The sequence below is a fragment of the Jaculus jaculus genome, chromosome 12 (genome assembly GCF_020740685.1).
Source record: "Jaculus jaculus isolate mJacJac1 chromosome 12, mJacJac1.mat.Y.cur, whole genome shotgun sequence".
NCBI classification, from domain to species: domain Eukaryota; kingdom Metazoa; phylum Chordata; class Mammalia; order Rodentia; family Dipodidae; genus Jaculus; species Jaculus jaculus.
In genome coordinates, this window is record NC_059113.1 from 20970112 (window position 1) to 21102013 (window position 131902).

At 43.9% G+C, this 131902-nt stretch overlaps 2 protein-coding genes across 2 annotated transcripts; both read left to right on the top strand.

Moving 5' to 3' along the window:
- Positions 1–37996: 37996 nt before the first annotated feature.
- Positions 37997–78877, top strand: Mtmr9 (myotubularin related protein 9). The gene is made up of 10 exons (XM_004671388.3): positions 37997–38523; positions 40406–40514; positions 46411–46536; positions 47459–47632; positions 51137–51354; positions 62628–62789; positions 65982–66123; positions 70780–71000; positions 73504–73655; positions 77318–78877. Exons 1-10 carry the CDS (start codon positions 38342–38344, stop codon positions 77479–77481), a joined length of 1650 nt encoding a protein of 549 aa, XP_004671445.2. The 5' UTR covers positions 37997–38341; the 3' UTR covers positions 77482–78877.
- Positions 78878–96541: 17664 nt separating this feature from the next.
- On the top strand, positions 96542–110938 carry LOC101606155 (L-threonine 3-dehydrogenase, mitochondrial-like). The gene is made up of 8 exons (XM_045130549.1): positions 96542–96704; positions 98974–99016; positions 100966–101036; positions 102454–102603; positions 102698–102870; positions 105173–105263; positions 109108–109377; positions 110799–110938. Exons 1-8 carry the CDS (start codon positions 96542–96544, stop codon positions 110936–110938), a joined length of 1101 nt encoding a protein of 366 aa, XP_044986484.1.
- Positions 110939–131902: the final 20964 nt, after the last annotated feature.

A 131902-nucleotide genomic window follows, 5' to 3' on the forward strand; every position in this document is an offset into this window, starting at 1 on the left:
CCTCTGGTATTTTGCTATAGTAGCAGGAGCATGCAGACATAGGTATTTTTTGAAGGGATTCCTTCTGACTGTACTGATGGGGCTCTGTGGCTCGCTTATCAACAGCACAGCCACCCTGGCTCTGTCTCCTGCTGCCTGTCCATCCAGGGATGGACGAATAGCAATCTCTCGTGCTCACTGACCAATGACGGAGGGAGAAGCAAGCCCCTTTCCCTCCTTCCTCAAGACACTTGTGTTGGTCGGGAATGTCAAGGACTGGAAAGGGTTTGAGATTTTACCCTACTGGTAAACTAAGGAATTAGCCTGCCCACTTTCATGTATGGTGTGAACTGAAGTTCCCAGAAAGAAGATAATCCTACACTGAGCCTTTAAGGTTTTGTTGATTGATTAGAACTTCAGTGAGTGTGGAGAGTTGAAATGTTGCAGGTCCAGAGAGAAATTTTCTTGGGCTATCTCAGCCCCTTAAATATTCCTTTATTGCCCACCTCTGTGTGGAAATTAATATCCTTCTGACCCTTTGTGAGACGTTTTGGGATGTATGAACAAGACCCCTACCATCTGCCCGCCCAAAAGCCTTTGAGGCCTATAGTAGGGATTCCCCTGCTTTGCTGGCCCCTGCCTACTTGATGTGCCCACGAGTGTGTTTGAGAGGTATTGATTTGTGACTTTCTTTGTTTTGTTACTACAAAAAGTTCATGGGACTATTATCATATTGGAGCATTGTGGTGGTTTGATTCAGATGTCCCCCATAAAGTTAGGTGTTCTGAATGCTAGTTTCCCAGCTGATGGAGATTTGGGAATTAATGCCTCCTGGAGGCAGTGTATTGAGCTTATGGGTGTTATAGCAAGTGTCCCCTTGCCAGTGTTTGGCACAGTCTCCTATTCCTGTTGTCCACCTTATGTTGGTCAGGGGGTGATGTCCACCCTCTGCTGATGCCATCATTTCCCCTGCCGTTGCAGAGCTTCCCCTCAAGCCTGTTAGCCAAAATAAACCTCTTTTGCCCACAAGCTGCTCTTGGTTGGGTGATTTCTACCAGCAACAAACATGGAATTTAGAGTACCTTATGTCTATATCCCAATCCATGGTCACTCATATTTGACTCCAGAATAAACTATCTCTTATTCCCTTTGGGGTGAGAACTGTGCTTTTGGCATTGACAATGGTGACATGAGCCACCTGGGTCAGAAACTCACAGCTATAGCAATAACCAGCTATTAGGTTTTAGGTGTCTCTCCCAAGCCCACATCCCACAAGGCAATGTGACAAGGGCCAAGGGCTATCTGAAAGGAGTGAGCGGCTTTTCCAAGGAAGCCCAACTGTTTGGGGGCCAAATTGTATAAAAATAAACAGCCAGCTTGTCTCTGCTCCAGATGGGACATTATCTCGCATCTCTCGGCCAGTGAGTCCCATGACTTTTGCTGCACTGGGGAGGAGCTCTGCTCTATTCCTAGCCTCTTGGCTATGGAGACATCCCGGAAGTGCATCCTGCTGCTCTCCTTGACCCATGACAGATGCTGGCACCCAGACAGTTTCAGTAAGCCGCACTATTTGTGATCTGCATGAGATAGTCCTTCAACAGAAATCATCTTGGGGCTCACACTTGAATATCAATGAGTCTTGTATCCTGAGGTTTTGTAATGTTGCTGCTTCTTTGTCATTAGCCAGGTATTACTCAGGAGATGCAGCCATTGCAATGGGTTTGTTGGGCTGGAGAGATGGCTTAATGGTTAAGGCATTTGCCTGCAAAGCCTAAGAACATAGGTTCAAATCCCCAGTACCCACATAAGCCATATGCACAGGATGATGAATGCATCTGGAATTTGTTTGCAGTAGCTAGAGGCCCTGGCACACCCATTTTTCTCTCCCCCCCCTCTGCTTTTTTATTTCTCAAATAAATAAAAATAACTTAAAAAAAAAAAAGGTTTGTTACTTGTAGTTCCAGAAGGAGGGAGCACATGGCGCCACACAGGGCCACACTGGGGCAGTATGTCCAAATCAGAATGGGGCGAGGATGAGGAAACATCGGGGTGAGAGCCTGTCTGGTGAGGAGGAAGCTAGGTAGGGTGGGCTCTGGGTTGAGTTTGTATGTGAAAAGCATGTTTGCCAGGAGAAAGTTGTTGACTTTCTTGACAGATTGGTTGGTCCTGGAGGGTGGATGTAGAGTAGCCCACTAGAGTCAGTGAGGCCCCAAATGTCACAGTACCAAAATAAAAGAATACACTTAATGTAATGTGAAAAGCAGATAATAACCCAGGGGCTGGAGGTGTCAATGGTAGAACACATGCTCAGCATACATAAGAGTGTACTTAAATGCATAAACCCAACCCTCACACACACTACCTCGCCATGATGTCTTAACTCTAGAAGAACGTGAAAAACAAAGCCTGACACCTCCTCCTATCTCATCACTCAGCTCTCTTCACCCCTTCCTTCCTCATCACCAAGCTCTTTTCCTCTTCAGTTAATCCAGGAGTAGCTCAGCAGTGTACTGGCTAAGACAAGATTTTCTTTTATTTCATTTTTTAAATTTTATTTTAGAGAGACAGAGGGCAACCGAGAGAATTGGCATGCCAGGGCCTCAGCCACTGCAGTCAGTCAATCTCCACATGCTTGTACCACCTAGCGGGCATGTGTGACCTTGCACTTGCCTCACTTTTGTGCTTCTAGCTTACGTGGGATCTAGAGAGTCGAACATGGCTTTGCAGGCAAGTGCCTTAATCGCTAAGCCAGCTGTCCAGACAAGTCAAGAATTTAAACTCATCTATGTGGGCACTTAGCAAGGGTTCACTGAGTAGGTTCCACGGGGGTGGCACTGTTCTGGGTGCTGGGATGCCAAACCATTATCAAACCAGCATCAGCCCCTGCCTCGTGGTGCTTAAGGTCCAGTTGCTGAGCCACATGGACCCCCAGCTCCACTCCTGTGAGCACAGATCCAACCCCGATCTGAGTTACACTCACTTGCCTTCTCAAACTGGGGGTGCATTGCTCTGGGAGTAGATGTGGGCATTGCTATCAGTTGAATATGATCTGCTCCCCAAAATTCATACATTGGACAACCAGTCTTCAACATAATGGTGCTGAGTCCTTCAATAGGTAATTAAGTCACAGGGCTCCACCATCCTAAAGGACTGATGTAGTACTCTAGAGAGTGTGTTAGTTATCAGGACAACAGGTCAGTACAAAGCAAACCTGGTGCCTTCTCTTTTTCTCTTTGCCTGACCTCTCCTCCTCATCTGCTTGCTTGTTTCTCTGCTTCTCTGCCATGCATGGAGCAGCATGGGAAGCCAACCAGATGTGGCTGCCCTGCTCTTGAGCCTCTGGAGTCACGATTCCCTAGGGAGAAATGAACCTTTACAAAGCACTATCAAAACATTATAAGGGCTGGGGGATATAGCTCCCTGAAAGAATTTCCATAGCGTACGCAGCAGTGTGATGGCCTCCTGGGTCCTCCCTGGCCATAAGTGGTCTCTGTGTCGCCTTGGGTGAACTAATCCACAAGTGGCTCAGGTCTTCCTGGGATTCGTGGTTGAACTCTTTAAAAAAAAAAAAAACTTTAAAAATTTTATTTGCAAGAGAGAGAGAGAGAGAATGGGTGAACCATAGCCTCTAGCCACTTACTCCACACTCCAGATCATGCACCACTTTGTGCATCCAGGTTAGGTGAGTACTAGGGAGTAGACCCCAGGTCTTCAGGCTTTGCAGGTAAGTGTCTTAATGCCATCTCTCCAGCCCCTCTGTTAGATTCTTCTGAGATTGCTTTAGAGTGCTTCTGTAGTTCACAAGGGCATTCTCATTTAGTGATTCTCTTCCACTATTAACCTACCATATTCTCTGGAGGTGGAACAGATATCTTTTTGTTTTCCTGATTCGTTATTTGCTTTTAGACATTGTCTCTCATGATGTAGCCCAGGCCAACCTGGGCCTTGTTACAATCCTCCTGCCTCAGCATCTTTAGTACTGGGATTATAAATATGACTCACACAGACTTTTAAAAATTATTTTTAAATTTCTATTGATAATTCCCATACATGCATTAATGTATTTTGATCATAACCCCTTCCTATTACCTCCTCCTGCCCCCATCTCCCTTCCACTGAATCCCTTCTTTTTTCCAACACTATAGATCCTCTTATGCTTTGATTTTTTTTTTCCTCTTCCACCATCCATGACAGAATGTTGATAGGATATTGTGAAGATCTTACTCAAGTTATGACAGTTGGTGTGAGGTCAAGAATACCATGTCCAAACATTCAGGAGCCATAGATTGTTGCTAGAAAATTTTCAGTGCCAGGGATGGGATGCCTTCCAGTGAGTTGTTGGCCAGGGAGGTCTCTGATGCCCCCAAAACATTATATGCCATTGCCGAGGCCCTTGTTTTCCCACCAGGAATAGATGGTAAGACCCTATTGCTGAAGACTCCACATACTTGGGCTGCAAGGCCACTGAGAAATCCTACTGGAACTGAGCTGATAACCTCTTCCATGTAGACCATCTGACAGAAAGCTGGAAGAAGCCTTTCTGCATGCAGTTCAATGGGAAAAAGAGAAATCACCAGTGAAGATACTCAACGGTGGACACTGCCAGCCTTATAACTGGCCAGCCAGGCCAAATGAGCCAACAGGTGCAATAGTGGCATGTCTATTATGGGGGAAACCAACTGCCCTCTAATTGGACTGGAGGCCCGCTCTATGGGAAGGGAATACATACCTGATACTGAAAACTTAAAATGGGGGTAGTCATGAGCCCTAGGGATGTAACATCTGCTGCTGTCTGGCTAAATGTATATACTATGCTTATCAAACTGCCCAGTAAGCACTTCTCTTAATGTTCATACACTTAGATTAATGCTACTCTCACTTTTGGTAGAGAATCTTCTCTATTCAGATGGCAGTGGCCTTGGGACAATTCAGAAGGTATCATGGTGCTGGAAAGAAGTGACTGGAGTACTGAGTAACATCTCTATCACACCTTCCAAGGCTCAGGGTCTAATGTAGAAGAGGTGGCAGAAAGAATGTAAGAGCCAAAGGAAGGGTAGGACTCCTTACAACATGCTCCCTCCAGACACAAAATGGCCTGTATATCCATGACCTCATAGTGCCTGACACTACCTACACAAGACCATCATAAGAGGAGGAAAAGATCATGACATCAAAATAAAAGAGAGACTGATCGAGAGGGGGAGGGGATATGATGGAGAATGGAGTTTCAAAGGGGAAAGTGGGGGGCGGGGGGCATTAACATGGGATATTTTTTATAATCATGGAAGTTGTTAATAACAATTTGAAAAAAAAAAAAAGAATGCCATGTCCGGAAGACAGTGCTCCGCAACACCCTTAGGTTCTTATATCCTTTCTGTCCCCTCATTTACAGTGTCCTCTGAGCTTGGAAGGAAATCTAGATGACAGAGACAGGTTTAATCATTGCCCTCTCTTAGATTGGGCCTAAGGCCAGAATGACTTAAACCCATTTAACCTAGATGGACCCAAAAAAAAAAAAAAATTAGGACCACTCACAATTATGTAAATGCATGCAAATGAATGCATATTGGAAAATATTCATGAAAGCCCTGGTTTTTGAAATCGTGCTGCAGTAAAATGTCTCAATTTGGGTTTCTGGCAACTACTGTGATCATCTTACATGACATAGAAGTACATGGGGAAGAGATACTAACGTTGCGAGATTATTTTAGATCCTTTTCCCATCTGCTCTGGTCCCATCATTTGTGAGAAGGGGCAGTCCTTAGAATGTGACTGAAGTGTGAAAGCACATCACGATCGCTCTGGTTTGAGCCATGTGGTCTGTCAGGTCAGATGTTGCTATCCTAATCCTGCATACTTCTAGGAATTCTAACTCTGTGACTCCGCTTTCCGAGGTCAGAAGAGGAGGAAGGGGCTGGCTCGGAGTTATGACAGTACTGTGTTTTTCAAAGCCTTCTAGACACCTGTGGTGACAACTGTGGCTTGGAAGCCTCTGGTGCTGCCTTTGAGTATGGTTTGTCTCCTCCAAATTTCATGCGAAATGTAACTCCCATTCAGAGCTAGGAAGAGGGAAGAACCAGATGGGACCCTTAGGAAGTAATGAGGGATAATCCGCTCCTGAGGGAATGGCTGTCTCAGAGTGGTTCTACTCTAAAGCCACTTGACTGGGTCTCTTGTATCTCAGCACACAATGCTCTGCTCACTTCAGGACTCTGCCAGAAAGTCATCAGCAGACATAAGTCTTCTACCTGTGAACAGAACCTTTAGACATTTTTTTCCTCTTTATAATTGCCACAGGCTGTGGTGTTGCTGATAACAGAACACAGATAGAAGATGGAAGATTTGATCTGACAGTCTATACAACATCACCTTGGAGCTTGTTGGAAACTCTTAGTCTGCATTTTTCAGGATCCACTGGGGATTCCAGTGTCCATGGAACTTTGAGAAGGGCCCATTCAGGGTATCTCCAGACATGGGAAAGTGCTTGTGAGAAATGATGATCTCATTCTTAGTTAGGACAGTTTTCATGGAGATAATGGGCTCCCAGAGGTATCGAAGACAGGAGGAAAACCACGACCCTGTGTGGTCAATGAAGTATTCTGGGTTTTTTGTTTGTTTGTTTGTTTTAATCTTTTTTTAATCAGAGAGAGAGGATTGGCGTGCCAGGGCCTCAGCCACTTCAATTGAACTTCAGATGTGTGCACCATCTTGCGCATGTGTGACCTTACATGCTTGCATCACCTTGTGCATCTGGCTTACGTGGGATCTGGAGAGAAAAACATGGCAGATACCTTAACCATGAAGCTCCGTCTCCAGCCCTGTTTGATTGTTGTTTGAGACAGGGTCTTACTCCAGCCCAGGCTAACCTAGAACTCACTCTGTTGTCTCAAGCTGGCCTTAAATTTGCAGCAAACCTCCTACTTCTGCCACCTTATTGCTGGGATTAAAGGCATGCAACACCAGGCCCAGCATGTAAAATGTATTCTAAAAGGCAAACCACTGCTATAACCATCTACAGGCACACCTTCTAAAGACTGCTTTGGTTGGGCATGGTGTCTCACCCTTATAATGTCAGTACTTGGGAAGCTGAAGCAGGAGAACTGCCATGAGATCAAGGATAGCTTGGGTGACATAGTAAGTTCCAGGCCAGCATGGGCTACAGAGTGAGAGACCCTGTTTCAATAAAACTATAAAGAAAAGGCCACTCTGATGCCATACTTATCTCTTTTTTTTATTTACCTTTTTATTTTATTAGTTTTGTATTCAGCAAATACAGGCAGTCTGGTACCATTATTGGGCTCATCTGTGACCTACCCTCTCCCCATTAGCCCCTCCTTATTGAGGTATATGCGTTGTGCATTGTGGATTTAGTCCACAGTTATTGGTATGATAAATGTCTCTGCATATCATGACCCAACATGTGGCTCTGACATTCTTTCTGCCCCCTCTTCCGCAAAATTTCCCTGAGCCACGTTGGGTTCATTTTTGGTCTGCTTCCGTGATGAGGTGTGCCATACTTACCTTAATTGAAAAATGAAAGTTAAAGTAGACTATAATAAAATAATATATATTAATGCATTAACATTTGGGCAGTATGTTAATCATGGATATTAGTATTTTTCTCACTGCTGTGACCAAATATATGACAAAAAGCAGCTTCAGGGAGGAATGGTTTATTTTGGCTCATAGTTCTAGGGGACACAGTCCATCATGGTAAGGAAGGTATGGCAGCAACTGCAAGAAGCCGTTGGTCACATTGTATCCATAATCAGGAGGGAGAGAACAGGAAGTAGCTCTGGGTAATAAAATCTCAAGGTCTGCTCCCAGAGACCCACTTCCTCTACCCAGGCTCCACCTCCCAAAGGTTCAACAACCTTTCCAAACAGCGCCACCAGCTGGGAACTTCATGTTTAAACACATGAGCCTATGGGGGACATTTCACATTCAAACCACATCACCAACGCTGTAACTCTGTTTTCCATATTCTGGTGAGTTGACAACTGGGAATTTGCTGGCTAAGGATCAGCTAATTCCTGGAGATAGTAAACCGAGCATACTTATTTTTGGTAGTTTGGATGGACGTCCCCCAGTAGATTCTGTAGTTTAATAAAGCTTGTAATTAGATCTCCAGCCACCTTGATGGAGGAGGTGTCACCATGGGTGGATCCTGGGATCCAGCCCTAAGGTGTGGGGGTGGATCTGAATTCCAGTCTAAAGATGTGCAAAGTGCTTGAGCTCTCCCTGGAGTTCCTGGAGTGTGCCCGCTTGTGGTGTGGCAGTGGACTTTCTCTCTGCAGACTTGTGAAAGGGGACCAGTTTCTTCAGCTGTCATGGAACTCCCCTTAGATCTGTAAGCTTCAATAAATCCCTTCTTCCCATAACTTGTGCCTGGTTTGGAAGTCCATCCCAGCAATGTGACGCTGACAGTGACACTTTTCAAATGCAAACCAACCACGCTCCACTCTGTTCCCTGACCTACTCGCTGGTACTATATAGTTGGGGCCAGCCTGCTAGCAGATCTAGAACACACCCTTTTTGGGGGGTGTTGGTTTTTGAGATAGGGTCTCACTCTAGCTCAGGCTGACCTGGAATTCACTCTGTAGTCTGAGGGTGGCCTCGAACTCACAGTGATCCTCCTATCTCTACTTCCTGAGAGCTGGGATTAAAGGCGTGTGCCACCATGCCCGGCCCTGCCTTTTCTTTCCATAGGAGCCACTGTACATTATCCAGGCTCTGAGCCCAGGTCCCCCTTCTTCCTTCAGCACTCCCCCACACGCCCTGTGGCACAGAGCTCACCTCCTGCTGTGGACTGTGGTATCAAAGCCCCCTTTTCAATGGCAGTCACCTATTCTGATGGCCTCATGATAACCTTCAATTTTCTAATAATAAACTATTTTTTTTAACAGGCAGAACCTCATTGTGGGACATAAGGAAATGGTATCTCGGACACACAATGAATAATCTTGGATGTGAGACAATTCAGGAGATGAGGAAACGTTTTCTAGAGACAGCAATTGAAGAGCCAGCGGAGCAGCTGGGTGGAGGGGGAAAGCGGGTGTTTATTAGCAGAGCTGGCTGAGCTACAGAAGAGAGAAGAAAGAGAAAAATATCTAAATTAGGGGAAGGCGAAGGCACAAGCGTAAAATATAGATTGTAGGAGAAAAATAGGGAGGTGGGATATTCTTGCAAACCAGCCAGGCCTTATTTATCAGTGCCATGTCACAACAGTTCCCTGTTGTGACATGGGATGTGGGGGTACTGGCGTGCCACAGAAGCAGCGTCTCCCAGCTCCAGATCCCATCACAGCTTGCAGCATGCATCTGCCTCTGTGTCTGGCAGGATATGGGAAAGCCCAAGAAAGCATTCTCTTGTGACCTGTCCTGGGCATCCCAGGACATCAGTGTCCATCCCACTAAACATCTCTGATGACCTCCAGCCCTCATGACAACTAGCACTTCCTCTGAAGGGTTTCAAGGTGCCCGTGTCGATCACACACTAACTTGGGATCTCTCCCGGAGTACTCCCAGAATAGTGCATGCTATCTAAATCACTGGGTCGCACTGATGAGGTAGGCTTGTTTCGTTTTGTGTTGTGTTGTGTTTCTTGGAGGCAGGGTCACACTGTAGCCCAGAATGCCCTGGAATTCTCTCTGTAGCCCTGGCTGGCCTCAGATGCATGCTATCTCAGGCTCTATCATGCTGGGATTACAGGTGTGACACGCCACGTCCAGCTTTGATGAAGCTTGTTCCGAGAGTTCACTGGACAGCTTCCAGTGCTCATCTCTGAAGACCATGGCATTGGCCAGCACATGTTAAGGCACAAAAGGAACATAAGTATACGAAGAAAATATGGGGCTGGAGAGATGGCTTAGCGGTTAAACACTTCCCTGTGAAGTCTAAGGATCCTGGTTCGAGGCTCAATTCCTCAAGACCCATGTAAGGCAGATGCACAAGGTGGTACATGCATCTGGAGTTCAGTTACAGAGGCTGGAGGCCCTGGCACGCCCATTCTCCCTCCCTCTCTCTCTATCTGCCTCTTTCTTTCTGTCTTTCTCAAATAAATAAAAATAAATTTTAAAAATTATTTTAAAACTTTATAAGAAGAAAATATGGCTATTAAGTGAGAGTAGCTTACCTTGTAATTTTTTTCTTTTTTTATTGACATCTTCCATAATTGTAAACAATATCCCATGGTAATTTCCTCCCTCCCCCCAACTTTCTCCTTTGAAACTCCACTCTCCATCAAATCCCCTTCCCCTGTCAATCAGTCTCTCTCTCTTTTATTTATTTATTTTTTATTTTTAAAAAATTATTTATTTATTTGAGAGTGACAGACACAGAGAGAAAGACAGATAGAGGGAGAGAGAGAGAATGGGTGTGCCAGGGCTTCCAGCCTCTGCAAACGAACTCCAGACACGTGCACCCCCTGTGCATCTGGCTAACGTGGGACCTGGGGAACCGAGCCTCGAACCGGGGTCCTTAGGCTTCACAGGCAAGAGCTTAACCGCTAAGCCATCTCTCCAGCCCCTCTCTTTTATTTTGATGTCATGATCTTTTCTTCCTATTATGATGATCTTTTATAGGTAGCGTCAGGCACTGTGAGGTCATGGATATCCAGGCCATTTTGTGTCTAGAGGAGCATGTTGTAAGGAGTCCTACCCTTCCTTTGGCTCATACATTCTTTCTACCATCTCTTCCACAATGGACCCTGAGCCATGGAAGATGTGAGTGAGATATTTCAGTGTGGAACACTCCTCTGTCACTTCTTCTCTCAAATAAATCCCATAGGCTTTGCCATGATGAGAGGGTGGAGGTTCCATGGAGTTGAAAGCTTGGGATGAGTGGGTCCTCCTTAGTACCCAGGCTCTGACATCGTGAGAAGGAGGAGGACCCATCGGGGTTAATAACCTGAACTCCGGAGCCAGACAAAACTTGAATGAAATCTTAGCCCTGCTGCTCACTGGTGGTCTGGCTGTGATCAGTACATGATCTAGGTCGGTTAGTTTGGAATGAGATGTGTAATCTGAAGTCATAAAGAAGATGCACACAAAGGACTTAGTTCAATGCTTGGTACTTGGAGAACAATGTAATAAGCTATTATTAATTTATATAGTATCCGTTTGTTGTATTTTCAAATTTTCCACCAGAGGGCACCAAATGCTAGCCTGTAAACTAAACTAAAAAGGCTTTTACCTGGTTATCCTTCCTTCCCGCCTTTCCTCCCTTCCTCCTTTCCTTCCTTCATCCCTCCTTCCTTCTCTCTCCTTCTCTGCCTTTCTGTAGTTGGTCAGAAACTCATTGTTTTTTTTCCCCCCAAAACACAATTTATACAACATGTGCTCACAATTTGCAGCACTGATATCTGAGGAAAAGGACTTAGCAGATTTCCATGTTTTGGTTCTACCACTCAAGAATCCTAGATTGAAAAACGAGAGAGGGAGAGGAAGACAGGGGGAGGAGGACTCTTGCCTCTGCCAGCCACTTTGCATGTGCTACTTTGTGCATCTAGCTTTACATGGGTACTGGAGAATCAAATTTGAGCTGACAGGCTTTTCAAACAAGTGCCTTTAACCAATGAACTACCTCCCCAGTCCTAATTTTTGCAGATGTGTAAGTATCTGAACTTTAATCAGTTAATCTCCTGCACTGCCTTGTGCTGTCTTCCCACAACCAATTCCCTTGCCTAAGTCCCATGTTCCTTATATTCTCCAGGGCTGTTTACCACAAATAGCCAGAGGCAGCCTTTAAAATATGGGCCAGGTTGGGTGTGGTGGTGCACACCTTTGATTCCTCAGGAGGCAGAGGAAGGAGGATCACCATGAGTTCCAGCCTGGGCTAGAGCCAGACTTTACCTTGAAAAACCAAAACCATAAACAAAAACGTGGGCCAGATCCAAAACAAGGATTCTGGCTCTCACCATTCCTATTAACATTGTAATACAAAGTCCTAGCCAGAGTAATATGGCAAGAAAAAAAAAAAGACATACAAATAAAAAAGGAATGATGCCGTCTAAATGTTTATATTTATGCCCATAGGTAGCACTACTGTTAGCTTCAATCAGAGAAGCTTGCTTTTTGCAGTGGGCAGATTAACACAGAGATACATATCTAGCTAAAGTGCTGAGGATAAGCGGCCATTGTGTGCTCAACCCTAAATGAGACATCTATATCATTCTCTTCAAGGCTCAGAGAGCATAAAAGAAATAAAAGAGGGAACAGAAAGAATGTGAAAACTGAAGGATGGGAGGAGATCTGTGGATTACTAACTTCTCAACACAAAACAGCCTGGCCATTACAGTCATGAACTCACAGTAGTTGTGGTTTCCTGTCCAAGAATGAGCCTGTCAGTATTTTATTATGGATGAAGGAGTGGCTTATGAGAACCCAGCCTTTCTAGAGGAGATATTGGTAGTTAATGGTTGCTGGGGAAAAGGGAGCCATGTTTGTCAGTGGTGTAGCCACTGGTACGTTGCCCATTCTCCAGTGCATAAACCTAACCATTCTCATAACAGCAGCCCTAATTAAACCCCGTGAATCCTCCACACAAAAAAGATATGAAGCCTGGACTTGGTGGCACATGCCTTTAATTCCAGCACTCAGGAGACAAAGGTAGGATGATCACTGTGAGTTCAAGGCCAGTCTGAGACTACAGAGTGAGTCCCAGGTAACCCTGGACTAGAATGAGACCCTGCCTCCAACTCCCCCCCACCAAAAAAAGATATGAAGAAAGTGACTATTTGGGAAGATGAAGGGATTTATCAGGAAAGGGAGAGGTATAAGGAGGGAATAGGGAGTTAGTGTGATCAAAATACATTGTATACATGGACAAAATTGTCAAAAACAAAATAAAATTTAAAGAAAGAAGTAAAACCATTTCTGTTCACAGCTGGTGTGATTTTATATTGTAGAAACTCCTAAAGATCCAACAAGAACAATGTGTTAGAACCAATATGTCAGCAAAGTTGCAGGACTCAAGGTAACACCCAAAATTCAGTTGCATTGTAGAATCTGAAAAGGAAATAGAAAAGACAATCTCATTTATGATCATTTAAAAAGGGAATGAAGTGGAAGGAAATTTAAAGAAACAGAAACTTATACACTAAAATCTGTGAAACATGAAAAGATATTAAAGATGTGGATAAATGGAAAGACCTCCTGTTTCCATGGGGTGGCAGACAATGTCAATATGTCAGTACTGCTCACCACAGTCCTGTTTCTGTGGGGAGGCAGACAGTGTTGTCAACAGGTCAGTACTAATCACAGGAATCTGAAGAGCAAATGCTATCATCATGAAAATCCCAGCAAAGAATTATTCAGAAATAGAAAAAGGCACCTCAAAACTCATAGAGAACCTCAAGGAACCCAAACAGACAAAGCATTCTTGAAAAATAGTGAAGTTGTAGGCTGCGATGGTTAATCTCTGTCTGTCAACTTGACAGGAGCACCACAAAAACAAATCTCAAGTGTCTGTGAGGGAGTTTCTAGATCAGGTTATTTAAGGAGGAAAGGCCCACCCCAACTGTAGGTGGCACCTTTCCATGGGCTGGAGTGCTAGACTGAATAAAAAGGAGAAAGAAAGCAGAGAGCCAGCATTCATTACTCTCTGCTGCCTGGCTGGATACAGTGACCAGGTGCTTCATGATCCTCGCCTTCCCTGTCAAGATGGATTATATATGCTTGAACTGTGAGCTCAAAACATCCCTTCCTCCCTTGTTACTTTTGTCTGGTACTGGTCATAACACCAAGAAAAGTAACCAATACAGATGCTTCATTGTTCCTGACATTAAAAGTTAGAATGCAGCCAAGTGTGGTGGCTCACAATTTTAGTTCCACCACTGGGGAGTCTGAGGTAGAAGAATCACTGTGTGTTCAAGGCCAACCTGAGCTACATAGTGAGTTCCAGGTTAGCCTGGGCTTGTGTGAAGACCATGTCTCAAACAAATATAAAGTCACAGTTATATAAGCAGTATGATACTGACATAAAGTCAGATGTAGCATTAATAGAATAGATAAGAATGTGCAGAAACAAGAATTTGTATATATGGCCAAATGACTTAGACAAATGCTCCAAGACCCCCTCATTGGGGAAAGAACGATATTCGACCAATGAATAACAGTTTATGAAGGGACCAAACTGACGCCATGACAGGCTTCAATAAAGTGCTACCCTAACTAGGCCTAACTTTCAGTTTGCCAGAGAGGCAGGTAAGACTTCTGTTAATCAACAGTGACCCTGACATGTGGCTGGAGAAGATAGCCACCCAGGGGCTGAGTCAGTTCCTGGAGACATGTCCACACACGTCCAGACCTGTCCCTTTTGTGCCTTTTGCCCCAACCAATCAAAGATGTACAACTGTAACTGCTGCTTACCTAGCCAATCATTTTAAAAGATTACCTAGCCCCACCTGAAATTCCCCTAATTGTGCTTAAAATGGGTCTGCATGCTCCTCTCGGGGTCCCATTTTGTATGAATTGTTGACCCCCACATGCTGGCTGATTCTGTAGAGTAAACACTTTTTGCTTTTACATACTATTTGAGTCCAGGGTCTTTCTTCAGTGATTTTTGGACCCTTACAGTTTACACATTGGACTGCATAAAAATGTAAAACTTTTTTGCACATCAGAGCAGAGAATCAGTTGAGCAAAAAGGCAATCTACAGGAAGAAAATATGTGTCAATTGTAGGTTTTAGAAGGAGTTAATATTCAAAATATACAAAGAACTATAGGTCCAAGAATTCATGAAGCCACATCAGGTGACACATATCTATCACCTCAACACTCCGGAGGCTGTGGTGCAGGAGGATTACAATTCTGAGGCCAGTCTGGGCTACATAGTAAGTCCCCATTTCGATACAAAAATAAAAGAACAGGAACAAGAAGAAGCAAGGGCTGTGACTATAAGTCACTTGCTAGTGTTTGCCCAGCATGCATGAAACCCTGCCTTTGATCCTCAGTATCTCACACACTTGGGACAAGTAGCATATACCTGTAGTCCTTGGCACTTGGAAAGCAGAGGAAGGAGAATGAGGAGTTCAAGGTTATTCTTACCTATATGGGTCCACCTAGGCTGCATGGCAAGTTCATGGCTAGTCTGAGATACCAGAGCAAGACTGTCTCAGAAAACCAAGACCCACGGATACAGCTCAGTGGCAGAGCATTTGGCTACCATGTGCATGGCCCTAGCTTAGATTCCCAGTACACACAAAAAAAGTTAAGATCACGAAACAGTTATATAATACTGTAGATATTCTGGCCAAATCAGCTTTTATTTATTTTATTTTTTCTTTTGTTCAAAGTAGGGTCTCGCTCTAGCCCAGACTGACCCAGAATTCACTCTGTCGTTCCAGGATGGCCTAGAACTCATAGCAATCCTTCTTACCTCTGCCTCCCGAGTACTGGGATTAAAGGCATGCACCACCATGCCCAGCCTCTAAATCACCTTTTGAAAGTTTTCTTTTAAGGATTTGAATAGCGCCTGCCCATAATCCCAGCATTTGGTAGGCTGCTGTGAGTTTGAGGCCAGCCTGAGCTACTGATTTCCAGGTCAGCTGGGACTAGAGTGAGACCTCTGCCTCAAAACACCAACACTAACAACAAAAGTCTACTTGGGACCTGGAAGATGGCTCAGAGTTTAAAAGCACTTGCTTACAAAGCCTGCTGGCCTGAGTTCAATTTCCCAGCCACCCATGTAAAGCTGGACAGGGCATTTAATTGCAGCAGCAAGAGACCCTGGCATGCCCCGGCCCCTGTCCCACACGTACAAATAAATAAAAATTTGAAAATAGGGCTGGAGAGATGGCTTAGTGGTTAAGCGCTTGCCTATGAAGCCTAAGGACCCCGGTTCAAGGCTCGATTCCCCAGGACCCACATTAGCCAGATGCACAAGGGGGCGCACGCATCTGGAGTTCGTTTGCAGTGGCTGGAGGCCCTGGAGCGCCCATTCTCTCTCTCTCTCTCTCTATCTGCCTTTCTCTCTCTGTCTGTCACTCTAAAATAAATAAATTAAAAAAATTAAAAATAAAAAAGTCTTCACATTTTAGAATCTCCTTTCTCAAGAAGGAAATTACTGGAGGTTGCAGTGTCTAGAAGTCTGAGCTCCTCAGAGATCCCCCTCTAGGGGGTGAGGGTGTAGAGCTTAACATGCAGGAAGCCCTGGGCTCACCCCCAAAGCCGCAGAACAAAATAGAACACTCATGCCGACATTCCACTGTGCAATCTGCAGTGGGCTCATTCAGACAAATTTTATATTTTGTTCCTCTTGGCCCGGGAAATTTTTCCTAAAGGCTCTCTCTCTCCCCACACTTGGAGCACTGTGCATTTTGGTATCAATCTTTTACATCTTTTTTGTACTTGGGCTGTCTTTGAGATTCTTTGTCTTATTCACTGATGTTCTCTGTGACTTCTAGAAGCTATCAAAATAGGAATAGTATTGAATTTGAAAGACTCTCCAACTGTTTGCTAATTCCCTAGGGAGCCAGGATCGCCTGTCTGTTCTCTTTGCATTTCTGCACCATTTCCTCAGCTGTACTAGGGATATAATTAGTCCACACATCTGGTAGTATGTGAGTTGGCTTGTGGTTAGAGGTTTCACAAATTAACACAAACTTTTTTTTTTTTTGGAAGGGTTCTTAATTAGTTTAAAAATAGCTCTCAACTCTCATGACCAGCGGTTTATACGATATGTATATATTGTTTATATGATAGTACAGTGTGCTCTTTTACTAAGGGTGGGCTTCAAATGGGGAAGAAGGAATGACAAAAGACATCTGCCAAAGGGCTACTTGAGAAAGGCCGTTGTGGGGCTTAGCTCCTCTTCTGTCTGGATTAAAAGCAGCGGGCGTAGGGGAAGTGGGGATTCCATTTCTGCAGCAAGGCTGGTTATAGGTGGAACAGAAATACCCTAGTAAGACAAGGCAACTATGGGATATTGGACATTTTCACATCCTTAGGTTCAAGGGCCTCTTAAAAAAAAATGTATCATTTGAAAGAGAAATCACCAGTGAAGATACTCATCAGTGGACATTGCAAGCCTTATAATTGGCCAGCCAGGCCAAATGAGCCAATGGGTGCAATAGTGGCACGTCTGTTATGGGGGAAACCAACTGCCCTCTAATTGGACTGGAGGCCTGCTCCATGGGAAGGGAATACATCCCTGATACTGAAAAATTAAAACAGGGGTAGTCATGAGCCCTAGGGGTGTAACATCTGCTGTTGTCTGGCCAAATGTATATACCATGCTTATCAAACTGCCCAGTAAGCACTTCTGTTAATGTTCACACCCTTATATTAGTGCTACTCTCACTTTTGGTTGAGAATCTTCTCTTTTCAGATGGCAGTGACCTTAGGACAATTCAGAAGGTATCATGGTGATGGAAAGAAATGACCGCAGTGCTCAGCACTTTAATATCTCTCTCACACCTTCCAAGGCTAATGGTCTAATGAGGAAGAGGTGGTGGAAAGAATGTAAGAGCCAAAGGAAGGGCAGGATTCCATACAACATGCTCCCTCCAGACACAAAATGGCCTGGATGTCCATGGCCTCACAGTGCCTGATACTACCTGCATAAGACCATCATAAGAGGAGGAAAAGATCAAGCCCTCAAAAGTAAAAGCGAGACTGATTGAGATGGGGAGGGGGTATGATGGAGAGTGGAGTTTCAAAGGGGTAAGTGGGGGGGGGAGGGAGGGAGGGCATTACCATGGGGTATTTTTTATAATCATGGAAGTTGTTAATAAAAAATTTTAAAAATTTTAAAAAATGTATCATTTGATCTGATCTGATGTGCCTCTGAAGGCCATGGCAAGTTTAGGTTAACTGTTCACTAGTCCCATGTGTCTAGTTACTTTTAAGACTCTTTGCCCAGCTGGGGTTGTGGCTCAGTGGTTAAAGGCACTTGCTTGCAAAAACTGATGGTCCAGGTTAATCCCCAGTACCTATGTATCAGACACACAGGATGGTTCATGTGTCTGGAGTTCGTTTGCAGCAGCAAGAGGCCCTGGTGCATTCACTCTCCCTCATAAAATAAACAAAAATTAACGAAAACTAAAATTAGCAGCTTACTTGGTGAAAATTTGTTTCCTTAGAGCCAGAATAGGGGCTCAGATGGTAAGCGTGCAGACATCTGAAATCCTAACATGCCTACAAGAAATGGGAGGCAGAGTCAGGAGAAACTCAAAGCTCATGGGCTAGGTAGATTGACCTTCCTAGCTACAAAGACAAAAAGAGAGACCCTGTGTCAAACACAAGGTGGTTGGGGGAGGGAATTACCATGGTTTATTGACTATAATTACGGAAGTTGTCAATAAAAAAAAGGTGGAAGGAGAAAACCAACAGCCCCAGGTTGCCCTCTGACCTCCACAACATATGCACTGTCATCACACACACACACACACACACACACACACACACACACCTCTTAAAAAACTACAATTTGCTGGGAGTGGTGGTACACGCCTTTAATCCCTGCACTCAGGAGACCGAGGTAGCATCACCATGAGTTCAAGGCTACCCTGAGACTACATAGTGAATTCCAGGTCAGTCTGGACTAGAGTGAAACCCTACCTCGAAACAAAACAAAACAAACAAACCTACAATTCAATGTTTTAAGATATATTCAAGGCTGGAGAGATGGCTTAGTGGTTAAGGAACTTACCTGCGAAGATTAAAGACCCAGGTTTGAGTCCCCAGTACCCATGTAAGCCAGATGCACATGGTGGCACATGTATCTGGAGCTTACTTGTAGTGTGGCTAGAGGCCCTGGGATGCCCGTTCTCTTTCTCTTTCTCTCAAATAAATTATGTGTGTGTGTGTATGTGTGTGTGTGTGTTAATGTGTGTGTGTATTCAAAGAGCTATGAAACTATCATTGCAATCAGTTTCAAAATATTTTCATCACCTTGACTGTTTTCCAAAGCACCTGCATCATCCTGCATCCTGTCGTCAGTGTGGGAGTGTTCTCATTTCCATCTTCCCTGAGGCTTGCCAGTTAGTTTGCTGATAACAATCCTAGTAGTCAAGGGTTTCTCGACATTTCCTGATGATTAGTCACGACAAACATGTCATCTCATGCTCATTGATCATTTCCCTACCTGTTCAGAACTTCGTCCATTTTATATTGGGCTATCTCTAGTCAGAGAGCTCATCTGATGTATCAGTTTATATATTTTTCTCCCATTCTTCAGATTGTCTGTTCACTTCTGTGATACTATCCCTGAATGCAAAAGTTTTCCATTTTGCTGAGGTTCAATTCATTTTTGCCTTTTCTGCCCATGCTTTGGGTGTCATATCTGAGCATTCACGATCAAATCCAAGGTCAAGATTTATGTCTACTTTTCTTTTGTGTTGGTGCGGGGATGAATGGGTGTGTGGGAGCGTATCTGGGTGTGCATGCACTTGCGTGTACTGGGAAGCCAGAAGTCAATATGGGGTGTCTTCTTCAATCACGTTCCACTGTATTGTCTTTAAATATATTTTATTTGTTTGAGAGGGAGAAAGAGAGAGAGAGAATGGGCATGCCAGGGCCTCCAGCCCCTGCAAACAAACTCCAGATGCGTGTGTCCCCTTGTGCATTCGGCTTATGTGGGCCCTGGGGAATCAAACCAGGCTCCTTTGGCTTTGCAGGCAAAAGCCTTAAGAGCTAAGCCATTCCAGCCCCTCCACTGTATTTTTATTTATGTATTTATTTATTTTTTTGGTTTCTGAGGTAGCTCAGGCTGACATGGAATTTACTCTCTAGTCTCAGGGTGGCCTTGAACTCATGGTGATTCTCCTACCTCTGCCTCCCGAGTGCTGAGATAAAAGGCATGCGCCACCACGCCCCATTTCCACTGTATTTTTTGAGAGAAGGTCTCACTGAACGCAGAGCTCACAGATTCCTCAAGCTCTAGGGGTCTTTCTGGATTTCAGGGGCACACCACCATTCACTCAAGTCATCCTGTGTGCTCTGCAAAGACTTTACCCATTGACACATCTCTCCAACCCTCTAGTTTTTTTGTAACCATCTATGCTCTTAAATTTAAATCTCTTACTACTTTTTGTAAGCATACAAAATAGGCTTCACAGTGACATTTTCATGCATATATGTTGTTGTGCTTTGATCTTATTCTGCCCCCCTTCCTATCCTTCATTTCTCCTTCCCCCTTTTGTTGGTCCCCCCTTTTGCTTTATATCACATGTAATCCATTACACTTTCTTTCACTTCCCCTCCCTTCAGACTTCTTCCTTCCTTTCATAGTCCTCTTTCTACTTTCATGTCATATATGTATATATAAGACATATAGCATTTAAATCTAGGTTCTGCAGGTGAGAAAAAAACATACTATATTTATCTTCCTTAGTATGGTTTATTCTAGTTCACATAACAATCTCCAGTTCTCTCCATTTTCCTGCAATGGTCTTTGATTCTTTTTTTTTTTTCTTTTTCGAGGTAGGGTCTCACTCTAGCTCAGGCTGAACTGGCAATCACTCTGTAGTCTCAGGATGGCCTTGGACTCATGGCATTCCTCCTACCTCTGCCTCCCAAATGCTGGGATTAAAGGCGTGCACTACCATGCCAGGTGTCTTTGATTCTTTTTAAGTTTTGTAAATGGTATGAACTTGGAATTTATCATTCTCTTTAATTTTGCTATCCAGTTACTCTAGCATCATTCATTGAAAAGGCAATGGTCTGGGTACCTTGGTTTCCTTGCTAAAATCAATTGCACGTCTATGTGAGAAGCTGGTTCTGGATTCTTAGTTCTTTACTGATCTATTTGTTTGTCTTTATGCCTGTGATGCCCTATCTCGATTACTGTTGCCTTACAGTAGGTTTTCAAGTTGGGAACTGTGAATCCTCCACTTGGTTCTTCTTTTACAACATGATTTTGGCTATTCTGGGTCTCTTGTAATTCTATGTGAATTTTATAATCTGTCTGCCAATTTCTACAGAAAATTGACCTGAAATACTAACGAACATTGTATTCAATCTAAATCACTTTGAGGACTATTGTCATCTAGATGCTATTATGGCTTACTATAGACAAATATGAGATGTCTTCCCATTTACTTGTCTCTTTAGTTTCTTTCAAGATTATTTTTATATGTTCAGAATAAAATCTTGTACTTCATTTGTTAAATATATTCCTAAACTTTAATATTTATTTATTTGAGAAAGATTATTTATTAGAGAGAGAAGGAAAGAGCAAGAGTGAGAGAAAATGATGCACCAGGACCTCTTGCAGCTGCAAACAAACTCCAGATGCGTATAGCACTTTGTGTATCTGGCTTTCTGTGGGTTCTGAGAAATCGAATCTGATCAGGCTTTGCAAACAGGAGTCTTTAAAGGCTGAGCCATTTTTCCAGCGCCTATTCCTGAGTGTTTTATTCATTCTGATGCTCTCATAAATGGAACTGCTTTCTTTGTTTTTCAAATTGGCCATTGCAGGTACATAGAAATAAATTGATTTTTGTGTATTGATCTTGTATTCTGCATTCCTTTTGAACTTGTTTACTAGAGCTTAGATTTTTTTTCCCTGTGGGTTCCTTAGTTGTTTTATATATAATAGAGTGTTTTGCATGACTGAAGATAACTTTTATCTCTTCATTTCTAATATAAATCATTTAATTTATTGCTTAATAGCCCTACTAGAACCTACAGAACAATGCTGACTAGGAGTGATGAAAGCAAACAATCGATTTGTGTGCTATTCCTGTTCTTGGTTGAAAGTATCCAGACTTTCGACATTAAACATCAAACGCAATATTTATTTGTGGATTTTTCATCCATATTCTCTATTGGGTTAAGGATGTTTCCTTCTATATTTTACTGACTGTTTCACCAACAAAGGATAATGAATTTTGTCAAATACTTTTTCTGTATGTATTGAAATAATCATTTTGTTGTTTTATTCTATCATACGTGTGATGGTTTGGATGTAAAAATGTCCTGATAGCCTCAAGTGTTTGTGATTAAGTTTTTTACTTAGTCCCCAGCTGAGGAGCCTTGGTGACATGGACACTGGCTGGAGGAGCTGTGAAGTTTAGTAGTCAAGCCCACTGGATGTTCACAGCTAACTTTCACTGGCTGTCCTTGCCCTGTGCTCAGGTTTGACTATGGGATGTGCCTACTCTGCCATGCTTTCTCCACCATGATGAAATCTCCACTCACAACTGTAAGACTCAAATAATGCCTTTGTTCTCATAAGCTGCTCTGGTCAGGAGTTTTGCCCCAGCAACAAGAAGGTAACTGCTACCATATGATATTCCACAACACTAACTTTGACTTGCATTCTAAGAATAAATCCCATTTGACACAAAGCATAATTACTTTCACATGTGACAGGATTTGGTTCAGAAGTGTTTTGTTGAAATGTTCATGTCTGTAGTCACAATAGATAATGATCTATGGTTTTTCTTTCCTACGATATCTATGCTCATCTTGGCATTAACATAATCCTGGCATTATAGGATGAGTGAGGAAACAGTCCCTTCTCTACATTGTTTGAAATACTTCATGAAGAATTGATATTGATCCTTTTTACAAGGTTTGGTAGAATTGAGCAGAATTTATCTGAACCTAGGCTTTGTTATTATTGATTTAATCTTCTTCCTTATTGTAAGTCTGCTAAGATTGTCTATGTGGGTGTGGTGGTGCATGCTTTTAATCCTACACTCAGGAGGCAGAGGTAGGAGGATTGCTATGAGTCTGAGACCATCCTGAGACTACATAGCGCATTCCAAGTCTACCTGGGCTAGAGTGAAACCCTACCTTGAAAAACCAAAAAACAATTGTTTATTTTGTCTTGAGTCATTGTTAGTAATTTACATCTTCCTAGGAACTTGTATTTTTCACCTATTTACCTCATTTATTACTAATTAATGTTCAGAGTTGTCCTTCATAGCCCTTTGGAGTTCTGTGAGGTCAATAGCAACATTCTTTAATTCTGATTTTAATATTTAGGATTTTCTTTTATTTCTTAGTGGGATTTTGTCATTTTTGTTCTTTTTTTTTAACAGAACAACTTTCAATTGTGGGGAAAACCATAGCACAGAAAAGCTGAAAGAATACTACAATGGACTAACCAATTGTCAATAATTTATTTTTGTTCTCTGTTATAATATACATATGAGTGGATTTTTTATATATATATATTTAATACATACATACACATGTACATATATATACATGATAAACATTTGTGTACACATTTAAAAAATTTATGAGAGAGTGAGAGAGAGAGAATTGGTGCACCAAGGCCTCCAGCCACTGCAATTGAACTCCATACACATGTACTACTTTGTGTATCTGGCTTATGTGGGACCTGGAGAGTTGAACATTGGTCCTTAGGCTTCACAGGCAAGCTCCTTAACCACTGTGCTATCTATCCAGCCCTGTATACACATTTTTAAACAACAGTTGGATATAATCTGTAGATATAGTGATTGCTCATCTTTAAATATGTCAGCAGGTGTCTCTGGAGAAAAAGGACATTTTCCTTCATGATCACATTATCATTATCTCATCTACAAAAATCAACATTAACTCAATAATACCGTCTGGTATGCAATCTGTTATCATACTTCTCCCTAATTTTTTTTTAAAGAATGTTCTCTTTATTGTTTTATTTTTAGTTTGGGGGATTTTTTTGAGATTAGGGTCTCATGTAGTCCAGCCTGGCCTCAAGCTTCTGATCCTCATTCTTCCAATTCCTCCACTTCCTAAAAGCTGGGATTGCAGATGTGCACCATCACACCCAGCTTTTATTTATTTATTTATTTGTAGTACTTCAAGTTTCATCAGTGAATTTTCCCCTTTTACATTTTGTTTTGTTTTGTTTTTCGATGTAGGGTCTCACTCTGGCCCAGGCTGACCTGGAATTCACTATGTAGTCTCAGGATGGCCTCGAACTCACAGTGATCCTCCTACCTCTGCCTCCCAAGTGCTGGGATTAAAGGCGTGTGCCACCACACCCGGCCCCTTTTACAATTTTTTTTTGTTGTTGTTGTTGTTGTTTTTGTTTTTCCAGGTAAGGTCTCACTCTAGCCCAGGCTGACCTGGAGTTCACTATGTAGTCTCAGGGTGGCCTCAAGCTCATGGTGATCCTCCTACCTCTACCTCCCGAGTGCTGGGATTAAAGGCATGTGCCACCATGCCCGGCTCCTACAAAACTTTTTATTGACAATTTCCATAAATATAAACGTTAGACCATGATCATGATCCCCTCCCAATGCCCCCCTTACCTTTTTACAACTCCCCCTTCTACTGAATCCCTTCTTCTTTCCAAGTAGTCTTCCATTTTGATGCCATCATTTTTTTTCTTTCCTACTATGGAGGTCTTGTATAGGGTAGCATCAGCCACTTTGAGGTCATGAATATCAAGGCCAAATTTGCCCTTTTAAAAAATGTGGTGTCTTCCTATGTTGCCCTAGCTGAGCTTAAATTTCTAGTCTTCAGCAATCTTCCTGTCTCCCGTTCCCAAGGGCTGGGGTGATATAAGTGCATGCCACTACAAAAGCTTCACCTGTCATTTTATTTTATTTTTTTTTATGATACTGAATTCTCAGGAAAGTCTAAGGCAATGTCAGAGACCACCACACTTCATGGATATGTCTGATGATATCCTCATGCCTAGAGTGGGGTTCAGCACGTGGACAGGCATTACATCAGCAGCGTAGAACATTTTGTGGTCCCACTGTGATCACCTAGTGAAGGCAATGATCATCAGATATTCCCCTTATGAAGTTCGCTTTTCTTTTTGGAATAACTTTGTCATCTGTGGTGTGGATTTATAGATCTGAGCTCTTAAGGAAGTCATGCCAGAAAAAAAGAGGGTTCCAGGGGGAGGAGAGGACCTTGGAGGAATGCCAAAGGGGAGAAAGCAAGTAAGGGCAAGTTAATTGCAATGGCTTTCATAGTCTATTAAGCAAACTAAAAGGCTGAAAATAACATCATATGTCACAGTTAGAAGGATATATTAAGTTTGAGTTAAACAGTGTGGGAGAAGAAGATGTGTGAGTGTGACCAGAGCTGAGGCACACTGAAGTCATTGACCCTGTTTCAAGTTCAATGGCAGCGTGAAACATGGAAACATAATCATGGAATTAGTATTGTTGACCTTCCCACCTGGTTAACTTTCCTACTTTTTTTTTTTCTTTTGGTTTTTCGAGGTAGGGTCTCGCTCTAGCCCATGCTAACCTGGAATTCACTCAGTAATCTCAGGGTAGCCTTGAACTCATGGCAATCCTCCTACCTCTGCTTCCCAAGTGCTGGGATTAAAGTAAAGACATGTGCCACCACGCCTGGCACTGTCCTACTTCTTAATTAGACCTTTACTTTAGACATGCCTCTATTTTAATTTTATCTAGGTATATGCAATTGCACATTCTTCATTCATTTCACCATGGCCATGAGCAGAAAAGCACTTTGCTGAAATCATGTTTGGACTTTCTGGACATTCTCCTTACTCTTTTACCCTGACACCAGTGTCCAGGGAAGTGACATTGAACCATCTACGTTAATTTACACTCATAGAAGGGTCTCTGCAGTGTTCTTCCTATGGGAACATGGGGCTAATGTCATCTTGAAATTGGATTGGCTTTTGTGACTGTATGGATCAGTGGAGGGCAGTAGAGGGGACAGTGTGCAGCATTTGAGTGAGGTCATGAAGAGTCAGGCAATGTCCACATTGCTCTGGGCAATGTTTGATCTTGACACCTTCATCTGCCTTGAATTCAGCCTAACCATGCTGAGGGTGTTGTCATACCAACAGGGCCATGGGAATACCAACCAATTCCGAGAGAGAGAGGGAACAGGAAGAAGTATGAGGGAGAGTGATGGGAGAAAGAGAGAAGGAAAAAATGGAGGAAGAAAAGAGGCAATATGACTGAAAAGCCTCCAGCTGTCAGCTCCATCCTCCAGCTCCATTTGCTAACTAATAGCTGTGATTGTTTCAACCAGACTGGCCTCAAACTCATTTTATGCCTGCCTCAGCCTCCCAACGCTGGGATTAGAGATGTGCACCATCATGCCTGGCTTTGGGCTGAATTTTTACTTAGCAGAGCCAATAGTCCTTCCTCTTTTCACTCTTCCACTTTCATCCTACGTACTCGGTCCCAGAAATAACGAGGCTGCTAGTGGCTAAGACACAAGAATCAGACATAGGAACGTGGCTGTAATCATGTTGCATTTAAACACAGGCCAATCTATCCTCTTACTGTCCTCAGAAATTTTTTTTAAAAAAGAACTTTATTAGAGAACAAAATTAAAAACAACTTTACTGGGCTGGAATAATGGCTTTCCTACAAAGCCAAACAACCCAGATTTGATTCCTCACTATACATGGAAGCCAGATGCACAAGGTGGTGCATGCATCTGGAATTCGTTTGCAGTGGCTAGAGGCCCTGGTACACCCATTCTCAATTTCTCTCTCTCTCTCTCTCTCTCTCTCTCTGCCTCTTTCTCTCTCTCTTTATCAAATAATAAAAATATTTTAAAAACTTTATTTATTTGCATTGCTCTGTGTGTGGGGGTGGCTTGCTAGAATTTCTTACTACTGCGAACAAACACCAAGATGTTTGCATCACTTTCTGCATCTGGCTTTATGTGGGTACAGGGGAATCAAACCTGAACTGGCAAGCTTTGCAAGCAGTGCCTTTAACCACTGAGTCATCTCCCCAGCTCTAAACTTTCCTTGTTGCTGAGTGCAATGGTCCCTGAACCCTCTTTTGCTTAGTTAAGAAAGGCTGTCTTCTCCCAATACTCACATTCAGGATCCCAACAGACAAAAGCTGTTCAGACTCAGTCTCATTGATATCAGTTGAACATCAAGGCCTGGGATTGCACTCAGTCATGGTGCACCAGGTTCCACTACACTGCTAAGATTTGCTCTTGAAAGGATATCACCATCCTCTGAGCTTCACTGAGCTGGTGATAGTCACTCACCCATCAGCTTCCTCAGACCACTGAGAACCATAGGTGAGCATGCATTTGAAAACATATGTCAGCTATAATCCAGCTACTAAATCAGAACTTATCAGGGTTCTCAGTAAGTTACTGTGGTGGTTTGATTCAGGTGTTCCCCATAAACTTAGGTGTTCTGATTGCTAGGTTCCCAGCTGATGGAGATTTGGGAATTAACGCCTCCTGGAGGCAGTGTATTGTTGGGGGAGGGCTGATGGGTGTTATAGCCAGTTTCCCCATGCCAGTGTTTGGCACACTTTTCTGTTGCTATGGTCCACCTTAGGTTGGCCAGGGGTTGATGTCCACCCTCTGCTCATGTTGTCATTTTCCCTGCCATTGTGGAGCTTTTCCCTCAAGCCTGCAAGCCAAAATAAACCCCTTTTTCCCAAATGCTGCTCTTGGTTGGGTAATTTCTACCAGCAATGTGAACCTGACTATAACAGTAAAGTGGTACTGAGGAGTGGGGTTGCTGCTAGACACCTGACTATGTGGCTTTGGCCTTTTGGAGCTGATTCAAGAGGAATGTGGAAGGATTTGAGACCTTGGCCTAAGAGACACCTTGCAATGCTGTAAGTACAGCTTTATGGAATATTCTGGTCAGAGTTGAAAGACCTGAGTTCAGTAAGAACTATGTACTGTGAGGTTTGGCTTATGAGGATGAGAAAGAGCTTTGCCTGGACTGGGCTAGCAGTTTGTGTGGGAAGCCTGCTGTTATGCCTGGGTCCTGAGAAGTTGTGCAGTGTTGCTTTGCGTAGAAATGAACTGGTGTGAGCAGAGGGATATGGCACAGAAAAAATGAAATCTTTGAGTTTAAACTGCTACCTGTTCACATGCAAATTGTTTGAGAGATAGTCACTATTGAGATTGAGCCAGCTGACCTGCACTGAGGCAACACGAAGAATGTAGACTCTTTTGAAATGGTCTGAGTGCTCAAGGAGTGACCTGTTCTTCAAAGTCTGCCCTGGATTAACAAATTGGCACCTTACCTGGTATTTTGGAGTATAAGAAATGCTGGAAAGAAGGTAATTGAGTTTGCAACATGGTCTTGTGTTTTGAAAATGGCCATGGGCAGTGTGAAGCAGGTTTGCTGGTTGTCTGCATGGAGACTCCGTGGGGCCATGAGGATGAACCGTGGATTGCAGTGAAGACCCAGTAGAGATGCCGGGACCATGAGATGGCTGCTACGGAGCTGCTGGCACTGATGAAATTTTCTAGGACTGTGAGTAGCCTAGCTGGAGGAGTAGAATTGGAATGCCAGAGACTTATTGCTGTTAGAGTTATCGGTCGGGGAGATTTGTCACTAACTAGAGTTGTTGGACTTGGAGCTACAGAGTTTGGTATTTTCCCTGTTTAAATCATGTATTGCTTGAATATTTCTTTGCTATGCCCAATGCCATCTTTTGCAGTGTGAATTTTTATTCTGTGCCATTATGGGAGTTTTGGTGTTATGGCTCAGTTAAAAGATCTTGGGCTATGTGATGTTTGAACATCATTGGGATTTATAAAAACTATGGGGATTTTTAAAGCTGGATTGGATGCACTGTATTTTACATCATATATGGATATCAGTTTATAGCAGCCAGGGGTGGAATGTGGGGGTTTGATTCAGGTGTCCCTCATGAACTTGGGTGTTCTGAATGCTAGGTTCCTAGCTGATGGAGATTTAGGAATTAATGCCTCCTGGAGGGCGTGTATTGTTGGGGGTGGGCTTATGGGTGTTATAGAAAGTTTCCCCATGCCAATGTTTGGTACACTCTCCTGTTGCTATTATCCACTTTATGTTAGATAGGGGGTGATGTCCACCCTCTGCTCATGTCGTTGTTTTCCCCTGCCATCATGGAGCTTCTCCCTTGAGCCTGTAAGCCAAAATAAACCTCTTTTTCCCACATGCTGCTCTTGGTTGGGTGATTTCTACCAGCAATAGGAACGTGACTGCGACAGTTACTAATCTGTTCTTGTTTCCTTATCTGCAAGTGGGGAATGATATAGCACCACTTTCCCTCCCCTCATCATAGCCCTGCAGTATTATATATCTATGTACATATAAATACCTGCATCCATCTCTAAAGATTGGGGTGGAGAGGGCAGGATGGGCCAACTTAAGTAAGAACAGGTCTCAATAAATGTATATTGAGTGGCTTGCTAGATACAGGCACTAAGCTAGGTGCTGCATATGTTGTAGTCAATCTTGGAGTAGAGATATGACTTAGTGGGTAAAACACTTGCTACGCAAGCCTGATGACCTGAGTTTGGGTCCCCAGAACCCAGATAAATCTGGGCATGGTAGTATGTGCCCATAGCAAGATGGGAGACGGAGATAGCAGAATTCCCTGAAGCTTGTGGGTCAGATAGCCTGGCATATGCAATGGTAACTAAGAGAACTTGCCTCAAACAAGGTAGAGGATGAGAACTGAAGCCTGAGGCTGTCCTCTGACCTTCCCATGTGTGTTGTGGCATCCATGTGTCTGCACTCACACACATCCACACATACACACAAAAATTAAAACAAAAACTTCTTGCCCTCAGATGTTAACTGTCTAGTGGACAGCTATAAACTCATGAAGAGTCTCTTTCCATGAAGCATATTAAGACGTGAAATCAGAGAGAGTAATCACAGTTGTATCATGGAAGATCGCTGGGTCTGCACTTGATTGGCTGAATCTGGATTTGGATCACTTCCTGGAGAAGATGTTAAGCATTCCATGGTCCAGTCTCCTCACTGGAAAAAAAAACCAATAACAGCCAGTTATACAATAACTAGGACTTTCCTAATGAAGTGCCATGGAATGGATGATTCAAACAACAGAAATTCATTCTCTCCCAATTTTAGTGGCCAGAAATCAGATATCAGGTATCTGCAGGGTTGTGTTCTTCTGAGAGCCTGCTCTCTCTCTCTTTCTATCTCTCTCTCTCTCTCCCTCCCTCTGGTTTGTATATGGCCACCATGTTTATATCTTCATAAGAAATCTCAGATCAGGCATCTGCAGGGTTGGTTTCTTCTGAGAGCTCTCTCTGGTTTGTAAATGGTCACTTTCTTTCTGTCTTCACATGGCTTCCCTCTATGCATTTCTGTTCCTTGATCTTTTCTTCTAAGTACAAAGTTCTAGCTGGTGCCAAAATTTTAAGAAGAAACAAAAAGTTATTTAAGGATGACTGACATTAAATTTGCAGGTGAATGGGGACTGAGGATGTCTTGACAGGGAGGGAGAAGCAATGATATCTGAAATGTTGATTGATGCTGATGGGACTGTTATAAAGAGCCTTAGGCTAAGCAAGAAAAAGGAAAGGGTGGTAATAAATTATATCACAACTATAAAAACCCCAGGTCCAGATGAATTTACTGCTTAATCCTACCAAGATGCTAAAGAAGAACTAACACAAATTATCAAATTGTTCCATGAAATAGAAAGAAAAAAAACACTACCAGATTAATTTTACCATACCAGTTTTACCCAGATACTAAAATGAGATAGAAAGAGACAGATTGAGAGGGAGAAATAGACTGAAAAGGAGGGAGAGAAAGAGAGAGAGAATTATAGGATGGTATTGTAAGTGGGCATGGACACAAAAATTCTCCATAAAATGCAAGCAAACTAAATTCAATAGCACATCAAGCAGATAATTTGCCATGACCAACTTGGTTTTATTCCAGGGATGCAAGGATGGTTCAATATCTGCAAATAAATGATTGTAACCACATAATTAGCCTCAAAGACAGAAATCACATGATCATCATATCAATAGATGCAGAAAAGGTTTTTGACACAGTCCAACACCCCTTCATGATAAAAGCTCTGAAGAACCTGCTAATAGAAGAAACACAATGCAATATAATAAACCTATAGCCAATATTATTCTAAAATTCAAAGAATTTTCATTAGTATCAGGAATGAGACAAAGGCTTCCATTTTCTCTACTTTTTTGTAAATATTTTTATTTTTATTTATTTATTTGAGAAAGAGAGAGAGGAAGAGGCAGATACAGAGAGTATGGGAGCTCCTGGATCTCTAGACATTGCAAACAAACTCCAGATGCATGTGCCACCTTGTGCATCTGGCTTACATGGGCACTGGGGAGCTGAACCTGGGTCTTTTGGCTTTTCAGGCAAGTGCCTTAACTACTAAGTCATCTCTCCAAACCATTTTCTCTACTTTTATTCAATATAGTACTTTAAGTCTTACCTATAGCAATAAGATAAGAGAAAGAAACAAAAGGACATAAATAGCAAGTTAAATTATTCATATTTGCAGATGATATGATCCTATATGTAAGAGACCTTACAGACAAAATCAGAAGTCATATACCAATAATGAACATGATATGAAATGGAATTTCAAAGGGGAAAGTGTGGGGGGAAGGAGGGAATTACCATGGGATATTTTTTATAATCATGGAAAATGCTAATAAAAATTTTAAAAAAAGAAATCAGGTAAACAATCCCAGTCATAATCACTTAAAAAATATATAATCAAGGAAGTGAAAGACTTCTACAGTGAAAAGTTTGAAACACTGAAGAAAGAAATTGACCCCAGTAGGAAGAACTCATGGGTCAACAAAATGAATTAAATGAATTAAAATGAATTAAAATGACTATATTACCAAAATCAAATCACAGATTCAATGCAATTCCCATCGTAAGCCCAGTGCCATTCTTCACTGAAACAGGAAAAAAATCCTAAAATTCATCTTGAAGCACAAAAAGACACAAATATCCAATAAAATACTGAGCAAAAAGAGTGATAATGGTGGCATTGCAATATCCAATTTAAGATAGACTACAGAGTCATAATAACAAAACCAGCATGGTACAGGCACAAAAACAGATGCATAGATCAGTGAAATAAACTGAAGACTTGGAAATAAACACACAGAGTGACAGCCATATGTAATAGTTGGAATGGATTGCCCCTAATATTTTCTGGATTTTATTCAAGTTTGCATTGGATAAGCAGCCACCTGGCTGGAGGAGGTGTCACTGTGGGTAGATCCTTGGGTTCAGCTCTAAGGTGTGGTGGTGGATTTGGGATTCCAATCTAAAGATTTGCAAAGTGCCTGAGTTCAGCCTGGAGTTCCTGAAGTGTGCTTGCTTGCTTTTTGGTGGTGGCTTTTCTCTGTCTGCTTGGACCTGTGAAAGTGGGCCAGCTTCTTCTGCCATTATGGAACTTCCCTTGGATCTGTAGGCTTCAATAAATATCCCCTTCATCCATAACTTTGCCTGATTTGGAAGTTCATCCCAGTGACCTGAGGTTGTCTATTACACACACACACACACACACACACACACACACACACACACACACTTTTTTTTGTTTTTTGTTTTTCAAGGTAGGGTCTTGGTCTAGCCCAGACTGACCTGGAATTCACTATGTAGTTTCAGGGTGGCCTCAAACTCACAGTGATCCTCCTACCTCTGCCATCATGCCCATCAGAGAGACAGGACCTCCAGCTGCTGCAAACAAACTCCAGATGCATGCACCACCTTGTGCATCTATATAGCCATATGATTTTTTTTACCAAGATGGCATCAACATACATCCAAGAAAAGACAGTGTCTTCAGTAAGTGATGCTGGCAAAGCTGGAGGCCCAGACATAGGAGAATTAAACTAGATTCATATCTCTTACCCTGCACAACAATCACCTCAACATGGATAAAAGACCTCAACATAGACAAGAGCCTCTGAAATTGTTTGATGAAACATAGGGGAAATACATCAAGATACAAGCACAGGAAAGGACTTTCTGAAAAGAACTTCAATGGCTCAGGAAATAAAACCAAGAACTGAAAAATGGGATTACATGAGATTAAAAACTTCTGTAAGAAAACAACAAATTAAGTTTAAAAAATGAGCCTACAGAAGAGGAAAACTATTTGCTCACTACATATTTGACAGAGGTCTAATATCTAAATTATACAAAGAATTCCAGACTATTGAAATCAAGCAACCCAATCAATAAATGGGCTAATGAAATAAGCAGTTCTCAAAAGATGAAGTATGTATTTTTAATAAACATGTATAAAAACGTTTAGGGAGGGAGGGAGGGCATTACCATGGGATATTTTTTATAATCATGGAAAATGTTAATAAAAATTGTGAAAAGAAAAAAAAAAACGTTTAGTATTATTAGTCCCATCAGAGAAATGCAAATTCAAACATTGAGATCCCATCTAACTCCAGTCAGAATGGCTATCACTCAGAAAACAACAAATGCTGGTGAGAATGGGGCATGAAGGAAGAGAACCCTTATACACTGCTGGTGGGAATGTAAATGAACACAGTCACTGTGAAAAGCAGTATGGAGGTTTCCCCAAAACTAAAAATAGAACTACCTTGGACCCAGATATATCACTTCTGGGTATAAACTTGAAGGATTCCAAACTAACACACCACAGACATATTGTACATCTGTGGTTATTGCAATACTTGCTGTGAGAGCCATACCACAGATTTAGACCTGGAACCTATCAACAGATGATAAATAAAAATGCTATGGCTGGGTATGTGGCACATACCTTTAATTCCAGCACTCAGGAGGCAGAGATAGGAGGACTTCTGTGAGGTCAAGGCCACCCTGAGATTACATAGTGAATTCCAGGTCAGCCTAGGCTAGTGCAAGACTATCTCAAAAAAAAAAAAAAAAAAAAAAAAAGAAAGAAAAGAAAAGAAAAGAAAAGAAAAGAAAAGAAAAAAGTGCTATGTATGTATCCATATGATTTTTGACAAAGATGCCCAAGACATGCATCAGAGAAAAAAAATTGTGGTGGTTTGATTCAGGTGCCCCCATAAACTTATGTGTTCTGAATGCTAGGTTCTCAGCTGATGGAGATTTGGGAATTAACACCTCCAGGAGGCAGTGTATTGTTGGGGGCTGGCTTATGAATGTTATAGCCAGTTTCCCCTTGCAATGTTTGGCACACTCTCCTGTTGCTATTGTCCACCTTATGTTGGCCAGGGGGTGATGTCCACTCTCTGCTCATGCCATCGTTTTCCCCTGCCATCATGGAGCTTCCCCTCGAGTCTGTAAGCCAAAATAAATCCTTTATCTCAAAAGCTGCTCTTGGTTGGGTGATTTCTGCCAGCAATAAGGACCTGACTGCAACAGATAGATACACAATAGAGTTTTACCCAGCTGTCCATCAGAATGAAACTATCTCATTTGCAAGAAAATGCATGTGAATGGGGCTCATATTAAGTGAAACAAGTAACTCAGAAATAAAAATACCATGGTTTCACATTTGTGGTTCCAAAAATAACATTTTGATGACTAATACCATTTCAAGAATGGTGATAATATTAACATCTGTAAGGCTTTAAGTAAATTCTTTATATATATTATAAATGTCATCATCTTATTTGACTTACCAGAATTCCCTGAGACTCTTTTCCCTACAGTTTTGTTGGAGTAAACTTTTTTTTTTTTGAGGCAGGATCTTACTCTATTCCAGTTTGACTAGGAACACACTATGTAGCACTAGGCTGGCCCCAAACTCACGGCAATACTCTAACCTCAGTGTCCTTGGGTTAGCTTCTTTTGGTGTTCTTTCAAGGTAGGGTCTCATTCTAGTCCAGGCTGACCTGGAATTCACTATGTAGTCTTGAAGTCACGAAGATCTTACTACCTCTGCTTCCTGAGTGCCAGGACTAAAGGTGTGTATAACCATGCCTGGCTTGAATGAACTTTTAATACTTTTTATTTTTATTTATTTATTTGAGAATGACAGAGAGAAAGAGGCAGAGAAAGAGAGAGAATGGGTGCACCAGGGCCTCCAGCCACTGCAAACCAACTCCAGATGCGTGCGCCCCCTTGTGCATCTGGCTAACGTGGGTCCTGGGGAATCAAGCCTCCAACCCGGGTCCTTAGGCTTCACAGGCAAGTGCTTAACCGCTAAGCCATCTCTCCAGCCCTGGATTAACTTTTAAATCGCACAGAAAAATTGGGTTTTCGCTGGGCATGGTGGCACACACCTTTAATCCTAGCTCTTGGAAGGACTTGGCTGTGAGTTAGAGGCCAGTCTGTAGCTACAGAGTTCCAGGTCAGCCTGGGCTAGAGTGAGATCCTACCTCAAAAATAAAATAAATAAAAATAAAAATTGGGTTTTATTATGGGATTTTTTTCAAACAAAACTTATTTTGTTTCCTTTTCCCTCTTCGTCCCCTTGTGCCCTGCCCCACCATAGCTTCTACACTGCTTTTATGTCACATATGTCCTTTTGCTGTCTTCTTCCTTTCTTAAAACCTCTTGTTCACCTCTTGTGGCCTCCTAAGTAGTTTCATAACCCACAATTATTCTACAGAGCCATAGTGACAAAGATAGCATGGTCCTGACACAAACCAGACATATAAACTAATGGAGAAAAGGTCCCAGAAATAAACTCACCCCGTTATGGCCACCTGACTTTTGACACAGCTTCAGAAATATAGACTAAAATAAAAAAAGATATTTTGTTCCACAGATAGTGTTGGCAAAACTGGATATCCACCTGCAGAAGAATGAAATTAGATCCACATCCCTCACCCTCTCCAGTAAATCAATTCAAAACAGATTCAAGACTTTAATGTAAAACCAGAAATACTGAAACTGCTACAGGAAAACAGAGGGAATGCACTTCGAATTATATGTATACACAAGAGTTTTCTAAATAGGACCCCAATAGCATGGGGAATAGTTCAAAGAATAAACAAATAGGAATATTTTAGTATAATAAAAGTATATCCCATTACTTTCGAATTTCACCGCCACCTACTATTTATGTAGGGAATTTGTAATCTCTGTTGAATTTTGGATCTTCTCTGTGCTCAACTTCTTTCTATCCTTTGAGCTTCAATTCACAGGATGTAATTTTCTAATAGTCTGGTATTTTACTAGACAAGCTCATCAGTTATTGAAAATTTTCTCTTGTGGTCAAAACAGTTTATGGCTTTACAGAATAGAAAATTATTTTAACTTAATGATGTCATCTTTTCATAGTCTTATTTTCAAGAAAACAAAAAGGGAAAGTTCATGGAATTACTGGAGAATTTTTCCTCCTGTAGTAGATATTAAATTGGACTTCTATCTTGCCTGTTCATGTAAAGTATACACATTACTCAATCTTACAGATCCTTCTTTCAAATGATACTTTGGCTGTAGAACACTCCATGATTCTTCATTTTGGAAGTATATTCTCTCTTTCACTATTTGTATTTATTATAGAAACCCATATATAAAGGAAGGAAAAAATTCCAGCAAAATAATTTCATAAATAATTTCCTTCATCTTTGGTCCCACTTGATGATGTCTTTTTAAAAATTTTACAGACAGGGGCTGGGGACATGGCTTAGCGGTTAAGGCATTTTCCTGTGAAGCCTAAGGACCCTTGTTCAATTCCCCAGGACCTATATAAGCCAGGTGCACAAGGGGGAGCATGCATCTGGAATTCGTTTGCAGTGGCTGGAGGCCCTGGCATGCCCATTCTCTCTTTCTATCTGCCTCTCTTTCTTTCTCTCTCTCAAATAATTAACAAATAAAAGATATTTAATATTTTGCCTCTTTCTGTATGTCACTCTCAAATAAATAAATAAAAATGAAACACACACACACACACACACACACACACACACACAACTTTGGGCTGGAGCGATGGCTTAGTGGTTAAGCACTTGCCTGTGAAGCCTATGGGCCCTGGTTCAAGGCTCGATTCCCCAGGACCCACGTTAGCCAGATGCACAACAGGGCACATGCGTCTAGAGTTCGTTTGCAGTGGCTGGAGGCCCTGGTGTGCTCATACTTTCTCTCTCTCTATCTATCTGCCTCTTCTTCTTTTTCTCTCTCTCTGTCACTCTCAAATAAATAAATAAAAATGAACCACATTTGTTTTTTACAGACAGAAAAGCTAGCCTGGAGTATCAGGGATAACAATCTCATACAGTGTTCTGCTTTAAGGAGGGAACATTCTAGGAAGAACAAAGACAAAAGCAGCGACAAGTGTTGGTGTGTTTAGGTACAACATAGTAAGGATTTCAAATGTCAATGAAGGAAAAGCAGACCAGAACTCCAACATATTTCTTATTTTGGGATTAAAAAAAATCGGTTTAAAGAGGGAGGAAGGAAAACAAGAAAGGAGAAATTACATGACAAAATCATTGCAATTTCTGCTCAGCTGGATTGCAGTTAGTGGGGGGAGGGGGCTGTGCAGTGGTCACCAATACTTCAAGGTCTTGGAATTCAGACCTCAGGCTGATGCCAGTGTTGTAGTTACCTTCTTGTTGCTGGACAAATCACCTGACCAAATGCAACTGATGGGATGAAATTCATTATTTTGGCTTACAGTCTGGAAGGGAAGCTTCATGATGGCAGGGAGAAAGAATCGCATGAGCAGAGGCTGGACATCACCTTTGCCACATCTGGTCGAAAACAGCAGCAGGAGAGTGAGCAACTGGCTATAACACTCCTAAGCCTGGCCCCAACAACACACCTCCTCCAGAATCAAGCATTCACACACAGGGGTTTGTAGAAGACACGCACTTCAAACCACCAGAGCCAGGCTTTGCTACAAATAAACTGGGTAGTTTCAGGAAGTCACTTGAGCATCCTCATAGTGTGAAGATTAATCAGGTCCTGTCTGCAGTGTATCTGCTAACACCCACATCCCTTTTATGGCTATTTGGACGTTTTCCCTTTCTTGTTCAAGGTCACAACGCAGTGGCGCAGAGTCTGCCCGGGTGCCTAGCACACCTGGAGGCTTCTCCGTGGTCACCATCATTGCTTTGATCCTGCATCGTTTCATGGAAAAGAATTGCTACAATTTATGGCAAACGGTCAGAAGAGCCCTCGAGGAGATGTTACTCGGGTGGAGGGAAGAGAGAGACTGACTAGTATTTCCCCTGGCTTTTCACGATGAGTATTGAGACGGAACGAACCCACAGGGAGCGCGTGAAGGCGAAGACGCTTTCTCCCTTGTTAGGAACATAAATCACTGGGTCTAGCTGTTTCCAAGGAGTCAGGCCACCGGATTTAGAAACGGATCGACTTCCGGTTCCGACCGCGATTGTCTTCCCAGTTGTGCGGGCCTGGGCTTCCGCCCGGAGTTACCGTAGGGTGCGACACGAAGCAGCTACTTCCGCCAGGAGTCCGTAGCGGCTGGGGCTTGGGTCCTGGCCCCCAAGGCGACCTCTGTCTTCTTCGCTCAGCCCGGGGCGGCAGCCGGGGCTGTCGCTAGGCGTTCTCTGTGGCCGAGTCCGGGGCCGATGGAGCGGAAGAGACGCCTCGTCTAGGCCCCCCGTGGCCGGTTGGCTGCCCGCAGGCCCTCGCCGCGCCCACTCAGCCTGGGGCGGGACAGGCCTCCAGGGCCTGGACTCCGCCCCGCCGGCCAGCCCCGGGCCGTCTCGGGCTTGCGGCGGTCCTACCGTCTAGCACCTCGGGCACTTGGCAGTGTGGCCGCCACGGGAGCATGGAGTTTGCGGAGCTGATTAAGACCCCGCGGGTGGACAATGTGGTGTTACACCGGCCTTTTTATCCGGCCGTGGAGGGGACCCTGTGTCTGACTGGTCACCACCTGATCCTGTCCTCCAGGCAGGACAACACGGAGGAGCTGTGGCTTCTCCATTCAAACATCGACGCCATCGACAAACGGTGAGTGCCCCTCGCATTCCAGTTCCGCCGGGGAGCAGGGGGTCCTGCGGCGGGCGCACGAGCAGACGCTTCCCGGCGCTCTTCTGCCAGCCTGTCGCCCAACCAGCTAGCCCAGGGAGCCTTCTGGCCGACTCTCAGGATCGGAGTTTTAGCAGAGAGCCATCTGCACTGATTACCTGACTGCTGTTAAGTCTGGGTTAAGTTCTTAGTTATCACTTCAGTAGTCAGTTTTGGTGCCCGAGAACGTGTGTTTTCAGTCTTTTAAAACTCCTTCTTGGTCCATCATTCCTTGACCGTTCCTTGCCCTTCTATGAATCATTGTCAATCTCAGTTACAAAGTTGTGACTGAATACGATGACAAGTCTTAAGGACAGATTGCCCTTTATACACTAGGCCAGTCTTGAACTCCTGATCTTGCTGCCTCAGTCTCCCAAGTGAATGCTGGTATTACAGGTGTGAGCCACTCTGTCTTTACCAGTTTGAGGACAACCCAATGGAGCGAGAGCGAGAGGGAGGGAGGGAGGGAGGGAGGGAGTGAGTGAGTGAGCGAGCGAGCGCGAGAGAGAGAAAATGGGCGCTCCAGGGCCTCCAGCCTCTTTGTAAACAAACTCCAGATGCGTGTGCCCTCTTGTGCATCTGGCTAACGTGGGTCCTGGGGAATCAAACCTAGGTCCTTTGGCTTTGCAGGCAAACGCCTCAACCGCTAAGCCATCCCTCCAGCCCTCCCTCCACTGTTGTTTTTGTATTGTTTTGAGTGTTTATGTGTCATTAAAACATTTTATTTCTGTGAACTGGGGAGATGGCTCAGCAGTTAAAAGTGCTTGTTTGCAAAGCCTGTGAACCTGGCTTAGTTCCCCTGTCGCCCATGTTAAAGTCTGTTGCAAAAAGTGGCACAAGCCCCCCCAAAATGGTGCAGGGCTGGAGAGATGGTTCACCAGTAAGGTGCTTGGCTGTAAAGCCTAACTACCCAGGTATGATTCCTCAGTACCCAAGTAAAACTAAATGCACATAAGGGGTGCATGCATCTGGAGAGTGGATAGAGGCCCTGGCAGGTGTCCATATTCTCTGTCCCTGCCAGACATGGTAGTATGCCAGCATTCAGGGGGTAGGAGGATCACTGTAAGTTAGAGGCCAGCCTGAGAACTACCAGGTCAGCTTGGGCTACATTGAGACCCTACCTCGAAACCAGCGCCCCCCCCCAAAAAAAAGTGGTGCACATCCGAACGCATTAGGAGGCTGAGGCTAGAGGATGACAAGTTTGAGACCCGTACACAGGGAAGACCTTCTTCTAGTCATATTTCTTTCTTTTATAATTAAAAATATTTGAGAGAGGGAGAGAGTGTATGTGTGAACGAGAGAGAGAATGGTTGCACCAGGACCTCTTGCCACTGCAAACTCACACACACATATGCCACTTTGTGTATCTGGTATCTGGTTTTACATGGAGTTAAACCTTGGCTGTCGGGCTTTGTCAGCAAGCAACCTTAACCGCTGAGCCATCTCTCCAGCCCTCTTATCCTATTTCTTAAATTGTTTTTCTTATTTATTTTTATTTCATTTCATTTCTTTCTCTTTTTTTTTTTTTCTTCTGTTTTTGGTTTTTCAAGGTAGGGACTCACTCTAGCCCAAGCTGGCCAGAAATTCACTATGTAGTCTCAGGGTAGCCTTGAAACCACAGCGATCCTCCTACCTCTGCCTCCCAAATGTTAGTTCATTTCTTGGTCATTGTGTGTGATAGTGTGTGATAGCACTCACTGTTCTCTATTGCTTCTATAGGAAAGGCTAGGCCCTGAGCCCTTCTTTCCCAGCACTTTGTGCTTTGGCCCAAACAACTGTCCTCTCCTTTGTTCTTGCCATTTACATTGTTTGTAATTCCTTGCAGATTTGTGGGCTCTCTGGGTACCATCATAATAAAATGCAAAGATTTTCGAGTTATTCAGTTGGATATTCCTGGAATGGAGGAATGTTTAAATATAGCCAGTTCCATTGAGGTAAGTATTTTGCAAGCAAAAATTTGATGGGAGGGGGAGGCTATATTAAGACTTAACGGGGCTGTTCTGTTTCTTCATGAGGTATTTGACCATGTTCTCAGACTTAGCAGTGAAGTAGTAAATGCCTCACCCTGGTCATTGTGATATGAGTGTAATGGATTTTCTTTCTTTCTTGTTTTGGTACTGCAGTTTTGGTGTTACTTTATATGGTAACCCAATTCCATTAGTTACTTAGAAGTTCATAGAATTTTATTTCAATTACTTGATAGAGTTTCCATGAGTTCATATTGGTCAAGTAATAGATACTGTTTCCCTTGAGTATGTATGAGTACTCGTTTTGAAAGAAAAACAAAAGCTGGAGAATTCAGTAAAGAATTTCTTGGAGAAACATCAAAGTTTTCTTGACACTTCATGTTTTCTGTACAGATCTAGCTGCTTCCCCTTGTATGAGGGGCAGTTGTTGAGCTTTTTCAGTGCTCTAATGGATTTGTTCAAACAACATTCTATGTGAAATTTTAAACCAGTTAAGCACCTACAATTAGAATTGATTTTGGACATGTCAAGTGGTCGGTCTGGGTGACGGTAGAAGCCCCCGTTGACTGGGTGTTTGCCCTCTGCCCTCTGAGGGCCTCCTTGGATGCTGAACACCTCTAGGAAGAGCACGCTCTATTTTCTCGTGAATGTAGTCTCTCTTTTCTAGTAAATGCAACTCTAGACAGTTGAGCAGTAATTTTCTTTCTGTCCTCTGTCTTTTTTTGTTGTTATTTGTTTTCCAAGGTAGGATCTCACTCTAGCTCAGGCTGACATGGAATTCACTATGTAGTCTCAGGGTGGCCTCGAACTCTTTGCGATCCTCCTACCTCTGCCTCCCGAGTGCTGGGATTAAAGGCGTGCGCCACCATGCCCAGCTTCCTCTGATGTTTTTTTTAATGTATAATTTTTTTTTTACTGACTATTTCTATACTTATAGACAATAAACCGTGATAATTCCCTCCCCTTCCCCACTTTCCCCTTCACAACTCCACTCGCCATCATATCCCCTCCATTGGACTCTCTTTTATTTTGATGTCATCATCTTTTCCTCCTATTATGAGGGCCTTGTGAAGGTAGCATTAGGCACTGTGAGGTCTGTCCGGACAGTTGCATTATAAGGAGTCCTACCCTTCATTTGGCTCTTAGATTCTTTCCACCATCTCTTCTGCAGTGGACCCTGAGCCTTGGAGGGTGTGATAGAAATGTTTCAATGCTGGACACTCCTCCATCACTTCTTCTCAGCACTATGTGGCCTTTTAGGTCATCCAAGTGGTCTCTGCCATCTGAAAAGAGAAGCTTCTCTAACCAAAAGTGAGAATAGCATTAAGTGTGGTGCTTACAGGACAGTTTGGTGAGCATAGTATTTGCATTTAGCTAGACAAGAGCTGACTTTATACCCCTAAGGCTCATGACCTCCCCTGCCATAGGCTTTTAATTAGGTATTCAGTACCAGCCTTGTATTCCCTCCCATAGAGCGGGCCTCCAGTCCAAGTCGAGAGCAGTTGGTTTCCCCGTAGACAGACATGCCACTATTGCCCCTGTTCAGTTATTTGGCTTGTCTGGCCAAACTTGATGCTTCCAGTGTCCACTGTTTTCATCACTGATGACTTCTGTCTCCCATAGGGCCACATGCAGTGCAGCTTTTTCCAGCTTTCAGTCGGCTGGTCTACAGGGAAAAGGTTTTCAGCTCAGCCCCAGCTTGATTTCTCAGTGATCTTGACACCCAGAGATATGGAGTCTTCAGCAATAGGATCTTACCATCTGTTTCTGTTGGGAAACCAAGGGCCTAGGCATTAGCCTGTAATGTTTTGGAGGCAACAGGAACCTCCCTGGCCAATAGCTCACTGGAAGGTATCCCATCCCTGGCACTCAAAATTTTCTAGTATGTGCCATTATCTTAAAAAGTAGGCTTTTATATGTCTTATTCAGAATACCTTGAATTTTGATTGACCCTCCCACCCTTCTTTTACTCAGTCTCTTCCTCGGCCTCGCTTAGGCCATTCCACCCCTTGTAATCTGTTCTTCTACTTACATATATACAATACCATCCCCTTAAGTCCTTCCTTCTCCTCCCTCCCTTATAGCCTTTTTCTAGCTTACTGGCCTCTTGAACAGTAATTTTAACAGTATGATTTTTGTACTAGTTTGATTCATGAATTTTCTTAATAGCTTGTAGACTTGAGCAAAGTACCTGACCTCTCTGACAATTATTTTTCTACTTTTTGTAAAATGGGGATAATGCTTACTACCTTTTAGGGCTATGGTAAGAATTATGTTCATCGGTGTGTGTATGATGTTTAATTTAGCACTTGAAAAATTGTCACTACCATTTGAGGGCCTTCTATTATTTAGTATAGTTTCATGTGGTAGATATAGCCATATCACATAAAACATTTTTCTTTTAACTGTGTCAGTTAACATTGTGTTTATAGTATTTTTTAGATGTGTATAGAGTTGTTTTTTCTTCTGTATGGGTAAGTGACTCACTTGCTTTTTCTGTCCAACAGTGAAATAGGTTTAGGTATTAAAAGTAGGGAAATTCTTAAAAAAAATAAAGTCTATGACTAGAATTTTGTTTGGTTTTAAAACAGATTTGAATAAGTAGAGGAACAGCTGATGGGGTACTAAGTAAATGGCACATAGCCTTTTTTGCCTTTGCTTACTTTCCCTTAAGGAAATGAGAAAATGAACTGAACAGTCTGTCTCACGTAGCTGTCATTTGGAATATGATGCTGATTTGGCCCAGTTCCCCAGTGGGAATGAGAAAGCAGATTGAAGCACCGTCTCTCTTTCTGGGCAGAGGGGTGCCCAGGCTCACTTCTGATGGTGCACACGTGTGTGTTTTCAGTTGAGAGACTGGATTCTCACTCAGATGTCTGCGGTTTTGTTCTTAGCGCTCTGACGAGCAGTGTGTGAGGTGGCTGGCAGGCGAGGCTCCGTGGAGAAAGGGCAAAGCGCTCCGCTCGTTGGTGGTTATGTTCTATCAGGTTTGTTAGCATCTGACACTAAGCAGTTGTCTTAAGAGCTTTATATGACTGAAGGCTTATATAGAAGCTCTCAGCACTGAAAAGAAGCCATAAAATATGAGTTACCTTTATAATTAAACCTCAGAAAATCAGTACTGTGCTGAATGTGTTTACAGCATAGTTGAATATACATGGTGAACCTAACTTCTTGCTTTTTCCTGGTATCCAGTTGTCCCCTCCCCCAACACCCCCATGCATCTTAGTTTAGGAGTAATAATTAAATCCTTCATATAGCAGAGTCGAGCTGTTCTCTATAATCAAGATTCTCTATATTCTTAAGTTCTGCTGCCTTGAGTAGAATCTCACTTGAAGAATAAAACTGTCAAATGCTTAGTTTAAAAGTTGTAGCAAGAACTGTGATGAGGGCTGGAGAGATGGTTCAGTGGTAAAGGCGCCTGCCTGCAAAGCCTAAGGACCCATGTTTGACTCTCCAGATCCCACGTAAGCCAGCCACACAAGGTGACACATGGGCAAGGTTGCACATGTGCACAAGGTGGCACACGCACCTGGAGTTCAGCACAGTGGGTGGAGACCCTGGCATGCCAGTTTTCTCTCCTCTTGCTCTCGCTCTCAGGGGAAAATAAAAAGTCTAGTCTGTTGGGCTTACCTCAAAAAATAAATAAATAAATAAAAAGAAGTCTAATACAATTCTTTCTTGTATGTAGTTTCAGCTGCTTTTTAGAATTGAGATGTTTTCAGCTCTCTCAACATAATTTTGTTTAAATTTAAAGACCTGCCCCTTGTGACATAAAATATAACAAGTGGAAATAAGAGTGCTGATTGCCTATGTAGTGGCTCTGGCTTGTATTTAAAATAGCAGTTCCGCTGACCTGTGGCAGCTGTGACTTGGAGCAAACCTGTGCTCGACTTATTGCTTCTGTTCCTGCAGCCAAAGACAAAGTGTGTTTAAAAACATATACTGGGCTGGAGAGATGGCTTAGCAGTTAAGGCACTTGCCTGTGGTGCCTGAGGACTCAAGTTTCACTCTCCAGATCCCATGTAAGCCAGGTGCACAAGGTGACGCAAGTGCACAAGGTGACACATGTGCACAAGGTGGCTCTTGCATCTGGAGTTCAATTGCAGCGCCTACAGGCCCTGGGGCACCAATTCTGTCTCTGATAAAAAATAATTAAAAAAAGATCTTTTAAAAAGCACATATATGGAGTTGGGTGTGGTGGCACATGTCTTTAATCCCAGTACTTGGGAGGCAGAGGTAGGAGAATTGCTATGAGTTCAAGGCTACCCTGAGACTATACAGTGAATTCCAAGTTAGCCTGAGCTAGAGTGAGCCCCTACCTCAAGAAAACAAAAAACAACAACAACAACAAAAAAGCACATATATGAATATGGATTACATAGCCTTGCTTCTGTCTTTTTTCTCTTTTCTGAGCTTTGTGGGAGAAAGCTTCATGATTGATGAACAAATAGAAAAATATATATGAGTGTTAAACTGTTGAACTGGGCTGAGTAATGTGGCCCATACAATCCCAGCATTTGGGAGTAGCAGCAGGAGGATCAAGAGTTTGAGGCCAGCTGTCACTACATTGTGAGTCCAAGGCCAGGCTGGGCCACATAAATGAGATCTTGTTTTTTTTTAAACACACACACACACACACACACACACACACACAACCAGGGGCTGGAGAGATGGCTTAGCAGCTAAGGTGCTTGCCTGCAAAGCCAAAGGACTTTGGTTCAATTTCCCAGTACCCACGTAAGCCAGATGCACAAGGGGGCGCATGGGTCTGGAGTTTGTTTGCAGTGGCTGGAAGCCCTGGTGTGCCCATTCTCTCTCTCACACTCTGCCTGTTTCCCTCTCTCAAGTAAATAAATAAAAATAAAATATTTTTTTAAAAAAACAACCCACAACCAAACAAACAATACAAGCCAGTGACCTACTTTTCAATCTAGTGTTGAGTTAATCCTAGGCCATCCTTTTGTAAGGAGGTGGCTTTGTCTGAGCATTGTGGTGTCCTTAGGCAGACCACCCAGGAGGGCTGCATGAGGGTCTCCACAGTACTCTGGTTTGGATTATACCAGTTGATGAGGTCTTTCTTTGCAGCTACAGACATGCTTTTCCTCATTTCCCCGTCAGAAGGATGCGTCTGGCAGGTGAGGGAGGATGGCCAGTCTGTCTGGGCTTCCCATCTTCTCAGATTTTTCCTGATTTGTCACCCAGACTTCAAGTGTCCAGATAAAATAGTTACTGCCCAACTTGAGAAGAGTTCAGTTGTAGCAGAAAGGTGGAGTAATGGCTGACCAGTTGGCAAGGAAGGAGGAAATGAGCATGGGTGCAGCTTGTGCAGACGTGTGTGCACGTGTGGTTTTATTCTGCACTGCACCCTGGTCGGAGACAGTGGGGCTGACTGTTATTTCCTCCACTTTACAGTTTATGAAGTTGAGGAGTAGGCATAGGGAGGTTCTGTGCAGCTAGGGTTTGGAACCCGAGTCTTCCCTGGCTCCTGGCCACAGAGTAGTAGCATCCTTTTTTAAAGTTCCTAACAGGTACTGATTTTAAATAATTTACATATTTTATATAGCTCATTACTGGGTTTTCAGATACAACTGTGATAACTAACCCAAAACTCCTTGTTCCCTGATCCCCAGAAATTCATATACCTTTTGTTAAACTGCATCAGGAAGAGTGTTTCATTTCTCTTTGAGAATAGCTATGCGCCTTTTTATTCATTGTTTCCTTCAGGCAGTACTCGCTGGAACAGGCTGTGTGTCAGATGCCTAAAGACAACGTTGAAGAACTGGATTGAGAGCCATTGTTAATATTATAACTGTCCGTTAGAATGTGCTTCAAGTTGTGGCATCTTCCTGTTTCTTTCTAGGCATTGTCCACCCTGGACTCGGTCACCCTGATGTACCCTTTCTTCTACCGACCCATGTTTGAGGTGATAGAGGATGGCTGGCATTCCTTCCTTCCAGAGCAGGAGTTTGCGCTCTACTCTCCAGCTGTGAGTTAACTTTTAACTCTCATGGGTAATAGTGACAAATAACCCATGCCTTGTTTTGCTTGTGAAAATAATCACTTCTCTTTGAAGAGCAATGAGGTAAAGTATCTGCGCCGAAGTTTCGATGTCCGTATTGGCTGTTAGTCCTGCGGCCCCCATCAGGCTGAGAGTGCTGTAACTGGCTCTTTGTTGCAGCTGAAATGCTTTCTCTTCTAGTGGATTAACGTAGTGCAAATTTAGTTTTTTAAATTGTGAAATAGTATTTAGAAAGCATTAAGATTTGTATAATAGCGTGGGTATATTATGAGTTAAGTAGGTGTTTTCAAGGTGTCTTCTGTATGACCCTTCTTAGAAGGGAGTCCTTAATGTGTGAAGAATGTTGATACCATTGTCATTGCGTTTCCCTCCTTTCTGAACAGCAGGGAGGGACAGTGGATTGATGTAGGTAGCAGCTCTGTTCCAGATGAACATTATCTGGAATGTTTCATCTACTGCTTCTGCGTCACTTTATGAGAATCATTATTGACTGCATGATATCCAGAAAGCAGGCTGATAATGGTCATGGATATACTTGATGTGTTTGCCTTGGGGAACAGGAAACTGAGGGGAAAGAGCTGTCTTTTAATCTTTGACGGATATCACGTGAAATGGGGAACTTGGGCTGTGTTGTTTGAATCATGGTGAAAACTGTTACAGGAAGTTACAAGACAACAGGCATTTCTCGGCATTGAGGAAGACCTTTCTAGGAACATTGGTAACTCAGTGCTGTGGAAGCCGGCCTGAAGGATGGCGGAGGACTTAAGTGTAGGGAGGAAGCCTGTTCTGCTGACGGGCTGTTTCATCAGTGGACATTGACATTAAATTTACTGAGATTATTTTGTGACACTGAAGTGCTCGCTCACCTTCAGTGTGCTGTGTTTTTCAGACCAGTGAATGGAGGCTGAGTTATGTCAATAAGGACTTTGCTGTCTGCCCTTCTTACCCCCCGGCTGTCATAGTGCCCAAGTGCATTGACGATGAAGCGCTCCTGAAGGTAGCTGCCTTTCGACATGGAGGCCGTTTCCCAGTGCTGAGCTATTACCATAAGAAAAACGGAATGGTAAGTGTGGCCGACTGCTGGAGCCACTGGGTTCCTTTCTTGGGTATGTTTCCTTTTCCTGGAGACTTGATGCCTGAAGTGACTGGCCAGGTCATCCCCACAGTCTTCCCTCAGGTAACTTTGGGGATGTGGAGTGGGATGTTTTTCTAACAAGGACACTCCAGGTTCTTCCAGTGATGCTGCCCAGCTGTAGAAAAGCAAGTGTGGACTTGTGTTCTCAACACTGCAAAAGAAACTCATGTCTACTTAAAACTTATAATGGTGTTCTTAAGGTAGAAAATTGACACTTCTCTGCCCAGAGTAATGGTACATATATATTTTAAAATTATTTTCATCAAGTGTCCATATGAAAAGTGAGTCAAGAAGGTGTTTTTAGTTTCAAAAGAGAGAAGAGCGGCACCTGCAGTTAGAAAACAGAGAAAATTTCAGAAACAGAGAACTTGGTAGTTCAGCAGGCAAAAGTTTGTTAGGGTTAGTTCCCAAACACTTACTTTTCTTTTTTTTTTCTTTTTGTTTTTTGAGGTAGGGTCTCACTCTAGCTCAAGCTGACTTGGAATTCACTATGGAATTTCAGGGAGGCCTTGAACTCACAGCGATCCTCCTACTTTTGCCTCCCGAGTGCTGGGATTAAAGGCGTGCACCACCATGCCCGGCTTCCAAACACTTTCTAAATCACTTTCTCCCTCCTGTTTTTAATAAACTATTATAAAATTTAAAAAATAGGGGACTGGGGAAATGGCTTAGCAGTTATATCATTTGCCTGTGAAGCCTAAGGACCTGGGTTCGCCAGGTAAGATAGATGCACAAGGGGGCACATATGTCTGGAATTCATATGCAGTGGCCAGAGGACCTAGCATGCCCATTCTCTCTATCTGTCTCTTTCTCTCTCATAAATAAATACATAAATAAATTATTAAGAAAAAAAATCTATTTAAATTATTTATTTGAGAGAGGTAGAGAGAAAAAGTGAGTAAACAGGTACACCTAGGCCTTTTGCCACTGCAAATGAACTCCAGATACATGAGCAACTTTGTGCATCTGGTTTTATGTGGGTACTGGAGAATTGAACCCACGTCATCAGGCTTTGCAAGCAAACACCTTTAACCATTGATCCTTCTATTTAGCCCCAAAGGGGTTTTTAATTTTTTTTTCATTTTGTCACCAGGCCACCTATTGTGTGCTCAGTAGTATTGCTCTTCAGAAGGTTTATTATAAAGCATTTGAACAAGTGATAGTAAATACAGTGTTGTGCTGCTTGGTGGTCAGCATAAAATAATGGCTGTGATGTTAAGGAAATAGTTTATTCTGACCTAAATAATTAGTGACTGTGGCTTGGGGAACAGATTCAAGTTACCCTGAATGGTAAGTTTCACTGTGGAAGAAGTGACATGAGCTTTTAAAGTCCTGGAACAAAGACAGTCCTCAGGTTGGTAGTCCTCAGCAAGGTAGGGAAACCTCTTCTGTGGGTTTCAGATGGTTTCTCACAGCTTCTGTAGCTTTAGGGCTCATGGAGGTCAGAGTTCTGCAGAGCTTAACAATACATTCCATAAGTTTTGCCTAGCAGTCACCAGGGTGTTAGACCAAGAGCAGAGGTGGGCAGTCCTGTGAGTCAGGCTTTTATTTGGTATGATAAAAACACGAGGAATGGAGCCAGGCATGGTGGCACACACTTTTAATCCCAGCACTCTGGAGGCAGAGCTAGGAGGATCGCCATGAATTTAAGGCCACCCGGAGACTACATAGCAAATTCAAGTTCAGTCTGGGCTACAGAGGGACCCTACCTAGGGGGGGAAAATGAAACAACAAGAACACGAGGAACAACTTACAAGGAGAAAAGACCTGTTTTGGCTTGTGGTTTCAGAGGTTTCAGTTCTCGATTGGCTAGCTGCACTGCTTGGGCCTTGACTGAGACAGGAGGAAGGGGCCAGGGCCAAGGCCAAGGCATAACTCACAGGGACAAGTCCCCAGTGACCTGCTGGTTCCAGCTAGGTCCCCTCCTCATTTCCACTACTGCAGGCTATCAAGTCTTTGCTTTTTGTTTTGTTTTGTTTTCAAAGTAGAGTTTTACTCTAGCCCAGGCTGACCTGGGCTCATTATATTCTCAGAGTGGCCTCAAACTCATGTCCGTCCTCCTACCTCTACCTCACAAGTGCTGGGATTAAAGTGTGCACCACCACGCCTGGCCATCAAATCTTTAATACAAGATCCTGTGGGAAAATTTCACATGTGAACCATCCAGTAGTAAGTGGCTATTTAAAAGGACTGAAAATAGGCAAAGAGGAGTTGGCTCCCCCCTGTAGCATCCAAAGTCTCCACAGTCGTGGTGCTCTAGTCAGCGCCAACAGTGTGCAGGGCGTGCAGCAGGGAAGGGCTCCTTTCTAAACGCCAGTGCACGCAGGGAGTGCCGTCAGCAAGCTCCCCATGCTCACTCTCCCTGACCATGAGTGGTCATGTCAAGCTGTTCAAGGTAGTTAGCAGTGGAAGATGATGATTTCTTGAAATGCTAAGCCATTTACTAGGAAAGAGATTAGTCTAGCAGGTACTGATTTCTTGAGAAACCTTCAAGAGCGCACAAATATGTACATGGTAGTCATTTGGAGACACGTGGTTCAGTCATGGAATTCTGAGAATGACAGAGGGTCACCAAAGAATGAATGACAGGCAGCTTTCAAAGACGGAAAATGATTCCCCTAACATGGATGCTGTATAGGCTTTTTATTTCTGTTTTTCTTTATACCTCTTGCTAAGACCTGTCAACCCTGTGTATATGAACTTGAAGTTGTAGAAAAGTCTTACATGGACTGTTTACCCTAATATTAGTTGATCAAATAAACTGACAGTGGACAAGTAAAGGGAAAAAGAACATGTGGATTTTTCTTTTTATGTGCCTAATCATGGGAGTAGTAGCTGAACTTCACTTAGAATGTAAGAGAGAGTACCATGGGCTTCTGGGAAAGGGACAATAGTTGGCTTGTTATGGGGATGGAGCTCCCAGGTAACAGCCACCTGTGGTTGTCTGTAGGTGGTAGACCCCTAGTCTCTCTGTAGGCTGAAAGTGGTAGGAGCCATCAAGCAGAAAAGCCTCTGCCCGCTACTCATATAGATAGACGTCTCTGTTTATAAACGAGCTTTTCAGAGCCAGTCCTGGGTCTGCTGAGGTCTTCGATTCATTGGGATGGGGTTTATTCTCGCAGAGCCAGGAGTTTAGCATTATTGGCTTCATCTCAGACAGGCCCACAGGGCGTCCGACTCAAGGACCAGATGGATTTCAGGGCTTGACCTTGATGAAGTGATACTATTCACACGCCAAAGTATTTGAGGTGGGAGGAAGAAAATTTGTGTTAAAGAGCAGGGCTTCTCATTTGTTTTATAGTTACTAAGTATTGTTAATAGGGCAGTGTTTGTTCTTTTCAAGCCCATTGCCAGGTGCCCATGCTTGTGTCTGAGACCTTCTTTCAGAAACTTCCGGCAGCTGCTATTGACTTGTTGGTCTTGTGCTTGTAGGTGATTATGCGTAGTGGACAGCCGCTGACTGGCACAAATGGGCGAAGGTGCAAGGAAGACGAGAAGTTGATAAATGCAGCCCTCAGGGCAGGAAAGCGGGGCTACCTCATTGACACCCGATCTCTAAACGTGGCTCAGCAAGCTAGAGCCAAAGGAGGCGGCTTTGAACAGGAAGCTCATTATCCCCAGTGGAGGCGGATTCATAAGTCCATTGAGAGGTAAGGACTCCAGACTGGGAAAACTCTTTTTAAGTTAACCCTAACCCTCACCAGGTGTGGTGGCACATGCCTTTAATTCCAGCACTTGGAAGGCAGAGGTAGGAGGATCATTGTGAGTTTGAGGCCACCCTGAGACCACATAATGAATTCCAGGTCAGCCTGAACTAAAACCTCACTGGTCACGTGAAACTTAGATATTAATTTAGAGACAACTCTTACTGTAGGCTTACTTATTAGGCTTAATTGAAAAAATAAATTACACACTTGCCAATGTAAAACATGGCTCTCACCTCAAAGGGAATAAAAGGTAGCTTACTCTTGAGCCAAATTGGACTGACCATGGCTGGGAACACAGAAATAATGTGTTCCAACATGGGAGTAGTTTAATGAAGCTTTTTTCTAAAATTTTTTTATTTTTTGTTCATTTTTTATTTATTTATTTGAGAGCGACAGACAGAGAGAGAAAGACAGATAGAGGGAGAGAGAGAGAATGGGCGCGCCAGGGCTTCCAGCCACTGCAAACGAACTCCAGACACGTGTGCCCCCTTGTGCTTCTGGCTAACGTGGGACCTGGGGAACCGAGCCTTGAACCGGGGTCCTTAGGCTTCACAGGCAAGCGCTTAACCGCTAAGCCATCTCTCCAGCCCTTAATGAAGCTTTTTAAAATTTAATTAATTAATTAATTTTACTTTTATTTATTTATTTATTTATTTATTTTTTTGTTTTTTGAGGTAAGGTTTCACTCTCACCCTAGCTGACCTGTAATTCATTATGTAGTCTTAGGGTAGCCTCGAAGTCATGGCAGTCCTACCTCTGCCTCCCCAAGTGCTGGGACTAAAGGTATGTGCCATCATGCCCGGCTTGAAGCTTCTATTTTTTGGTCACAGAATAAAAGAATAAGAGTCAAGGCATTTCCAAATACATTGATGGGAACATCAGGTAGGCAGATTATAGCAGACTTGGGAAATCCCTCCTACAGGTCTCAGATACCATCTGGTGACTTACTTAGCTTTTAGGTTGATATCAGTTAGTGTCTGCAGATACACTCCAAAGATGTCACCTGTTAGTTAGAAGGTTGTTAGGTCAATCATAGAGATGAGGTGGGCAGTGAGTGGCTGTTAGGAAGACTAAAGGCAGCCAAGATTATTTGGTGTTCTAATCAGTTAGTCATTCCAACTCTATAATCATGTAGTTATTCTGAGCCAGCCTTGTGCAACCTTCATGAGTGTGGCTTTGTTTCTGGGAATTTAAGTTCAAATACTGTAGTATTTGTAGTGTGAAATGTGCTTTTTTAATCTAGCTAGACCTTATGAAATCCAATTAGTAAGTCTTTCACTTCGCCTTCTTCTGTGGCAAGAACATGTAAGGTCTTTTCTCTCAGTAAGTTTTAATTATGTGGTGTATTGTTACTAACTACATTCAACCACTGTGACATAAGAATTCCACAATTTATTATTCTGATCTGAGTGACATTTTAACCTATGTTTCCATATCCACACCACCACTCTACTCTTGGCCTCTATGAGTTTGTATTTTTTTAGATTCTTCATATAAGTGAGATTAGATAATATTTGCATTCCTTGCTGGCTGATTTCATTCAGTACATAATTTCCTTTTAAGTTTATCCATGTTGCAAAGGACAGATTTCCTTTATTAATGCTGAAATTATGCTGTTGTGCAAATAGATATGTGGGTATATACATATAGATATGCATATGGATATATATATACAGAGGATTTCTGTTTATTTTCAGTTAGTTCATTGTTAGCATATAAAAATGTTTCTGGCTTAGGTTTGTTGATTTTTGTGTTTTGAGTCTTCTGTAGTCAGCTCCATGTTGCTGGGACACATTTCCATACAGACACAGTTTATGTAAGGAAGAGATTTATTTCATCTTACAAATCCAGGAATTAAAGGCATGTGCCACCATGCCTGGCTCCATTACTTTTAAATTCAACCTTAATCAAACTCTTAGGGCTTGGGCAGTAGAATGTAGTCAGCCTTTTTTCCAGTAGCCCAGTTCCAACACAGTTCTCTACTCTTTTTCCTTTCCCTTTTAAAGTTCATAAGCCAACATAATTCTGCATTTAGCATTTTCAGACTCTCACTAGAATACCTATAAAACTTGGCTTACTGCACTGTGAAGCTTTTGCAGTCCCAAGCACCAAGTCCATACACATCTCCTCCAGCACAGAAGTTTCAAAAGACCAAAATCCACACGATCAGATTCATCACAGCAAGACCCCACTCTTCTCTTACCAAATTCTGTTATCATCAGTTCCATGTTGCTGGGACAAACTTCTAAACAAATGCAATTCATGGGCATGATGCAGGTTTTGGGGTTTCAGGAGGGGTCTCCCAGAACTTATGAACTCCAAGTTTTAGATTCTGTTCTACCTTTAATAAATAATTAAGACATACCCAAGAAGGATAAATTATGAATTAAATTTGTTGAAGGGGAAAAAAATCACAAATTGTGGGGTCTGTTTAAGGAAGATTGGGATGTAGGAAGGAAAGCTAGAAAAAGTCATGAACACATGGGAAGTAGGAATTTAGGAGCTTGTGCAGGGAGGCTAAGGAGAAACCAGCATGGTATCTGCCATGGGTTTTTAGAGAAGTTAAGAAGATAAATGATGAGGTTCAAGGAAAGAATGAGAGGACAGATATCAAAGCAGAGACCAAGATATTCAGAGGAGAAATGAGTAATGAAGAGAGTTATACTCATGGTCACCCTGCGTTTAAAGAAATTACATGGGTAGCAAGCCTAAAGTTGGTGAGTGCACCCCACATGGTAGATCTGGAGTGTAAGAAAAATACATACATGGTAGATCAGAGACCACAGGAAAATCATGCATGTAATCAAAGTGAGAAATTACCCCAATCCATGAAGCAGGGACAAACAGAAAAGTTCCCCCAGACCAAGAAACAGTTTTTTGTTCTCCCTCCCCCCAACCAGCCAGGCTGGGTGAGGGGAAAGCCAGACTCATGTGTCCCTGTGACCAAATGAAGAGAGGCAGAACTGAGCGTCAGAACCAGGAAAACAGCAGCGCTGAGCAGAGCAGAATGGAGTCAGTGACAAGAAGACAGTAGCCTTTAGAGGCAATGAGAAGACCCAGTTGGTTGGTCGATTTAGAGATCAAATCTCTGGGCCATTCTATCCTGGGCCATCTGTCTAGGTAGCATTCTAGACTGGGCAGCAGGGGTTGCTGTAGATCAATCTTGATCAGACACTAGTTCCGTTCTCTGTCAGGGGAGATGGCATGTGAGGGTGTATCTCCTGGTTCTCTTTGACCCTCAGTCTCTAATAAAACTGCCTTAAAAAACTAGCTTTCATCTAGGCCTGGTGGTGCATGCCTTTAATCCCAGCACTCAGGAGGCAAAGGTAGGAGTATCACTGTGAGTTCAAGGCCATTTTGAGAGAATACACAGTGAATTCCAGGTCAGCCTGAGCTAGAGTGAGACCTTACCTTTAAAAACCAAAATTAAAAACTAGCTTTCTCTTGTCCTCTTTCATTCCCCCCTTCTAAGATAAAACTAACTGTAGAAATTAGGACTGATTTTGAGGCTCCTGGGTGGCTGGGAGGAGATATTGGGATCTCTCTCCATCGTTGGAATTACTGGGGCTTCTGGGAGGTGATGAGGCTTGAGTTGTGGGAGCTGGAGGGGAAGCCCTAGGTCCCTCAGTCCATTTAGACCACTTGTGGGGTGGTCTCTGGCCTTAGAGGTCTTTGCCTTCGGGCGCAGTTGGCCTTCCAGTGGTTTCCTTGGCATAGGGACAGGGCCCAGGCAGAGGTCTCCTCCAGAGACAGTTTCTTTTGAAATGTCCTGGCTGTCCATATGAGTAGCAGGCACCAGGAGTCCTTCTTCCATGTTGGCTTTCTTGTAAAGCAGTTATTAGAGCCAGAGTCCTTCTCTGTCTCCAATCAGCCTCTAGGTGCCTATTATAAAAGACTGGTGATTGTCTCAGTTAGACTATATAGAGTGCTTTCAGGCTTCACTGCCATTGATTGTAGTTTAACTAAGGTCTGGGACTGACTGAGTTAAAAATTGGCTTTTATTTACTATTTCTCTTGGAGAATCAGGAGAAAGGCGGGTAATTAGTACTTCTCTCAAAAGGCCATTTTCTCCATCTTCTAGGTTGTAGGTCAGCCAGACAGTGTGACAGAAGAATATCAGTTGTTCTTTTAGGTTTCATGGGTCAGAGAAGTCCCTGTTTTTCAGAGCACACATTTTGATGGTGTGCATGTGGTTGATGGTTACCCATACTGAAAAGAAAAGGGAGGATTATGAAAAAAATACTTTTAAACAATCAGTCTTGTTTTTAGTTATTCAGGGATGGCTGAAAGCAGCTGTAGATCCCAGGAACAGTAGAGCTGAGGTCATTTCTCTTAGATGGGAGCCATCATTTGAGCATGAGGCTGTATTCTGGAGCAGGGAATATGACTCAAGAATTAAGTTATTTGGCCGGGCGTTGTGGCACATGCCTTTTATCCCAGCACTCAGGAGGCCCAGGTAGGAGGGTCGCCGTGAGTTTGAGGCCACCCTGAGACTCCATAGTGAATTCCAGGTCAGCCTGAGCTAGAGTGAGACTCTGCCTCAAAAAAAAAAAAAAAAATTAAGTTATTTATAAACAATGAACTTGAGGTATCAGAGCTGAGACAATGAGTAGTTTGATTATACATAGATTAAGAATAGAGCGGAGGGCTGGAGAAATGGCCTAGTGGTTAAGGTACTTGCCTACAAAGCCAAAGGACCTTGGTTCAATTCCCCTGGACCCACATAAACTATGCACAAGGTGGTGCATGTGTCTGGAGTTTGTTTGCAGTGGCTGGAGGCCCTGGTGTTCCCATATTCTCTCGCTCTCAAATAAAAAATAAATAAATAAAACGAATAGAGCAGAATCTTTTTGAACGAGAACAATTTGGTTTTGAAATAACCCTTTACAAATGTATTTGAAAAGAGGAAAACATAGACAAGTGAAGTTTCTTTCTAATCTTGGAAGAGAAATATAACAATCTGATGTACATTAGAGGCATCTGAATTAACATAAAGCAATTTTATGTCTTACCTATGATAGTTGAAAATAGATGACACATAGGCAGGCTATACTAATGTGTCTACATAACAGGAAGACAAACGTCACAATCACTGAAGTTAGATTTAAACCGAGTGCTGACCATTTGGTAGGATTAAAATGAATGAGACAGGAACTATAAACCTTGAGATTCAGTTTCCCCAATAGTTATACAGAAAAAGAAACATATTAATGTGTTAGAGCACTTTAAAGGCAGTTTTATAAATACTAACATGAACAAAGTTAGCATCAGTGAGGTAAAGATTTAACCTGGATATTTTTCAGGCATGGTAAAACAAATTTATGACCTGATAAAAGAGCTGGTTTAAGTCTGTGAGGTCTTTAGTTAGAGGGTTAGGAGTTATTAAGATACAAACAGTAACTGGAATGATTCATGTCCAACTGGCAGTTGGTTGCAAATTCAAGTTGGTCACAGGGGTAAAAAAAATAAAAAAATTCTGTATGTAAGGTACCTTTGTTTGTTTTCTCTTCTACAGAGGTCAGGTTGTAGAATTGTACTATGGTGGCCAATTTTCTCCATTTTCTAGGAGGTACTGCAGCCAGAATTCATGACAGGAAAAAAAAAAAAAAGCTAAAGCCTTTTTCTGAGGCTTATTGGTTCTAATTGAGTCCAATGTCAAGGCTGTCATCTAGTGGTAACTTTGGAGGTGTCTTAGAGGCAGATTGTGGCAATGTAAATGAAGTGGGTGGTGGTGGGGTGGGGGATTGTGAGCGTTTTCTCCCATCTCCTTGCCTGGAGGAGACTGGGCTTGTGGTTGCCTGCTACTAACTTGTCAGGGTTGTAAGATAGGTTTAAACCTTTGGTGGAATTTTTTGTTTTTAATTGTTTTATTTTTGAGAAAGAGGCAAAGAGAGAGAATGGGCATACCAGGGCCTTTCAGCCACTGTGAAGGAACTCCAGATGCATGTGGTCCCTTGTGCACATGTGTGACATTGTGTTCTTGGGTCACTTTTGCATCTGGCTACATGGGACCTAGAGATTCAGACAAGTGTTCTTAGGCTTTGCAGGCAAATGCCTTAACTGCTAAGCCATCTCTCCAGCCGCTGGTGGAACTTTTAAGTCTTCAGTATTCCAGATGTTTTATAGACTAAATTACCTGATCTCTTTTTGGGAAAGGGACATTATAATACTACCTTTTATCTAGTTTACCATTCTTATCCTTTTGACCAGTAAAAGTGCCATCTGATAGAAGTAACCATCTTTTTTATAAAACTAGTAAGAGAAAATACATTTAATTGATTTGTCTTACTACCAATTGGCAGAGAAGCAAATAATGTAGAATCAAAAAGATAACTATCCTTAGCAGGAAAACCTTAGAATTTCCTTAATATTTGTCACCAAAAATCTCTATACTTTAAATGGAATCTAGGGCCGGGTATGTTGGCGTACACCTTTAATCCCAGCATTTGGGAGGCAGAGGTAGGATGATCACCATGAGTTTGAGTCCCCCCCTGAGATAGTGAATTCTAGATCAGCATGGGCCAGAGTGAGACCCTACCTCAAAAAAAAAAAAAAAAAAAAACAAAAAACAAAAAACAAAAAACAAAAAAACCAAACAAACAAAAAAGGAAATCTAGGAAAAATGACAACCAAACTTGATTTATAATAATTTCCTAGCTTATACATGAAAGTTGTATTACTTTTTGGTTTGAGAACAAATCTTGTTGAGATTAAAGGATGTGTTGGGATTAAAGGAAGTGAGTTCCACCATGCTTGAGTGATGAAATTAAAGGTTTGCACTGCCATGCCTGGGTGCTGAGATTAAAGGCAAACACTGCCATGCTAGAGTGTGGAATTAAAGGCGTGTGCTGCCATGCTGGGTGCTGAGATTAATGGTGAGAGAAAGAAAGGCAGAAAGAGAGGGAAAGAATGGGTGCACCAGGGCTTCCAGCTTCTACAGACGAACTCCAGCTGCATGTGACACTTTGTGCATGTGGCTTATGTGGGCCCTGGAGAATTGAACCTGGGTCCTTTGGCTTTGCATGCAAATACCTTAATTGCTAAGCCATCTCTCCAGCCCCAAATCTTATATTTTTTAAAACCTCAAAACAGATTAAAACATTATTATTTCTAAATACTAAGACATGATCTAAGGTTTGTATTTAAGGATGGCAAGTTAACACGAAACAGTTCTCATAAACCATTTTAAAAGCATAAAAACAGGTTAAAATCAACACTATATAAATGAGCATTTAAGTCTTAGATACCGAGAGAAATGAAAGACAGAAGCCTAGACTTACTCTTACGGTAGAAAGGCCCCAGTTTTAGATTTAGAAGGAAGCAAAGCTGTAGCTCCCTGAAAGTGTAACATGATCTCTAGAACCTAGCAGGCAAGTTAGCATATGAATTGGTGTCTTTGCAGCCACTAGCAGACAGGCCACTTAAGTTTGGGGCTGGCTACATTTGAAACACCCTTCTTGTTCTTTCTCTCTGCAGTTTGGCTGAGTAAAGAGAGCAAAAAAATGATTTTGTAATTTTTCCTAATCGTGGTCACCAAATATGCAGGATTCTGGGGCTGAGGAGGGATCTCTTAGAATTTATGAACCACAAGTTTTGGATTCTATCCACCTTTAATAAACAATAAAGATGGACTCAAGAAGGATAAATTATGAGTTAAGTTTATTGTGGGGGAAATCTAGGTAGGAAAGCTAGAAATAGTCATGAACACATGGAAAGTAGGAATCTAGGAGCTTGTGCAGGGAGACTTAGGAGAAACGGGCACGGCATCTGCCATGGGGTGAGGTTCAAGGAAAAAATGAGAAATCAAAGCAGTGACCAAGAGATTCAGAGGAGAAATGAGTAATGAAGAGAGTTACACTCATGGAAATTACATGGGTAGCAAGCGTAAGGTTGGTGAGAGCACCCATGTGGTAGATCTGGAGTGTAAGAAAAATACACACATGGTTGAGTCAGAAAGCAGAGGAAAATTATGCGTGTAATCAAAGTGAGAAATTACCCCAGCCCATGAAGCAGAGACAAGCAGAAAAGTTCCCCAGACCGAGAAACAGTTTGTTCTCCCTCCCCCCGCCAGCTGGGCTGAGTGAGGGGGTGATCCACACTAGTGAGCAGAGGAGACCCAGAAAAACAATGAGCTGGGTAGAATGGGGTGGACTCAGTGGCAGGAAGAAGACAGGCCTTTATAGGCAAGGGGTAGACCCGATTGGTTAGTAACTGTGGACAGCGAATCCCTGGGCCAGCCCATCCAGGGCCAGCTGTCTAGGTAGTATGCTAGACTGGGCAGCAGGGAGCGCTGTAGATCCACTAGCTGTCTCAGGAAGAAGGGATTTGTTTCTGTGTACAAATCCAGGGAAAGTTCCATCAATGATAGAAGAAGCTGGCTCCCTTTTATAAGCCCAGGCAGAGAGGAAGAAAAACCAACAGCCAGCACCACGATCAAGCATACCGCCAGAGCTCGAATTGCTTTTTCCACACTTTGGGCTGGAGTCAGATCTGCCTGCAGTGGCAGCCCTCAGACAGGCTGATGGAGACTTCAGCAAGAAGCTTAAATATCTGAGGCTATGGGGGACATGCATTGACATTCAAACTGCCATAGCATCTAATCTGAAGTTTTAAAATTTCTAAAAGGCAATGTAACCTCTTGCTTTCTGACTTTTTATTTCTTGCTTTTTATTTATTTATTTATTTATTGCCTTTTTAAAATTTTATTTTATTTACCTTACTTTATTTTATTTTATTTATATTTTTATTTATTTATTTTATTTATTTATTGCTTTTTATTTCTTTGTGATGCCTGGTTGCCCTGGCTGAAGCTGCACGTAGAGATCTTTTTCTCCTCATCTTTTTTTCCTCATCATTGTTAACTCTTGTCTTTTTGACAGTAGCCATCCCAACTGTGGGAGGTGTCTTCCTCTTATCTTCCTAGAAATTAGTGATGCTGAGAACAAAAGTTAAACATTGTGTCTTGCCTGAACTTGTATGCACAGTAGTGACAGAGGCATTCTTGCTTCGTTCCAGATTTTTAAGGAAAAACGCTCAACTTTTTATTGTCGAATGTGATGTTAGCTGTGGTTGTCATGCATGGTCTTTATTGTGTTGAAGGACGTTCTTCCCACACCTAATCTGTTGAGTTAATCTCATCATGACAGCAAGTTGAATTTTGACAAGTACTTTTTCTGTGTCTGTTGAGAGAAGCCTGTTTTGCTTTCTTTGTGTAAATGTGGTTTATCGTATGTGTGAGCTATGTCCTGGGTGTAAGGGGTGATCGTGGCTGACTTTCCTCTTAATGTGCTTTGGCTTGTTGGTGATGATTTTTAATCTGTTTTCATTATGAATGACCTGTAATATTTTTTTCTTTTTGTGTTCTTGTCTGGCTTTGATATCAGAATAATGCTAGTAGAGGAATTTAGAAGTATTCCTTCTGTTTTTTGAAAGACTGTGAAGGATTGATATTAGTTCCTTGAATGTTTGGTAACATTCTCTTGTGAAGCCATCAGGAACCAGATTTTTCTTTGTTGGGAGATTTTTATTTTTGTTTGATTACTGATTCAGTTTCTTGATTCATCAATCTGTTTGTGCTTTCTGTTTCTTTGTAACTCAGCTTTGGTAGGTTCTTTGTTTCTAGAAATGTTTTTCAGGTTGTCTAATTTGTTGATTTATGGTCACTTCTGATCTTTTCTAATCCTGTGGAGTTGGCTGAAATGTCTCATTTGTTTGCATCTCTTTTATTTAGTCAAACTAAAGATTTGAAGGTTTATGAATTTTATCTTTTCTTTTTTTTTAAATTTTATTTATTTGAGAGTCAGATTGAGTAGAGAGAAAGAGAGAGAATGGCATGCCAGGCCCTCCAGCCACTGCAAACGAACTTGACACATGCGTCACCCTGTACATCTGGCTTGGGTCCTGGGGAATCGAACCAGGATCCTTTGGCTTTGCAGGCAAACGTCTTAACTACTAAGCTGTCCCTCCAGCCCAGTTTTATCTTTTCTACAAACCAGCTCTTATCATTGTATTTGTGTGTGTGTGTGTGTGCACGCGCATGTATGCAGGTGTGTGTATGTGCATTCACAGCACTTAAACCCAGGGTCTCATGCATATTCAGCAACTACACTATTGCTGAGTAAAGCATCCTATCCCTCAATGTTTTCTTTTAATATTTTTATTTACTTGCAAGCAAAGAAAGAGAGAGTGAGAGGGAGTGGGGAATGGGTGGGGTAATGGGTATGCCAAGACGTTTTGCCATTGAAAATTAACTCCTGATGCATGCACCACTTTGTATATCCGGCTTTTTACATGGGTGCTGGGGAATCAAACCCAGGCCATCAGACTTTGCAAGAAAGTGTCTTTACTGCTGAGCCATTTCTCCAGACCCCCCCCCTTTTGTATTTTATAACATATGCAAAAGAAAAAAGACAGAAAGAAACAAAGAAAGAAAAAAGTTAGATGCCACAGACCAGTTGTAGTTAAAAGCAGTCTTTTCAGCTCAGACCTTATCACTTCTCTCTCAGTTGCTCAACAGGCAAAACTGTTTGTAACCTATAATTACATCGTTCTAACTTAAAAGATTTTTTATAGATTTACTCTTGCCTGTACCTACCTGGGTTCTCATCTTGTTTCTTTCACCTGTGCAGCCTGTGCTTCTCTAGGAGTGCTTTACAAGTTCTTGGGGGGAGGGGAGGAGAGTGGGACTTGGAGCTCAAAACAAAACAAAAGACGAGGATATGCTGGGTTTGGTGGCACTTGTCTTTAATCCCAGCACTGGAGGCAGAGGTAGGAAGATCACCATGAGTTCAAGGCCACCCTGAGACTACCAAGTGAATTCTAGGTCAGCCTGGACCATAGTGAGACCCTATCTTGGAAAAAAAAAAGGATGAGGATATGAGCTGAGGCCCTAGGGTACATACAGCTAGCTAGTCAGTGGGAGTGGGAGCAGTTTGTGACTGGTGACAAAATGCAGTGTCCTGGCCCTTTTCCCCTATTGAGGAAACCCAGCTGTGTGACCTGAGGAACAGGTGGTTTTGCAGATGTGCGAAGCATCTTTGTAACAGTGTTGAAGTGTTCCCTTTTCAATCCTTAAGCATGAAGTTACTGTGCAGTATAGGAGTTTGAACTGCTTTTGCCTTTGGATATACTGGAGGCTGGGTTTTTGGTTTATTTTCTTCCTTTATCATTCTATTTCACCCCTCCCTTTGTAACCCTTTCTTTCTTATTTTTAAAAGATATCACATTCTTCAGGAGAGCTTAATCAAACTCGTGGAAGCTTGTAATGACCAAACACATAGCATGGACCGATGGCTTGGCAAATTGGAGTCCTCCAACTGGCTGACTCATATCAAAGAGATTCTGACAACTGCCTGCCTGGCGGCTCAGTGCATTGACAGGTAAAGTGTGCTTCAGCCTTCCTGACAGAAGACACGTTCATATATAGACTTTGTTGTTATTCAGATATGGGTTTATGGAGAGTTAGAACCCTTCATTTAGCCATGAGGGGTTTGTATAGAGCCTGACACTTCACAGGTATTTGTGTTGGTTGAGAAAATGTGAATAATTTATATATACATGTCTCCTATGACACATTTTTAAAGCAGCAAAGGTCCATTTTTTTTCTATAAGATCATTAAATTATCAGTTACTTTCTTGTTGCTGAGACAAAACAACTGATTAGAAGCAACTTATGGAAGGAAAATGATTTCATTTGGCTCACAGCTCTAGAGGGTAGAACCTGTCTTGGCGGAGGAGGTATTGCAGGAGCAGGCACCGGAGCCAGGTCACATGGCCATGTCAGCAGGGAGAAAACACGGAGAACCGTCAGCTGGACCTGCTTCCTACCTCAGGGTCTACCCCAGGAGCACACTGACTGTAGCAAGGCTCTACCTACTGTAGGTTCCACAGCCTTTCTGAACAGTTCTACCTACTGGGGATTAAGTATTCAAACAAGCCTAAAAGGGGTCATTTTACATTCAAACCACCACAATTATGAATTTACCAATTTTCATCTTAAAAACTGTGAAAAAGAATGAAAGTGGGGCTGGAGAGATGGCTTGGTGGTTAAAGGTGCTTGCTTAAAAAGGCTAATGGCCTGAGTTCTCTTCCCCAGTGCCCATGTAAAGCCAGGTGCACAAAGTAGAGCATGCATCTGGAGTTCATTCACAATGGTAGAAGCCCTGGCCTGCCCATTCTCACTTTCATTCTCTCTCTCTCCCTTTCTCTCTCTCTCTAATAATATTGTTTTATTAAAAAAGGGCTGGGTATGGCGGCACAGGCCTTTAATCCCAGCACTAGCAAGGCAGAGGGAGGAGGATTGTCATGAGTTCAAGGCCATCCTGAGACTACAGAATGAATTCCAGGTTAGCCTGGGCTAGAGCCAGACCCTACATCAAAAAGCAAGCAAGCAAACAAAAAGAACAAACAACAACAAAAAAGAATGAAAAGAAAATTTCTTTTCAGAAGGCCAAATTTGCCTCTGTGCTTTTGCAGTATGGATGAAAAGGGAGATACAGTTTTGTGAAACACTAAAATGATCCTTTGTAATATGTGAGAAACCTTATTATAAACTACTTGGTATGTGCAGTTGTACCTGGTGGGAAGCCTAGGGTTAGCAGTGTATAGTATGGACAGTGATGGGAGCTTATTCACAGAGTTCAAGGTTACTAATCCTTGACACTTGAGGCAGAAGACTTGAACAGAGGGAGAGAATTGGTATTGATTGTTACATAGGCTTAGAGTAGCCTCTTTAAGAAGGGGATTCCCACTGATACCATAAGTAGTATTGTCACCACATACCTGGGTGGCACTTTTCTTTGAAACTGTAACTCGTATTATCACTTCCAAATTAAGAAAGTGCATATGTATTTTTTTATGGCTGGAGAAAAATTGATAATTGAATGATTTGCTTAAGATTTAATATTTACTAAGTGATAGCTTGGGAACAGATAGAGATGCTTGGTTGGGATTGCCAGGCTGCCACTCTTCTTTGTTTTATGGTTGGGTTAGGTTCATTTGGCCAGTAAAATAGTGGAATTGGACTAAACTGGCACAATAAAAGGATGTCAGTTAGTATGAAGGCTTTTTTTGTTGTTAACCTCAGTGTGCCAGACTTCTCCCTATATTGTAGTGCAGACACTATTTTCTGTTTCCTCTTTTTCCTTTCTCTTTCTTTGAGACAGGGTCTCGTGTATCTCAGGCTTGCCTTGAAATTGCTGTGTAGCTGAGGATGACATTAAATTTCTGAGGCTCCTGCCTCTACCTCACAAAGGCTGGGATTGCAGGTGGTGCTGGGCTTGAACCCAGGGCCCATGTATGCTGGAGCTTCTGTTCCCCTGTGAAGCAGGAGATGAGTGTTTGTCACCTCTTAGTCTGCCTTTCCAGCGACAGCCACGCGGTGGTGTGGATCGGGGCAGAACACTCTTCTCACAGCCTCAGCTCTCAGAGGGATGGAGGTCTCACTGTGCTTGGGTCCCTCTTTTGAAATCTACTCAATTATAATTTATATCTCCATAAAAATTTGACCTTAAAATTAACTGCTCAAGTTCACAAATAAATTTCAAATTAATTTTGAAATAAATACACACTGTGAAGAAACACATTCAATGTGTGTGAACACCGCAGTTCTTATACTGAGCATGTATGCGTGCCTCAGAGGTCTCACATTCAGCGTATATGAACACATCAGTGTCTGCTCACACTCAGAGTGTCTGAGCACTGCCTCAGGGTATCTACTTATACTCTTCCACAGCTACTGGATTTTGTCCAAAGGGTGGAGTTTTAACTTTCCATTGGTGACACTTATTAGTCTTGTACTAAGAACCTCAAAATAATTCACAGAGGACAGAAAGCAAAGAACATCATCCATAGTAGAACAAAAACTGTTCTAACCCAAATGTCTAATTACAGGCTTAAGTCAAAAAGTGGCAGTGGTTGCCAAACATGAAATTTCTCATTTCCAAGGGCTCTTTACTGGTTTTCAATAAGAAGAATGTGGTTAATTGGACTTTGGTGCTTCCTTCCCATTCTCTTGGGTAATGGGTCCCAGATAGCATGTCTTCATGACAAAGATGTCATTGCTAGACTTTTTGAAATGACAGTTGCATGCTTTTGTTTTTCCCCCATTTTCATGTATTTCAGTGTGGCTTAGGACTTATTTCTTGGATCCTTTACAGTTGGGGATGTGTCCATACAGTCAGCTGATGGGGGAAAGTAGAATTCAAGGTCATAAAAGTAATTTTAATGTATGTTTATAGGTTTGATGAGAAAAGGCTTTGCTCAGCTACTAAAGCAGAAAAGTCTAGTATCTTCTGGGATCAAGACTGCTTTGTTCTAGAAAGAGTTAGGAAATTCATGTAAAAGTGCCTTGAAGTACACCATGATGTAATAGGATTCTTACTGTGTGAAATTTTCAGCCTCATTATGCTTCTATTTTCCCAAGAAAACCTCCTGTCTCTCCAATGCCTTATTTAGACTCTGAACCCTTGGAATCGAGCAGAGGCTGAAGTACTGTAGTCACACAGTGTCATATGGTCAGAATTCCTTAGCCATGCTGGAGCACCCCACTTATGCTCTGGCTTTCCCCTCAGGGAAGGAGCATCAGTGCTGATTCATGGGACGGAAGGAACTGACTCCACACTGCAAGTAACTTCCTTGGCCCAGATCATCTTGGAACCAAGAAGCAGGACCATCTGTGGCTTTGAGGCCCTAATAGAAAGAGAGTGGCTCCAGGTGAGAAGGCTGTTCGGTGAGAATAGGAACCGCTTGTTGCTGTGCTACTATCTTGGTTTGTGGTAGCTGACATCATGTGTGAAGTATTGATCAACTAGAAAATTTAAATTATGTGTTTAATGTTCTGTGGGCCAACCAATCTTTCTTCCCCTGTATCAGCCCTCTGACCTCTGCTATCTTTCAGTTCTTAGAACTCTGTCTTTGTTGCTCACTTCATTCACTTAAAAGCTTTTGCTAACTGTACCCATCCCTGACCTGAAACTCACAAATGCTTGAAAATTTGAAACTTCCTGAGAGGGAGCTGGAGAGATGGCTTAGCAGTTAAAAGCTTGCCTGTGAAGCCTAAGAACCCCATTCGAGGCTCGATTCCCCAGGACCCTTGTAAGCTTAGGTGCTCAAGGGGGAGCATACGTCTGGAGTTTGTTTGCAGTGGCTAGAGGCCCTGGTGCACCCATTCTCTCTGTGTGTGTCTCTCTTTGCCTCTTTCTCTGTCTGTCTGTCACTCTCAAATAAATAAATAAATGAAAATAAGCAAAAAAAAAATTTTTTTTTAAACCTCCTGACAGCTGACCTCACATGACCTATTGCAGACCCAGTAAAAATTCTGTATCAAATTACCTTCAGGGTGTGTGGATAGATGTGTGAGAGAAAGAAATAGACTTTGTATTTAGGCTTGGGCCCCATCCCCAAGAAAACTCAGAACAATGTGATTCCCAGCATCTTAGACAAGGGGTACTCAATTTATATTTTGTAATACACAAGGGAAATAGAAGAACATAAAACCGAGGCTGGTCGTCCAGAGACTGTCTTGCTAGAGATAATGACAAGGTTGGAAGGAGTGGTTGGGGACTAATTACAAGGCAACGGACTTCAGCACGTCTGTCTTCTGCCTGTCTTGCTCCATCCTGCCCTCTTCCTTAACCAGCCCAAATCCCTCCCATCCTTCAAGCTCCAGCTAAATGCCAGTGCTTTGGTGATGCTTAGAGACCTCATTCTTCTTCATACATGACGATCTTTGGCCCTCCCAAATGACTTTGCAGAGGTCAGAGAACCATACCTGTGGTGGCTTGATTCAGGTGTCCCCCATAAACTTAGGTGTTCAGAATCCTAGGTTCCCAGCTGATGGAGATTTGGGGATTAACGCTTCCTGGAGGCAGTGTATTGTTGCGGGTAGGCTTATGGGTATTATAGCCAGTTTCCCCTTGCCAGTGTTTGACACACTCTTCTGTTCCTGTTGTCCATCTGTTGTCGGCCATAAGGTGATGTCCCCCTCTCTTTGTGCCATTGTTTTCCCTTGCTATGAAGGTGCTTCCCCTCAATCTGTAAGTCAAAATAAGCCCTTACTTTCCCACCCCCACAAGTTGCTCTTAGTTGGGTGATTTCTGCTAGCAATGCAAACCTGATTGCAACAGTAAAGTTGGTACAGAGGAATAGTGTCATTTGCTGCTAGACACCTGACTGTGTGACTTTGGCCTTTTGGAGCTGATTTTCAAGAGGAATGTGGCCTTGGCCTAAGAGATGCCTTGCAGTGCTGTAAGTACAGCTTGATGGACTATTCTGGTCAGAGTTGAAAGACCAAATGCAGTAGGAACTATGGACTGTGAGGTTTGGTTGATGAGGGTAAGAGAGTGCTTTGCTTGGACTGGGCTAGAAATAGTTTGTGTGAGAGGCTTGCTGTTATGCCTATGTCCTAAGAACTTGTGCAGGGTTGCATTGTTTAGAAATGGACTGGTGTGAACAGAAGGATATGGCACAGAAATGAAATCTTTGGGCTGAAACTTCTGCCTATTCAGCTGCAATTATATAAGATTACAACCTTTGACATTGGGCCACTTGAACTGCATTGGGGCAACAGGAAGAATGTAGACTCTTTTGAAAGGGGCCTAAGTGCTCAAGGAGCATCCTGTTCATCAAAGTCTGTTTTATTTCCCCCCTGCATTAACAAATTGGCACCCTACCTAGTATTGTGGAATATAAGAAATGCAGGAAAGAGAGGGCCATTAAGTTTGCAATGTGGTCTTGTGTTTTGGAAATGGCCATGAGCAGTGTGAAACAGGTTTACTGGATGCCTGCATGGAGACCTGATGGAGCCCTGAGGATGAACTGTGGATTGTAATGGAGGCCCAGGGGAGATGCCGGGACCATGAGATGGCTGCTAAGAAAGCCGCCGGGCCCAGTGAAGTTTTCCAGGACTGTGAGTAGCCTAGCTGGAGGGGCGGAATTGGAACTCCAGAGACTGGTTGCCGGTTAGAATTTTTGGACTTGGAGATTTGTCACTGAGTAGAATTGTTGGACTTGGAGCTACCGAGTTTAATATTTGCCCTGTTTAAATCTTGTGTTGCTTGATTATTTCTTTGCTGTGCCCAATGCCATTTTTTTTTTTTTTTGCAGTGTGTTTATTCTGTGTCATGTTTTTTTTTGGGGGGGGATTTTTTGGTATAATGGCTCATTTAAAAGACCTTGGATTATGGGGATGTTTGAACACCATTAGGATTGATAAAAAACTATGGGAACTTTTAAAGTTGGACTGAATGCATTGCATTTTACATCGTGGATGGTTACCGTTTATTGGGGCCAGGGGCAGAATGTGGTGGTTTGATTCCGGCATCCCCCATAAACTTAGGTGTTCTGAATGCTAGGTTCCCAGCTGATGGAGATTTGGGAATTAATGCTTCCTGGAGGCAGTGTATTGTTGGGGGCTGGTTTATGGGTGTTATAGCCAGTTTCGCCTTGCCAGTGTTTGGCACATTCTCCTGTTCCTGTTGTCCATCTGATGTTGGCCAGGGGTTATGTGCCCCTTCTGCTCATGCCATCATTTTCCCCTGCCATCATAGAGCTTCCCCTCAAGTCTATAAGTCAGATGGCTCATAATACAAAGACCTGAGAATATAGGCTGAAATCCTCCAAGTCACAGACTAATTGGTCAATCTGTTTTTGTTTTGTAAGTTAGTTGATAATTGTGATTGAAAACAGATGTTTAGAGGCTGGAGAGAGGGCTTAATCGTTAAAGTACCTGCCTGCAAAAACCAAGGATCCAAGTTTGATTCCCAAGGACCCACATAAACCAGATGCACAAGGTGGTGCATGTGTCTAGAGTTCATTTGTAGTGGCTGAAGGCCCTGGTGTGCTCATTCTCCTCCTTTCCAATAAATAAATTTTAAAAACAGAAAACAGGGCTGAAGAGATGGCTTAACAGTTAAGGTGATTGCCTGAGAAGCCTAAGGACCCAGGTTTAATTCTCTAATACCCACGTAAACCAGATACACAAGTTGGCTCATGCATCTGGAGTTTGCATAATGTGGCTAGAGGCCCTGGTGTGTCCACTGTCTTTCTACATCTGCCTCTTCCCCTCCCTCCCTCTCTATCAAATACATAAATAAATAATTTTTTTAATATAAGAAAACAGATGTTCAGATGTATGTTAAGAGAAGATATATATCAGATGAGAGGGACTTTCTGACTTTTCTAGTTACACTGTAAAGGTGCTGTGCATTACTGTGATGGAGACCCTGTCTACCCGGCCACACCATCCTAAAGTTAGCTTCCGCAGCTGGTGAAAATCTGTTTCATTACATTGCATCATGCTCCTTGTGATGCACAGGAAAAACATGTGTGCTTTACTTGTTTAGATAGTTCTATGCCCAGATGCCATTCATTAGCCTTAGAAAGTTTCCATGGTGTTTTAGGTAAAGTAGTTTAAGGTCCTAAAGACAATGTTGGCTTGTGAAATACTAGTATGGAATGATTCAAGGTGAGGTCAGAACTTGGGCTCTGGGAAGAGGGCCAATGGTTCTTACATTTACTTTGGGCAGTAGACGGCAGATTCCAAATTCTTCTGGGCAGAGGACTATGATGAAGGGCAGCTTTATTTCTAATGTTCCCTCCAAGAATATAAGTCTTTCCATATGTAAGTGAGGACTTAACATCAGAGCTGACCCACTGTGTTGGTCTCCATGTAAGTGGTGAGGCTAATGTAGCTTGCAACACAGTTGACAGGATTTCAGACAGACAAGTCATCCTTGTCTTTGTTTTTGTGCCTGTGAACTTGGGTTATTTGACTTCACTTAAAATGTTACAGACCGAGGGCTGGGGAGATGTCTCAGTGGTTAGAGGTGCTTGCTTGCAAAGCTTGCTGTCTTTGGTTTGATTTCCTAATATCCACATAAAGCCAAATGCCCAAATGGCACGTGAATATAGAGTTTATTTGCAATAGCAAGAGGCCTTGTCATCCCCAAATCTCTCTTTTCTCTCTCCCCTTTTCTTTTCATTCTTTCATTCTTGCACACACGCGCTCTCTCTTTCTCTCTCTTTCTCTCTCTCTCTCTCTCACAGATAAGTAAATTTTTAAAAAAGTCTTAAAAAATGTACAAATCCAAAAAGGTTGGTTTATAAATCCACCATGACCTGAGTCCAGCCTTTCATTTACTGTTTCAAGGACAGTTACAGTTCCTGGTTACATCTTGAATACACAGCCTTAATAAGGATTTGGGAATTATATATTTTTCCTTAAGAGCAAAAACTTGTCATTTTAAATGAAAAAAATCATTTGGACAGAGGTGGCCCTGGTCACTGTAATTATGTGAAATGGTGTTAATAGGATGTGCTGTGCTGTGATCTCATCAAGGTACCATGGTCACTCTTCCATCTTTCCCCCAGGCAGGGCACCCGTTCCAGCAGCGCTGTGCACAGTCAGCCTATTGCAGCAGCAAGCAGAAGTGGGAGGCGCCCGTGTTCCTTCTCTTCCTGGACTGCGTGTGGCAGATCCTTCGCCAGTTCCCATGTTCCTTTGAGTTTAACGAGCATTTCCTCATCATGCTCTTTGAACATGCCTACGCCTCACAGTTTGGCACATTTCTGGGCAACAATGAAAGTGAGAGGTGGGTAACTGCTCTCTTGGGGCTTCACAAGTATTGTGTTATTTGTGGAGGTAGAGGCTGCACTGGAGGCTGAATTAAGTTATATGAAAGTATAGGCTGTGATGAGCCCAGCATGTGCTTGGTGGGAGAAAACTATCTGTCAGATTAAAATTACCTCATACACTGGTGAAAAGCTTTGAGTGCATTGGATAGATGTCTTAACTGTTGTCTTCTTTATGTAGTCACATGTCCCACATTTGAAAGATGTCCTATCATTCCATCCAAGTCTGCCCTCCATTCCCTTTTATAGAGCAAGAGAGTGAGAGCCAGTCAAGTCAGGTGGCTCTCCAGAGACATGCAGCCAGTCGTCAGAGGTATGGCCTATAGAGGCAGGTCTTCCTGCCCCTGCTGGCGGGCCAGCCACCTGTTATACCTGGAAATGTTCATCAGGCCCTGAGTGACAGTATTACTTCATAAGCCAGCTACTGCAAGGTTTCAGGTTTATCTGGAAGGTTCATAGCAGAACTATCTTGAAAGGTGCTTAACTGGTCATTTGGGTGCAATCATCAGATATCCCAAAGCAGGAGGCAGGATTTGCTTTGATACTAAATGCCAGCTATCATCACTTAATTAAATAGTAGATTTAAACAACTGGCTTTTTTTTCCCCTCCAGTTGTTTAAATTACTATTTAATAAATGGAAATTGAATTGTTACATCTTTACTAGTTTAAAAGTTAAGCAGGCCGGACATGGTGGCACCCGCCTTTGATCCTAGGACTCTGGAGACAGAGATAGTAGGATCGCCATGAGTTCGAGGCCCCCCTGAGACTACATGGTGAATTCCAAGTCATCCTGGGCTAGAATGAGACCCTACCTCGAAAAAACCAAAATAAATAAATAAAAGTTAAGCAGACAAGTGGTATGAGCAGTGCAGGTGTTACTCAGAGCTTAACTGGCAACTTTTTGAACATAAGCGTTTCTTACAGGTATTTATTTTTCTTCAGAGGTAGGAAATGTGGGAACTGTTTTATTGAGTGCTACAGAAAGATCTCAGTCATAGTGTTTTGTCAATGTGCTTTGGCTATTGCTGCACACTATACTATGATCATCTTGAGGGGAAGACCATTGGTGGACACTGGTGGAATTTCCATCGCTTTGTCTTTATTCTCATGTGTCTTTGCTCCAAGGGTTTTCTTGATAGCAGCATGGGTTGGGGCAAGTGTGACTAGCTCCTAGCCACTCTCAAGCTGAAGTGCCTTCTACTGGCACTGTGACAGACAGGACACTCACCACTGTACTAATGAGGATGGGCTGTTCAATTAACAGGAAAGTGCGCCTTGTAAAGTCTTCAGGTCAGAGGGTTTTGAGGGACATACTTCAATATCACTTTGTGTTGGACTTTCTAATATTGATTTTACTTTTGTTCTACTTAAATCTATTACTGTGTTAGACCAGGCCTGCTAACAAAGAGGAGCATTTGGAACAGCTTCATTATAAAAATACTGTAAATATCTCAGTTTCCCACTTTATGAACTACTTTGCAAAACCAGTTAATCCAAATCAAACAGAAATTATTAAGCACAGATGAATAGGGGACTAGGAAGATGGGTTGATGGATAAAGCGCTTGCTGTGCAAACATAAATTCCTGAGTTTAGATCCTCAGAACTCCTATTTAGTCAGACTGTAGTGTGAATGTCTGTAATCCCAGTTGTATGTACAGCCAGATGGGAGGTGGGGATAGGGGCATCTCGCAGAAGCTTGTAATCCAGCTAGCCTGGCAGACACAGTGGTGAGTTAGAGACTGCCTCAAACAGCATGGAAGGAGAGGCGGGTACCCAGAGTTGCCTCTGACCTCCATAAACACCCCATGATGCATTGACACCTGCACATCTACATATGAACACACACACAAATACTGACAGAAAAAAAAAAAACCAACAGTGTCAAAATAGCTCTTTTAACCTAAGGGTTCTACTTATCTCTGTTCTAAAGTCTAGAACTTGCTAGTTATTAACAGTTTAGTAAGAAATAAATGACCCAAGGGCAAGCCATAACTGTACTGATTATTTAAATATTACACATAAATTAACAAAAGAGGTTTTAGGATTTTAAAAATTTTATTTATTTAACAATCTTATTGAGTACAACTGACTTAGAAAACTTGCCTATTTAAAGTATACAGTATGATTGTTCTTAGTGACAAGGTTTTTGTTGTTGTTTTTTCAAGGTAGCATCTCGCCCTAGCCCAGGCTGACCTGGAATTCGCTATGTAGTCTCAGGCTGGCCTCAAACTCACAGTGATCCTGCTCCCTTAGCCTCCTGACTGCTTGGATTAAAGGCATGTATCACCATGGCTGTCTAAATTTTTTTTTCTGACCCTGTGTTTATTGATAATCATGTTAATTTTTTACTAACAGTCTTTTACACAGTCAGTCACATAGAAGAACGTGGTCCAGTTTAAGGACCATGTAACAGTGGTTGTTGTAAATAAAGGCTTTCATGGTGATTTTCTTTCTTCATCAGGTGTAAGTTGAAGCTTCCACAGAAAACAATGTCTTTGTGGTCCTGGGTCAATCGGCCCAGTGAGCTGAGCAAGTTCACCAATCCCCTCTTTGAAGCCAACAACCTCGTCATCTGGCCCTCCGTCGCTCCCCAGAGTCTCCAGCTGTGGGAAGGTAACAAGTCCCTCCCTGGTGCAGAGCTTTCATTCATGCTTGGGTGTGCTGTGGGAGCCATGCCGTGAGTGCTTTAGAAGATGGCGAGCTGGCCATAGTCCTCAGGCCCGCACGTGGGGTTACTGTTGGTCTCCACCCTATCTGCCAGTCACGATGTAATAGCTTCTGGTCTTTATGTTGTTTATTCTGCTTTCCCTAGATAAGAAAGTGCAGTACTTTTGGCTTAAGAGAGTTGATAGGTAGATGAGACATGAATAAACTCAGAGCTCCTCAGGGAGGGCTTCTATCTCTTTACTTTTTCAGCTGTCATTGCGGTAGGTTGTGTTAAATGGCACTGGATGGTTTATGCAGCCAGTCGTTCAGGTAAGGGTCTATAAGCAGCGCAAACAGCATCAGTGGGCATTGCAGAGACCTCACTATCCATGTGGAACAGTCGTCCATTTGCCTTTCCAAGTTGTTCTAAAGTAGGTTTCTTGCACTTAATAATTTTTCAGACTACTGAAGCTCATCTCTTTAAATAGCCAGGCTTGTTTTAAAAACATTTTCAAAGTCTACCTAAAGTATGTTAGATGTTCATCAAGCAACGACTGAAAAGGACTACTTAATTTCTTTGTAATCATTTTGAAGATAGTAAAGACATTTTTATTCCTGCTTGCATTAAACAGCAGAAAACATAGTTAGAAAAGTGGTACTTGGTATGCTGTGAATGTCAGTGCGCCACACTCTCTCTTGTGCCCTCACGGGCTGCTCCTGTGCGGACAGTGGTTTCTCCTTACATAAAGGGCTGTCGTGTGGTTTTACCTCTTCCTGGACATTACTCGCTCCTAACGGCACATGTGCTGTTGACTGTGTCCTCCAGCTTAGGCTGTGTGTCGCCCTGCTAGGACGTGCCTCGAGTGTGGAAGCCCTTCTAGCCGTCTCTCAGTTCTCTGACAAGGGTTCATTCTGCATATCAATTTTTGTGAAGGACTTTTGGCTGTTCCATGCAAGATTTTTCTTTGTTTCCTTTCTGGATTGTTAAATATAGTCATGGGCCACAAAATAAGTGATCTTTTAAATAAAAGAATACAGCTTTATTTCCTTTTTAATGATATCTGGGACAGTTTAACTAAAAGCTGCTGTCATGTTTAATCATTGAAGTGGGAAGCTAGCTATTTAGGGAAAATGTCAAACTTAGAAAGTGGAGGTCTTGAAGTATGATTTAACTAAATTTTTACCAAACCCCAGTGGGCATTTAGAGAGACAATAATGAAAGGGATACCATTGCCTCAGGCCTGCGAGGTATTAGGTAAAGTCGTATGATATATATAAGATTTCTGTTTGGTCTAAAAGATCTTCCTGATACATATGTTCACATCAGAGCTAAGCATGAAGAGTGATTTCTGTACTGGAGAATAACAGAAGCAGAGAATCATCGTGTCATAGAAGCAGTGTAGGTAATGGTCTTGAAACAGTTGGTCCTGCATCTCTATGGGCTCCATGTGCTTAGATTCACCCATCCTGGTTCCAAAATACTCAAAAAAAATACACTTCTGAATGTGTACAGACTTCCTTTATTGTCATTATTCCCAAAACATGTAAGAACTATTTACATAGTATGCACATTGTATAGGAACAACAAGTAATCTAGAAATAATTAAAATTTACATGAAGAGATGCATAGATTATAACAAATATTATATCATTTGTTATAAACAATGTGAGCATCCAAGAATTTGGTATTAGGGGATTCTGGATCCAGTTACCTGGGAAGAGCAGTTGTCCTCTCAGTACTGTTGGGGGAAAGAGGCAGTTGCCTGCAGAGTTGAAACACAAGTATATCAGAACAGCATCAGGGGTGGGGGTCATGCATCTGTCCTGCAGTTACGGCTTAAATAACAGCTAGTGTGGGTTCCGCTCTTATCCCATTCTTTTTCCAGTGACACTGGTTTTACTCATGCACTCATGTGAGAGATTGCACAGGTCTCAATAAAATTCTGTAATTGTGAAAACAAACAATTTGTACTGTGAAAGTATAAATTTATCAGGACTGCTCAGATGTGCATACCTCTGGCCCTCTATTTAAACTTAAACTTTATGTCAGAACCCTCATGTCATGGAGAGGACCACTGGCTCGTTTCATGTCTCTTCCCAATGTGGCCACATTGAATCTCCTTTTTCTGCTTTCCACTATTAAGGAAAAACGTGGGAGGGGGTGTGGAGAGATTGCTCAGTGGTTAAGGCACTTGCCTGCAAAGACTAACGACCTGGGTTCAGTTCCCTGGTGCCCACATAAAGCTGGATATGCAGGGTGGTACATGCATCTGGAGTTTATTTGCAGTGGCTGGAGGCCCTGGCACATCCATTTCCCCCCACCCTCCTTGCAAATAATAAAAATACTTCTCTAAAAAAGAAAAAAGTGTGGGGTGGAGAGATGGCTTAGTGGTTAAGCGCTTGCCTGTGAAGCCTAAGGACCCCAGTTTGAGGCTCAATTCCCTAGGACCCACATTTGCCAGATACCCAAGGGGGCGCACGCGTCTGGAATTTGTTTGCAGTGGTTGGCACACCCATTCTCTCTCTCTGCCTCTATCTCTCTCTGTCACTCTCAAATAAATAAATAAAAATAGACAAAAAAGTTTTTAAAAATAAAGAAAAATGTAGAAACTATACCAGCTTACTTTCATGAGTGTATCACAGAACTGCATCCTTAAGTACTTGATAATTGATGAACATGAATGTGGATGCTGATTCCAACTGGAGTCTTTCAGCACCTGAAGATTCTTGTATATTCTAGTGTCTTAAAAAAAAACAGTCAGGGGCTGGAGAGATGGCTTAGCGGTTAAGTGCTTGCCTGTGAAGCCTAAGGACCCCGGTTCGAGGCTCAGTTCCCCAGGTCCCACGTTAGCCAGATGCACAAGGGGGTGCACGCGTCTAGAGTTCGTTTGCAGAGGCTGGAAGCCCTGGCGCGCCCATTCTCTCTCTCTCCCTCTGTCTGTCTTTCTCTCTGTGTCTGTCGCTCTCAAATAAATAAATAAAAAAAAATAAAAATAAAATAAAAATTTAAAAAAAAAAAAAAACAGTCAGGCATGGTGGCACATGCCTTTCATCCAAGCACTTGGGAGGCAGAGATTGGAGAATTGCCATTGGTTCAAGGCCACCCTGAAACTACTGAGTGAATTCCAGGCCAGCTTGGAGCTAGAGCAAGACCCTATCTTGGCAAAAAAAAAAAAAAAAAAAAAAAAATGTTAGTCAGGTATAGCAGTGCATGCCTGTAATCCTAGCTTCGTGTGTGCTGAGGCAGGAGGATCATGAGTTTGAGGCTCGCTTGGCTAACAGTAAGACTCTGTCTCAAAATGAAAAATTAAAAAGGGTTTCACCTCAATGGCAGAGCACTTGCCTGCATGTATGAACTTCTAGGTTCAGTCCGTGGCACTGCAAAACAAAAATAGCAAGGTAAATTGTGGAAGAAATGTGCAATATGACACATGGGATCACTTGCTGTCCAGCAACAGTGTGAGTTGTGAGAGAGTGTATGGTATGACACACGGGATCACTTGCTGTCCAGCAACAGTGTGAGTTGTAAGGGCATGTGTGGTTTAACATGGAGGCACTTCTATCTATCACACAGTGTTGACCGTTGAACATTTCTTTCTTCTTCTGTGTTCCCCCCATGGTTTCCCCAGGCATTTTCCTTCGCTGGAGCAGGTCCTCCCGCTATCTAGAGGAAGCGTATGAGGAGATGGTGAACATCATTGAGCACAACAAGGAACTGCAAGCCAAGGTCAATCTCCTGCGGAGACAGCTGGCTGAATTGGAAACAGAGGATGGGATCCGGGAGAGTTCATAAAAGATTTCCTCACTGGCCTTAAAGACCTTCCCAGGGCTGAGTCCACCTTCCACTCTGTTTTCCCTTTAGTTCATTTGTACACAGTAATCCTGGACTTAAGGCTTGAGACATGGGATCTCTATAATGTCATAGCTTTCTCAATACAGTAGGAATGAAAGTCACTATAAACATTTATATGTCATGTGGCCTATTAAGCCCTGTGCTTTGTGAACAGGAAGGAGGTGCTAGTCATTTCATTGAACATGACCTCGTGCCCTATTTGATGCTGTCCTCCATGTCCACTCACCAGACATTGCTGCAGACGAGTCAGCCTCTTTGGAGAGTAGTTGGTGGTCTAAAGAAAAAGGCTTATAGGCCCTGGAGTATAGAAATTTTTTCTAAACTGAAATGGCTGATAAAGCAAGAATTCTGTGCTTAACATGCCATTTCCATTTCTTGGTCATGTAAAATACCTTCTCTTTAAACCAGCTTTGATGAACAAGGCTGAATTCATGCTCATTGTTCATTCTGGTTAGTTAAGAAAGGAAAATCAGAATAGTTATTCAAGGTAAATTCTCTCTCCAGGGTTATGTATGGCCCTCTGACATTTTCTCTAAGAAAAGTCAAATCTACAGGTAGACACTAAAGATGTGCAGTGTAGAATTGAAGTAGGGATTTATTACCAATAGGGATCTGTCACTGTTGTATTGTTCTTTTCAGGTTTTGTCCACTCATAGGCAATGTATATCTAACAGTGGTTGCAGAACTGAACTTGCACTTGAATAGGATTAACTTGTTACAATTAAGCTACCCTAGGTTTCGTTAAACCTGAGAGGCGCTGCTGCGTCTGACACCTGCACTGGCTTACCCCCTGTCTGTGTTTTATTCTACTTTCAAGAGTTTACTGATACCACGGTTACTTTTATGTTGGCTTATGCCATTTTTAAATTTATCTAGACTGCTGATTTGCCCTTTAAGTGTTGGGCAAATAGCACTTAACTGGAGCAGGAAGTTTGTGGCTCTGATGTAGCTGTGCGTCCCAAGTTTCACACACAGTCTTGCATGGCCCAGTGTTGCCGACACAGCCGTGTCCTGCTCCAAATGCCCGCAGCTTGAAGGCATGCGGCTAAGCACTTTGCGTGTCATTTCTGTCTTGCAGCACTGCTTATTTTAGCAGACCTTCGAGATTTTCTTTAACAGGGAAATTGAAGAGTGATTTTTAATGCCATTTCTACTTCATCTGTATATAACCATTTCCCTAAATTCTTCCCCACTTATGTATCAAGGTAAAAATATAAGTTTAAAAATTAACTAGAGCAGCCGGGTATGGTAGCACATGCCTTTAATCCCAGCACTCGGGAGGCAAAGGGAGGAGGATTGCCATGAGTTCGAGGCCACCCTGAGACTCCATAGTGAATTCCAGGTCAGCCTGAGCTAGAGTGAGACCCTACCTCGAAAAAAAAAAAAAAAAAAAAAAATTGACTAGAGCTGGCCATGGTGGTGCATGTCTATAACCCCAGCACTTAGGACGCAGAGACAGATTGTCAGGTGGAGGCCAGCCTGGGCTAGTGTGAAACCCCTGTCTGGGGAGGGGGGTTTGAAGTCCAGATGCATTAGATAGTGGCACAGGCTTTGCATCTTGTTAGAGAGCTTCCTCGTGCCCTGTGACTTTCCCTGACCCAGAGCACAGGGCTGGGCAACAGTCAGTCCAGATTGCTCTGATAAGTTTGCCTGCCTTCTTCTCTAAGCTTAGTTTTGTACCTGACTTCCTTGGTTGTAGTCACCACAAGACCAGGGAAAGGCCTGGCTCTGTCTCGCCATGGACCTGCGCTTGTGTGAATTGTCCCGCTTTGTTTTGAGAAAGAAGTAGCTTTGCTTTCTCGCTGTTGCTCAGAATTACCAGCAGTTGCTCTATACGATTGTATTGTCTCCTGTTTGTGCTCACGACTGCATGTGAAGAAGCCTCTTCTCAGCCAACAGGCTCACAGGGAACCCCTTCTGCAGACTTCTCCCTCCGGGTTCTTTAGCAGCGATTCCCGCAGATGGAACTTTGAAGGGATGGTCTGCCCAGCTCGGTCATGGAGAAGTCAGATGCCCACAGTGTTGTGACTCTTCCTGCTGATATCTGATGGAGGAGCCAAAGACGCGGTAGCACAGTATTTCTAAGCTTGTTACTTTTTTTCTTTCCCTGTTGAGATAGTCATCATCACTGTTTGCACAAGTTTGCATTTGTAGGGTGAATTTAGAGCTATGGGTTATCCAAACCTCATATCTGTTTAAAATATTTAATACCATTGGTATCAGCCCACTTTCAAAAGTCATTTCGTAGTGCAGATAATAGAGTTTTCCCAAACTTAAACACTTCATCAAAAAACAAGTATATCATCAATATGATTTGAACAGGGGTTTTAATAATAGCAGTCATCTACCTTTCCCTTGAGTGAGAATAAGTGAATACTTTCATGAGAAAGTGCTTGCTAAAAACTCAGTTTGGGACTTTGCTTTTAATGACTGTGGCTTCCAAACTGTCAGTGAAGAGGACAGCGGCAGACGTGAGCCAGCAAGGCCACGCAGGAGCCAGTCACCCTCAGAAGAGCTCATCCATTCATGCCCAGCACCCATCTCTGCTTGTAGTCAAGACCGGTTTACATGTGAGGGTTTTCATAAACTAGGCCTCATGAGGACTTGTAAAAATATAAAGGCTTGTTACTTTCCTTTACCAGCTACACAGGAATTCTTAGATTTAAATTAATAATTTTTTTGCAAATCAGAAGAACAGAGTTACTTGATTATATAAGAAACTTGAATCTTTTTTGGTGGGCAAAACATATGAATAAGTATTTACTCAAAATATTTTATCAAATGAGAAGTAAAGCAGAAAAATTTAAATCCAATAAGTTTAAAACAACCTACTCATTTGTTTTTAAGAAAGATTAAGCCATCCAAAAGTAAAATTTTAAGGTGGTTTTTGAGCAAATGTGAGAAGATAGTGGTAGGCATTAACCATACCATAAAATTTTTTTTTGAACTTTGAGGCTTGGCTTAGAGTTGGGGGATCTTATTGCTCTTCATTAGAAAAGATGGGGTTTATGGAAGGCTAGTCTTTATTTGGTTTATGTTAAATAGACTCAATGTCACAAAGAAGATTGGTTCCGTTTTGGGGGATCATGAAGATGTTCACTGCATTTTAAGAGCTGCACTGGCTTCAGAGAGGCTGTTACTTTGCCCTAGTCATCGGCTTTACTTAGGATCAGACTTCGACCTGGAGTGAGGCCTTCAAAAGCCCACGTCCAGATTTTCTGAGTGAGCACTGCAGGAGGGCAGGGCAAGCATTCTGCATTCAAAAGTGTTTCTGGGACAGCTGGACCCTGTTCTGGAAGACCTGGACCCTCAGTCTGGCAGGTACAGGCTTGTGCTGCACCTCAGGATGGCTTAGCTACTTCTTGTCGTTCATGTGAAGAAATGTGGCCATTGTTACCACAGAGTGTCTCTTAGGTTTTTCTCCTTTTTAACTAAAAACATTAAGACCAATTTCTTCATGTATATTTATTTATAGATGATAGGAAACACCATTTTTTTCTACTTTAAGTGTTCTAGTTTTTATTTCCTTGAATAAAATCAGTTCAACCCTTAGCTCAGTCGTATAGTCTTCTGTCCATGGTATCATCTTCTTTTAAATCAGTAGACCCGGGGGGAAAAACTGAACTTTTTAGTAGTAGATTTTTAAACTTTTGAACTTAAAAAACCTGATCCCTCCCTATTGTGACCAGCCCCACAGTAATGTGTGTTCAATTTAGTGAGTGGTCATGGAGCTCCCCGTAGACACGCATAGTCCTTGTGAGAGCCAGATGGCGTTTAGAGCCATTCTGCTCAACTCTCTGCAAATCTAAGGATTTTAGTGTTTGGTTTGTAGTGAGACTGAGTTTTGCAGCACTGTCTCTGTTGGGACAAGACATTGGCTTCATTTTTAAAATGCACATGTTTTTGAAGAGGTGACATATTCCACCCAAATGCACCTTGAATCCCATTGTTTAGAATTATTATAGATCAATTATCATCTGCACTAAAGTACTGTACTGCCACACCTTAGTTTAATCCTCAAAAAAGCGTGTGTATTTCTTTGGTGGCCTGGTATTTGGACTGTACTCTCAGCATATTTGAATGTGACTCTTGGATTTAAGTGCACTATTATTCATGTCTTACACAATAAAGCTGCACTATATGGCAAATGTGTCTGTAATCTGTAATGTGTGCTTTGCTAAAACCTCAGAGTCCTGTGAGGTACAGGTTTTTATATTGTAAACCTGCCTATGTATGTACATATACATATGTACAGTCTTAGGGAAAAAAATCTGAACTTTTGTAAGTCTGTGTAACATCGTAATATTATTTGTAATGTCCGTTTATTAATAAGTTCACATACATTGTGTAACTGGACTCAGTCACCTTGAGTTGGTTAGTTTGTTAAGCTTGGTTTACTGCATCAAGGAACAGTTTTGTCATGTGTGGTAGCATCAGTATGTCTTGTTTTTGTGTGCTGTTCTTCCTTACCTCAGAGGACTGTTGCACAGATGCTAGTCTTAAGTTACTAGACAGTGGTAATAAAATGAATGTATTTACATATTGATAAATCTATAAGCTGATTTTAACCTTTTGAAATATTTGTGAGGCTTTTGACAAGTATTTTAGTTAAAACCACTATATGGGACTACTGAGATGGCTCAACTCTTGAAGGTACTTGCTTGCCAGCCTGAGTTTGATTCTCCTCTCAATGTGCCTGTGGTGATGGGGAGATGGAGCCGAGAGAATCTGGAAGCTTGTGGGCCAGCTAGTCTGATGCACATGTACTGACAAAACAAGGGAGGCCCTATCTCCAAAACAGAAGGTGGACGGAGAGGACAAGCACCCTGAAGTTTTGCTGTGACCACCACATGTACTCTGTGGTGCATGCACCCAAATAAATCCATGTGCACACTTACACACCTTACACACACACACACAGACACACACCCCTCAATTTAAAAAAAAAGAAAAAGTCGGGCGTTGTAGCACACGCCTTTAATCCTGGCACTCAGGAGGCAGAGGTAGGAGGATCACTGTGAGTTTGAGGCCAGCCTAAGACTACATAGTGAATTCCAAGTTAGCCTGGACAAGAGCAAGACCCTACCACAAAAAAAAAAAAGAAAGAAAGAAAAAGAAAAGGAAAGGAAAAAGAGAAAACCCTCTTTATGTTTTAACCACATATTTTGAAAAACTGGAGATCTGAAAAAGTTGCAAAATAGTAGTGATCTTTCATATACTATTCTAGATTGAATGAGGACGTTTCCCACATTTTCTTTAACACTTTTTTTTTTTTAAATAATAAACCCTCCTCCTATGTCTGCCTCCTGAGTGCTGAGATTAAAAGCATGTGCCACCATACTCAGCATAATTTTTTTAATTTAATTTTGTTTGTTTGTTTGTTTGTTAGGTTTTTCAAGATAGAGTCTTGCTATAGCCCAGGCTGATCTGGAATTCACTGTGTATTCTCAGGCTGTCCTCGAACTCACAGTGATCCTCCTACTTCTGCCTCCCAAATGCTGGGATTAAAGGTGGGTATGACCTGCTCAGCTTTAACCCTTCATTATTGTTGTTTTGCTAAAGTAGATATGAGTGAGCTTGTGGCTCTTCCTTCTCTATACTTCACAGGTGTTTCCCAAGAATTAAGACTATGTATTATGCTGGGTATGGTGGCGCATGCCTTTAATCCCAGCACTTCTTAGAGTAAAATGCCAGTTACCAAGTATAGGAAGTATGATCTGGAAAGTCAAGAGTAACTGATTTTGGCAGTTTCATCAACAAATGGCAAAACTAGCAAGCAATTACAAAGTGAAAAATAATGACATAATTGCAGAGAAACTTACTGTATGTCACCTTATCCCAGCAAAAGTTACATCACTGGTGAAAACACATCAGCACCACGTGCTTCCTCTGGACATCATCCACTGTGAGCTCACCAGCAATCTGCAGGAGGGGCACAATCTCATTCATTAAGATCATCAGAAAACCTAAGCGCAAGATATGTGGTCTGTATTAAAATGAAAAAAAAATCTATGATGAAAGAGTTGCTAATAACTTCTCTATAAGTTTGAAATTATTTCAGATTTTCAAACAGAAGTCCAAAGCAAACAGCAAGCAGCAGTTGACATCATCCAGGGCTATTAAAGTAAAAAGAGTCAAAATATTTCAGCTGATGAAATTTCCCCATTCAATGAAACATGAAGCAGAAGAAAACTCTTAGCATGTATTCCAAAATGAATGTCATCAGACACAAAGAGAGAGAGAGAGAAATTATAAAACTCAGGAGTAACCCTACAAAAAGGAGGTGGAATGGGGAGATAGGAAACAAGACTTGGATGAACTTGGCAAAGAACTTGAGAGAGACAAAATCATCTGCAGGAGAAGGATGGCATTACAAGGTGCCTAATGGAGAATAGGTTTGACCAAACATTTAGTAAATGGAAAATCTAAGAGAGCAAAGAGGAGATGAAGTGACTAGAGAGAAAGTGATTGGCATAGTAGGAAACAGGAGACCCAGCACAGGAATCATTGGACTGCCTGAGGAAAGACAAATGATGCAATGATAGACCTATAATTCAAGAGAGGTTTTCAGAAATAAAGGTGACTAAAATTTAATATAGATTGGTCAACTCTAACACATAGCCAAGTAAAAACATTAAATGTGAGGAGGCAGTAAAACAGGTATCAGGAACCTATGGCCTAAAAAGTCACCTAAAACCAGCTTATTACTATTCTCCTCATAGAAAGCAAGACAAGAAGGAGGACTCTATAATCATTATCATTATTAGAGAAAGGAGAGTGCATGTCAGGGCCTCTTGCTTCTGCAAACAAACTCCAGATTCATGTGGTGTGTGGTGCATCTGTCTTCTTGGGTACTGGAGAATTAAACCCGAGATGGCCGGCTTTACAAGCAACTACCTTTAACTGCTGAGCTGTCTTTCCAGTCCCAAGAACACTATTGAGAAATCATAAAGAGCTAAGCCAAGATTTTCAGCTTCAGTCAGTCTGTACTTGTAAAAATTGAACTTTTGGGCTGAGAAGTTGGCTCAGCAGTTAAACATGCTGCTTGTAAAGACTGCCTCCCTGTCCAAGGTTTGATTCCTTGGCACTTGCATAGAGCCAGAGGCAAAAGTGACATTTGTTTGCTTAAGTGGCAAGTGCTCTTAACTTCTCAGCCTCTTTCCCAGCACCCCAAAAAGCTATTTTTAGGCTGGGCCTGGTGATGTATGCCTTTAATCCCAGCACTTGGGAGGCAGAGGTAGGAGGATTGCTGTGAGCTCGAGGCCACCCTGAGACTACATAGGAAATTCCAGAACAGCCTGAGTTAGAGTAAGACCCTACCTGAAAAACTAACCCCCTAAATAAAGGTATTTTTAAAATGCATGTAGAATGACTAGCAAAATGGTGGAGTAAGCAAATTATTTGTGGGCTGGAGAGATGGTTTAGCAGTTAAGGTGCTTGCCTGCAAAGCCAAAGGACCCAGGTTCATTTTCCTAAGACCCATGTTAGCCAGATACACAAGGTGGCACATGTATCTCGAGTTCATTTACAGTGGCTGGAGGTCCATAGCATGCCCATTCTCTCTCTCACTCTCTCAAATACATAAATAAACAAATAAAATACTTTAAAAAAATCATTTGTGTGTGTGTATGTAAGGGGTGCACCAGGGTCTTGCCACTATAAATGGAATACCAGACACTTGCATCACTTTTTGCAACAGGCTTTATGTGGGTGATGGGAGAATTGAACCCAGGCCAGCAGGCTTTGCAAGCAAACACCTTTAACTGCTGAGCCATCTCTCCAGCCCCTCCAGGGCCAACTTTTATGTTCTCACATAAAGCAAGCCCAAATTGTCAAAACCAGGTCTGTCAGACCCTGGAAAATAATCAAAGGTTTACAATAACCAAGCAAATGCTGAATCAAAGGGGAATAAAACCTGCATGAAAAGTCTAGGAAAGCTTTGGGCATTTGTCCTCTAGCACATCATCTTGACACAGTACTAGACATGCTCCCAACGTGATTGCTTGGGTGCCTGGTTCTGAAGGCAACTTGACTTGAAACTCACAAACCATGGCCAGAGTCTCTTCTGACCCTAAGGACTGCTAGAAAAACTGGTATATGGTGTTCATCTTTGAAGTCCCTCGCTCAGAACAGAGGCTGAAAGGTGCATTTGACTCATCACTCAAGAATTCTTTTTTTTTTGGCTGTTCGAGGTAGGGTCTCACTCTGGACCAGGCTGACCTGGAACTCACTACGTAGTCTCAGGGTGGCCTCGAACTCATGACAATCCTCCTACCTCTGCCTCCCGAGTGCTGGGATTAAAGGCGTGCACCACCATGCCCGGCTCATCACTCAAGAATTCTATGAGAAGTTGGAGACATGGCTCAGCAGTTAAAAGCACTTGCTTATAAAGCCTGAAGCCCATGTTCAATATCTCAGTACCCACATAAAACAGGATGCACAGAGTGGGGAGGGAAAAATAGGAGCAAGTAGTTTTTGAATAGGCAGTCAGCTAGGGAAGGCCCAAAGAGGAAACAAACAGATGCCACCATGCCTGCCCTGGCAGAACTGCAATTCAGTGCCTGGTCCCGTCTCCTCCCTCAGCAACAGCTCCCTGTACTTCTTCCCCAATTTAACATACTCAGATGTGCTGGTCCCTCATGCGCCAGCCCCTTGGGTCCAAAACTAACCCAATCTACTCTCTCCCATACTCCCCTGAGACTGATGGTAAAGGCCACCCTAATAAGTTATAAGAGAGGCTTGCCAGGTGGGCAAGGGCTCTTGGCTGCTCATTTCTCCTGACATCTGAGCTCCCAGATCCCTGCTCCTGTAAGCCTTTCCCTCATCCCAGCCTGGCACTGGGAAATTTCTTCTTTCTTGTTTTGCTACTATCGTGTAAGCTATGAGACCTTTATCAACTGATCTTTTAACTTTTCTTCTAATGTGAAGGTGGAAAGACTTAGATCCCTGCTCCACTTTCAAGTTGTGTGTGTGTGTGTGTGTGTGTGTGTGTGTGTGTGTTTGTGTGTATTTCGGCTCTGGCCCTTTTTCAATTTCCCTGGAAATCCCCTTTACTGTTCCAGCCTTCCCTGTATACAAAATTTCCCAAATAAACCATATAATTTTTTGTTTTTCTTTGGAATCCATTTCCTCAATCCTTAGAATGGACAAGGATTTAAAAGTTGGAATTCACAGGCCAGGGATAAAAACTGCCTGCCTCCTGAAATCATGAAACAGTGGTGCATGCATCTGGAGTTTACTTGTAGTGGCAGGAGGCCTGGAGCACCCATTCCCTCTCATGTCTCTCTCTCTCTTTACTAGCCAATAAATGAAAAAATACTTTTTAGGGCTGGAGAGATGGCTCAGTAGTTAAGGTCCTTGCCTACAAAGCCAAAGAACCTAGGTTTGATTCCCCAGGATCCATGTAGGCCAGATGCACAAAGGGGCCCACATATCTGGAGTTTGTTTGCAGCCACCAAAGGCCCTGCATGTCCATTCTCTTTCTCTCAAATACAAATAAAAAATATTAAATTTTTAAAAAATTAAAAAGAAACACTTTTTAAAAGGAATTCTGGATCCTGGTGAGATAGCTTAGTGGTTAAGGCATTTGCCTGCAAAGCCAAAGTACCTTGGTTCAATTCTCCAGGACCCACGTAAGCCAGATGCACAAGGAGGCGCATGCGACTGGAGTTCGCTTGCAGTGGCTGGAGGCCCTGGTGTGCCCATTCTCTCTCTCCCTCTCTCTCTTTCTCTCTCTCTTATTCAAATAAATAAATAAAAAGGAATTCTGGAGCTGGAGAGGTGGCTTAGCAGTTAAGATATTTGTCTGCAAAGCCAAAGGACTCAGGTTCAATTCCCCGGGACCTATGTAAGCCAGATAGATGTGCATATGGAGTTTGTCTGAGTTTGTCTGCAGTGGCTAGAGGCTCTGGCACACCCATATTCTATCTCTCTCTCTAATAAATAAAATAAATTTGACTTGTTTAGAAGGAAAGAAATAGCTGGGCATGGTGACACACGCCTTTAATCCCAGCACTTGGGAGGCAGAGGTAGGAGGATTGCCATGAGTTCGAGGCCACCCTGAGAGTACATAGTGAATTCCAGGTCAGCCTGAGCTAGAGTGAGACCCTATCTCGAAAAACCAAAAAAAAGAAAAGAAAAGAAAAGAAAAGAAAGTTCCTGAGAAGACCCCAAACTTAATTCTTAAGCTTAGTGCAAACCTAGCTAAGTGTTGGAGAACTCCGGTATTGAGCTGGAAAGCTAGGAAGAAGTTCTTTTTAAATATTTTTTATTTGTTTTTATTTACTTGAGCGAAAGGGGTGGGGGAGAATGAGCACACCAGGCCCTCTAGCCACTGCAAACAAATTCCAGATGCATGCACCACCATGTGCATCTGGCTTTACATGGGTTCTGGGGAATACAACCTGGGTCCTTAGTTTTCACAAGCAAATACCTTAACTGCTAAGCCATTTCTCCAGCCCCTCTTTTGTGTATGTTTCAAAGTTATGTTCAGGCTCCTGACCTTGAGGAAAATCTCAACACATTATTTATACTGTCAGTGCAAAACATAGCTCTCACCTCAAAGAGAATAAGATAGTTTATTCTGAAGCCAGGGAACACAGATTCATGTTGCCCCAATTAACAATTTCATTAAGTTTGTTTTTTTTTTTTTTTTTTTTTTTTTTTTTTAGTTACAGGATAAAAGAAACTTATAGGCCAAGGCTCTTTTCAAATACATTGGTGGAAATATCAGGTAGGCAGATGACAGAAAGGCAGGGACATCCCTGCTCTTGGTCTCAGATGCTAGCTGATGACATTCTTTTTTTTTTTTTTTTTTTTTTTTTATTTGAGAGTGACAGACACAGAGAGAAAGACAGATAGAGGGAGAGAGAGAGAATGGGCACACCAGGGCTTCCAGCCTCTGCAAACGAACTCCAGACGTGTGCGCCCCCTTGTGCATCTGGCTAACGTGGGACCTGGGGAACCGAGCCTCGAACCGGGGTCCTTAGGCTTCACAGGCAAGCGCTTAACCGCTAAGCCATCTCTCCAGCCCTGATGACATTCTTATCTTTCAGACTGGTGGAAGCTAGGGGGTCTGTTCCTACATTTCAGTAGGGTGCATTTAGTCATAGGATGTTAGGTCAGACAGAGAAGTGGATGTTAATTGGCCTTCAAAGGATCTAAAATAGCCCAAGATAATCTGGCTGTGAGCTTGAAACGTTCCTATCTCTCCACATTGAAATTCTGTCAGTTGCTTAGTCTTGCAGGATATTCGAAGTAGGGGACAGCTGCTTTCCAGGAACATATTCACAACACATAGACTAAGGGAACAAAATCCAGTGACTATACATAGTAAGGAATAGTCTTTCCAAAAATAGTTTGGCAAAAGTAACACATAGACTACCACAGCCTTCAGTAGTAGTAAGAATGGTTATTATTTGGAAGTAACGAAGCAACATATATGGCCATCTGTTACAACAAACCCTGGGGAAGAATGAGTTTCATAAAGTTTTTATAGTAACAAAACAAATAAAATCATAAAGCAAGATAACTTTAATATATATATTGATAGTAGCAATCACAGCACTCGGGAGGCAGAAGTAGGTGGATCACTGTGAATTCAAGGTCACCCAGAGACTACTTAGTGAATTTCAGGTCAGCTTGGGCTAGAGAGCAAGACCCTATCTCAAAAAAACAAAACAAAACAAAAATTGATGGAAAGGTCAGGTAGGTGAGTTACATCAAAGGAAGGAAATGTCTATATGTCTGTCATGGGCCTTGGATGTTATCTGATGACATTTTTAGACTTTGGGCTGGTGGGAGCTTAGAGGTCTGTTTGTATGTCCAAAAGGATTTGCCTAATAGTTACAAGGATGTTAGCTCACATACAGAGGTGGGCAACCAATGACTATTTAGGGGAAAAGATAAATTTGGCTTCCAATCTGTAAACATTCCGATTCTCCACAAGCAGTTAATCAGCCAGAGTCGGCCTTGTAGACTGTTTCACAGCAAGATCTGCTTTTGGTGGTGGGTGTGATTTCCGCTCACACTGGTAAGTCCATCTTCCAGGTTTAGGTTTAAAGTGTGGGCAAGAGGTACGGCTGGCTCAGCAGTTCAGTCAAGGTGTGGTCTGGCCTGCCACTGTTTGTCTAGCTGTAGTCTCATTATTCAAGTCAGAACTGTGAAATACTTTCCTGGGAGACAGGTTCCTCCCCTGGATAACAGCAGGGCTTCCACCTTTCCCTTTCCTCAGCAGGAGATTCCTGGGGAAATTCCAGTTTCTTGGGGAACATTGTTTGCAAAATCTGGTAGCCAAAGGGAAGGGCGCAAGGATCTCTCTTTTATTATTATTAGTATTAATTATTCACAACATATTTTGTATGGATGCATCATGCGTTGGTACCCTCTTTTCCCTCGTCCCTGCCCCCATTTCGCTGGGGACCCTTCTCAGTAGGTTGCAGGTATTCCCTGTGGGGTTGTGGGTTATCCGTTGTTGGAGTAGCAGTCAGCTATTTGGGGGGGGGGGGGACAGTGCCTCTGGGCATGATGTCTCAACCTGTGGCTCTCACAGTCTTTCCACTCCTTCTTCCGCTAAGTTCCCTGAGTGGTGGTGGGGGAGTTTTAAGTCTCCTGCAGTGATCTCTTCTTCGGTAAGTGCTGGGTGTCCTCAGTGTCTGTCTCCTTCACCCTAGCACTGGTTATCAGCTTCAGCACGGAAGGAAGCAGCACTCTTGCTTTTCTCCCCAACTCTTCTGCAGTTTAAAAGAACATTTTGTTTTGTTTTGTTTTTCAAGGTAGAGTCTCATTGTAGTCCAGGCTGACCTGGATTTCACTATGTAGTCTCAGGGTGAACTCATGGCAATCCTCCTACCTCTGCCTCGAGTGCTGGGATTAAAGACGTGCGCCACCACAGCCGGCTTAAGAAAATGTTTTTAAATTTGGTGGGGGGGGGGGAGAAAGGGAGGGAGAGAGAGATTGGGTATGCCAGGCCCTTCAGCTGCTGCAAACTCCAAATGCATGCACCACCTTGTACGCCTGCCTTGCATGGGACCTGGGGAATAGCACCTGGGTCCTTGGGCTTTGCAGGCAAGTGCCTTAACCACTAAGCCATCTCTCCAGCCCTCTTCGTTATTTTTAAATATGTTTTGAAATTTTTATTTATTTGCAAGCAGAGAGAGAAGAGAGATAGAAAATGAGCCAGGGCCTCTAGCCACTGCAAATGAACTCCAGGCGCATGCACCCCTTTGGACCTTAACTGCTGAGCCATCTCTCCAGCCCAGGATCTCTCTTTCCAGTGCTTTCCATTTTGCCATGATGGATACAAAATGAGAATGTCCGAGGAGCTGTCACAAAGTACACCGAGGCTCCCTCCACTCCAGGTTGGAGCCCTTTGGTCTGGCATGCTCCCTGAGCCCCCTAGGCAAAGCCTCCCCAGGTGACTCTACTCTGCAGCCTTCTCAATCCATCTCCTGCTCTGCTCCCCAGGACGGTTCGGGCCGCGCCCTCCGACTACCTGACTCAGCAGGCTTGGGTGGGACTTTAGATTTCCAACCTGTTCCCAAGGGATGCTGACTCCGCTGGTCGGGGGCCTCGGGATTGCGCAGGGAGGTGAGACGAAGCACTTGGCTTTGTGCCTCTAGACCCTGATCTTCACACTCCAAAAATGACAAACAAACAAACAAAAAAAGATGGGACTGAAAAATGGGCCCCATGAGCAGACAGAAACGCTGAGACGGATTTCTTCCTTTGGAGGGAAAGGTTTATTATTAGAGGAGTTAGTCGCCATGGAAGAGCATGGCGGGGGTCACCGAGCCAGAGGCCGGCTTCAGCTTCCAAAAGAGCAAGGGAGCCTCTCGCTTTTAGAACTTGTCGGGGAAGGAGGGAAACTTTGGACTGTCCCCATGCTGGGGGACACTTAGGTGCTGGGTCGGATGAAAGGTCATAACCTAAATGGACTAGGGTTTCCCTGGGAACAGGGAACCTAGGGCAGCAGGGGTGGGGGGAGGCTGGAAGGCAGGTAGATAAGAAAGAAAAGTAACAATTCAGCTCAACTGGAGAAATGCTCTTAAAGTGACCGCATCGATTCCCGACATGGTCCAGGGCTGTTTCCTCAGCAGACCTTTTGCAGGTCGGAGGGGTTATATAGGGAGAGTGAGAAGGAGCTCCGGCAGTGGCCTGGTGGGGACGCGTTTGGGACCTGGACGAGGATGGACTCTCCCAGGTGCGCAGCGAGTTTCCGCACCAGCGTCCGCCGGGTGGGGGTGGGGTGCCCCGGACGCCACGCCCCGGAGCCCCCGGCTGAGCCCGGGGATTGGAGCTCCTCGGGGCGGGTCTTGGCGGCGGGACCATAAAGGCCAAGTCCCGGGCTGCACGCGGCGACCACGGACCTCGCCGTGACTCCGCCGGGGCTGGCGTCGTAGCATCCGTGCGCTGCGCTGCAGGTTAGTGTGGGCCTGACGGCCGCCGGGAAGAGCTGCTCCCTCTCTCCGGGCGCTGGGCAAAGAGCTCCTGGGCCCTGGGCAGGTTGTCTGGGGTTGGGTCTAGATGTCGCTCCCGCGCGCCTGCTGTCTCCACCTCTCCTGGAGCCGAGAGGTGGCTTTTGGCGCTGGAGGTGGCCAGGTGTAACATCTGCTCCCTTGCACTTTTTGGAATGGTTCACCCTCCAAGGAATAGGTGTTCCCACAAAACTGGTTTATCTTGTTAGCTGGGAAGCCCTCTCCGGGAGAGGGTGGCTCGGGGAGGGTCTCCACACCCTTTCCACCCGGGAAGCAGGCTGGGACTGGCTGTCCCTGGCTCCGGGCAGGCGTGGGCAGGAAAAGAGGGAATTGCGCTCTGCAAAGTCAGACTTTTAGAGACCCTTTGTAGCTCACACTACAAAGGGATTTGCCCCGACGCTTTCTGGCTTGCAGTCACCACTACTTCAGTGGCAAACTTTCCTCGCACGCGCTCTCTGCGAAGCTTTGGCGGTAGTTAGCCTTGAGTCCCAGGTGGTCCCTAGTCTCCTGGGAAATGAAGACTAACAGATCTTGCCGCCGGGGAGGGAAGGTGACCCCGAGGAGGCCTCTTTGTCCTTTCTTAAATTTCCTGATCTTTTCTCTCAAGTCGGAGGGTGGTTGGAGAAGAGGATTTGGGACCCCCCACCTCCGTCGGTAGCCATTGTCCTCCCGAACCTGGGGACAAATCATCACTTGATTGATTCTGCCAAATGGGAAAAGACTCCAGCTTCAGGAGAGGCTGTTGGGTGAAATAAGAATTCAGGAAAGCTAGTGATTCCCAGGGCTCAGGAGTTAGGAGATACATAGCTCGACTCCTTACAGCACTGTAACTGCCTAAGGTTGTCCCGTGCAGACGCTTAACTTGGGATGCTGCCAAAAGGCCGCTGAAGCTGGTAGGAACCCAGGAAGAGCTCCATCCACAGGAATAAAGATGGGAAGGGCTGGCAATGTAGGTTGGCTGGGGAGGGTGTACTGGGGCCAGGATGCTGCCACCTAGGCAAAGCTGACATTCCCTAGACTGGTTTCAGGATGCGGAGCAGGGAATCTCACTTTGTAGATTGGCAATGAAAGCTCCTGGGCAGAAACCCTCCTGCAACCCTGAGCCAGCAAGGAAATATAAGGTGGGGGGTGGGGGATGGGACGGGACAGTATGTTCAGACAGGTTTGTAAAGTGAAGGGAGAGAACCAGTGCAGGACAGAGAATGCAGTGTGGCAAGGATCTGCCAAGGCCTGAGCTCTGCTGGGTTTTCTAGCTTCTCAGGAAAATAGGTGCGATTGAAGTTCCTGGAGTTGTTAAGGTAGGAGGGTGGGGTCATCTGGTGGACCTGAGATTCAGCCCCTGTCCTTAATAGTTCAACTAAAGAAATCGTGAGAAGAAACAAATGGAGATTTTTTTTTTTTCAATGTGGCCACAGTGGGAAGAGGAACCGGGAGGTCCAGTGACCATCCCCTGTCCATCTTCAGGGTCCTGACAAGTGGTTCTGGTATAAATGGCCAGAGACTTGCAGCAGGAAGTAGTCAGATTCAAGGGATGGCCCTGCCTGTGATTTTCTCAGCTCAAGTCTTTTTTTTTTTTTTTTTTTTTTTCAAGGCAGGGTCTCACTCTAGCTCTGGCTGACCTGGGATTCACTCTGTCGTCTCAGAGTGGCCTTGAACTCACGGCGATCCTCCTACCTCTGCCTCCCAAGTGCTGGCATTAAAGGCGTGCGCTACCACGCCCGGCTCCGCTCTAGTCTTTTGCAGGGTGGTCTGATGGCTGTCAGATGGTCAGTTCTGTGTGAAATCTTTCCGGGAAGACAAGTTTCTCCTCTGGCTGACACCAAGCATCCAGCAAGAGACTCCTTGGGGATAATTCCAATTCCCTGGGATACATTGTCTGAATAGACAAAGGGAAGTGTAGTTTGGAATCAGATGCCCCCGCCCCATAAACTCATGTGTTCCAAATGTTTGGTCCTCAGCTAGTGGCATTTTGGGAAGTAGAACCTTACTGGACGAGGTGTGTTGCTGGGGGTGTGCTGAGAGGGTGTTATAGCCAGCTTCCCCTTGCCAGAGCTCAGCTGGCTCTCCTGTGGCTGCTTTCCACCTGCTGTGGCAGAGGTGACGTCCAGCCTCTGCTCATGCCATGCTTTCCCTGGCCATCATGAATGAATTCTGAATGGTCTAATAGGCCAGTAGCATACTTCTGAGAACAGCCATGCAGAGTCCTCTGAAACAAAGTGACTTGAATGCCTTAACTGTAGAAAGGGCAAACTCTTTACAAGCCCCAAATTCTTATAGCCTTTCAGAGTGGAAATGAATAAGCTGTCAAAATATCGAATAGGATAGGCTGGTGTGTCGCCCTGGCTGTGGAAAACACAGGCAAGCCTTGCTTGGAGGAAAAGGCGCTGAAGGAAATTCTAGCTTTCCTCTTTCCAGCGGAACTTTAAGTGTTCACAACAAGGCCAAGTTATTGCCTGGACAGGTGTGGCTTTGCCTTGCAAATGGAGGAATTTGCAGTTGTGGCCTGTGTTTTTGCAGTAGCTGCCTTGGAGCAGCCACTGGAGAGTGTCCTTGTAGTGAAGGGTCACAGGCGAGCATCACTGACATAACACGGGCCGACTGTTCAAAGCGTTGGCTCACAATGTGTGGCAGCGCTGTCGTAAACTTACAATGGTGGTGCAGAGGCCCCCGGGTTTGCTGGTGCTGTGTGTTCACCAGGGCCACACTGGCGCACTCCACTGACAATCACTGTGCCTCTGGCTGCCATATACTGCTTGTGAAGAGACAGAAGTGAAGGGTCAGGCACGTAGCTCTGAGTACAGCACCTGTCCTGCTGGCTCAGTTTCCAGAACGCCAAACCAAAGCCAAAATAATAGGCAGCTTGACTTAACTACTCCTTTAAATGTGTGTGCGTGTGGTGTGTGCGGTGCATGTGCACGGAGAAACTAAGGGGCAACTTCCAGATGGCATCCTTAGATATGGTACGCACTTCCTATGAGACAAGGTTTCTCGCTGGCCTGGAGCTCACCAATTAGCTTGGCAAACAAGCTCTAGGGATCTGCCTGTCTGTTTCCCCAGTGCTGGGATTACAAGCATGTGCCACAATGCCCAACGCTTTAAGTGGGTGCTGGAGATCTAACTTAGAGGTCCTCCTGCTTGTAAGGTAAGCACTTTATTGACTGAGCTATCGCCCCTATGTCTGACCCACAGAAGACTATTTTTACTGAAGAGGAAGGCCAACACACGTAGCATTCATACTTGAATATTTGGCAGATAAATTCTTAAGGCTGAACAAAGCGAGCCTGTCACCGCACAGAAACAACCAAATGGTATTCCTTGCCAAGTCGCTCTTGTCAGTCACTGTAAGCTAGGAGGCTTCCTCATACTTGAAAATTGCACGAAGATAATGGCCATTGTGATGTTCTGATGCTATGTAACGAAGTATACTGACATCCCCTGCAGCTGCAAAATTACACAGGGTTTCGTGCTTCAAGTGTTAGACTGACAGGCTCTCATGAGCAAAGCACACAGCGATGGGATTTCAGGTGCTGCATGGCAACTGACCTTTCAGAAAGGTTAAATATTAGTTCATCTTCTCTGCTCTTGGAGGAGTGTCAGGTGAGTATCCCCTGTTGTCAGAAAAGGCTATGAAAACACCGTTCACCTTCCCTCTGCTTTGTGACTGATTTGGGGGTTTTGATTGAATCATATGAAGAAAAGCCATTCTTAGATTCTAAGTTGGCAGCTCATTCTAAAAGAATGTGCTAGGGATGTTAGGTCAGACATAGAGGTAGGCAATGAGTGGCTATTAAGGGAGGCAAAAGCTAGCCCAGGCTAATTTGGTCAATGGATCCACAACATTCCAACTCCATCATAATGAGGCTCTATAAACAGTCAATCAGCCTTGTGGAATCTTTAACATAGTGTGGCTCCCACCCCCCAAGTTTAGTGTCCACAGGACCCATATGTTCAAGCTATCTTGACCTCCTAAGGCCAGAAAAAATTTCATGGTTATTTAGTCGTGAGGCTGAGGAGGAGGAGGAACCAGCAGGATTACATTGAATGTATATTTGTGATCATGCTTCTAAATGCTCCCTTTTCCTTTTAGCCATCTGCTTTTCTAGTCTGGTTCATCCCAAGAATAGCATCTGCTGTTAGCACAAGATCAACAATGCAGTGACTTAGTGCGGAGTTGTCCCCCAACAAGGCGCATACACCTGTTGATAGCTGCCCTGCTTTGTCGTGTTTTTATTGGTGTCTGTGCTCTCTACGGTGACCCCACATCTGACCCCACATCGTATCCCTGGTGGCATCAGCCTTTCTCACAGCAGTCACCTGACTGGTTCCTGTGGTCCAACTCAGCAGACTCTCTCTCTCTGGTGCATTCCTGAATCCCAAAAGAAGGACTTCACTCCTTAGCTGACAATTGTAGCGGTGATTTCAGTTAAGGAGCCTGTTTCCAGGGCCTGGAGGGAATGAAAGGTCAGTAGCTCACTCTGACCCTGCTTTCTTGCAGGAACTCTGGAGAGTAAATGCTAATTGGCAGGATGCTGAGACAGGTGGTGAGTGGGGCCCTGCAGGGTGGCACAGCCTGTAGCTCCTGGAAGGCTGGCCCATTCCTGGGCATCTCTCCCCAGCGAATTCCAGCAGCTGCCAACATCCACTCTGCATCATTTCCTAAAACAGAACTTCCCCGGGTCTTAATTACAGGTTGGTTTCTCTTCCATTTTCTGTCATTTGGGTTTGTGGCTTTGAGTCTCACTTTCTGTGACATACTTCGGCATGATTACATTGTTTGCACAATGTATGATGTTGTGTGCCATCCCAACATCCCCAGACTTCTGATCCCTGCCAATATATCCAGGGCTGAATTTAGTGGCCATGTTAAAAAAAAAAAAGTCTCAGTGTGAGGCGTTTCAGCACAAACAACTTTCCACTGGGACAACACCCTCCTCAGATCAGACACTGCCTCTTCCGTCATTGGCTTTCTGTAGAATATTGCACATTCCCAACCCTTATTTATCACTGTTGCCAGCATTTGGTTTCCATGACAAAAATATTAATTGTCTGATGGGACCTTAAGGGATTTGGTAAGGTCAGAGCAAAGGGGAATCAACAGGACGGAAGGACACCGGTTCCATGTAGAACATGGACTCTGCACCCAGGTGCACCTTCCTGGGCCAGATTTGACAGCAAAATCCAATTTACAGCATTCTTTTTGTTGTTGTTGTTGTTGTTTTTGAGGTAGGGTTTTACTCTAGTCCAGGCTAACCTGGAATTCGCTATGTAGTCTCAGTGTGACCTCAAACTCAGGGCGATCCTCCTACCTCTGCCTCCCCGAGTGCTGGGATTAAAGACATCGTGCGCCACCATGCCAGCTAGGCTCACAGCATTTTTGTGTGCTGGCCCGAGAGAAGGGGAGTTAGCCCTGCGGGAGCTCCTTGTTGCCATTGAGCCCATCACCAGCTCATCGCTGCCCCACCCCCCCGCCGGTCCTCCTTATTTAGAATATGCCCCCTCTTCTCTGTAGACTTCACATCCTTGCTGGAGAAGTGCTTCCAACCAGACCAAACCTAACCTTTCATTTTATTGACACGTTTTATTTCCTCCTCCTCTGCCAGGTTTTCACTCCTTCACCATCCTTCAGTGTTTCTTCTTTCATCCCCAGCCATCTCCACTAGGGGGAGATTCCAGGACAACCTGGTTTAAATCCCCTGTTAACATAGCTGACTGAGTGGTCCCACTCTTCCTGCCCCCTGATACTGACTTGTTGTCCTCCTCCAGATGTGCTTCCAGGTCCCTCGCTCTGTGCTTCCGACTCATGATGTCTTCATGTTAAGGGAAGCTAATGATATTTCTAATTTTTTTTTTTTTTTTGCACTGACTCTGAGCTCTGCCCTTTTGCCAGATGACTTCCCACTCTGCCTCTACAGCTTTGCCCTTCACATTCACAGCCCAGCTCCCGCGGAGATGGGATTCTAGGCCATCCAAAATGGTAATACCAAACCATTAGCATTTGGATTTGAATGTTTTCAGCACCTGAAGCATATGGACTTCAAAGGCCATCAAAATGAAGGTGTGGGGGTTCTGGGGACATGGCTCAGTGGTTAAAGGTGCATGCTTATGCAAAACCTGCCTTCTGGGTTTGATTCCCAGTACCCATGTAAAGCCAAACGAACAAAATGGTGCACATATATGAAGTTGCAAGTGGCCCTGACAGGCTCACTCATACCCTTTTTCTGTCTGTCTGTCTACCAAGTAAATAAGTGAATTTAAAAATATATTTAAAAAGTAAGGGCCAGAGAGGTGGCTTAGTGGTTAAGGCACATGCCTGTGAAGCCTAAGGACCCAGGTTCGATTCTCCAGGTCCCAAGTAAGCCAGATGCACATGGTGGCACGTGTTTGGAGTTCATTTGCAATGGCTAGAGGCCCTGGTGTGCCCATTCTCCCTCTCCTTCTCTCTATCTTTCTCTAATAAATAAATAAATGAAAATTATATATATATTATATATAATTATATATATATATATATAAACAGTCAATCAGCCTTGTGGAATCTTTAACATATATATATATATATATATATATATATATATATATATATATATACACACACACACACACATACACACACACACTTAAAAAATAAAAGCCAGAACTGAGTGCTGAACCCATACCGTGCTCTTGTGTGATCTGTGTCCTTGCTTTCCTCTTCTTGTCCCACTCTGGAGGGCTCCTGCCTCCCAAGCTGTCACCTGTACTGATTGACATTCCTGCTGGGCAGCAGCCATTCTGTGTTCTGTGCACCGTGTCGTGTTTGCTTCTGAGAACAGTCAGCAGCAGTCCCATCAGCTCCACCTTGGACTTGACTTATCTAATCCACTAAGACTGAAAGAATCCATTCCTCTGTCCATACTCTGGGGAACATTGAACTGGTAAGATTTGCACTGAGTCTCATATCATTTTCTTCTTTGTCTAGGAGGCCTTGGCCAGCTGGGAGTGGGGCTTGCCGGCCTTTTGAGGTAAGAACGTTAAAACATGAAATGTGAAAGCCAAATTCTTAAGGGTGTTCAATTTGTCTTCGCCACTATTAGCCATATTTTCAGTTTTTCTTACTATTTCATTACTTTTTTAAAAAAAATTTATTTGAGAGAGAGAGAGAAAGAAGTTGAGAGAGGGAGAGAAAATGGGTACACCAGGGCCTCTAACCACTGCAAACAAACTCCAGATGCATGTGCCACCTTGTATATCTGGCTTATGTGGGTCCTGGGGCTTCATAGGCAAGCACCTTAACCTCTAAGCCATCTTTCCAGCACTTAAAAAAAGTATTTTTAATCATTTATTTGAGAGAGAGATACAGAAATAGGTAGGTAGGTAGAGAGAGAATAGGTGCACCAGGACCTCCAGCCACTGCAAATGAACTCCAGATGTGTGCGCCCCCTTGTGCATCTGGCTTACATGGATCCTGGAGAGTTGAACCTGGGCCCTTTGACTTTGCAGGCAAGTGCCATAATTGCTAAGCCATCTCTCCAGCCTTAAAAAAAAAAAAAAAAAAAAAAAAAAATCCCTCTTTTTTTGTTTTTGTTTTTTGAGGTAAGGTCTTATGCTAGTCCAGGATGACCTGGAACTCCCTATATAATCTCAGGGTGGCCTCATACTCTCAGTGATCCTCCTACCTCTGCCTCCCAAGTGCTGAGATTCAAGGCATGGGCCACCATGCCTGGCTGCAGCACCTTTTAAAACAGTTTATTGGCTGTTTCAGTAAGTGTAGACAATAAACCATGATAATCCTTCCCCCATTCCTATTCTCACCCTCTCAAATCCACCCTCCATTGAATTCTCTCCCGCTTTGAATTAGCCTTTCTTTTGTTTTGATATCAGCATCTTTTCCTCCTGTGATGAGGGTTTTGTGTAGGTAGTGTCAGGCGCTGTGAGGTTGTCAGTAACAAGGCCATTTTGTTTCTGGAAGATTGCATTGTAAGCAGTTCTCCCCTTCCTTTGGCTTACATTCTTTCTGCCACCTCTTCCAAAATGGACCCTGAGCCTTGGAAGGCATCAAATAGATGTCTCATTTAGTGCTGTACACTCCATTAATATGTCACTTCTTTAAAAAAAATTGTTTTGGGGTTTATTTTTATTTATTTATTTGAGAGGTACAGACAGAGAGAAAGACAGATAGAGGCAGAGAGAGAGAATGGGCGCGCCAGGGCTTCCAGCCTCTGCAAACGAACTCCAGACGCGTGCGCCCCCTTGTGCATCTGGCTAATGTGGGTCGTGGGGAACCGAGCCTCCAACCGGGATCCTTAGGCTTCACAGGCAAGCGCTTAACCGCTAAGCCATCTCTCCAGCCCAATATGTCACTTCTAAATAGCTACGTAAAATACATTTGGTTTGGGGCTGGGGAGATGGGTGCTTGCTCACAAGTTTGTCAGTGCAGGTTCCATTCCCCAGCACCCATGTAGAGCCAGATGCAAGCTGGCACATAAGCTCATCTGTAGCTGTAAAGCCCTGGTGCACCTATATGTGCACATGCAAACAAATAAAAGGAACATGCTGCCTTTGGTTTGCTGCTTGTCACGGACACTTGAGGCAGTGACTCCACTCTGACTCTTTGCTCTGACATGGGCACTATGAGGCTCACCACCCCAAGTGAAAAATCTTGCCTCTCAGTTGCTTAGAGGCAGGGGCCAGAGGACAGAAGCAGTGTTTTTAGAAGCTGCAAAGGGTCAGCTGGGGATTTCGGAAGAGTCAGGTAATAGGTTGAGGAGGGTCAAGAAGCCCTAGGGCTCCTGGGATGGCACTGGTGGCAGACACAGGAAGTAGATGATGCAGTTATGGGAAGGTAAAGAGGTCTGAGTCTGAGGGGCACCAGAACTGGGGAGGGGGGTTGGGAGGAGGGCCTGGAGGCTGACTGGCAATCACAGTAGCTGTTCTGCACTGGGCTTATTATGCATATTGTCTTTCCCTTCAGGAAACGATTTGGGAAGGACAATGTGATTTTGTCAGACATAAGGAAACCTCCTGATCACATCTTCCACAGTGGTAAAAGATCCTTAAAGCTCTCTTTTTCAAAGTATAGTTTCGAAGACAGCTCATAGAGTTGGTGTGTGAATCAGAAAGGGAATGGAGATTTGATTTTTAAAAAATAGTTTTTATTTATATTATTTATTATTTGAGAGAGAGAGAGAGAGAGATACAGAAATAGGCAGGTAGACAGATGAGAATGAGCATGCCAAGGCCTCCAGCCACTGCAAACAAACTCCAGATGCATGCACCCCCTTGTGCATCTGGCTTACATGGGTCTTGGGGAGTCGAACCTGGGTCCTTTGGCTTTGCAGGCAAGCGCCTTAACCACTAAGCCATCTCTCTAGCCCCTTAAAGTACGTTTTTAATGCTGTTGTGGATCAAATGACACAGCAGGAGAGCTCTCTTCAACCGCTTGAAGATGGTTTTGAAAGCATATTATCAGATATTATTTGAAACAATACCAGTTACTTCAAATAGTTATCAGAAATGCATCAGTTGCTTTCTCATTGCTGTGAACAGATATGTGACCTGAGGCAACTTGGTGGAAGGAGAAGGGTTTATTTGAGCTGGCAGTTTCAAGGGCAAGTTTCATGACAAGGAAGGTACGGCAACAGGAGCAGGGTGACTCACTTCCTCCAGCAAGGTTCTACCTCCTAAAGGTCCCACAACTTTCCCAAACAGTGCCACTTTGCTGGGGGACCAAGTAGTCACACATGACCAAATATGCAAATACACGAGCCTACTTCACTTTGAGACCACAATACCTATGGAATAAAAAATTTTTGTTATTGTTGTTTTTTCGAGGTAGGGTCTCACTCTAGCTCAGGCTGACCTGGAATTCACTACGTAGTCTCAGGATGGCCTCGAACTCATGGTGATCCTCCTACCTCTGCGTGTGCCACCACTTCCTGCTGGAGTAAAAATTTTGATCTCCTGAGTGTTTGGTTAACATACTGCCTCGGAAAACCCACAAACGAAACTTGATGGGGAAGAGGAACTTTTAAGAATGCCTGGAGGCTGGAGAGATGGCTTAGCAGTGAAAGGCTCTTGCTTGCAAAGCCTGAAGGCCTGGGTTGAATTCCCAGGTTCTCATGTAAAGCAGCACGTGTGTGTGGAGTTCACTTGCAGTGGCACTGGGCCTTAGTGTGACCATTTCCATTCCCTATCTTTCTCTTTCTCGCTTTCTCTCTGTGTCTCTCTACTTGCAAATAAATAAATAAAATTTAAAATCAAAAAGAAGAAAGCCAGTTATGGTGACCTATACCTGTAATTCCAGCACTAAGGAGATTGAGGCAGGATTGCAAGTTCCAAGTTACCATAGAGTACATAGTGAGGAGAGAGAGAGAAAGAGAGATTGACTCTGAAGTCAGTGGCAGGGTCGGGGGATCCATTCAACTCAACTCCGGCCCTTTCCACTTTGTGCTCCTTTCAGGCCCATTTCTTTACGCCGATATCTTGGATTACAAGAGCCTCCGTGAGCTCGTGGTGAACCACCGCATCAGCTGGCTCTTTCACTACAGCGCCGTGCTGAGCGCTGTGGGAGAAGCCAACGTGCCCCTGGCCAGAGACGTAAATATAACTGGTGAGCAGCTGCCTCTTGCCTTACGCCTTTTCTGAGTCTGGTTAGAAGAGCTCTCCCGCGTGGGATGCTCATGCTCTGTGTCTGTTCGGTTCAGGATTGCATAACATCTTGGACATTGCCGCGGAACATAATGTGAGGCTGTTCCTGCCCAGCACCATTGGGGCTTTCGGAGCTACCTCTCCTCGGAACCCCGCTCCCGACCTCTGTGTTCAGAGGCCCAGGACCATCTATGGAGTGTCCAAGGTCCACGCGGAGCTCATGGGAGAAGTAAGAATGCCCAGGAAGATCGCTGGATGGTCAGGGCCCAGTGGTTCTTGGTTTCTTGTCTCATTCTTTCTTTTGAAATTTTATTTATGTAGTTGCTTGTGTGCACACGTACGTGTATGTGTGCCTGTGTCCCGCCAAGCTTTACGTGGGTGGCTGGGGTATTGAACCCAGGCTGGCAAGGTTTGCAAGGCAGCTGGCTGAGTTTGTGGAGTGATAAGCTGACCCCTCTCCCCTTGTAGCCCCTGAAGAACTCCTTGACCACAGTGTGGGCGCTTGCCTGTAGCCATGGCAACTGCACTCAGCACTTCCTGGGTACCGGCCTTGCGTCCACTCCCCATCTGCAGTTGCTCCCTCTCTCGCAGCTTCCTTCAGGCTCCCAGCTTTGGCACTTACTGGTGGGAGCTTTGAGTTTTTATTGTGGAAAGCCTCGGGCATGTTTCTGTATGCTCTGTCTGTATACCTCTATAATCACTGTAGTCAGTGCCTTTCCTTCAGTTCTGGGGTTCTAGTTGTTGTCCCCTAACTCCCAGGGGTCCAGCCTTGGTCAGAAAAGGGAGAAGGAACTCAAGGCTGCAGTTCCTGCTGCGGGCTGCTTTAGCATTTACAGAGGTAAGATAATACCAAGCCAGTGAGTCTTTGAAGATAAATATGAAGCTGGAGAATTGGGGTGCCTCTGCCAGCGTGCCAATATGGTGCAGGAATTGGGGTGCCTCTGCCAATGCACCAATATAGGCTAATGTACCACTATGATACGAGAATGTGAGGATGCCCCTCAATTTTTGTGTTATGGATTCAAAGAATTGAAGTCCACCAAGTCAGAGAGACTTTCTTAGAGTAAGAGAAGGAAAGAGGACAGAGTATAAAGAGCCATGCATGAGAAGGTAAAGCACGTGTACAGACCAAAGTTGGGGCGATTTAGAGGTTCTGAGTGCTAACTATCTGTGGTACTTTGGATGTATACCCCCATAGACTCAGGTGTCTTATTAAAGCTTGCAACTTGGGTCTCCAGCCGCCTGGCTGGAGGAGGTGTCACTGGGGGTGGATCCTGGGGTCCAGCTTAAGGGTGTGTTTGGGGACTGATCTGATTCACACCCAAAGTCGTAGATAGTGGACTGAGCTCTGGGAGCCCTGATTGCTGCAGGTTTGTGTTGGCTGCTTTCTGATGTTGCTGGCTGGTGGTGACCTCTCTCTCTCTCTCTCTCTCTCTCTGTCTCTCTCTCTCTCTCTCTCTGCTTGGATTTATGAATGGGAGCCAGCTTCTTGCATCATTAAAGGACCATACCCTGGATCTGTAAGCTTGAAATAAATCCCGTTCCTCCCATAAACTGTGACTGGTTTGCATGTTCATCCCAGCATTACAGAACTGTCTAGACCCCTAGCCCAGACACCAAGTTTGGGGGCTGAGCTAATGCCTGGTTCAGGTTTCATCCTTCCAGAAATATTTTTTATTTAATTTTTTTTGTTTATTTTTATTTATTTATTTGAGAGCCACAGACAGAGAAAGAGGCAGATAGAAAGAGAGAGAGGGGGAGAGAGAGAGAGAGAGAGAGAGAGAGAGAGAGAGAGAGAGAGAGAGAGAATGGGTGTGCCAGGGCCTCCAGCCACTGCAAACAAACTCCAGATGCATGCGCCCCCTTGTGCATCTGGGTAATGTGGGTCCTGGGGCATTGAGCCTTGAACCGGAGTCCTTAGGCTTCACAGGCTCCTGGCAATCCTCCTACCTCTGCCTTCTGAGTGCTGGGATTAAAGGCGTGTGCCACCACACCTGGCCTTCCAGGAATCTTAATTCTAGGAAAGGGGAACTCTTCTTTTCTAGGGAGGCACTCTTTGTTTCTGGAAAAACAGATCTAGGGAACTTATTAGGCAAGAGATGAGAAGAAGCCAGATCTTCTCTGTGGAGATTTCAATTAAATACAAATTTATTAAAGACAAGTCAAAGAGTCATGGAAATTCTAAAATCCTCATTTTCTTGAGTCTTTTACTAGAGAAACGTGGAATCATATATCAAGAAAAGAAATTTCATTTCTTGAGCTGGGCGTGGTGGCAGAGGTAGGAGGATCGCCGTGAATTTGAGGCCACCCTGAGACTACATGGCGAATTCCTGGTCAGCCTGAGCTACCTTGAGACCCTACCTTAAAAAACCAAAAAACAAACAAACAACAACAACGAAAAACATTGCTTTGTTTTATCTGATCTAAAAGATTCTTCTTCTTCTTTTTTTTTTTTCAAGGTAGGGTTTCACTTTAGCCCAGGCTGACCTGGAATTCACTGTGTAGTCTCTCTCTCTCTCTCTTTTTCATAGTACTACTATTACCGGTATGGTTTAGATTTCCGGTGCCTGAGATACCCTGGAATCATTTCCGCTGATTCTCAGCCTGGTGGAGGAACCACTGGTAAGTGCTGTCTTCTGTTTCCTTATGTAAGGTGTCTTTGGGGGGTTGGGGAGTCTTTGGTTGGCCCGCAAACCTGCCATTAGGAAACAGAAATTGTTAAAAGAAAGTGGGTTTATTTAGTTGGATGAAACTAGTTTTCTTGTGCCTTTTCTGTGGTAGTGTGGTTTTAGTTAGGAAATATGCATATGCTAATAAAGCTATAAAACAAGCCGTTGGAGCTGCGTGGAATCTTTCTGGGAGTCAAGTTCTTTCAGGCCCCTCCTCTGAAGGCCCCTCCTCTTAACACTGTTCCTGACTTTTCCTCCTGGAGGCTTTGCACTGCACAGCTCTTGCCAGGATCCTGGGAACTAGTTAGTAAGGAGGAAGCTTCCAGCTCAGCTCCGGCTTGATTTCCCAGTGACCTGTAGCCCAAGCATGTGGAGTCTTCAGCAACAGGGTCTTACCATCTAGTTCTGGTGGGAAACCAAAAGCCTTGGCAATAAATAGCCTGCAATGTTTTGGGGACATCAGGAGCCTCCCTGGCCACAACAACTTGCTGAAAAGTATCCTACCCAGCACTGAAGTTTTTCTAATAAAAATTTATGGGATCTGGGTACATTATCCACCTTTGCAGGTGGATAATGCTCAAACTCTCTCTAAAAAAAGTTTATTTATTTATTTATATGGAGAGAGAGAGAATGAATGAGCATGCCAGGGCTTCTAGCCACTGCAAACAAACTCCAGATGCATGCGCCATTTTGTGCATCTGGCTTTCGTAGGCACTGGGGAATTGAACCTGGGTCGTTAGGCTTTTCAGGTAAGTGCCTTAACTGCTGAACAAGCTCTGCAGCCTTCAGGCTTTCTTTTTAAATATATATATTATTTTCAAAGTAGAAGTAGGTTTTCAGCTGGTGCACACCTTTAATCCCAGCACTCAGGAGGCAGAGGTAGGTGGATCACTAAGAGTTTGAGGCCACCCTGACACTATATAGTGAATTCCAGGTCAGCCTGAACTAGAGTGAGACCTTACTCCCCCCCCCCCCACAAAAAAAAAAAGAAAGAAAGAAAGAAAAAGAAGTAGGTTTTCATATGGCTTATTCATAACATCTTAAATTTTTTAAAAATATTTTATTTCTGGGCTGGAGAGATGGCTTAGCGGTTAAGCGCTTGCCTGTGAAGCCTAAGGATCCCAGTTCAAGGCTCGATTCCCCAGGACCCACATTAGCCAGATGCACAGGGGAGCGCATGCGTCTGGAGTTCGTTTGCAGTGGCTGGAGGCCCTGGCATGCCCACTCTCTCTCTCTCTCTCTCTTTCTGTCTCTTTCTCTCTCTGCCTGTCGCTGTCAAAAAATAAATAAAAATAAACAAAAAAAATTAAAAATATTTTATTTATTTATTTGACAGAGAAAGGGAGGGAGAGAGAAAGAGAGCGAGAATGGGTACTCCAGGGCCTCCAGCCACTGCAAATGAACTCCAGACGCATGCGCCCCCTTCTGTATCTGGCTAATGTGGGTCCTGGGGAATCGAACCTGGGTCCTTTGGTTTAGCAGGCAAACGCTTTAACTGATAAGCCATCCCTCCAGCCCATAACATCTTAAATTTTGAATAACTCCCCACCCCCTCCTCTGCTTCTTCTTGAATCTGGTATCTCTTTAGCCAGAGCCACCTGAGGTTCTGTACCCTCCCTCTAAGCCCTGCATTGAAGGTCGTCAGCGCCCCCTTGCACAGGGCAGGGCAGGGCATGCTGTACTTTCAGTCAGGCTCAGGACTGGCCACCCAGTACTGGAGGGAAACATATAGTACTCAACAATATTCAATAACAAATCTATTACTTCAGTGTATGATGACCCTCTAAGCACAGCCTCTGTCTCAGAATACAGCCATGTTTCTTGTGGCTTATTTATTTATTTGCAAGCAGAGAGAGAGAGAGATAAAAGAAAGACAGGCAGAGAGAATGGGTACACTGGAACTTCTAGCCACTGTAAATGGACTCCAGATGCATGTGCCACTTTGTGCATCTGGCTTTATGTTGGTGCTAGGGAATCGAATTCGGGTTGTTAGGCTGTACAGGCAAGTGCCTTATCCCTGAGCCATCTCTCCAATCTGCTTTTACTTTTTTTTTTAATGGGATCTTACTATGTAGCCCATGCTAGCTTAAAACTCACTGTGTAGCTCAAGCTAGCCTGAAACTCACAATCCCCCTGTTTCTGCCTCCTGAGTGCTAGGGTTACAAGTGTGTGCCCTCACTCCCAGCTGGCCCTCGTCTCTTTACACACACAGAAAGCTCGATTAAGATGGACCACATGGTGGTTGGAAGATTACTCAGTCAATAAAGCGCTTATCCTACAAGTGTGAGGAACTGGGGTTAATCCTAGAATCGGCGTTTTAAAAAGCTGGTCCTGGTGGTGTGCACTTGTGGTTCCGACTCTGAGGAGGCAGAGACAGGTGGCTCTCTGGGGCGTTCTAGAAAACCAATCTAGCCTACGTGGTGAGATCTAGGCCAGTAAAAGACACTGCCTCCAAAAAAAAAAAAAAAAAAAAAGGCGGACAGCCCCGCCCCCTCGCTGTGGAATAAGAAACACGTCAAGCTGCCCTCTGACCTTCACGTGCGCGTGCGCCTGTGTACCTGCACACAGGAGTACCAACACCTGTGGACGCATACGCGAAAGATGGGCTGTACGCATTGTACATTCAAAAGGAGCATGACAAACAGTGACGTGATATTCAGTATTAAAGTGGGGTTCTTAAGGCACAGTACCAGAGATCCCTGATCCAGTCTGAGGAGTTTGAAGGTCAGCTTTGGTTTGGGTTATTTTTATTTATTTATTTATTTATTTTTTGAGGCAGGGTTTCACGCTAGTCCAGGCTGACCTGGAATTGACTATGTAGTCTCAGGGTGGCCTCGAACTCACAATGATCCTCTTATCTCTGCCTCCCGAGTGCTGGGATTAAAGGTGGGCACCACCACACCCTGCTACTATTTTTTTAAATACACATTTTTATTTATTTATTTCTGAGGCGAGAGTGAGGAAGAAAATAGGTATGCCAGGGCCTCTTGCCACTGCAGACAAACTTTAGATGCATGTGCCACTTCATGTATCAAGCTTTAGGTACTAGGGAATTGAACCTGCACCAGCAGGCTTTGTAAGCAAGTGCTTTTAACCGCAGAGCCATTCCCCAGGTCACTTTTTTTTTAAAATTCTCATTTAACTATGTATAACTGTAAATATTGAAGTAACCTATACTATTCAGATCTTTTGGGGAGCACTTCATTTTTTATTTATTTATTTATTTTTTTGTTCGTTTTTTATTTATTTATTTGAGAGCGACAGACACAGAGAGAAAGACAGGTAGAGGGAGAGAGAGAGATAATGGGCGCTCCAGGGCTTCCAGCCTCTGCAAACGAACTCCAGACGCGTGCGCCCCCTTGTGCATCTGGCTAACGTGGGACCTGGGGAACCGAGCCTCGAACCAGGGTCCTTAGGCTTCACAGGCAAGCGCTTAACCGCTAAGCCATCTCTCCAGCCTGAGCACTTCATTTTTTGTAAAGTTTTTATTTTATTTATTTGAGAGAGAGAGGGAAAGAAGAAGAGAGAGAATGAGCACATCAGGGCCTCCAGCCACTGTAAACGAACTCCAGATGCATGTGCCACCATGTGCATCTGGCTTATGTGCATACTGGGGAATTGAACCTGGTTCCCTAGGCTTTGCAGGCAAGTGCCTTAACTGCCAAGCCATCTCCCCAGCCTGAGCATTTTATTTTTAAAAACGAGAGCACTGGAGAGCTGGTTCGTTGATCCATGAGGCTCTTTCCTGCCATGTAAGAAGCCCACAGGCCAAATTCTTTTTTTTTTTTTTTTTTCAGATTATGCAGTGCAGATTTTCCATGATGCTACAAAGAGTGGCAAATTTGAGTGTAACCTCAGAGCCAGCACCAGACTCCCAATGATGTACATCGATGACTGTCTCAGAGCCACCCTGGAAGTCATGGAGGCCCCCGCCCAGTGTCTCTCCATGAGGACCTACAACATCAACGCCATGAGCTTCAGCCCTGAGGAGCTGGCCCAGGCAATCCTCAAGCATGTGCCGGAATTCCAGATGACGTACAGCGTGGATCCTCTCCGACAGGCCATAGGTGAGTCCCCCATGGCCAGCCAGCTCGAGGCCAAATGGTGCTTGTGAGTCCCCTGAGGTCAAAAACCTTGGAAGGTTGAGAAGATCACAGCCCTCTCTCAGGTCCTGATCACATGCTGCAGACGCTGTTGAGTCTGTCAGGAGATGCTTCTATGAGTGGAAATGATGTCCCAAGTGGGAGTCACAGCTCAGGCTTAAGGAAACAGCTCAGCCCGTTTCATTCAAACATATTTAAACATGAAGAGGGAGAAACTGAAGCAAGAACTGAGTTTTCATAGGCTGTAGTTGCTGCCCTATGGTTTGGGGCATGCTTTTTGATATAAGATTGCTGCCCTTACAAAGTGGCATAAAATTTAACCAGGCATGGTGGCATATGCCTTTAATTCCAGCACTCAGGAAGTTGAGGTAGGTGGATCATCACCATGAGTTCGAGGCCAATCTGGAGCTACAGAGTGAGTTCCAGGTCAGCCTGGGCTAGAGTGAGACCTTACCTCAAAACAACAATAATAACAAAACATTGGCATGAATTTTTTTTAACAATATTTTATTTTTATTTATTTATTTGACAGACAGAGAGAGGAAGAGAGAGAGAATAGGTGCATCAGGGCCTCCAGCCACTGCAAATGATCTCCAGACATGTGCATCCCCTGTGCATCTGGCTTGCGTGGGTCCTGGGAGTCAAACCAAGGTCCTTTGGCTTTGCAGGCAAATGCCTTAACTGCTAAGCCATCTCTCCAGCCCTCATGAATTGTTTTTAAATGTGTGTATGTGCATGTTCATACATGTGTATGCACATGTGTGCACATGGAGGCCAGAGGTCGACATCAGGTCTCTTCTTCAATCCCTGTCAAGCTTATTCTTTGATGAGTCAATGTTTCTTTTAGTTTCTTTTTGTTTTGTTTTTCAAGGTAGGGTCTTGCTCTAGGCCAGGCTGACCTGGAATTCACTATGTAGTGTCAGGGTGGCCTTGAACTCATGGTAATCCTCCTACCTCTGCCTCCCAAGTATTGGAATTAAAGGCATACACCTGATGAATCTGTGTTTCTAATTGAACTTGAAGCTCGCTGACTTGGCCAGATTAGCTGGCCAGCAAGTCCCTAGGACCCTCCTGCCTCTGTGTTCCAAGTGCTAGGATTACAGGTACATAGACCACACCTGGCTTTTACATCAGTGCCGGGGATCTGAAATCAAGTTTGCAGGCTAGTGTAGCAGGCACTGTGATCCATTGAGTCATCTCCCCGGCCCCTACTGTGGTGTGAGCTTTGAAACAGGAGAACTTAGCGCTGGCAGTGAATGTGTGTGTGTGATGCCATCTGAGAAGGTGCCTGTTTCAGTCAACTGTCGCCTCAAAGCTTCTCAATCTTATGCAAATCCGGAGCCTGCACCTTTGCAAATAAGATCCCCTTCCCTGTGTCTCCCTAGCGGATAGCTGGCCCATGAACCTGGATGATAGCAACGCACGGAAGGACTGGGGCTGGAAGCACGACTTTGACCTTCCAGAGCTGGTGACGACGATGCTGAACTTCCATGGTTGCAGCACCAGAGCTGCTCAAGCCAACTGAGGGGGCAAAAGAGCAGCTCCTGTGTCCTGGACCTTGCGAGGGACGGCTGCCAGGGCCCGAGGGAACTGCGTTGTCTGAGGTGGAGGATTAATTGTGGATTTTGGCAGCTCATATTGAACTGCTGGGCAGGGATGAAATTAGTTTAAGCATCACCTTGGCAGTGTGCCTAAACTGGTACAAACACACATGCCACAGGTGGCATCCTAAGTCATAATAGTGGCATGGTGGCCCTTTCTGGAAAGGTGGAAATTCACAACATTTGTATTTTTTTGTTGTTGTTGTTTCTGATTTTTTTGAGGTAGGGTCTCACTCTAGCTGAGGCTAACCAGGAATTCACTCTGTATTCTCAGGGTATCCTCGAACTCATGGCAATCCTCCTACCTCTGCCTCCCGAGTGCTGGGCTTAAAGGCATGTGCCACCACGCCCAGCCAAAATTGGTATTTAAATTTAATTTAAATGTCATTCCTAAGACTCTTATGATTCTCTTGCCTGGAGGCCAAAGTTACATTTTTCAAGACTTCCAAAGATGTACGAATTGAAAAGGGTACTGTTTCTGTCAGAATATAAAGCTTGTCCTAGCTCACATGGTCAGCGTGCTTAAGATTTTAATACTTCTTTAAACATGATCATGTCTAGGGCTGGGGAGATGGCTTAGCTGGTAAAGTGCTTGCCATACAAACCTGTGGACCTGAATTTGGAACCATGTAAAAGCTGGGTACAATGTCACATGCCTGTAACCCTAAGACTGGGGAAGTGGAGACAGGAGGATCCCAGGATGCTTCCGGTTGGTTAACCCGTTAACCAAATTAATGAGCTTTCCTGCTTTGTAGTCATGTTTCATGAGTGTGATTCAACTTTCAAATTCACATTTGACATTAAAGCTGCTTTTGGGAGTCACCTACTATGTTAAGCAAATGGTCTATTTCTAAGTTGTGTGAGAAAGTGCAAGTTTCAAATTGATGTTAATTTATTTAATTATTCACATGCTAAAACTCAAGGATCATGAAAGGGTAAATGCGGTGAAAAGCGTGTCTCTCACCTTCTCTATGGGTAATTATGACCTAGTTACGTGTGTGTGTGTGTGTGTGTGTGTGTGTGTGTGTGTGTGTGTGTGGGTGGTGTTGGGTCCGTGCGTAGCAGGCAGATGCATTACCATTGAGCCATACATCTCTATTTGCTTATTTTAAAGACTGAATAATTTTCTATAGCTGGATGAAAAATAATTCTTAACAGGTTTTATAATGAAAGACATTTTGGACTCTTTCCAATGCTCACAAGGAAGTTTATTGCAATCCAGGCATGGTGGCTCACACGTCATCCCAGCACTTGGGTGGTAGAGGCAGGACTATCTCCGCATGTCCGAGGCCAGCCTAGTCAACATGGTGAGTTACAGGCCAGCCAGGGCCACGTAGCTAGACCTTGCCTCTGCACAGCAGCAACATGGAGTGAACCTTTCTTAGATGGTACTCACAGCATGCAGAGGCTGGCTTAGGGCTGGACTGACCTATTGTTGTTGTTTTTTTTAATTTTTGTATCTTTACTACACCTGTGGTTTAAATTATTTATGATCATGGTTTATGCTGTTATCCACAAAACAAGACAAAGTTCTTTCTTCTGATAAATAAATAATTTTTTTTTAAAGGCCCGAAAGAGCTGGGAGTGGTGGTACATGCCTTTAATCCTAGCACTTGGGAGGCAGAGGTAGGAGGATCACTGTGAGTTCAAGGCCACTCTGAGACTAATAGTGAATTCCAGGTCAGCTTGGGCTACAGTGAGACCTTACCTCAAAAACCAAAAATAATAGTAATAAATAAGTAAAAATAAAAAATATAAATAAATAAATACATAAATAAAAGGGCTGGAGAGATGGCTTAGCAGTTAAGGTGCTTGCCTGCGAAGGCTAAGGACTCAGATTCAACTCCCAGGACCCACATAAGCCATATGCACAAGGAGGAGCATGTGTCTGGAGTTCATTTGCAGTGGCTGGATGCCTTGGCGTGCCCACTGTATCTGCTTCTTTCTCCCTCTCTATCTCTCCAATAAATAAATAATAAGTAAACAAACAAAATATTTTAAAAAATAAAACAAAGTCATCCTGTTGAAAAGTTCCATCTTAGTTGGGCGTGGTGGCACATGCCTTTAATCCCAGCACTCTGGAGGCAGAGGTAGGAGGACTGCCATGAGTTTGAGGCCAACCTGACCTGAGACTGCATAGTAAATTCCAGGTCAGCCTGGAGTAGAGTAAAACCCTACCTCGAAAAACCAAAAAAAGAAAAAGGAAAGCTCCATTTTAAGCATTATCAGGATAACGCAGCAGGGCTCTGCTTCATCTGCCCACACTGTTGTGCTGATAATGAGTAACACACACAGTAAGTGGGAGAGAAAGATCAAAAAGAGAAGCAAGCTTGCATTCTCAGATTTATTTTTATTTTTATTTATTTATTTGAGAATGACAGACACAGAAAGAGGCAGTCAGAGAGATAGAGAATGGGCGCGCCAGGGCTTCCAGCCACTGCAAACGAACTCCAGACGTGTGCGCCCCCTTGTGCATCTGGCTAACGTGGGTCCTGGGGAATCGAGCCTCGAACTGGGGTCCTTAGGCTTCACAGGCAAGTGCCTAACTGCTAAGCCATCTCTCCAGCCCATCAATTTTTGTTTTTTTTTTTTTGAGTTAGGGTTTTACTCTAGCCCAGGCTAACCTGGAACTCACTCTGTAGTCCCAGGCTGGCCTTTAGCTAACAGTTCTCTCCTATTTCTGCCTCCCAAGTGACTGGGATTAAAGGCATGTACCACCAAGCCCAGCTTTCAGAATAATTTTTATTTTTTGGATTTTAGAGGTAGGGTCTTACTGCAGCCCAAAAATTCACTATGTAATCTCAGGGTGGTCTTGAACTTACAGTGATCCTCCTGCCTCTGCCTCCCGAGTTGTGGGATTAAAGGCGTGCACCACCCCCACCCCTCAGCTCTCAGGATAGTTTTTAACGTGTGGCTATTACTCCTAACTGTCCAGGAGCTGGCTCTCTTGGCTTCTATTTCCAGGAAACTCAGCCATCAGGACCACAGCAGTGGACAGCGCTTCTCATACTCATGGCTGGAGCCCAAGTCAGAGCTTCTGGAATCACTTAGGAGACAAAGCTCTGGTCATGGCTGTGAGGAAATTTCTGGACTGAGTTAATTGATGTGGGAGGACCCGCCGTGACCGTGGGTGGCACCATTCCGAGAGCTGGGGTTCCTAGATTGAATGAAGGAAAGAAAGCAGAGGGCCAGCATCCATCGTTCTTGGCTTCCTGACTGGGTACAGTGTGACCACTGCATCTTGATCCATTCCTGTCATGATAAACTGTATCCCCTTGAACTGGAGGCCAAAACATATCCTTCTTCACGGTATTTTGCCATCACAGCCTCAAGGAAGGTAACTAATATAGAGCCATTTCAGGAATTGTTGGAGATTCTGTCTTAATCCCAAATCAGAAATTCTGCAACAATTCTTTATAAAACATGTCAATAGTTCACACAGCAATTTTAAAATCAAATATTCTAACCCAATCCGATCCAAAGATTTACTAATTTGCTTACACATCGAGGAATGCCATATTAAAAGAACTCTGTACAGTAAAGCACTGTGCTTTGGAAGATACAGTAGCTTCTGCATGGACGGAGGGGTTTTGGACAGTGTTGGCTGGCGCTGTGTGCTGGGATGGTCTGGGTTATGTAGTTGTACGTTCAGAACCGAAGCTGCGGTGTAGTCACACGATCCAACATAGGCCGGCGCTGCCAGAAAGTTCTCTGCTTCCTTCTACATTCGATTTTGAAATAAGTTCTGCTTGCTGCACATTCAGAAACCTTTTACGCTGCCCAGCCCACAGTCCGTTATCTGACCCTGTGTGGGGCCATAACTCACAGTCTAAGAAGCTGGGAGATTAGGTCTTTGGCAAATCATGATTCAAGGAACACATGGTGGAACTGTAGCTTTGCAAATGCCAGCTGACCCACTACCCTGCTCTGTGATTACAAGTGCATCTTTAAAAAATATATTTTAAGCTGGGCATGGTGGTGCACGCCTTTAATCCCAGCACTCAGGAGGCAGAGGTAGAAGGATTGCCTTGAGTTCAAGGCCACCCTGAGACCCCATAGTGAATTCCAGGTCAGCCTGGGCTAGAGTGAGACCCTACCTTGAACACCCCCCCAAGAAAAAAATATTATACATATATGTGTGTGTGTGTGTGTGTGTGTGTGTGTGTGTGTGTGTGTGTATTTATTTATTTATTTGAGAGAGAGAATGGACATGCCAGGGCCTCAAGCCACTGCAAACGAACTCCAGACGCATGCACCCCCTTGTGCATCTGTCTTATATGGGTCCTGGGGAATCGAATTGGGGTCCTTTGGCTTTGCAGGCAAGTGCCTTAACTGCTAAGCCATCTCTCCAGCCCACAAGTGCATCTTTGAACGCGTGCTCATTGGGCACACTAGAAACATACATTTCTTCCAAGCAAGTGTGAAAATATGTTTTAGCTATTTGAGTTGTGCACATGGGAAAGAAATCAAGTATACCTGTTACTTTGTCCCAAATTGTATTTTCTTCACAAAGCCACTTCCTGTCTGAGTTCTGCATTTCTTCATCTGCAAATGATGGTGTGACTCTGACCTTGCAGGGATAACTGCTCAAACCTTGAAGCTGAGACTTTCATCAGGAAATTTAGATTATATCTATGTGTCACTTTCCTAATTAAAAAAAGGGGGGGGGCTGGAGAGATGGCTTAGCGGTTGAGCGCTTGCCTGTTAAGCCTAAGGATCCCAGTCCAAGGTTCGATTCCCCAGGACCCACGTAAGCCAGATGCACAAGCAGATTCACGCATCTGGAGTTTGTTTCCAGTGGCAAGAGGCCCTGGCGCACCCATTCTCTCTCTCTCTTTCTCTGTTGCTCTCAAATAAATAAATAAATATTAAGAAAATGTTAAATGAGTTCATTTGAAAAATATCTGCAAAGCATGAATTATAAAGCATAAAAACAAATGAAACTGCCATGATCTCTCATGAGGCAGAGAGAGAGAGGGAGGGAGGGAGGGAGGGAATGAATGAGTACACCAGGGCCCTCTAGCCACAGCAAACAAACTCCAAATGCATGTGCCACCTTGTGCATCTAGCTTCACATGGATCCTGGGGCATCAGACCTGGGACCTACGGCTTTACAGGCAAACACCTTAAGCACTAAGCTATATCTCCAGCCCCATCTTTTTCATTCATGGTGATTTTGTGAAGTGCAGATGGACGTCACAGCCTTTCCCCCTCTTTAGTGGTAGGACATGGAAGATGATTTTATATCTCCATCTCCTTTTTTACCTCTTAAATAAGCTACTGTCAAAATCCTTAAAATTATTTAGCATATTCATATCAGGCAAAATTATTTGGTTGTCTTAGGAGGAATAGATAATGACTAAAATATGGATTTCTATTTTGCTGAATGGGTGAAACAGTTATATTAGAATAGTTTGATAATTCCTAGTTTTTTTTCTTTTGAGTGTATATGGTCATGTGTTTGTGTGTGTGTGTGTGCACAATGTGCCATGGCACATGTAGAGGTCAGAGGACATTTTGGGGTGCTGGTCCTCTCCTTTCACCTTCTTTGAGATAGGGTCTCTCTTCTTTCTTTTCCTTCTGGAAAAGCCAGTCTAAGCCTGGAAGCTTCAGGACTCTCTCTCTCTCTCTCTTTAATACATTTTCGTTTATTTTTATTTATTTGAGAGCAACAGACAGACAGAAAAAGAGGCAGATAGAGAGAGAATGGGCGTGTCAAGACCTCTAGCCACTGCAAATGAACTCCAGATGCATGTGCCCTTGTGTGCATCTGGCTTACATGGGTCCTGGGGAATCAAGCCTCAAACTAAGGTCCTTAGGCTTTACAGGCAAGTGCTTAACTGCTAAGCCATCTCTCCAGCCCTTAAAAATTAGTTATTATTATTTACTATTATTATTATTATTATTTAGGATTCTGTTGGCTTCTGTTGCTGTAAGTGCATTGGGGTTACAGATACATGCATCATCTTGCATCCAGCTTTACACTGATCAAACTCAGGTCAACAGAGCAAGTGCCTTAGTCACTGAGCCATCTCCTCAGCTCCAAATGTGTGTGTGGTTTTATTAAATCCAGGGTTTCATTCTAGCTCTGGCTGGCCTGGAACTCACTGTGTAGATGGCCTTGGCTTGGCAGCAATCCTCCTGCCTCAATGTTTCCTAAGTGTTGGGATTACAGACGTGAACCACCATATCTGGTCCTGGTTTTCATGTTAAGTCATATTATTATTTTGGGAAGAAAGAGCTCAAACACTTGCTAAGTGCCTGCCATATGCTTTGAAACTGATTTCCTAGTGTTTGCTAACTTCTGGAAATGAACCACTGTGCTGGCCTACTTATTCAGCCTTGAAACAGATGGATGTCTGCAGGGAAGACACAAATGCCTTTTAAGAATCTTTCTGTGTTCCTAAACATTCAAAAGCTCACTCTGTTAATATTGAATTTTGGTCATGTGACAGTTAACATAATTGCATGGAAATTGTTGCAAAATTTTTACTCAACCAAGTCATGTTACATTTCACTAAAAAAATGCTTTATACTATAGACTTTCTTTATACTATAGACTTTCTTATATATATATATATTACATTATACACTCACATATATAATACATATAAGTATATATAATACATATACACACATATTTGAATGTGTGGGGGCACCCATGTATGTAGTGTGTGTGGGCATGTGGAGGCCAGGGGTCAACACTGGGGATCTTCCTCAACTGCTCTCCACCTTGTGCCCTGAGACAGGGCCTCTCACTGAACCCGGGGCTAGACTAGTTAGCTAGTGAGCCTCAGGGATTCCTCCCTATGCTAGGATGGCCGGCTTGTACCACCATGCCTGGGGATCTGAACTCAGGCCCTCACGCATGAGCAGCAAGCACCGTACACTGAGCTGTCTTCCCAGTCCCTTCAATAATTATTTTTAAAATTTTTTGTTTATTATTTATTTATTTGAGAGAAACAGACAGAGAGAGGAAGAGGCAGATATAGAGAGAGAATGGGTGCGCCAGGGCCTCTAGCCACTGCAAACGAACTCCAGATGCATGCACTACCCTGTGCATCTGGCTAACGTGGGTCCTGGGGAATCGAGCCTCAAGCTGGGGTCCTCAGGCTTCACAGGCAAGTGCTTAACCGCTAAGCCATCTCTCCAGCCCTGCAATAATTATGTTAAGTAGTCCAACTGATGAACATGATATTAAACTCGAATCTCCACTGAGGTCATTTTCTTCATTGCTCTTACCGACTTCCTATTCTGTTCGGACCTTCTCTGACATTGCAGCCTGAACTCCCTCTTATCACTGCTCACGAATTTGGTATTTGGTAGCCGTGGAGGGAGTGATTACTTTCTGTAAACACTGGATTGGTTGCTTCTTTGTAGATTCTTTTTGTTGTTGTTTGTTTTTCGAGGTAGGGTCTCACTGTTGCTCAGGATGACTTGGGATTCACTATGTAGTCTTCGGGTGGCCTCGAACTCACGACGATCCTCCTACCTCTGCCTCCTGAGTGCTGGGATTAAAGGTGTGCACCACCATGCCCAGCTCTTTGTAAATTCTTTAACTTGTGAGAGCAGCCTGGGACTTCTTTCTCTTCTTTTTGTTGGTAATTCCAGATTGCAGTGTATCCCCAAGCAGTCTGGGATTCACAAAAAAAAAGGAACTCATTGTTGCATTTTTGTTCAGTTCCTCAAATACTCAATGAGTCTGGAATCTTCTCTATCGCCTTCCCTCTGAAAGGGGGAACATGCTCCTGTGTGTGTGTGTGTGTGTGTGTGTGTGTGTGTGTGTGTGTGTGTGTGTACATACAAACATAGATATGTTTCAAAGATCTTCATTTTATATGTTTTGTGGCCATCAAACCTCTAGCCTCACAGATGTTAGGCAAGCATTCCACCATTGGGCTACATATCTAGCCCCTCAAGGCATTTTTTTGTTGTTGTTTGTTTTTTTTTGAGGTAGGGTCTCACTCTAGCCTAGGCTGACCTGGAATTCACTATGTAGTCTCAGGGTGGCCTCGAACTCTTGGTGATCCTCCTACCTCTGTCTCCCGAGTAATGGGATTAAAGGCGTGCGCCACCACACCTGGCTAAGATGGCTTTTTTTTTTTTTTTTTTTTTTTTAATGAGAGAAAGAAAGAAAGAATTGGTGTGCCAGGGCCTTAGCCACTACAAATGAACTCCATATGTGTGCACTACCCTTGTGTGCATGGACCACCTGTGCACATGTGTCTCCTTGTGCAGCTGGTTTATGTGGGTTCTGGGGAGTCAAACCTGGGTCCTTAGGCTTCGCTGGCAAGTGCCTTAACCACTAAGCCATCTCTCTAGCCCTGCTTTTTTTTAAGTGGGGTCCCATTACAACCTGACCTGGAACTCACTATAGCTCAAGCTGGTGGTCCTCCTACCTCAGCCTTTTGAATGCTGGAATTAAAGGCATGAGCCACTGTACCCATCAAGATTGTTTTCCAAAAATTAAAAGTCCAGGTTGGAAAGATGGCCTAGCACTTAAGGCGCTTGCCTGTGAAGCCTAAGGAACCATGTTCTTCTCTCCAGATCCCACGTAAACCAAACACAAGGTGATGTAAGCCCACAAGGTCACATATGCACACAAGGTAGTACATGCATCTGGAGTTTGATTGCAGTGGCTGGAGGCCCTGGTGCACCAATTCTCTCTTGTGTGCATGCATGCACACACACACACACACACACACTCTCATAAAACAAAAAAAAAAATTTAAAACCCACCCTCCTTTCCTTTCACATAACATGTATTATGTATAATTGAAAACAATACAATAATATGAGATAGAATAACTATAGTTGAGTCTATAAAATCCACATTTTGGGCTGGAGAGTTGGCTTAGCGGTTAAGCGCTTGCCTGTGAAACCTAAGGACCCCGGTTCGAGGCTTGGTTCCCCAGGTCCCACGTTAGCCATATGCACAAGGGGGCGCACGCATCTGGAGTTCGTTTGCAGAGGCTGGAAGCCCTGGTGCGCCCATTCTCTCTCTCTCCCTCTATCTGTCTTTCTCTCTGTGTCTGTCGCTCTCAAAAAAAAAAAAAAAACAAAACACCACATTTTATTTATTTTTAAATAAAAACTTACAACTTTTTTGTGTGTACACATACGTGCCATGGCATATGTTGTGGGCGGGTCAGAAGGCAACCTTGGGGTGTCAGTCCTTCGTCAGTCAGCTTTACATGTGTGCTAGAGATTGAACTCAGATTTGCAGGCTTGTAAAGCAAGTGCCCTTTACTGTGGTGCCATCTGCCTAGCCCCCCCAAACCACATTTTAAATATAAATAGATAAAAAGTAGAAGTGGACACACATCAAAGACCTTAGAACTAAACAGATGAATATACAAACCTCAACTATATTTCTACATATTAGCAATTAATGGTGCCAGAGTGATTGCTCAACAGATGAAAGGAAGGCATTTGAGAAAAACACAGCATCTGTTCTTTATAACATCTCTGCATAGGGCTGGGAAGATTGCTCAGTGGTTAAAGTCACGTGCTTGAAAGGCCTGCCAGCCTGGGCTTGATCCCCCAGCACCCATAAAAAGCCAGATGTAAAATGTGGTGCGTGTGTCTGGCATGTTAGCAGCATCAATAGACCTGGTGTACCCCCTGTCCACAAATTAAATAAATAAAAATATTCTTTTTTATATTTTTTTTACATTTTTTGTTGCTTATTTTTATTTACTTATTTGAGAGTGACAGAGAGAAGGAGGCAGAGAGAGAGAGAGAATGGACATGCCAGGGCTTCCAGTCACTGCAAATGAACTCCTGACATATGCGTCCCCTTGAGCATCTGGCTAACGTGGGTCCTGGGGAATTGAGCCTCGAACTGGGGTCCTTAGGCTTTACAGGCAAGCGCTTAACCACTAAGCCATCTCTCCAGCCCAATATTCTTAAAGGTTCCCTATAGCTTAAGAGCAGAGAGGAACTTCCTCAACCAGGTAACCAGAAGGCACAAACAAACCTACAACTAATGCCACACTTAAGGAGGAAGACTGAGTCTTTGCCTACAAAGTTGGAAGAAGGCAGTAATGTCCACTCTCAACACCACGGTCCCCTGTATTGATGCTGTCTGCACTGAAAGGGGCTGGGAGCATGGCTCAGCTATAGAGTGCTTGCCCAGTGTGCATGCAGTCCTGTGTTTGAACCTTACCACCGCATAAATCTGGCGGGGTGGTGCATGTCTGTAATGTCAGCCCTCGGGAGTTGGAAGCAGGAGGATGACAAGTTCAAAGTCATCCTTTGCTACATAGTAAGTTTGAGGCCAAGCTGGATACAGGAGACTGCCTTAAAAAAAAAAAAAAAAAAAAAGAAGAAGAAGAAAAGAAACAGTGTTTGTGGAAGCCCTGCCCAGTGCCCAGATAACCAGTGTGGTGGCATTTAAAGCCTGGATGCTCGATAGTTTTCCTGCCCATTCCCAGTCAAGAAGGCTGGATGCAAAGTTTCCATTTCACCTTTCCCTCCCCTCAAGGAACCTGATACCATCGCCACCAACGGACATAGTGCCAGCGGTGCCAGCCCTGGCCAGGCACGGTCCAGCACAGACTGAATGCACCTTGTCCTGCCCCGCCACAGTGGCAACAAGTGCCTCACTCTCCTCCAGGCTGCCAAGCTCCCACCCACTGGAAACAAGTCCGTCCAGTTGCTAGCTCTCCCCGCACTGATCCTTGGCAAGGCGCTGGTACTCTCCACACCTCCACGGCCTGAGAACAGGTGACCTGTGCTTGGCTCTGCAGGAGTCAAGATGCCAGGACCCACTGCGTCCCTGGAGAAGCAGCATCTACCGCCCAGGTAGCTGGTCTTCCAGAACAGTGCAGACCTGGGCTGCAGATGCTGGTGGGGATCAGACATGCGGGATAAAGATGGGCCCTGGGTGTGCCCACTTCTCAGTGTGGATTGGGGATAGCTGTTAGGCAGAGGTGAGACACGGGAAGACGGGATAGAGAGAATACTAAGAAAGAGGAGAGCGTGCCCAGGTGGAGACCTGCAGGGTTGTCCTCACGCAGCCAAGGAGCAGTCAGGAGGAGCGGGACTTCGGCAAAAGCCTTTGAGTAGCTGAAGTACAGCAGATTCAAAGGACCATCCACTGGGACAGCAGCAGGCTCATGGGGACAGTGTGACCTGAGTGGAGCTACGTGGCTCCTGTGATCTCACTGAGGAGGTTCAAATGTACATGGAGGAGCAGGAGCCAGCGGGGAGATGAGCCGCAGAAGAGAGCAGAGAGAGTCTCCAAGCTGTGAAGAGAAGGAGGGAAGGAGGAAGTTCAGGGCACAGACACTCAGGCAGAGTCAGCCCCAGCCTGGATGTCACCCAGGTGTTCCAGACCTTTGAACATAAGGACTCTTTTTTTTTTTTTTTTTTTTTTGAGGTATGGTCTTATTCTAGTTCAGGCTGACCTGGAATTCTCTATGTAGTCTCAGGGTGGCCTCAAACTCACAGTGATCCTCCTACTTCTGCCTCCCGAGTGCTGGGATTAAAGGCATGTGCCACCATGCCTTTCTTTCTTTCTTTTTAATTTTTGAGCTAGTTTCACTGTGTTATCCAAGTTGGCCTTAAACTCCTAAGCTCAAGTGATTCTCCTGCCTCAGACTCCCTGTGATATGGGTTTTCAGATATAGAATATCACACCTAGTGAATTCATTATTCTTAATAAGAAATGCATCAAAATGAAGTGGAAACCTGAAAAAGCTAGGTAAGACTTAGTTATCCAAAATCAGGCTGACACAATTTCCAAAGTTACACAGAACCTCTTCAGATGAGCTGGGCTATGCGGGCAGATAGTGACTTTTAGGCAGCAATGGCCCGGACAGGCTTAGCCAACTCTATTTTTGCAGCCGCATCAATAATGGCCCTTCCTTTGTCACCATCCTGGGTCCCTTTGAGGATGCAGCAAATTAGTCCACAGAAGTCTAGATGATCACCCATGGCAACAGCTTCCTGAAGCAAGGCTGAGCTACACAGATAAGTCATTTGTCTTCCAGCGTAATGTTCAGGACTGATAAAAGCAAACACATTAATTTCTGTGTCTGTTTGGGAGCCTGTTTGCTGCTGTACTGGGTCTTCCTGCCTTTGTTTACCAGTATTCACATACCTGACCTCACAGCATGGGTAGAGAAAGCTATTTAGCCATGTTCTGGCCCATGGACTTCTGACTTATCTTTTGGTACGTGCCAAATTTAGTGGCTTAGGCCAGCACACATCAATGATCTCCTGTGACTCTTGAAGTCTTTTCTGATCTTCCTGTCTCCTGCAGGTTCGCCTGGCCAGGCGATCGGATCAAGAGCATCTGGAAGTGTTCAGCTGACTCCTGTTCCTACTGTTTTTGGGATCTGCCTGCATTTATTTATTTTTGGATGCAAGATCTCACTCTAGCCCAGGCTGACCTGGGACTCACACTGAAGTGTTGAACTTGCAGTGATCCTCCTATCTCAGCCTCCTGAGTGTTGGGATTTAAGGCGTGTGCCACCACGCTGATGGCCTTTTCTGTGTTCTTGTGGCCATCACTGTCTCCTGCAGCCCTTCTTTCCTCCTGTCTAAATGTTTAGTTCCAATGGACACTTCTCCTGATTGCCACTCTCCTTCATTCAGTAACCCAGAGGCCCTTTGCCCACTCCGACAGGCCCAGAGCCCAGTGGTTCACTGAATGCCACGTTGCTCAGAAGAAAGGGTGCTGGTTTTGCCAGATTCTTTTTTATTTTTATTTTTTCAAGATAGGGCCTCACTCTAGCCCAGACTGACCTGAAGTTTACTGTGTAGTCTCAGGGTGGCCTCGAACTTATAGTGAACCTCTTTTGAGTGCTGGGATTAAAGGCATGTGCCACCACGCCTGGCTTTTTTTTTTTTTTTTTTTGCCAGATTCTTTTTTTTTTTTGAACTATAATTAGGAGCATTTAATAAATTGTTAGGCATTCTAGTCCCAAGTCAGCATTCACTGAACAATATTTTGTGAAGTTCAAGTCAACAACTCACAGAGCAACTTTTAAAATTAAGCATTCTAACACAATACAATCTAAAGGTCTATTAAATTGATACAAGCCAAGGAAATGGCAGAGAGAAAATGTTAAAATTCTTTGTTTTTCATAATTAAACCATGATGTCTATAAAAGCAGGAACTTTTTTATTTCTGTTGCACACAGGCTTATGCATTGAAGTTTATATCTTTTTTTAAAAAAAGATTTGGGAACAGAACTGTGCTTTGATGTTAACAAATTGTACAAACATGAGACTTAAGAAATGAGATTGGATGCTGCCATGATGGAGTGGCTATTAGAATACTCCATATCCCATAAACAGGCAACTTTCTATATCTAGTAAAGACACTGAATTTCATAACGTAAGATAAGCTCATATCTGATGCAAAGGTTGCAGGCAGCACTCCGTGTTTTTGCCAGATTCTTAAAGGGCTCCCCTCTAGCCCAAAGGATGAATCACGGTGTGAGGAGATCTTATGCAGCCCAGTCACGTGTGGGGGCATGAGTTTGCCACCTGGCTCCACCCTCCACTCAGGTAGCATTGCTCCCCAGCCAGTGGACAGAGGAACACAAGGCTGGTCATGTGCTGGCCCCAGAGGAGTTTCCACCCCGCTCGGTTATTGGCTATTCTGCCTGGGTCTTGACCTTGTGCATGCTGGCTTTGGGAGCTGATATCATCCTTTCTCCTTGCCAGAGTCAACAGTCCACTGTGAAGCTGGTAGCCTTTCCTGTGAAGGGGGGTAGGTGTCACATGCCACATTGTCACCTGGTGAGCAGGTGTGGGCAGCATTTGTCTTGACAGGCTCCATTAGTTTTCTTCCACTTATCTTCCTGCTCCCCCAGGCCCCCCGGTAGATCAAGGGCAAACTCTCTCCCTTGCCTTGGGATCTCTGCCAAGAGCCCTGGTTCTTTAAGTCTTGGCTCTTTGAACATTTTCTTTTTGAAAATACTTTATTTATTTACTTGAGAAAGGAAGAGAGAGAACAAGGGGGGAGGGAGAGAATGCGTGCACTAGGGCCTCTAGCCACTGCCAACAAACTCCAGATGCATGCTCCACCTTGTGCATCTGGCTTACATGGGTCCTGGGGAATCGAACCTGGGTCTCTAGGCTTCACAGGCAAGCACCTTAACCTCTAAGCCATTTCTCCAGCCCTCTTTGAACATTTTCTTTTGCCAGCAGAGGCCCTAGAAGGGTTCCTGTGCTTCACGAAACCATTGTGTGAGGCTGCAAAGTCAGCCCTTGCAGGGGAGGAAGCTTTGGCCCATGTTATGGCAGGCAGAGGCAGGTACACAAGGGACAGAGATGGGTGGAACTTTTGCAGCTCAGATTCTGTGTGGCGCCATGTTAGTCAGCTTTCCATGGCTGGGACAACATAACCCAGGGAATCCACTTGAAAAGGAGAGGTTGCTGTGGCTCCTGGTTCCAGAGGCCTCTGTGGCCACCTGTGCACTGTTGGCTCCATTTCTTTTGAGACCACAGCAAGGCAGGTGCAGAGAGCTGATGGTGAAGCAAAGCTGCTCATCTCGCGGTGGCCAGAAAGCAAAGGGTGAGAGAGGATGAGACCAGGTCACCATATCCCCTTTAAGGACACGTTCTAGTTATCTGTCTGTCTAACTTCCTTCTAAAGGCCTCACCTCATAGAGGTTCCACCACTTACCAATAGCATGGCAGGTGGGGGCCATACCTTCCACGCATGGGCGTCTGGGGGAACATTTAAGATCCAAGCAAGGGCATGTACGAAAGCCATGGCAAGCCCCAGCTCAGAGCTGGACAAGAAGTGTCAAGACACAGTCACGGGTTTCCTGCCATTCTCTCTCTTCCCCCCACCCATTCGCCCTCAGAAGTCAGAAGCAATTTTTCATCCAGGTAAGATGAGAAGGGTATTGGCCTGGGTCTGAGGGTGAGAGGCTAAAGGGTGTCACCAATTCAGATTAGGTAAGGGCAGACAACGGAGGAGACTCAGCTCATAGAGTCAGGCCCCACACTAGCAGGGCTGCAGGACTGGGGACAAGCAGGTCCCCACTTCTGGTGGGCAAGTAACTTGAATTTTGACCCATCTTCTTTGGTTGTCAAATACACCTGCACACTTGCTTCTGAGCAGAACTAATGAAAAGGTTTGTGTTCCCTCTGGCATTCCTGTGACCTGGGCTTGGGGGGGTGTGGGGCTCAGGAGGTAGAGACTCTTGCCCATTGGGTATGACAGAGGAGTCTCATGGCATTGTATTCAAGCATAGGAAAGGGATGCCATGGCTTTGACCTTGGAAGCTGGTGGGAGACAGGTTTGATCTGGAAGCCAGCCACATGTCCTCAGTGAAAGTACAGCTTGACTTCTTGGGGCCACAGGAAAGAATGGGTCTGAGGGTGGAGATGACAGTTTCAGACCATCCGCTTTAAGAATCTGTCTGGGAAAAAAAAGGAGCCAGGGAACAAAAGGGAATTTTAAGGAGGAGCTGAGATGGTATTAGAGAGAGATGCCAAGCATTTTATTCAGCACCTAGCATTTTTCTTTTCTTTTCTTTTTTTTTTTGGCATGCATAGGTATGCTTGTATCATGGCTTGTGTGTAGATCAGAGGACAACTTCCGGGGTACACCTTACTTGAGACCGGATCTCTTGTTGCTTATTGTTCATCACCAGGCTAGCTGGCTTCCGAGTTTTAGGGGAATCCTTCTGTCTTGGCTTCCCATCTCCCCATAGGCATGCTGGGATTACAGCAGTCCCCCATAACTTCTGGCTTTTACGTGGGTTCTGGGAATCCAAATCCAGGTCCTCATGCACAGCGCTTTATTCACTGAGACGTCTCCCGGCCCACGGCACCTAACATTTTCTATGGTTTGTTTCTTTTTTCTTTTTAAGTTGTCTTTGGAACTGCATAGAACATGCATTGGACTGAAAATGCACAAAACAAAAAAGGTATAATTTCATACAAGTACATCAGATTAACAGATATATAACCCATATTGATGGTTCTGAATCCTTGAGTTCTGCCCACTACAGGATCAGAATGTCCATGGGAACCCCTGCATCTGCACTGAACATCTATAGACCTTTTTTCTTGCTGTTATTCCCTAAACAATATAGATAATGACCACTCACGTAGCACCTACACTGTATTAGTATTACAAGTCACCTAGATATGATGTAAATGATGTGCAGGTTACATAACAAATATGAACCGCTTTATATAAGGAACATGAGCATCCACAGGTCTCAGTTCCATGGGATCCTGAAGCCAATTCCCTGCAGGCATGCAAAGATAGCTGAAAGAAAAGTGTCTCAAGGACAGGAATGTCCCCAGGACCGAAGAGGTCTAGAGCACCAGGTCCTGGCAGTAGCTGATATTTGCTTTAGTCTGCATGTGTCCTGTGATGGGAACATTCTTGTTTCTGTTTTATCCTTCTTTTTTTAGGGGGGGGGGAGGGGAGAGAGAGACAGAATTGGCACACCAGGGCCTCAGCCACTGCAAATGAACTCCAGGCGCTTGCACCACCTAGTGGGCATGTGCAACCTTAAGCTTGCCTCACCTTTGTGTGTCTAGCTTACATGGGATCTGGCAAGAGATCAAACATGGGTCCTTAGACCATAGGCAAGTGCCTTAATTGCTAAGCCCTCTCTCCAGCCCTTGTTTCTGTTTTATGTATGAGGGCACTGAGAGGGAGGCCAACTGCCTTGCTCCCTTGGGCCACCAGCTAGTAAGACCAGAGCAAGGATCCAAACCTAGTGTGTCATCTATGTGTCTGTAGCAGTGACCTTCTCAGTGTTGGGACAAAACACCCAGCCAGAGGCGGCTCTTGGCTTATGGTTTCAAGGGGAAGTTTCATCATGGTGGGGAAGGCATGGCATGAGCAGAAAGCAGGGTGCCACATATCATGTCAGCATGGAGCAAGCAGCAAGAGGGAGCTAGGTAGCTAGCACAGGCTAGAACTAGACTATAAAAATCTCAAGGCTTGGGCTGGAGAGATGGCTTAGAGGTTAAGGCGCTTGTTGCAAAGCCAAAGTACCCTGGTTCAATTCCCCAGGACCCATGTAAGCCAGACGCACAAGATGGTACATGTGTCTGAAGTTCATTTGCAGTGGCTGGAGGCCCTGGTGCAGCCATTCATTCTCTCCATCTCTCTCTCTCTCTCTCTCTCTCTCTGCCTCTTCTCTCTATCTCTCTCTCATAAATAAAAATAAAATATTTTTAAAAAATCTTAAAGCTTGCTCTTGATGACACATCTCCTCCAGCAAGGCTACAGCTCCCAAAGGCTCTACCAGCTGTGGATTCAGTATGAGACTCCATCACCAACACATGAGGTCATTAGGGTCATTTTACATTCAAACCACAACTGGATATATGTATGTATGTACATATATATGTATGTTTGTATGTTCTACCTATATTATTTATCACGTGACTCATCTATCATCCATCAATTATCCATAATATGTCAATTATTTATCAATCATCTATCTATCTACACACACACCCAAACAAGCATAACATGAAAATAGAAGAAGGACTATGATAAGAGGGAGAGGAGGACAGGAGAAAGTAATGGGGAGTGAATACTTTCAAAATCCATGATTTACTTGAACAAAAATGTCATGTACAGTGAATATTCATTAAAAAAAGATTAAAGCTCTGGAGAGATGGCTTAGCGGTTAAGCGCTTGCCTGTGGAGCCTAAGGACCCTGGTTTGAGGCTTGATTCCCCAGGACCCACATTAGCCAGATGCACAAGGGGCGCACACATCTGGAGTTCCTTTGCAGTAGCTAGAGGCCCTGGACTGCCATGCCTATTCTCTATCTATCTGCCTCTTTCTCTCTCTCTCTGCTGCTCTCAAATAAATCAATAAAAAAACAAAGAAATTTAAAAAGATTTAAAACAAACAAACAAAAACCAACCATGCCTGAGGTAAGGCACTGTCTCTGCAGGGCAGTCCTAGGCTTGGCCATGGAGGTGGGACAGTCATGAATTCAGGGCTTGGGTTGATCCTCCTAAGCAGGGAGGGGGCCAGGAGAGGCGCAGAGCAGCTGCATGCAATGACGTCTTCCGTTTCTGCTCTTAGCTGCTCACACGTCTCTCTGTCAGTGTCAAGAACAGTCAAGGGGTCAGCTGAGGGCTAGGAGAGGGTGCCCTTGACTCTTCCTGTTAGCCAAGAGGAGTTTGGCAGACAGATCACCCAGGAGATAATGTCTCAAGGAAGTTGGAATGCAAGAACAAGAGAAAACTACCCAGAGGAAAGGTCCCTGTGATGGCTCGTTGCCCTTAAGGAAGAATGCTGCATTGGTTTGACCTGGTGTTATCAAGCGAGATAGGAAAGAGAAGAAGTCACTGGTCAGTGGCAGGGCAAGGCAAACCCAATCAGAAAGAGAGGTCATGTGGCCATTATGCAGTCTGTACAAGGAGGCCTTGCTGCCTTTCCATTTGCAGCTGGGCCTTTCTGAGAACTATTTGTATAGAATTGGAGCTTCTAAAACAGGATGCCATGACAAATGTCACATTCACCCCGGGTCGCCATCTGCTGAGTTCTCACACCTCCCTGGGTAAACTTTCATCTTTATTTGTTATGCAGCTTTCCAGAAATTTAAAAATGTATATCCAAGCAAATCAAATAGTAGATTCATATTGTCCCCCCGCCCCCGTCCCATTTTACACAAATGTAACAGTACAGTATTTACTCTGCATAAACTTGCCCATCTGTGGGTTTTTAAGAGCCCACACATTGGTGTTTAGTACAATGTGCAACGTGGCTGCCATCCACCCAACAGCTTTTCATCTGCAAGATCCAAACTCTATATTCACTAGTAATTATGTTCCATTCTCATAGGCCTCTGGCAACCCCTAGTCTACTTTTGGTTGCTGTAAATGCAACATGCTCTACGTTCCTTTTGCCAGTGGGATCTTTTCTTGTTTATCTCTTTGTGATGTCTTATTTCACTCAAGACAGTGTCCTTAATTCCAGTCCATGTTGCAGGCTGTCACAGGCTCCTTCATTTTTTTTAAAAAAATTATTATTTATTTAGTTACTTGACAGAGAGAGAGAGAATGTGCACGCCAGGGCCTCCAGCAACTGCAAATGAACTCCAGATGCATGTGCCCCCTTGTGCTAACATGGGTCCTGGGGAAATTGAACCTGGGTCCTTTGGCTTTGCAGGCAAATGCCTTAACCGCTAAGCCATCCCTCCAGCCTGGCTCCTTCATTTTGTAAAGGCACTTTGCTTACGCATGTATGGACCTGGTTAGACATTCTTCTGAGATATGGTTTAGCTATTGTGAATAAGGCTGCAATGAACATGAATGTACAGGGATTTCTTTAGGACTTTGTTTCTCATTCTTTGGGGGTATGTATGCATCTTACTTCACTTACTTAACAATATTTTAGAGGCCTTTTTGTCCTCTTAAGAGATTCTGACATGAAAACTCTGGGCCCCAGAAACTGAGCAGCTTACTCAGTCCAGCACTGGGCTCCCAGATTATCCCAGTGGACTCTCAGGGTGACATGTTTTCCTGACGTTGTATTAGTGGTGTCAGAATTAATACTAGCTCACAGGTTCAGGGTTTTAAAACACCATTCTAGCAGGGCATGATGGCACATGCCTTTAATCCCTGCACTTGGGAGACAGAGGTGAGAATTGCCATAAGTTCAAGGCCACCCTAAGACTACAGAGTAAATTCCAGGTCAGCCTGAACCAGAGTGAGACCCTACCTCAACAAACAACAACAACAAAAAATCATTCTACGAAAATGACCACATTTTTGGGTTGGGTGTGGTGGTGCATGCCCATAATCCCACACTCAGTGGACAGAAGCTGTTGTTAGCTTGGGTTACATAATGAGTTCTGGGCCAACCTGGGCTACATACCGTGTGGAGACAAGTAACCTTAAAAGAAGAGGGAATGTGGGGGCTGGAGAGATGGCTTGATGGGGGAAGAAAGAGCATTTGCTGCACAAACGTGAGGACCTGAATTTGATCCCCAGTGCCCCATGTGGCCATGCATGCCTGTAAGCCCAGTGCCAGGGCTTTGCTTGTGGGGTGAGCAGAGTGCATGTGTGTTGCCAGGAGTAACCTATGTGAAGATTCCTGGCTGTTGGCTGGCAGGGAGGCTGTGTGGAGACAGCAGCATGGCTCTGCGTGGCTTTCTCCCTGAAAAACAAAAGCACAGGGCTGGAAAGATGGCTTAGCGGTTAAGCGCTTGCCTGTGAAGCCTAAGAACCCCGGTTCCAGGCTCGATTCCTCGGGACCCATGTTAGCCAGATGCACAAGAGGGCGCACGCGTCTGGACTTTGTTTGCAGTGGATGGAGGCCCTGGCGCGCCTATTCTCTCTCTCTGTCTGCCTCTTCCTCTGTCTGTTGCTCTCAAATAAATAAATAAAAATAAACAAACAAACAAACAAAAAAGCACAGCCAAGAAGACAAGATGGAGTGAGAACACTTGACCAGGAAGACACGTTTAGTTCACAAGAAGACAGTCTTTGTAAATGTTATCTTCGTGTTTCTGAGTCCTTGGAGAAAGATGAGGTGTGAGGTCAGGAGGGAGGAGGCAAATGGAAGGGCCTGGGCTACGGTGGAAGGGAGCTGTCCATCCCTCCTGCCGAGGGTGCCAGGTTCAGGTAGCGAAGGCCAACCCCGGCTTTGAAACTGGTGAAGCCGACGCAGGGGAACCGAGGCATGTGAGGGTTCCGAGATGCAAGACCAAGAAAGAAGAAGTTGGCTGGGCTTCTCCTTGTTCACAGAATTGGGGAAATGGCTAAATGGGTGGGAAAGTTCAGCTTTGAAACTTAGAAGGAAAGCTCTTGAGTAGGCAATAAATCTAAAAATGTATCACACCATTTTCAAGCTGATAATGGCTTCCTCCTGCTCTTTTTCCTCCTTTCCCTCTTCCTTCTTTTTAAACTCTTTTTTTTAAAAAAAATCT

What these genes read in the sequence shown, in the direction of transcription:
- Mtmr9 (XM_004671388.3), top strand. Translation starts at nt 38,342, where the DNA reads ATGGAGTTTGCGGAGCTGATTAAGACCCCGCGGGTGGACAATGTGGTG. An exon ending in TTGCGCTCTACTCTCCAGCT is followed by an intron (nt 46,537 to 47,458) that starts GTGAGTTAACTT and finishes TGTGTTTTTCAG; the next exon opens with ACCAGTGAATGGAGGCTGAG. An exon ending in TAGAAAGAGAGTGGCTCCAG is followed by an intron (nt 66,124 to 70,779) that starts GTGAGAAGGCTG and finishes TCTTTCCCCCAG; the next exon opens with GCAGGGCACCCGTTCCAGCA.
- LOC101606155 (XM_045130549.1), top strand. Translation starts at nt 96,542, where the DNA reads ATGCTGAGACAGGTGGTGAGTGGGGCCCTGCAGGGTGGCACAGCCTGT. An exon ending in CAGAGACGTAAATATAACTG is followed by an intron (nt 102,604 to 102,697) that starts GTGAGCAGCTGC and finishes TGTTCGGTTCAG; the next exon opens with GATTGCATAACATCTTGGAC. An exon ending in GCCTGGTGGAGGAACCACTG is followed by an intron (nt 105,264 to 109,107) that starts GTAAGTGCTGTC and finishes TTTTTTTTTCAG; the next exon opens with ATTATGCAGTGCAGATTTTC.